The sequence below is a fragment of the Suricata suricatta genome, chromosome 10, assembly GCF_006229205.1.
Source record: "Suricata suricatta isolate VVHF042 chromosome 10, meerkat_22Aug2017_6uvM2_HiC, whole genome shotgun sequence".
NCBI lineage: Eukaryota > Metazoa > Chordata > Mammalia > Carnivora > Herpestidae > Suricata > Suricata suricatta.
The window spans coordinates 107,741,093-107,883,222 of record NC_043709.1 but is presented as its reverse complement, the minus strand read 5'-3'; the positions used below and the strand labels follow the sequence as shown (position 1 = coordinate 107,883,222).

At 43.6% G+C, this 142,130-nt stretch overlaps 1 long non-coding RNA gene across 3 annotated transcripts; it reads right to left on the bottom strand.

Annotated features, from left to right (window-relative positions):
* Positions 1–29,708: 29,708 nt before the first annotated feature.
* On the bottom strand, positions 29,709–129,238 carry LOC115305647. 3 transcript variants are annotated; one of them, XR_003914912.1, is made up of 5 exons: positions 129,125–129,238; positions 128,509–128,597; positions 107,439–107,522; positions 63,699–63,794; positions 29,709–30,091 (listed from the first exon to the last, which is right to left on the bottom strand). It is a non-coding gene; the product is annotated as an uncharacterized LOC115305647 (long non-coding RNA). The 3 variants fall into 3 exon arrangements; XR_003914913.1 differs by lacking the exon at positions 29,709–30,091 and adding an exon at positions 43,644–44,378; XR_003914911.1 differs by lacking the exon at positions 29,709–30,091 and adding an exon at positions 58,306–58,332.
* Positions 129,239–142,130: the final 12,892 nt, after the last annotated feature.

The window sequence follows — 142,130 nt, the reverse complement described above, 5'->3', positions numbered from 1 at the left end:
CCCTGTACTGGCATCTCCATGTCTCCAATCCTAGGAGCAGTGGCTTGCCCTCAGTCCTCACCTCTCCTATGGATCCAAAAAGAGTTGTTGATTTTTCAGTCTGCTCAGCTTCTTACTTGGGAAAAAGCGGTGACTTCCAAGCTTCTCATATGCAGGACTGGAAACCCGGAAGTCCCCTGTTTATTTTTGCAACATGTAGATGGTGACCCATGCAGTAATAGAGACGGACAATTTTACAGCTAAAATGAGAATTAAAGGGAACCTAAGAAAGCGATTTCATTTACAAGAGGAGGAAACAGAGGGCTAGAGAAGTAACTTGCTTGTGGGTACTTGGTTCGGGATGGAGCCATAAGATTTTGGGAGGGTGGGCTCAAGACCATGATTTGCCCCCCACACCCACTGGGAGGCAGGGACTGAGTGTATATGTATATGTAGTACTGAACATTGTACCTGGTACACAGCAGGCCCACAGAGACTGTGTGCTGAATGACCATTTGAAATGATGGGATAATAATCTTTGCTAATGGCTAGAGAGCACAGTCTAAGACGACTTTCATTGATTTTATATCGTGATCTCAAACAAGATTGACTTAACCTGATCTCTAAACCACAGACAAACTTAACCTGAAAAGGAAGAATTTATGCCAAATTAATCACGGCCCATCAACAGAAGCTACACTGGCACATTAACCGCTGATTGCTCCGTGGGTCAGTGGGGGCATGTGGCATTGTCTCTATGCTGCTGGTTACTTCACTTCTTATAAAGTCGGGGAGAAATATGACAAACAGGGCAGTTGAAAAAAACTCAGCAAGGAACAACATACGTAGCTATGGAGGTCATGGCTAACTGGGGAAAAATAGGAAAAAGGAAGTGTTGGAAGAGGAATGGGGGTGGGAGGAAACTGGGAAAGCCAATTGATTCTGGAAATGAATAATTAGATGAGATGAAATAATATCGATGTTTTACAACCTTTATAAAGAATTTAGTTCATAAAACATAGTATCACCTGCTCATGACCATTTATATTCCTGAAAACTCCTCTTGTTAGAGAATACTCAATTGTAACTATCCAAGTGTATCTAAATGTTTCTTTTGAATTATCACTAAGGAATAACTCTAGTTTAAATTTTTAAGATGAAATTCCAAGAAAGAATACAAAGAATTTGGATGTTCTCTTTAAGTTAGTAATGGAATCTTACCAGTAATCCACATCTCATCCATCACTTATGGAAAAAAACAGATTTCTATACGACTTCATTGTTGAAAAGAAAAAGCACAGCATTCTTTATTAAATTATGGATATGCAATTTAATTTCCTATTTAATGATCTCATCCTCATGAGACCAAAAAGACTGAAGAAATCTACATTTTATATCCATAGAAAGCATGAAGTTTTTTTAATTTACTCTCCAATAATTAGAAAAAATAACGATTAAGAATAATGTTATTATTTTAGGCTGGCTCATTCACACAGAAGAACTACAAGATAGACACACATTTCCCCACATCATTTCATAGGGTAGCTATTTCATTTCTCTGCATAAGTTGTGATTTTGATTTTCTTAAATTTCAGGGGGAAGACATCTGGATGCAAAACAGAGATGGTTCTGTCTTCCCTTTCAAACTACAACACTTAACCACCAGCTCGCACAAAGAAAGGAGATTCACAAGATACACAAAATTCTCTGCCACTGTGTTCACTTAGAAAAACTGATCTTTTCCATCTGCAAAGCACCACAAGTCTTCAATACTTGGAAGTAATGTTTAAAGGAAGGATTTTATTGGACGTTTCTCAAGTTTGAATCTTGAAATTAAAAAAAGAAATACAGAAAATGCTTAAGGTTCCTCTAGATGGGGGCAAAAGAAAATGCTTCAGTGGAAGGGACATAAATGTGTGAAATGGGAGGGCAGGAGGGAGGTCACTGTCACGGTCATGGGCATGTCATGTCATGATCTGTGAGTGGTGGGTGACCGATGGGCCACTGAGATGCTGACATCCCAAAGTGAAATCACTTGGTCAAGTAAATAGGCCTTGGTAAATTCAAAGCCTTGAACTCTGGGAAAACCACAGGTGAAGGGGACTGTGCTGATCACATGGTGTTCATTTTGCAAAATGTTTGACTACTTCCTTGAGGTCACATGGCTTATGGTGTGACAGTGCCAGACAAGAAATCCACATTCGCTCCCTCGTCCCAGGACAACTCCCACATTCCTGATAGGCCTGGATACAAAATAACAAGGGCCATTGCTATAAACATGTCCTGAACTGATGTCACAGGATCTCTCAGCTCTCTATCTGTATTGATTTTATTGGTAAAGGGGGAGGATTCAAGACAGCTTCTAGTTGCTTCTTCAAATCTCGTATGATACCTTGGTCGGGTTTTGGTTCTACAGACTTTCCTCAAATCTAGCGCTGACACCAGACATGAGTAAATAGGGCATATCTGAGACACTTGGGCAAATATAGAAGTCAGTGTGCCTGACGGCAGGTGGGTATTATGGAAAAAAAGCAAGCAACTGATTACTCCATGATTCTTCCCTCCCTTCCCAAGGTGCCCATCTTATTGGAGATGGACAGCATAAGGGTGTTACTAAAGGAAATTACTTTGAAGGAGTTCAAGGATGTTTATCACAGTTTGTTGACAAATGCAAAAAACTGGAACCGGCCTACAATATACAGAAAAAAATGGGTAAGTAAATTACACAAGAAAACCAGGTTTGAAATGCAGTTGGTGATTCGAAAAAATTTTCACGATGTATTTATTACAGATACACACCCCACTTCATTGAAAAGACAGTAAATATACCAAAACATTCATTATCTCGCTACTCCAATGTAACTCTGTTCAATTTCTTCCTCCTCTATTGTCCAAAGTTCCCACAACAAGCAGGAATAACTTCTACAGTTACCAAAACAACTAATTACAAAGATAAAGGTAATAGGTCCTTTTGAAATCCCAAGGCTTAGAGTTGGCCTAAATATCCAGGAGAAAATCATGAATGGAATTGTGTCTGTGGGCTCATGGCTCAATTTCAATCTGCCCCTTTCCTCTGAGCATATGCATTTCTTGGCTATAAAAGAGTTTGCCAGAGACTCGCCAAAGCCCTTGATAACATGCAACCTCATGTTTCTCAAATTCAACCCCATGTCGGCCATAATCACATAGAAGTGCCACGGCCAACTTCCCCTCCCAACCAACAATGAATTCACCTGTTAAAGCCTCGACAGAGATATTCATCTCTCTCAGTATTTCTTGATTGCCAATTACCCTTTCCCTGCTCAAAAGCCTCATCTTCCAAAGGGCTCTCAACCTGAGACACATCCTAGCACAGTGCCTGGCTCGGAACTACAAACTATAAATGCTGGTTGAATGAGTGAATGAAGCGAGCAGGCAAGAAGACGAGCAACAAGATCACTTCCCTCCTTCCTCATTCTTAGATTCTGGCCCGTTGTCAGCCAACTCTATTTCTCCTCTAGAAGGCATAAAGGAGAATGGTAACCACTCCTTCCTTACCAGGAGACTCCTACTAGTATCTTCTTGTCTTTCCTACAATGTGAAGCAAGGATGTGGAACATAAATATTTGCACACAGGGAGGAACAGGAAGAAAATGTTTCACCAGAGATATGATGTAACAGGAAAAACAGGAGCTGATTTCTGTGGTCCAACTGTGGACAATGTTAGTGGGAGTCCAGGTAAGGAGGGTCACTGCCTAAATGGCCAAGGTCAAAAGATAAGGCATTAGATGCCAAAGGATCAAGGTATTAAACCCACAGGGAATGTGTGGCACAGTTCACAGCAGTGGCTCAGGATTACGTGGCGGCTTTATGAGGAACCAGTCTCCCTGTCTGTGGTCTGGCTGACATATTCATGCCCCTCTGCAGCACAAGTGAAGCTGTCCTTTGAGGGTCATCATCATGGAGGACAAAATGGGAACAAAGCCAACGAAAAGGAAAACAGCCCAACACCTTCATTGGCAACTACCCATTTTCTACCAGAAATGCTGTACAGAAAAGCTTAAGACCCAGGACCCTTACTGACCTATCACGCCGGGGTGGGCACGATGCTATGTGCTCTGGGGCATTAAGCTCATTAGGCGCTCTCAAAGCCTGCAGGGAGAGACTGTTACTATTCCCATCCACACATGAGGAAGCGGAGACACCGTGGGCTCCAGATAGAACACTTAAAATGTAGCTCTGAGGGTAAACAACCATCTCCTGGTCAGTCACAATGAAATCAAAGAGGTAACTATGAAGGGGAGATCATGACTACGCGAGAGAATGTTCTGTCGACTCTTGAACGAGGCAGAGCTTGGGGCACCGACCCCCTGCACAATCGAACATCCAAGTAGAACTTTTGACTCCAGGGCGCCGAGGTAGCCCAGCTGGGTAGGCACTTAAGCATCTGACTTCAGCTCAGGTCATGATCTAATGGTTCATGGGTCCCAGCCCCACATCAGGGCTCTGTGCTGACAGCTTGGAGCCTGGAGCCTGCTTCAGATTCTGTATGTGTGTGTGTCTGTCTCTCTGTCCCTTCTCTGCTCACACACTCTCACTCTCTCTCTCTCTCGCTTTCAAACATAAATAGAAATTAAAAATGAAAAAAACCCCAACTTTTGACTCCCCTCAAACTGAACTGAAAATAGCCCACTGCTGACCGAGAGCCTTACCAACAACATACACAGTTGATTAACATATATTTGGTAGTTATGTGTATTATATCCTGTATTATTTTCTTTCATGTTTACTTATTTAGAGAGAGAGAGATTACAAGAGTAGGGGAGGGGAGGGAGAGAGGGAGAGAAAGGATCCCAAGCAGGCTCCATGCTGTCAGCACAGAGCCTGGCACAGGGCTCAGATTCACAAACCATGAGATCATGACCGGAGCCGAAACCAGGCGCCCTGTTATATCCTCAATTCTGACAACAAAGTAAGCTAGAGAAAAGAAAACATTATTAAGAAGACCAGAAGGAAAATACATTTATAGTACTGTACAGTATTTATCGGGGGGGAAAACCCCACGTAGAATTAAGTCTGCACAGTTCAAACCCATGTGCTTTAAGGGTCAGCCATATGGGGAAGCGCTGGGAAAACCGGAGCACAGTATTTAATATGGCGGATCTCCATATTGAAAAGAGATGCAAGCGTCTGTGACACGCCATCTGAGGCCTGTGTGATGTCACCTCACGCTTCCTCGATGTGCTCCTTGAAAAGTGACCGAAGAACTCACAGGCCACAGGAAAATGAGCTGACGGTGAAATGGGCAATGCCTGACTACATGCCATTGTGAGTTACTGATACATTTCTAACCTTTTAAGAAGTGTAGCAGAATGATTTTCATGAAATCTACTCTAAGCTACAAAAGGCGATGCCTGGACTAAAATTCCAAAGTGAAGGGTATATTTTTATAGCCTAGGAAAGCAGTATTTTGTGTGCTAGAAGCAGCTGTAAATGGTATTCACATTTTCTGCGGTGGATTTTATTTATGTGTGCAGACTCTTAATCTGGGGCAGAATTGCCTGACATGAGGTAATCCCGCCAGTGGGAAGCTCATTTAAGTCCTTTTCATTTCCCTTTTATCACATACTGGTTTATTCATACATTCCAGATTCCTCATTTTAGTGAAATTCCCCTCCTGTGTGCATTGCAAAATGCTTTGCGAATTCTAGTTAGGCGGTAATATTTAGGCTAAGTCTCAAATAAAATTTTGGGTTATATGACTGCGTAATGTCATTTTAAACAAGCCAAGTATGCAGACATGAAAAGGGAAAATAACTTTCAATGGTAAGAAATATTACATCTCACAGAGATTTCTGTTTCAGATATATTAAACCATGTCAGTCTTGCTATGTTACAGAACTCGTTTTTAGAGAAAAGGCTTACAGCAAACCCGTGATGACTTATTCGTGACTTGAAATGTTCAGAAGAGGAATGTTAACCTTTGAAGTAAAAATGATCTCTGATCATAATCATTTTCACTTCTGGCCGATTTTGAATCTGTAGCTAATAATTCTTGGGGAAAATATCCCAGGTGGCTTACAGGAAGAGAGGACGGTCAACTGATTCTCAGAGCAAGGGAAAAAACAAAGGTCAGTTCCATGTTGAAAATGTACACCGTAATATACCTACAATGGGAGATTGCTCAGCCTTAAGAATGACATCCTGACGTGTGCGACAATACAGATGGACCGTGAAGACATTATATTCAATGACGAACCCAGACACAAAGGACACATATTGCAAGATTTCCTACTTATCAACAAGCAGAGTAGCCAGATTCGCAGCAGCAGAAGGTAGCATGGTGGTTACCAGGAGCTGACGTACAGGGGCCATGGGGACAGAACACTAGGAGAAAAGCACAAAGTGACGCACATTACAGGCATGTTCTGGGGTTCAGGGCACGGCTCTCCTGAGGACACTGGACCAAAGGCGGAGGCTGACTTGCATGTGGCCCACTATTCCCTTCCAGGTCAGGGAGATGCCAAGGACATTTCTGACCTGTTCAATGCACCAATACACAAGAGGCCCTTCAACAATGATCCGGCAAATGAGTATACATTTAGGTATTTAGTGTGAAATCGGAAACCGTATCCTAGAACATGAGGTGCGGAATCCGGTTTCGTGACGGCTGCAGGGGCCCAAGCCCCACCTGGCTCACTGAGGGCTGAGCCCCAGCTGAGGGGAAGGGGGCTGGCAAGGTTACAGTTATCCAGGGAGCTCAGAGAAGCCTTCTGCCGATGCCAGGCATTCAATACTCACTGTCTGATGGTTTTAACATGAACAGAAAGTAAGGAAACACTGAATCATCAGATATGAGAATTTTTTATGGGTCTAAAACTCCAGACGGTAGACAAGTAACTGCATAATGTAGAATATTCCTGTTGGTACCTGATAGATTGTAGCTGTTCTACAGCTATTCTTGAGTGATTTGAAGGCAAGAGCTTTGAATTAAATAATTTGGGGCTTCCTTGTCCTTAGAAGGACATCTTCATAAAAACAACAGCAGGGGTTCAGCTGGGTAAGCATCTGACTTCAGCTCAGGTCATGATCTGAATTCGTGGGTTTGAGCCTCAACTTCGGATCAGGTCATGATCTGAGTTTGTGGGTTCAAGCCCTACATTGGGCTCTGTGCTGACAGCCTAGAGCGTGGAGCCTGCTTCAGATTCTGTGTCTTGCTCTCTCTCTCTGCCCTTCCCCTGCTAGCTCTCTCTCTCCCTCTCTCTCTCAAAAATAAATAAACATTTAAAAAAATTTTTTAAAAACCCAGCAACCTCACAAAACTAATTAGTATGAAAACTCAAGAAAAATCCAGCAACCTGTCATCCCCAGCATGTCCAGTGTTCTACAAATGTACATTAACTGGTACCCAGGACCTTACCTAGAGTCAGCATTTGCTGACCAATGGGGAGCTGGGGGGGTTGTTGCTGAGCCGGGGCATGTTCATGACAGCTTTCTCCGTGGGCAATGATCGCCAGCAAAGCAGATCCTGCGCTCAAAGACTGAGTGGCATAGGAAGGTTATGACAGAAGTTGAAGATATATTCTCTCTGCTTGCTGAAATGACTAAAGATATACATACACTCACAAGTAAGTTTAACACCAGATAAAAGGCAAATAATATCAAAGTTTGGTGACCCTCAGGGTCAGATGAGGTACCTGTTAAAAATGAAGTTCCCCTTACTCCAGATAAGCCCCAGAGTTCAAAAATCACTTGTACAAGCCATTCATAATATTATGTCCAGGAAGAAGCAAGAAAAGCAAATCAGTGGAGGAGTCTGATGGAGGGCTTCCTGGAGAAGGTGACTGGTGAGTCTAATTGTGAAGGGAAAAGGGAAATGGATGTGCCAGCAGGAACGGGTGATGTATGTATGACACATGGGATGAGAATAGTGCTTTATTTATCTTTTACATTTTTATTTATTTTTGAGAGAGAGAGAGAGAGAGAGAGAGAGAGAGAGAGAGAGAGCGAGCGCGCATGAGTAAGGGCGGGGCAGAGAGAGAGAGGGAGACATAGAATCCCAAGAGAACGCCAGGCTCTGAGCTGTCAGCACAGAGCCTGACATGAAGCTCAAACCCATGGACTGTGAGATCATGACCTGTGCCGAAGTCAGAGGCTTCATCGACTGAGCCACTCAGGTGCCCCTGAGAATAGTGCTTTATTAGAGGAAGTGTGAGGGGCGCCTGGGTGGCTTAGTCACCTAACTTCAACTCAGGTCATGATCTCACAGTTCATGAGTTTGAGCCCCGGCTTGGGCTTGCTGCTGTCAGCAGTGCAGAGTGGGCTGGGATGCTCTGTCTCCCTCTCTCTCTGCCCCTTCCCTGCTTGCACTCTCTCTCTCCCTCTCTCAAAAATAAATAAAATATTTAAAAAAATAAGCCATAAAAAATAAAAATAAAGGAGGCATGGGGCTGAAATAGGGGCCACATTCAGAAGGAATGTGAGAGGCCAGGTCACACAGAGGTAGAAAGGCAGGTGGGAAGGAAGGAACCTCCCAGAACAAGGACACTCATCCACTATGAAGAAACATGAGCGCTGCCACTAAAGTCTCAGTAGAAAAAGAGATTCCAGGTTCTCTTCAGGCCTGGACACTAAGCTGCAGTACATCATGCTGCCTGGGCTTCAGGTGGTAAGAAAGTAGTTTCCAGAAGCACAGACAAAACTCTGGCCCAGTCACTTCCTTTATGTGGCTTGTATGCCTCTTACCATAACTGGGACTGAAGACAGTCACACAGAAAACCTTGTAAAGAACAACTCCTTTTTCATATGCTCTTTACTGTGACCCCTCCATGGGTCACACCCTGGCCCAGGGCTGGCAACTGTGCACAGTGTCACCTCTGTTACCAGACAGGAGAGGCTGGCCAGCTTGTCACAGACACTCGAAGCCAGTGGAACACTGGAGTGACCACTCCGGAGGGAAGTTACAGGGGGGATTCAGTGTTGGGAGTAAGATGTAAACGGCAGGCTGATACTTCTTGTTTTCTGCGCAGTTAGATACTCAGCCACCTACCTGTACTCAATATGCAAAAGACAAAGGGCTAAGACTTCACCCCTACCCGCCCTCTCCTATCTCCTGTAGTGTATTCTCACAACACTCCCAGAAGCCATCCCTTCTTTCCCAAGAGGATGCACTGAGCAACTACCAGAGGTCAGGTATGCTGAACGGAGCTCCTGCCCCCCAAGAGTTCAGGGTATAGATGCAGAGATCACCTCATAAATGAGGGGCTGATTTGGGTACAGCATTGCCTGGGTCTTCTTCTACCTTGTTCTCACCGACCCTTCTGAAGTTTCCCTACTTCTTCCGTTGTTCCTAGCAAGTGCTATATTTGCCTTCCCCATATGATAAATTCTTTCTGGGTATAATGAGAGGCCATTCCCTTCGGCTCTGGCTCCATGCATGGCAGAATTGAGACCAACATGGCGGGTTTACCTCACTTCCTGGAATGGAGAACTCACACACTTCCTTCCCTGTCTTCTCTTCAAAACACCTGCTCAGATGAACTGAAGTATTTTAACTGTGACAATGTGAAAATCATATGTCAACTGTACTGTCCTCGCTGATTTGAATTACATGATTTTTTATATTCATGCTTATTTGGACTGAAATATTTATTATTGCTTCATTGTAGCTAAGCATTTATTGATGTAATTAAGGAAGAATCAAACAACTGATTAAAACAGTATGATTCACATGAGTCAGTAGTTCTTCCCCCTTAAAAAGGCAACACATTTATCTTTCCCAGGCCAATAACTATTTTTTAAAATCAAAGCCTTGCTCGTGATTAAAGTTACATACATATGCCTTAAAATCACACTGGAAAGCTCAATTGTCCACCTGCTTGAATCCTAACTTCCTCATTAAAGATAACTAGATGTAAATAAAATATTCAAGCCACAGTGTTGTAATTTATAACAACTTTGGACTTGCAGACTTTGTGGCTTCTCATTCATGAACTCCAAGTTTATGTTCTAACAAGAAGCCTCTTTCTTCCCTGACATCTTTGTGATGCATAAAGAAAATGTACCCACTCCAGAGACTTCTCTGTTCCTTCTTGTTCTACACACAATGAATCTTTTTCTCTTTACAATTTGAGGTGCAATAATGTCCCCCCCCCCGCCTGACCCCGCAACATGTTCTGCATTGAGTTTCAGGGGTCTTCTAAAGTTCTAGAGGAGCTTAGCCCCAGGCTACTAAGTCCCCTTCTGTACAGGTCAAAGGTTTTGCATTAAGAGCAAGTAATCCAAAGTCATTGCCCATGTCTTACGGAGCCAGTCAGCTAAGAGCTCAATAGAGATGGAAGTAGATATTTCAAATGGGCTGGGGGTTAGGGGGAGAATTTCTTTAACCGGCTGGGCATAGTGAATTTACCCTTTCCCTGAAAGACAAGAAGCAGACAGGAGCCAATCAAAAGGAGACAACAAGGTCAAAACAGACTCCAGCAGGTGTCATCTCCCACTAAGAAAGCCTCCACTCCCATCTGTCTATGCTAACCTCAGGGGTAGGAGCTGTCACTCAGCCTAAAGCGCTGGCCAGCTTTGCAACTATGAGATTTCTAGGGGGAGAGAAACTCGTGGTGACGGGGCAGTTAGGACAAGCTGCCAATGCCCCATCTGTCCTGGAAAGCCGTCGAGAAACTGCACCAGGTTCACAAATGAAAAAGAAATCACTTAGACAAGAGACATGAACTTGAAGCTCCTGTTTGGTCACTTTCCTCCTCTGTGTGCTCCTCTGTCCCACAGGCAGCTTTGGTTCATGAACCACAACCTCTAATTTCAGGAACTTGAGAAGTCCGAACAAAAATTATTGGTAGAGAAAAGTGCCACTGCCTTCCCTAGTTTCTAGCCACTGCACCGGTTTTGGAAAAAACACCAAAGAGAAAAGATGAATTCAGTCTAAAGGGTTTACTCATAGAGATAGGTCTCTCAGATAATAAGCTGTGGCTATTAACCATCAATACTGAGTAAAACTTTATTATTGAAGAGAACAATAAGGCCAATGACATAATGTAATAAATGGCATTTTAGAAGAGAAATTTAAAATGGAGAAGTGTTTCGGAACTCATTCAGTCTAACCCTGTATTTTACAGAGAGCAATGGAAGTGACTTGTCCAAGGTTACTTAGCCCATTTGTGATAGCCTCAGAGCCTGGGTCCCCTGACTCCTAGGACTCTGTTCTTTCCACTGAACCACCTTGCTGCCTGGTGATATGTTCTTCTTAAAGCATACAGGACCTCACCACTAGCCAGACTTTACTAGAAAACGCGATCAAGATGTTAAGAGTCTCCAAAATATCTTGGGTCAAGAAGAAACCATTAAACATTGCCTGATAGAGTCCATGCTTCGTTCAGTAAGTCTTAATACAGTACAAGCTACACAGTAAGGAAAGCCCTAGGAAAAGGAGACATACTGTTCTGGCCTTCGGGAAGTCGCTTCCTGTTTTCCATCCACACCATAAGTATGTCTGCCAAGGACAGTGCATATTCCTGTCATCACAGTGCACTAGAAATAATTGAGCAGTACTAGGCCAGGTCTCCAGGGTTTGGGCTCTCTGGCTCCTTACAGGACAAAAGCCCACTGCCACTAGCTCTGCCGGCCTGTCCCCTGGCGCCAGCCTTCTTGGCCTGCTGGCCTGCCTAATAAGGCAATGTGCAAGGTGACTGGCCGGCTTATAGGCCACCCACTGTTTACTGTGCAAATTCTGGACTCACAAGCAAGAGCCTACCTTTTGGCAGACAAAGGGTTACTTTTTGCCAAAATCTCTTATTTGGTCCATTTACATAATAATAGATACTGGTCTGTAGAGCCTGCCAGATTGGACACAGGGTTGCTTGCAGGGTTAAAGGAACTTGACTTTGGCAGGCCTGGAGTAGCTAGGCTTCAGGGGACATTTCTTTGTCTCCACCTCCCCCTAGCCCCCTTCCCAGGTCCCTCAGAGAACTTACACTCCATCTCTGGAGCAACTTATTTAGCATGCATCCTGACTCCTGAGGTGCCCAAACTTCAAAAATAGCAACCGGACTGTCTCCAAGGAGATTGCATGTCCTAGGTACTTAAAAGGGAGTCACTGGGTCAGGTGAAGGAACAATCCTTAGCATTCCAGAAAATATGTGCTGGCAAAAAATAAACTTTTGTCTTTTCAAATAAGGAGGCAGAGCTGGTGGCCAAACAGTGCCTGAATACAAACATCCATTATTTATAATGTTGTTAAGATCTGGGCTCAGAGACTCTTCCCACCCCTGGCTTCTGAGACTTCTCCACATAGAAGGGAAAGGAGACATCTGTGGTGATTAACTGTGGCACATTCATCATTGCACAAATTTCCTTCAGCTTTTAGCCATCAGTCTCTTTGTCATTCGGAAGGCATTCCACCCACCAGCCCACCACAATTTGATATGTACCAGGAGAGTTTTGAACAGTACCAGCATTTCAAGTTTCAACAGCAGCCTGGAGATCTTAAATTTGGAGCAAGACGAGGAAGGGTCAGGGGGCATGAGATTGCAAACCTCGAGGACAGTATTCACCGGACTTTCAGGGCCAAGATACAGCCCAAATCTGTAACTATGGTGAGCGGAAACCGATCCGACACCCTCCCCCCTGAGCTAGCATCCAATGTTAACATTCTTCCTGTGTAAACACATGGTTCCTTTAGCACCAGAGCCCCGTCGGTAAGCATGTAGCAGCCATGCTTTGCTTCTCGGAGGAAGGGGGTTGAGAGGATCTAAAACAAGAGGTAGGAAAAACGGAGGTCTGTGCACTGCTGGTATGTTGGGGATGAAACTATTAGATCAATTTTTGGTTTTCACAAATCCGGGGTTTACCTATTCAGTCCCTACAGGATTCTCCGACTGAGGCATTCAGAAATCCTTGCCTAGATATTCATAACAAACCGAAAGAGCAAGGGGTGTGGGATACTTAAAACCAAAAGCTTGTCCTTAAGCTCTTGGAAAAAGCAGCACCCTTGGAAATCAGAGTTTAAAAACACACATGGACCTCCCTATCGTGCTAACATGCCTCTGTCCTCACAACCTCAAAGGAATCGGCTTGCGCTCTCCTTTAGTGCCTCTAAATTAAGCAAAGTAGGAGGGGAACCACAGGGGCCCCAGGGTGTGGGCAGACTTGGGGCTGTGGAGCTGCTCTGGGTCCCTGCCCCCACTAAGAAGGCAGAGGGAGCTGGAGTGGGCCACCACCAGGGTGGTTGGCTTTTGTGTTTATTTGACTCCCAAACAGCTAACTTCCCATTGTTCAAGGTCTAGTTAGAGAGAACGGAAGCTTTGTTACTCCCTTTTCTTTTTCAACTGCCAGCTCCTGGGGCTGTTGGGTTCCTATATTAGCACTTCTCAGGGAGACTCCCAGGGAAAGGAAAGAAGAGGAGACTCCTAGCTACTGGCCACCAACCAACCCCTGCCAGCAGGCTGGGCAGCAGCGAGGACCCCTCAAGGAGGAGGAGGAGACAGCTGGGAGTGGAGAGGGAAGGCGTGGGGTCCGCAGGGGGACCTGGATCTACCTTGGGGTTCCTACGTGGGCAGACCGCAGGACGTTAGAGACGGATGGATGGAAGGAAGCAAGGAAGAAAGAAAGAGAAAGAAAGGGAAAAGGAAAGAGAGAAAGAAAGAGTTCATTTCTCAAATCATCAGCCGTGACTACTGAGCTCATCTTAAATTTATTCTCATTAAATGTTGTAAAAAAAGAAAAAGTCCTCTCTTCCAATCCCTGTGACTCTCTGCTGAACAATAAAGATATGACTGTGCTCGCTGGCATTTCCATCGTAAGCAAGGCTGTCCAACAGGTTCCCGCACAAGAGGTGTATTCATAGACCTGATTCTATTAAACCAGCAGCTGCTCATCAGTTTGAAGGTATATGTATTTAGTCAACATCCAGTTAACAGAACTAGAACCACGGCACTGTCCCCCCCCCCCCCAAATAAAATCGTTCCAATTACAATAGGCAGAATGGTGGATTTTTTTTAATCCGATCACTTCCTATTCAGAAGAGGAAAGAATGTTCTCTTTACTGTGCACATTGTATCTTCTTTTGGCTATTAGACCATATAAGCTATTTGACTGGTTGGCAGAGAGTGACTTTAAGGGCTAAATCTTCATTTGCTTCCTATTTATATAGTAGTTTGTTTTTAAGCACCTTGTCAGGCTATTTTTATGGATATATTTTTAACCCGGACAGATGCTTACCCTGTGTTCGGCTTAAAATATGCTGATACAGCTTTAAAGTCCCTCCTGCAGTGCCGATTTAACTTAGCCACAGCAATCCACATCTGAGAGTATTAGCTCCGGAACCAATCTTTCTTTAAAAAAGAATTAAATACCTGATTCCTTAACTGCACTATGTCGTCCCCTGGTGGCAAAAAGGAGTTGATACATTTTCCAAAGTCCATTTTACAAACACCCCTCTTAAGCAGAAAGCATCAAGTCAGGACTTTTTTGCTGACAGCAACTTTAATATCTCTGAGATATATATGAGCTGAAATGTTAGAAAATGATTTCATTCATTTACTCCACAAATAAAACACGAAGTGTCCTAGAGGCCGAGCCCTGTTCTGGGGCTGGGGAAACAGAGTAAGTAAGGCTACAGGAGAAAATTCCATTCTAGTAATAAATATCTAAGTATAATATAATGTCCCACATGCCCAGTGGCCTTATTTTAAACTGTGAGAAATATATGTTACAGGAGCTCACTATCAGATACTCTGGAAACATGAGTGATTTTATATTGCTAGTCTGTCTCTTCAAGGTCCTGTCTGTCCTTGTCCCCTCTCCTCTACCTTTCCTTTCCCCCAGGCAGGCCCAGAGCTGGTTTCAGGAGCCCTCAGGAATCTAAACTAATGACGCTTTATTATCAGCTAGATGAAAGAGCTTTTGCTGTTTTCAGCTGTCCATATTGTAAACTAAAATACTGATAGTCATAAAAGGGAAGCAGTCTCCTAAAAAAGTAACAAGTCTCTCTTTAGACATATAAACTGAGGCAATAATATATTGTTTGGTATATAAACATTACAGAGCTGTGAACCTTCTATTCAGAAGCTCACATCTGACGAAAGCTGTAGAACACTGTTGTTTGACTCTCCCATCCCCCGTCTTTTGTGAAACTGGCCGAGCCACAACTAACGCCATCCCCAAGTGAGTTCTGAGGTGCTCCGGGACGTGCCAGGGCAGGAGACGGCACCGTCATCCCAACCTGGAGCACTGGCCTCAGCTGTGGGACACTCCACGCCGAGAAGGGCTCTTGCCCACCGCACGTGGGGAAGTGCAAGTTCACAAGACAGAGGATGAGAGAGTCTCCCAGGGCACAAACTCTCACAAAAGCTGAACACATGTGGGTTCCCATTTCTGTTTGAAACTCCACCTCACCTGCCCAGGTACTGTTCAGTTTCCTGCTGCGAGATATTTCCCCTAAAGGGCAAGGTCTCTGTGCTGGAGATTAAATGTCAAGGGGTCCACAGCTACAGGTCTCTGTTACTTATGTAGGAAAAGGTGGCGTCTCACAAGACCTACTGTGTGATCTGTATTAACAGCACAAAGAAACAACAACTGTTAAAATATTCAGGAGTGAGCTTTGTCAGGTAAAATGCTGACCTGGAAAAGAAAGCCTAGTTGATTTGCAAGCAAAATCCGTGTGAGCAGTACGCTGCAAATATAAACAAAATTCAAACAATTTATCCAAATGTGTCTATTCACTTTTGTTCTGCCTCATTTTTCAGAGCTAGAGAAAGGGTGTTGGCAATATGTTCATTTCAACTCAGTGTCCAAATTTAAAGAAAAAAACCCTCCAAAGTTCTAAATTATTGATTTTTTAAAGCTTTTAACAAAAACAAAAACAAAAGGAGGGCTCTGGATATTCAAGCGCATATCAAAAGTTATCGAAAATAGTGATCCAGGCTTAACCATGCCTCAGAGGTCATGGCCCTCATCTCTGCATTAGACCTGAAAACTTCTGACAGCAGTGACGTTACAGTTTGTACAGTTTGGGGCGCTTGGGTGGCTCAGTCAATTGAGTGTCCGATTGAGTGTCCAGCTTCAGCTCAGGTCAGATCTCACGTTCGTGGGTTCAAGCCCCGCGTCAGGCTCTGTGCTGACCCCTAGCTCAGGGCCTGGAGCCTGCTTCTGGTTCTGTGTCTCCTTCTCTCTCTGCCCCTCCCCCTCTCAGGCTCTGTCTCTCTCTGTATCAAAAATAAATAAAACATTAAAAAAAAAGATTTGTACAGTTTGAGGGCGTGAAAAAAAGAAGGGGGTTCTCTAATTTTACACTAAAACCATCTTATAATGTTTTATACAGATTGATACAAATGTTTTAGACAAACTTCATGCTATTTGAAAAGCAAACAAAGCACAATTTGTCCCACAGTCTCCTGCAGACTCTGAGAGGGGCCAGCAGTTGGAAGTACGCTGGTAAGTGCCTGAACTTTGCCTTGAGACCTTCACGTGAAGAAGATCAGCTGCTGTCCCTGAAGTTCCCCCAAACTTCAGTTGGAACCTGGTGGGGGGGTGCACATCTTATTTTCTAACCCCCCTCCAGGGGCCCGGTTAACTCTCCATCAGACACAGGCCCGCAGAATCCAGGTGTCTTTCACTAAACTCTGACCGGGCTGGTTATCAAAACCCAAATATGTCAAATACTTGTTACTCCTGACTCGCCTGCTTTCTTTATCACACCCAGGAATCCGCCGTGCTGGAGCCATTCACCTCCAGCCCAAACCCTCTAAGGGAAAAGAATGTTACATTATTGAAGTTCCCAAATTAGCAATCGATTTTATAATTACTGTAATAGAACATCTATAGTTATAAATGTATATAATATATATTTGGAATAGTGGTTCAAACTTTATCAAGAATGTTTAACACTATATACATATTAAACTACAGTCAATACACAAATCCTATATATATATATTTTTTTTTTTAAAAGACAACAGTATGTTGTTACATGTACAGATTCCAAGCCCTATCCTTGGAGATTCAATAAGCCCTTTTATTCTTTATGTAGAACTATGTTCTTTAGTTCTAAAGAGCTTGGTTGTCTGATTCCCCAGCCCCTGAAGAGATGCTGAGAAGCTTCTGGAAGTTTAAGAACACTAAGCAAAGAGGGGAGGAGGAGCCGTTCCAGTGGTGGAGGGCTCCTTCACATCCCCTTAGGTTTGCTACCCAACATCTGCTAAGCCAGGAAGTGAAAGTCCAAACGAAATTGGTCTCCTTCTTCATGGAATTTGGGGTTCTTGTACATGGGGCCCCAGAAGTGGCCCCCTCCATGTTTCCAGGACTGAAGACAGGTGTGCACAGCCTCAGGGGGCACCAAAAGGAGGTTCACCCGGAGAGCAGGTAGAGCAGTCCTGTTCCCAGTGAGCCTGGTAAAGCCAACATGCAAGGCCTCGTGGGGCACAGGGAGGACGCAGTGCCCTGACAGCAATGCCACTTACTTACAAAGGATGGGGACACAGGCACAGAAGGGCCATAGCCATTCCATTGAAAAGCAAAGAAAGAAATTGCATTCATCCTACTAATCAATTTCTCCACGGGGAAAGAAGAAGGTACACACAGAACGAACTAGCCTTTGGGTGGGTAAATCTATTAAACTCAGTTTTAAAGACATACATTCCTACTGCACAGGGGAAAAGTCCACAGCTCATTCTTGGTTTCTACGCGTTTCTACCCCCTGGGCTGGCTCCACACCCACTGTCCCACACACCTTCTTCAAGTGCCTTGTAGTTCCACATGATTGTGATTTTCTCCGTGGCGCTCACCACAGGCCTGGCACCCAGGTCACGGAGCCCGGACTAAGTGACCCACCTCCCAACTGTCCCGCAGCAGGGGCTACACCCCCTAGGCCTGCTTTCCCCTCACCCCACTGCCCCCAGTGGCCACTGGGGGAACAGCAGCTGTCCTGTCCTTGTGGCCACCTGTGGGCTCATCACTCATCGCCTTCCTCAGACACCACTCAGGAACCTGCGTTTCCTCAGGGGCGGGTGGTGTTCTCACGTCTGAGAACGCAGGCTATTCCCCTCATGAGAGCCCCTCTCCGGTGAGAGCTCAGCCGGGCTGGGTGGACCCTGCTGTCATTGTCTTTTAAAAATTCCTTTCCCAGGGCACCTGAGTGCCTCTTGATTCTGGCTCAGGTCATGATCTTACAGTTTCTGAGTTCGAATCCTGCATCGGGCTCTGTACTGGCAGCATGGAGTCTGCTTCAGATTCTCTCTCTCTCTCTCTCTCTCTCTCTCTCTCTCTCAAAATAAATAAATATGTAAAAAATAAAATAAAATAAAATTTCCTTTTCCTCCGGACACAGAGTTCACGGTGAGAGCATTTCAGCAAGCCGTCAGCATGAGTGGTTAAGGGGTTTTGGAAATGATGCCACAGTTCGTGAGGTTTGAGTAGAGCCCGCTGGGCACTCAGTCAGAGGGGTCACCCCATCCACCGTGCGCTCTCCCCTTTCCTGTCTTCTTACCTGTGGACACCTAGTTCTTGCCCAGTGGCAGGCACGGACTGAAGTTTCCCATGGCAAGCAGAAATCAACACCAGCTCCTTCCATGTCTATAGTCTTTGACAACATACAACGTGCTTTCAATATCTCTCTTCATCTTCACTTCACAAAAATGGACATTGTAAAAGGGCTTTGTAATCTCCGAAGCACTTTAGTCAATGTGGCTTCACATGATTCTGCTGGCATGAAGGGGAATTTCCCGGTCCCCATTTCACAGATGAGGAATTTGACCTCCAGAGAGGCTAAAGAGGAGTTAATGAGAGATGAGGAAAGACGCAGTTAACAGTCCCATGGGGTCCCATACAAGGGTGTGAGACTGAGGAAGCGCTGTCCTGGCCCTGAAAGATGCGCAAAAGCCCCGGCTCCCTGCTTGGAGTTTGAAAGGCCGAGGTGACCAACCTGAATCACAAATTCAAGTCTGTACCCTGGCTTCTCCCAGTTCCAGTTCCCTCTTCCTACTTCCCTCCACCTCCCTCCTCCCCTCTCTGCTCTCTCCCACTTCGGTGGACACTTGCAGGTATTTTGAAAAGGATTATCCCTTATGTTCCAAAACCCAGCACAAGGACCTCTTCGGTGAGCAGGAAACAGGGCCTGGAAACGTGTGTCTTGGCCTGTTGGGACAAGTGCCTTCCTTTCTTCTTAAGAATCATGTGAAAAGCCTATTAGGCTTTCTTCAAAAACTGCTGTCTTCAAGTCTTTGCAATCCTGGCTCGGTAGACACCAGACTCTGGCTAAGCAAAGGGTGAAGTGAGAAAGAGAAGATGGAAACAAGATTCTCGCTACATTCTTCTGGTGACAGATTTGGAACATGAGCTAACGCACACACCAGCCCAGCCAAAGCTGAACCAAAACAATGCTATCTACAGCTGCCTCAGGGCATCTTTCAGAGCACAAAATAGCCTCTCCCCTCTCCCTCCCAGAGCAGCTCAGTTGTTTTTTTCTTAAATTGATGCAAGGGTGTGGATAATCTTTAAAAGCCAATATATCATTTGGTTTAGCTTTAGAAATATCTGATCATGCTGATTTGGCAAAGAGGAAAACAGTATTTTCTAGCAGGAAAAGTTCATCTCCGCAGTAACTAGTTTGAGCAAGTCAGCAACTAGCTGGACACACAGACGGAAGGGGAGTCTCAGGCGGACTGTGAGGCTGACACTGAGGCTGACCCTTGAGGCCAGAGCCTGACTTTGGCCTTTGGGCAAACTCACAGGCAAACAGCTGCTTTTTTCCTGTTGCCGAGAAAATGTAGAACAAGTCCTAAATCATGAGACACTTTTTCTTTTATTTCTTTCCTCCAGTGTTTGCTCAGTCATTCTTGTATGTTTTAAATTGTTTTGAAGTCCTCCAGTGGGAAGCACGAAAGTGAAAATCAATTCCCAGACAGTCCCGTAGACTAGAGTTGGGTTCTCACGAGTTGCAAGAACCCTAGCCCACAGGGCAAATGTAATTTACAGCGAATGTCAAAGATATTAGTGAAGTTTACATTAACTAGGATATTGTTAATTGGAGCCCTCTTGTGTAGTTTGCTATTCTGAATGCCTGTCTTTCTGAATAGACCAAGTGGAGGTAGGGATACGGTATCATTTACATGTAGGCCGCGAATGAACAGAGAAAATACGCTACAAGTAGCAAAAAAAAAGGTGCTCTACTATTTAGCACTTTGGACAAGATGAGATTCTTATAAGAATCACTGAAAAATTTAACTTCCATTTGGAACCTCATAGTGGCATTACCGTTAGGATTGGAATGGGTTTTGGAAATCGTCTGGCTTAGCAATTGGCTCTGTAGCATAGTATGGGACCTTTCTGGGGAGCCTTAGCCCTCTCCTGGCCCCAGCCACACCCCAGGACCAGAATCCCCAGGTGGGACCCAGGCGGGGGGATCTTGTGAGAACTCCCCTGGAGCGATGTGTCAGGGGCAGCCTGGGGTGGCGGCTCCCTGACCCTCCACATCTGACGAAGGAGCCCACACAGGTTGGCCACGGTGGCATCAGCAGCAAAGGCAAGACTGTGAGAACTCAGTTTCCTTTTTTGAAGACCAGAAACATTTATGTGGTAAAGTCTGTCACAAGGTGGTATATTTAAATAAACATTATTAGTGAATATGTGATTTGAAAATTATCAGTCCCAGAACTTAAGGAGGGGGGAAGGATCCCACTCAAACTCCTGGAGTGGAATTATGATAAAAACTTAGCCAAACAAGCTCCCAGTGAACCAGGGAAAGGAGGAGACGAGACCATGAAAGGTCATCCTAACTAATGTCCCTCTGTTGCACCGCATAGCCCCCTCCCACGGCTCCATGCTGGGGGGGTCCCTTTTGTAGCAGATCAGAGCTAGCAGGACCGACTGACCCACATTACATTGATACGTATTCTGATTAATTGCCAGTTCGTTTCTAACATGCAGATGGTGAGCAATGCACTTGTAGAAATCAGATATAACCACAGGACACAGGCACTCCCTGGTGTCTGCACTGTTCTTTTCTCTGAAACCCTCTTTCCTGGCTCCATTTCTCTCTGCCATTAATCTACATGACTCATGTACTAACTTGAAAGCTTTATATTTTGTTGTGGTTTTCATCCTCTGTGTCACAGAAACATGTTACTACAATTACACAAGATTGTCATCCAAGGAAAATAGCTAGCAATACCAGTGTAAATAAGTTTCCAAAGACAGGAGAAAAAAAATCCCCCCTAGAGTTTTATTTCTTCAGTTTGTTTTCCAAAATACCACATGCCATGTTTTAATCAAAAACCAATGCACACATTAGATTTACCGAAGCCCAGATATGGGCCCAAAAATGATTATGAAGATCAGAACACGCTCTTGTCACCTATGAAAAAGATGCTTCTTAGAGCTGCATTCTAATGTATTTCTCTAAAAGAGGAAATGGGTTTAGGCCAGTCAGCTGTACACCTTCACCAAAACACCTAGCCACTTCGGGCGCCCATTTGAGAGGGGTTATGCAATGTCCAATGTCCTACTAAATAATGCAAGTCTTGCCCTCAGCCCATTTCAGGATTGAACCGTCTGTGGCTTTCAGCTCTGATACCATCATAGGCAACTAATGGCAGGCCTTGGATCAGACTTAATGCAAAGAGCTGCCCAAAGATCTAAGACCTGGGCTCTTTCAGACAGACAGGAGTTCAAACCGCAGCACTGGCGTTTTCCAGCTCAGTGGCTCTGAGGCCAATTATGCCCCATCCAAGATGGAGGCTAGAAGGTTGTTCTAAGGATGGAGGACACGCCTGTCTATGAAACATCTTCGGGCTCCAGCACTGCCTGCTGCTCCCCATCCTACTCGCTTGCCTCCTCCCTTCCCTCTCCACACGCTCTCCAGTCTGGCACTCCTTCCCGGCACACATACACACCATCCTCACCTGTCCAGTCTGTGCTCTTGGATCCTTATCCAATTTTACTCTCTTAATGATTTCTCTTTTTACCAGCTTACCGCCTGCCAGGATCACTATCAATTCCACTTCTTCCAAATCAGCCAGTGTTTTGGGGTCTACGTGAGAGATCTGCAGAACACAGGGCCCTGGATTACTAGATTCTGTTTCGATCTTTTCACTTTTAACCATGTATGGAGCCATTAACAATCCTACACACCGGTCCCTGGCAACACAGTTTTGATTTTGGTGCAAGAAATCACAGACAAGGACATGTCGGGATGTTGCTCCAAGCACCCCCCGCCGTGGTACCACCTCCAGCACCACTGCCTGCCTGCCTGCCTCTCACTCACTGCTCGGGGCGGGCAGCCTCCTGGGTCCAGGCTCCGTACGCAAGAAAGTCCACACTCTTCCACGAAGGGGCTAGGGCTGCTTACGTGCTCACCACCACAATGATTTTTGGAAGAAAGAACACACAAATGTCTCCGTTTCGAATACAGTATAAATGTGTGGAGGGTCCTACCTTCTAAGCAAACACCTGCAAATCGTGGGAACTTGAGAGCTACAGTTTTCATGGTTTTGTAATATAACGTTTAAAGATAAAAACCGTCGGGTCTGAAAGATGACTACATCTCATGTTAATAGAAAGAGAGGAGAAATACCAACAAATTCTCTAAAATCTGTGCATTTCCATTAAGATGATGAGGAAGGACAGGGCACTTGGGTGGCTCAGTGGGGTAAGCTTCTGACTCTTGATTTCGGCTCAGGTCATGATCTCATGGCTTTGGGGAGATCAAGCCCCACATGGGGCTCTGTGCTGCTTGGAATTCTCTCTCTCCCTCTCTTGGTGCCCTTCCCCAACTAGTGCTGTCTCTGTCTCTCTCAAAATAAATAAATAAACTTTAAAAAATTACAAAAAAAAAAAGATAATGAGGAGGGGCTTCTTTAAGGGCCTGATTACTGGATGCTCAGAATCCCTTCTTTCCCCTCCTTGGAGGTGCCTTTTCTTCAGTTAAATGAGCACATGTGGTCACCGGGGCATAACTGTTGCCATGAAAAGCAGTTAGTCCCTGTGAAGAAGTAACCCCGTGACGGAGCCCCACAAACCCACCCTTCTCTCTCATGACCCAATACACAACAGTGGAAATGCAGAGAACCCTTGCTTTCTTCCTTATAAAGAAGAAAATAAGGGGTGCCCGGGTGGCTCAATCAGTTGGGCATGTAATGTCGGCTCAGGTCAACTTCAGCTCAGGTCATGATCTCACAGTTTGTGAGTTCAAGCCCCACATTGGGCTTTTTGCCATCAGCACAGAGCCTGCCTCTGCTCCTCTGTCACCCCCTCTCTCTCTGCCCCTCCCCCACTGGTTCTCACTCTCTAAATAAATAAATAAGTAAATTTTAAAAAAAGAAGAAGAAAAGTGGGGAGGAGAGAAGTTAGTACTTTTGTTCTCGAAAGACTAAACATAGCAATAGTTGTCTTGAACAGACAAGTTCTGCTGCACACAGTGTGAAGCCGGCAGGTGCGGAGGGGCAGCTTTTAAAACAAAAATGAAAAAAGCATCCAGCAAGCAAATGCTTGAAGTCTCAAACACAAGTAAAACGGCTCTGGCTCCAGGCTAAAAACTCTCCTGAGAATCAGGATATAATTTATGGCCAGACAGTTCATCTGATTTCTTCACCTGCAGTTTTGAAACATACCTGGTATTCATATTTAAGAGAGCAGCTGGCTGGACCAGGAAGGTGACGAAATGTCAGAGGAATGGCCAAAGGGGGCCTTCCCCCTCACAACCCTCGCAAGGTCTTACTTAATCCAACTACCCATCTAGGGCTGGTCAGACCGCATTCTGAACAAAACGTATATTGAAAAGCACATTTAATGGGCACCTGAGGCATATGTTTTCAAATGACCTAACTGTTATTTTTGGATTTTTACTCGATTCGTATAAAATTATACTGCTAATAGATGTGATACATAAAACCAGAACTTGATCTGCAAAGGTGACTCTATGTCCTGAGCCCACAGCATGGTCTTTGAAAACCCAACTTACGTTTGTAATGTCTCGATTCATGTGATTCCAATGAAGCTACAAAGTAGGAGAAGGTTTACAGGGAAACATTCCAGCCCTCTCCCTCATTTCCTGGTGCATGATTAGTTTCTTGTCAGTCCTTACAGACCTTCTTTAGGCAAGGAAAATACGAGCAAAAGCCTCTCTTGCCTTTTGTCCACAAACAGAGTACCCTGAGCAATGCTTTTTGGAGATCTGTCCCTACAGGTGCACAGACGACATCTTCCCACATTCCCTCATCTTGTCACAGCTGCGCAGTAGTCTACCATTTACCTACGGAGCCCCCTGCTGATGGGCATCGAAGTTTCCAGTCTGCCATTTGTCACAAAGCGACACTGCATAACCTCTGATGTAAGTAAACTGCCCTGCACGCACACGGTCCCATTTTCATTCCCATCAGCAACAGTTCTTGGTTCCCCAGCTCATGACCGATTTCTAGATTTTCGCTCTACTGAGGCTTCCTGGTCACAGTACATTTTTATTTCTTTTACTCTGAATACAGTTGAGCACCTTTTCACATGGTTTAGACCCATTTAAATGTCCTTACTCCCATTTTGTGTGTTGTCAATTTAGACGCTTTACCAATTTTCCTACTTTTTTTTGTTCTGTTCTGTGTTTTTAGTTTTTTTTTTTCAGGGTTTCTGGAAGTTTCCATATTAATATGTTAACCACATATCTGTGATAGGAGCCACAGGTAGTTTTCCTAGTTTTTCTTTTTCTCTTTGGTGGTTTTTTTTTCCTCCAGTGAGAAACTGGTGGCATTTTAAAAATACGGTTAATTTTTATCAATCTTTTATTTTGCCTTCTGCACTATAAATCAGTAGGGAAGCGCTACCAAAACTACAGCTATGAAGAAATGTTTCCTGTTTAATTCTAGTACTTAATTTTGTTTATTTTGAAAAACAAATGTAAGCCCACATAAAGTAGAAACAGGGCTACAATGAGCATGAGGTACGCCTTTCTGTCTTTTACAACATCTGTGAGGCCTCCGTGAACTCCCTCTGGCTCCTCAGCTCCTGTGCCTGTGACACACTCATCAAATTGTGAATGTGCGTGTGTGCACGCACCTCTGAGCTTCAGGGCTGCCCGAGGCTCTCCGGTGCTCATGGCACTGCTTGCTTCCAAGTTCCCAAGTTACATTGGTGTGTCTTCCGTGCACACCGCACCTACTTCATTCTGCTCTTTCAACATGTGACATCTTGCTTGACGCTTACTGGGGGTTCTCCCCTGCTTGTGGCCCTGCAGTTTACATGCTAATGTATTAACCACGTGTCTGTGATAGTGCATGATACTTTTAACAATACTCACAAAGTGCCTAAGAGGACAGTTGCTTTCTCCTTCCTCAGTTCAGTGTCTACACTGATGGCAATCTCTACAATTCAACAGTCTTACCCAAACCCCTCTTCATGTACTTCTTGGTTTCCTTTTGCTCGGCACGAAGAAAGCTTGTTCACTACCTTGAGAACATTGCTCCTTCACATTTTTTTAATGTCTAAAAGCACTCGAAAGCCCCTCTTTTTAAAAGATGTAACTGTTTCAAACACAGCTCTGGCTCACCTCAGGGCCCGCGGCCGGGGACAACTGCCAGTAGGGTCAAGTGGTTCCTCATCTCCAAATGCTCCCAAGCCAGGACAGGATGTGATAAGGCTCTCTTTTTAGCTCTGGCAGGCATGTCCCTATGACATATGATGGTTCAAATGCCACCCCCCTTGCTTCAGATAAAAATTACTTGACATTTGACACATATTCGGATATTCTGGAGGGGAATGGGGAACAAGCCGATGCCAAAGGCAGAGAAGTTCTTGAATTCAAGAGGTGCCCAAAAGGCCAGGTTGACTACTGTTAGATGTGGCTGCAGAGCAGACGTGTGCCCAGCTCCGAGGTATCCTGCAAATGAGGGACAGAAGCATCCTGGAGGTAGAGCAACGACTCGGAGAGCTTCTGATCTCAAATAGTCAGAGTTTAGAGTGAGTCCTTCAAGGTGACTGAAGCTGGCTGGTTCCCGGGGCCCCCTCCACTTGGGGCCTCGAAATTCAAGACTGTATATGGATATTGTAAAAAAACAACGGGGGGCCCATGCCGGCAACAAGGGTGGAGGAATCTATCATTCCACACGTTTAGCTCGAGGGGATAGCAAACAACATGGGGGAGGAGGGAGGCTCTGGAATAGGGTGAAATCTGTCAGCAAACATTGCCTCTTCTAATAGGAATATTCTATCTGCCTGAGGGGACTGCCAGATGTTGGCAGGACTCACCTACTCAGCTACCTCACAAACTATCAGCTCTCAGTCCTTCTTCCCATTACAAGTCAGAAGAGAATTTGTTTGGACTCGGGAGTCATGTGGGTGCCAACAGGGTGCTGAGGTCATTTGAGCAAAGGTCCTGGGAAGCTGGAGAAACACGGGCAGTTACAACTGACCACAGGTTCCTAATGGCCAACAGAAATTTAATCCCCTCGTTCGAGTTATTCTCACGGAAACCTGCTGAGAGTGTCCCGTTGTCCTTTTATCCCGCTCCTTGCTTCTCGTGTGATAGAGATGACATCAGGTAACGGAATGACTGAACATTCCTCACATCACGTGTGATGCAGCAGCGGGATTAGACGTGATCTCCACTCTGAGCTGGGCTGACTTATACTTGAATCGCTTACAAACTGACACTTGATCACCCTACCGTGAGAACGCAGGGTTTAGGGACAGTGCTGTCCTCCCCATGTGCCCTGCCCATGCACGCTGCAGGTGAACAAACAGTTTATATTTCAAAGACACAGCTCTGGAGCTTTGGAACTGGTAAAAGTAAGAGGATGTCTGGGCACCTGCATGGCTCAGTCGGTTGTGTCTCCCTCTCTCTCTGCCCCTCCCCCACTTGTGCGCGCGCTCTCTCTCTCTCTCTCTCTCTCAAAAATAAAATAAACATTAAGAAAAATTAAAAGACACAAAAAACTTAGCAAAGGAAAATTCCATTTTCAAAACATCCTTAGATCCTTGTAAGTATGTTTTTCCTACTCACATATGTCCTGACTGTGCAGCTAATTAGAACAATGTCCACGAAGCCCTGCTGCAGGCGGGTCCATCCACGTGCCACATGGATGGGCAGGCATTGGACCAAGATGCTCCAGAGGCAGGGACAGGGGGCCAGTGCCAGCGCCACCCATGATTCTGTGCATCAGAATCACTGGGGGAGGATTAGAACCCCCACCCTCTAAGTCTGGGATGGGGCCCAACGAGAGCTTTATCAAGCACCTCTGCTGATCATTCAGTCTTAGAAAACAATGACCTTGATGCATTATGATCTATTTCAAGGTGATGATGACATGATTCTAGTTGAAATATCATATTTCAATTAATCCAGAATTTCTTCTAGATGCATAAATATGCAGATATCCATCTATAATTTGACATTTGAACCCAAAGAATATTTTCTTCTTTTATGTTTCTTTAAGAAAACCACCTAAGGGTGCTAAATTCCAGATAATTTTCTTACATATGAGTTCTCAAAACCTACCCACAAAAGCAAGAGTTCTCCCTTTCCCTTGTGGGATGTATAAGATTTATGATGAAGGCCTTCTTGGTATGAACCAGCTACAGAATGCAGGTGAAATGTGATGTACTGGCTTTGAAATGGTCACTCAGGCATCAGGAATAGTCATTATCATTAGTAATATTTAAACATTTTTTAAGGTTTTTTTTGATAGTGAGTGAGAATAAGTAGGGGAGAGGCAGAGAGCAAGGGAGAGAGAATCCCAAGGAGGTCCCACACTATCAGCATGGAGCCCAATGTGAGGCTCAAACTCACAGACCATGAGACCATGACCCGAGCTGAAACCAAGAGCTGGACACTTAACTGACTGAGGCACCCAGGCGCCCCTCTCATTACAAAAATATATATGTTTAATTTTTAATTAAATGATAGGAAATCATTTCCCTAGATTTCAAAGAAATCACTAGCTGAATCATCCACTTTTAACAACAAAGTTACAAAAAGACACTGCATAAAATTTTAGTTAAAAAAATCCTTACCGCTTAAGGCTAAAACTGAAACCTATCTTAGCTCCAATGACGGGTAATAATAACCTCCAAATAAATACCACCATCCAGCAAATGCTGCTTTCAGCGTTTTACATGTATCACCTCATTTAATCCTCAAAACAACTCTATGTGCCAGGTACTATTATCAGTCCCATTTTACAGATCAGGAAACTGAGTCAGAAGCTGAGTTGCCTGCCCATGCTAACTAATAAAGTAACTAAATGTGTTGGAATTTGTACCCATTGAATCCAGCTTCAAGGGCCACAGAGAGAGCCCGAAGTCAGGCATCAGGTTTGAACTTTCAGATAAGCAAATCACTTGACAAATGGCAAAAGATAGCATCTATTTAAGAAACAGAGCAATTTTTAAATTGCCATTATTAAAATGATCATACCATAATGATCCTACCTCATTTGCTTTACATTTAAAATTAAACAATTTTCTCGACATTTGCCACCTTGTTTTTAAACCTTTTAAAAACACCCTAATTCTCTCAGTTACTTAAAGAAAGACTCACCAGCATATTAGTTAGCATATTGTCCCCAGCAATACACAAAGCAAATTCAACACAGAACTGGAATGATGACAGATTTTATTCCAATTTTATTGGCAGTACCTTCTGTGCTTAATTACTCATTTCGTTAAAAGCTAAACACTGGTTGCTCCTCACTTATTACCTGCAGTATAAAAATGGAACTGTTTAGAACAAAACGTTTAATTACTTTCCTTCCGGAGAAGGCTTGAATGAATCAGAAGTGTTACAAGGCAATTTTCGCCAAGGAGCGTGGCAGATGAGGACATCAAGTAGGCGTTCAGCTCTGAGCTTTTGGCTGATTCCTGTGTGTGTCTGTGTGGGTGCGTGCATGTGCCTACGTGTGCTTGCTCCATTCATTAATATCTTCATTGTACACCTATTTATAGTACACTTGCTATGCACCAATTACTGGGGCAGTAATGGTTAGAGGTCCTAAATATCAGACATGCCAATATAAATATCAATACACAAACATTTTCTAAATCCCATTTAGATACGCTTCAAAACGTTTGCCACTTGAAGATAGCCAATGTTCAGAATAATGACGAGTTCACCACTCCGAATTCCTCCCATTAATTTCAGCGACTTTAAACTGAAGTTGAGTCTTTTCCTACAGAGTTTACAAGAACTCACATAATACCCCGTCTAAATAATATACTTCTAAAGAAGACCAAGTCCAGTTTTTAAATACTTACCAATTCACGGTTCTTTCAACATATAACTAGATGGCTTATGAAACCATCAATATTTGAGGAAATTGTATTTCTAGCTTTAGGACAAACATGTAAACCTGCTATATACCACTGTAGCTTGGGAAATTAGGACATACATATAGAGATCTAAATATAGATATGTGCAACTTGTTCCAAAATCAAATAAAATCTATAATAAAATGATATATACAAGACAGACTCCAATAAATAAAACCTCACACTGAAAATCTGTTCATTTGACACTAGGATTTACTGTACTGCATCCATATTTTCTACGTAAAGCACACGGTGCATCACATATTTGTCTTAACAACAACAGGTTTTAAGTTTCAAACAATACGTTACTTCTTTTGTCCAATCCTAATATGAGAGTGCCAGAGTGCAGCCAGAGTGCACTCAAGAAAAGCTGTTCTGCCTGGGCCCAGGGCCACACAGAGCCAGCGCTGGGTGGCTCTAGAATATTCTCATGTGCCCAAGTTTTCCACAGGTAGGTCTGTGTGTGTGTGTGTGTGTGTGTGTGTGTGTGTGGTTCTTCATGCGGCCATCTTGCTACTTAAATCTAAGTCAACTAGAAAACCAGCAAATTCACATTAAGAAATTCTGTCCACTAAACTGAAAAGCTTCACAAAGTGTGTGAAAGGACACCACTTTTGGAGAGAGTCTTTGGAGGGATCCTTCTAGGTGATCATGACATGAGGTTTCCATATGCCCCCTAAGGTACAGCCTACTTATTGCTGGTAGTTCCATAGTTCAAAGAAGGATTAGACTCTTCTCCAGTTCGTTTTTGCGTGGCTCTCCTTGGACATGGGGGTTAGATTTAGAAGACAGATGTCTCCATGAGTATTTCACAGTATGGCCGAGATGCTGAAGTTTTCAAGTCCTAAAACACAGTCAAGGTCATGGGCCATTCAGAACAGAACTGCTAATCGGGGGATAGGACTGCTTCTGAGGGTCTCACACGCAGACGGGAAAGGATTGTTCTCACGGGAGCCTGGTGCATCCCGTTTTCTTCAGGGTGGGAGAATGTTAAATAAATCTGATTTTATACAAAAGTCTAGAATCAGCCCAAATCCCAACAGCTGCACATAGTTCAGATTGAGAATCCAGACCTCCACACATGATTCTTAGGGAGGGAAAGAGATTTATGGCAGAGTTTGTCAAATCCGAGTTTTACTTTATGTCCATAATGCTGTGGAACAGAAAACACTGGTTTGCTTCTGACTGCAACAGGCTGTTTGTAGCTCCCTAACAAAACAAGACCCCGCCGCAGAGAGGAGGCATGGCCTCTGGGGCCTCAGGCAGAATTTTTCTGGATTTGTGGCTGCACAAAGCAGAAGTCAAAGCACGGTCAGACCCAAGCTTCCTCTGCTGTGCTCCTCACACAGACCCACGCGCCTCCCTCAGCTCTGCTCACATAGACCCACACGCCTCCCTCAGCTGTGCTCCTCACACAGACCCACACGCCTCCCTCAGCTCTGCTCACACAGACCCACACTCCTCCCTTAGCTGTGCTCCTCACACAGACCCACACTCCTCCCTTAGCTCTGCTCCTCAGACCCACGATGCCTGGCACAGTCTAGAGCCTCTCAACCACTGACAAAACCCATTCTACTCATGTGTGACTGTCTGGATACAATGGTCATGATGGACCAGGGAGAATCACTGGGTCTTTTCATAGTCAGTAGGTCTCCCTCATACCCTATGCTACCCTCTGTCTCACAGGGCACAGCTGTGGCCTTTTGCCAGCCATAACTTAATGCAGAGCCCTGGTTTGGTCACCAAGCCCTGAAGCCTCAAGAGGCACGTGGCAGGGGATTTGTGCTACAAGTGTCAACTCGAGATCCAGGTGGCTCTGCCGTCACCTAAATAGCCCAGAATGACAACAATCAAGTATCCCGGTGGAAAGATAAACCAAAGAGGTCATGGCTTCCAGAATCTAAACAGAAATGTTAAGATTAATGATCCTCAGAGGACTGACAGAAGACATGAAGCCCAAAAACAGTTTTTCCTCAGGCATCCAATGTTTAAGTCCTTTTCTATACTTCCTTTGCTCAAGAATACACATTTAAGGAGATTTTCAATACCGGAGAAGAAATGTGTTCATAAGGATGGTGAGTCACAGTCAAAGCCTATGTGAGAAAAACAAAGGATTCTATATAATTTGTTGGGCTGTCAAACTTTAAGGACCCTTCTGCCAAAATGATTTTGGTCAGTGAAAGCTAAAACTAACCAGACGTATGACAAATGTTTACAACCAGGGTCAAGAGTGTTTACTCGTCAGCAGTTAGCTTTTAAAACACAAGAGCTTTGACCAAAGATGAACTGAATGCAGCCGAAGCCAGTACTTAAGGCTCCTGGGAAGAGCCGAGAACTCCCGGCGACTGCTGAGAAAGCCCACCGATTCACAGGACTTGGGAAGGGAGGCCGAGCTGGGGGTCATCTCGTCGCGGGGCAGGATCTATTTTTAAAGGCCAGCACATACACACATAGACTACGGTATGGTTTCCCTTAGAAAGCCAGAATGGCCAAATAATTACCACATTTCTAATTTTACATGTGAGTTAACACCACCAAAGCAGAAACCGAGCCTTGGTTTTCATTTTTGCTCCACTAAAATTAAACTCCAGCATCCGGTACTCCCTTTCTCCTCATTAGTGCCACACGATGTATTGAAAAAGTGGGAAAAAAAGAAGTACATATTTTTTGGCTGTTATTCACACATATCCACACATAGGCGTATAATATACATGTAAGCAGTGATGGCGTGAAGGAAAGATTACCAGTTTGGTCTAACAAGACACGTATCTCTTTCCACAAAATATAATGATGCCTAAAAATCAGGTTCCATGCTATAGAATACAATAGTTTTTAAGAGATCATTTGTAGTACTAATCACACTACAAAAGTGTCAGAACTGTATAAAGGGAGATTTTTATGTTTACATACATATAGACACACACACACATAGTTTAAAAACTGCACACATTAAAATCAGTAAAACTTACAGATACTCATGGCCATGTTGCTTATGTCCTGACTTAGCTGAAGATAAAAGAGAAGTAGCAAGAGAAAAGAAAATATGAGAATTCAGAAAAAAAAAAAACCAGGAAGTGAAAAGATGAAAAGAAGAAAGGAAAGAAGAGGAGAGAAAGAAAGAAGAAGGGGAAGAAAGGAAAGGGAAGGAACGGGGACAGAAAGAAGAGGGGACAGAAAAGAGGAAGAAGCAGAGGTGGCTGACTCGCTTATATTGTCCCTGAACACTCACCCACCCCTCTGACAAGCCAAAGAAGGTCAGTTGGTAACGAGGAGCCTCAACTCGGGCTGGTTATTTTGAAAACATCTATTCAGCTCAACAGCTGAGCTGAATAGTTTTTGATATATGGTCATCTAATTTAATTAACCACGTTCATTCACCCACACTCGATGCAAGGGGGGCGATGAGGCACTGTCCCTGCCTCTTCTTTGGTGTATTTAGCAATGGATCGCTCCCTCCTTGTCAGACACAAGTCAGTCCTGATGCACCTGTAGAGTGAAACATCGCTCCGGTCTATTCTGATTTCAGCGGGGAAGCAGTGCTGTGGAGCATCATCTGACTGCTTGTGCTCCTCTGCGGGAAGACACCAGGCTTTCTCCGAGCTTGCTCAGACCAGCCAAAGGCTGTGGGAGCCCAAAGGTGCCCCGAGGACTTTCCCAGCGAAGGCAGTAAGCTCCCTGAGGCCGGGAGGCTCAGAAGGTTGGCGAGGAGAGGCATTCCACACTGAGGGGAACGGGCGTTTGGAAGCAGAGGGCAAAGGCCCATGGAGCCCAGGAACAGGGGTGTGTCACTGTGGTCTGAGCCCGGGGTGCAGAGCAATTCGCCAGATCTCCAAAGGACCCCCCCCTCAACTGCCGGGACTGTGGGCTCACAAGCAAGGGCGAGGAGGACCACAGCCCTGGACGGCAGCTGGCCCCTTCTTGACCCTAACATCCTGAGCCCTGTGCTTCCTGCAGGGCCCCAAAATTCCTCTTCTCTTCTGTTATGGGTTCATTTTAATAATAAGGTTCTAAGGAAAAGCTATACACACACACACACACACACACAGTCTCCCACAGGCCCCAGAGTTCTGGGAGCACAAGCACCCTGAGATGGGAGAACGCCTCGGTGCTCAGTGACTTGTGCTGGCTGACCGAGCTCCCCCCATTCTTCCCACCACGCTGCCCAACTCTGTCGTCTCCGCTCTTGGAGGTTCACCAGCTACAGGCATTGCCGGAAACACGCAGTACCGTTGGTTGCCACGGTAGGTACACAAAACTAACTAGGATAGATGAATGAGTATTCTGGAGTTGGGAAGGAGAGGCTGTCCCTTGAGCCCCACCCCAGAAAATTCTCCTCATCACACACACCGCGGCCCTGGTTCCCAAGGACAGCTTTAGTTTGTGCCCACAAGTATAAAACTAAAAGGTAAAAGCAAAAACAAGCAAGAAAATTCAGGTAAACTCATTTCTCACAAAACCTCATTACTTTAAGCCAAAACACAAATGTAGGAAAAAACAATAAAGTATCCAAAGGACACCCTGGCAACACATCGAATGACACCTCGCCAGAGGACTTTGCCGCCGCATTCATGGCACTCCTGTCCCCACCGACCATCACGCAGGCGCTGCCCATGACATCACACGGGAGGACCCAACTCTAAGGTTACTAGTGATGGGGAGACGTAAAGCTACACAATTCAGAATGTGGGAATGAACACGAAATGTGTCCGGGGCCACAAAGAACCTACGGAGCCATACTGTGTGTGCACGTGCTTTACACTGGGGGTGTGTTGTGTGTTTGTGGATGGATGGGAGGAACGGTGAATCCACAGGAAAGTCTCCTTGGATACGGTAAGTCTCCACTTGCTTTTTTTTTTTTTAACATTTATTCATTTTTGAGACAGAGAGACAGAGCATGAGTGGGGGAGGGGCAGAGAGAGAGGAAGACACAGAATCCGAAGCAGGCTCCAGGCTCAGCTGACAGCACAGAGCCCGAAGTGCGGCTTGAACTCACAGACTGCGAGATCATGACCTGAGTCGAAGTTGGATGCTTAACTGACTGAGCCACTCAGGTGCCCCTCCACTCGCTTTTGAAAAGCACAGAATTCTCTGTCTTCCGTCTGCCATCCAAGCATCACACACCACGTGGCTATGTCAACAGGTGATACACTGAGCCCCCTGCTCGAGTCTGTAGATGCACAGGGTGTAAACTCACTTGCTCTAGATCTACAATGTACAACACACGGGGCTATTGGAGCTTAGGCAAATTAAAAGTGAGCTAAAAGTTCAATTCCTCAATTTCCCTTGCCATATTTTCAAGTGCTCAACAGCCACCTGTGGCCAGAGCATACCCTACAGAACAGGCCCATCCAGAGAGCCCGGCCATCAACACAGGAGGTGGCACTGGACGGCGATGACCCTGACTCACGGGCCGCCTGACCCTGCTTCAGCGGGGGGATGCTGAACCATCACATCCCCAGGGGTACGCCTCCACGTGCGGGTCACCCAGAGACCTCCAGGGACCTCGTAGATCCTCATTTCAACTGACTTTAGTTTTTCATGGGAGTCACAGCCCGGCTACTTTAGTAAAAAATGGAAGACATGGGGCACCTGAGTGGCTCAGTCAGTTGAGAGTCCAACTCTTGATTTTGGCTCATGTCATAATCCCAGGGTCGTGGAATCGAACCCCACATCAGGCTCTGTGCTACACATGGAGCCTGCTCAAGACCCTCTCTCTCTCTCTATCGCGCTCTCTCTCTCTCTGTGTCATTCCTCCCTGCTCATGCTCTCTAAAATAAAAAAAAAAAATGAACTTAAAAACAAAGGAAAACAAAGGATCTTTACCTCCATTAAATGAGCTTTTAAAAAGGAACATTTTTCATAGAGTTCTTGGGAGATACTAGAGCCTTCTAAAGCCTGCTCATGAATCTATTTAAAAACATACGCTCGATAAGACACCGGTTGTGGTGAATGCCTGAAAGCCAATTTCTCTGCAATAACAAGTTTGGCTTCACACTGCCCTGTGTTGTCTACCTGTTAGTCTTTCTTATTATTTTTTTTATAACTTGAGCTCATTAATTACAGAATTCATCATCGGCCTCACGTTAGCCAGAGACATGCTATGAATAAAAATTAGTTCAGAAAACTCTCTCCATTAAAATACCAAGGTAATTTGTTCTCAGATCTTAGCATATCCATTTACCATGTGATTAGCATTTTTATCTGGAGCTACTGAATAAATTGTAATTTATTTTTAATGAAATAATTACCTTATGAAGGACAAAGGTTGAAATGTTTACAGCCCTATGAACAAAGAATGCCCTTTACAACTTGTGCAAAATTCAATGTAAAAATTTAACAACATTAGGGGCGCCTGAGTGGCTCAGTCAGTTAAGCATCCGATTTCAACTCAGATCATGATCTCATGGATTGTGAGTTCGAGCCCCACATTAGGCTCTGTGCTGACAGCTCAGAGCCTGGAGTCTGCTTTGGATTCTGTGCCTCCCTCTCTCTCTGCCCCTCCCCCACTTGCTTGGACTCTCTCTCTCAAAAATAAACATAAAAAAGTTTTAAAAATTCTTTAAAAAATTTAATAAAATCAAATTGAAAAATACTAAATACATCGTAGGCAGGAAGGCAGCTAATGTATTATTTAGTATAAAATCCGTTTTCCCCAGTAATAAAGGTGACCAGATAAATACTCTAAAAAAGAAAAAAACGTTCAGAAAGATAGACTATGAATTCCCAAATTTCTGTCCTAAGACAGCCTCTCTTATAGCAATACAGGACAGCTCAACTGATTGACTAAGGTCTTCTTAAACGCACTTCAAAGTCTTCAGGTAAAACCACCGTTATTTTCAAATTTTTGCTAAGTTTCATAAAAATTTCAAGACAGACAAAGTCTGAAAGTAAGAAAGAAGTCAAGATGACTCAGTGATTTATTTCTGGGGCATCTTGGTTGAACGATATCAATGTCAACCTTCACCTTGGCAATGAATCAACATTTTATAGAGAGTTCTTTGTGGCAGTAAAGGGAAGATAAATTAAAAAATTAAGGGAGGGGTGCCCAGCCAGCTCAATGGGTGGAATGTGCGACTCTTGATCTTGGGATTGTGAATTTGAGCCCTTTGTTGGGTGTAGGGAATGCTGAAAAATAAAATCTTTAAAAAAAAATTGAGGGAGATGGGTATCTGACATGTACTTGCCTAAATCAAACTTTTTTTCAAAAAAAAAAGCTTATGATCTTTATCAGTATAAATATAGGGAAAGACAGAGTTTCAGAAAATAGCCAACAATAGACAGATGTAGCAATAGAACTTCGTTAAATAGCAAATATAATTTCAGAAAATAGCAAACATTAATATGGACCTTCTTTGGGTTAGGAACTATGGCAGTATTTTAAATCCTGTCATTTAAGCACTTCAAAGAGATAAAAGGCTAAAGAAGAAGAAAATCATTCAGGGTACTTGAGTACGAGTCCATGAGTCCATTAGAATTCAAGCTCCATAAGGGAAGGGATTTTGTTTATCACTGTTCTTTCCCCAAAAGCAACACCAGACCTGGACACACAATCGGTGCTTAGAAAATAACTGTTAATAAAGAATGAACATCTGGCAGTGAGCTAATAAACATAAACAGGCTGAAAAAAAAAAAAGCCAAGTACACCCTACTCCTGTTTTAAACAGGAAAATTCTGTCTCAGGCATCCCTCCTGGGGTTTGCTAGGACCACTCTGGGGTTTCACAAAGTGCAAAAGAATAATAATTTAGGCTACAGGAAATAAAATTTAAGTATTTAAATGAACACAAAAGAAACAACGCGAAAACCAAAAATAAAGGATTAAAGACAAAGATCAGTGACCAAGCCAACTGAGGAGGAAGAAAAGGCTACGTCAAGCTAGTACAGTGAGAACACACTTTAAAATATGTATGTATTCTTGCTTAAGACATTTCTAACTTGGTCTTGTTTTGCTGCCTTAAGCCACACCTTTCAGATGCAGGGTTTCCTTTCCAGGGGAGACCAGACTATTTTCAAGCTTTGAAGTCTTTGAATTATAGAATCCCAATAGGTAGAGCAGACCTTAGAAATTCTCCATTCCAATGTTCATTTTAATGAATGAGGCTCAGAGAGGGTAAGAACTTACCCAAGGTCACACAGCTGGTCATTAAGACCAGGGCTGCTCCTGCTTACTCTGCCATTGGCGCAAGCACTCCTCAGGATCAAACATCCTTAATTTTCACATGAAGTTTTCTTCCTCCCCTAAGAGCAAGGAAGGCAGTTCTCCAGAGCTCTTGGAGTTGGGCTGAGGTGGGTGGGGCACAAAGCTTCTTTGCTATCATTGCTTTCACATAATTTTCCTCCCCTTTGCGCCCCACTCCACCTTCTTGCTGAAATTCTTTCGAAATATTTAAAAACTGTTAGATGTCTGCAAGCTCCTTGAAGCCTCCAGAGAGAAAATCTGATACAAATCCAACTAAATAAATTCCATCTCAGATGGGAGGGTCCCGCGTTGGGGTAGAAGGCATCGCATGAAACTTACTCATCCTCTACAACCTCATCCCAACAATATTCACTGGATCACAGAACTTTAAAATATTCAACACTTTCAATCAAAAATGCATGAAATAATAAAGCCAAATGATTATGTGTGTCTGGCTAAAATGAACATCTGGTGGAAATTAAGACCATGAACGTAATTTGGAGAGCCATCTACCTCTGAATAGCATGCCTGAGTTTATTTTTCTACCCTGGCTCAAGCCTACAGAGCCATTAGCTGTGCAAGGTACCAGAAGTGATACTTGCAAACAAACAATAACGTTACAAAGTCATTTGTCTTTCCATTTCATAATAGCAACTGTTAAGGCCATGAAGTAATTGCACAATAAACAAATGTCCCTGTGCCTAGAAATCTGAAATCCCAGCTTAAATTAAAATGTTTTTCTAAGGAAATCTATACAAAACAGTACTAAAATTTTCAAAGGTTACTTTAACTTTCATTGCCCACTTAGTAATTCAACATATTTTAAGGAACTGAAAATTAACTGCTTTCCTATTTCAGTTATGGCTGGCCTGGCTTGTTTCGCTGAATGTGTAATATGTGTGCAAGTGCATATGTATATTTAAATTTTTGGTTAAATGGGGTAAAGTTAAGTGGTGTTTATATTTCACTTCATTTTTTAAATGTTTGAGAGAGAGTGCAAGCAATTAGGGGAGAGGGAGAGAGAATCCCAAGCAGACTCCACACTGTCAGCCCAGAGCTGCATGTGGTGGGGCTAGATCCCATGAACCGTGAGATCACGACTGGAGCCGAAAACAAGGGCTGGATGCCTAGCCAACTGAGCCACCTAGGTACTGTGTTTGTGGAAGTATGAAAAGCTAAGGGCTTAAAGTATTTAAAATATTTGATTTCTCAAAAAATCTAAAAATACCAATTGAATTTTCTGCTCAATGACACTACATGTCTGAGCCTAAGTTATTCATCAGCTTTCCATACTCAGAACATAATTGAAAATCCAGAAACATGAAGCCTCTGATTAACCAATCTAGTTTGCACATTATAGCTCCATGACTTATAAGAGCCCTTTGCATCTTCACTCAGAAACTTTCTTTCTTTACACATAGTTTTATCAATACTACATAGGATACAGATGCTAACATATGTATCATATGCTTCACCATATAGAGAGCAATAGAAGAATTTTTACCCTAATCCTAAGAAGGTAAGCTGCAGCAGTGAGGAGACGGAGCATGATTTAGAAAACAAAGGTGTTAGGAGAGCTCAGGAACACAGTGGTCAGGGGCACATGGGCGGTGCCTCGGTTCGTTAGGTGTCTGACTTCGGCTCGGGTCATAAACTCTTGCAGCTTGTGAGTTCAAGCCCCACAGGTCAGGATTTCATGATCAGCTGGTTCGAGCCCCACATCGGGCTTTGTGCTGACAGCTCAGAGCCTGGAGTCCTCTCTCTCTGCCCCTCTCCTGGTTGCGCTCACTCTCTCTGTCTCTCTCAAGAAAAAAAAAAAGAACACAGCGGTCAGTGTAGACCCAACGCAGGATTCTCATAAAGGGGTGCTCAGTGGTAAAGCAATTGGGAGATCACATGGGTCAGGAAGGGAGAAAGCAGCTCTAGGGAGCTGTGGGTGCCGAGGAGCAAAGGGGTGGTGAAAGAAATAGCTGATCGCTTGAGGTCAAGGGGATCTTTATTTAGGATCGAGGAAACTTGAGTATGTTTTCAACGTGAGGAGGAGGAGCCAGGAGGAAGGCAGACCTTGGAAGAGAAAAGGGGGGGACAACTGTGTTAAGAGTGGGAAGGGATGGCAAGAAAGGCCCAGAGAAACACTCTCATGGAAGATCACCCCTACCGCGGGCGCCCTCAGCTCTCCGTCCAACCGGATTGCTTTCATCTCAGTGGTTCCAGAAGGAGGCAGTGTAGTTTTTTTCTTTTAATGTTTGTTTATTTTTGAAACAGAGAGAGACACAGAGTGTGAGTGGGGGAGGAGGAGGGAGAGGGAGGGAGAGAGAGACATAGAATCCAATGCAGGCTCCATCCAGGCTCTGAGCTGTTAGCACAAAGCCCGATGTGGGGCTCGAACCAGCTGAGCATGAAATCCTGACCTGGGAGAAGTCAGAGACTTCGCCCACCAAGCCACACAGGTGCCCCAGGAGCAGTGTAGTTCAAAACAGTGCTACTCATAGCCAGTGCTGACCAGAGGCATCCGGACCACCTGGGGCCTTTGGTGACTCTCTGGCCCTACCCCAGACCCGCCGCATCAGAACCGGCACATTAGCAAGATTGCAGGTGATGCTTATTGAAGTCTGAGACATTGGGGTGCCTGACTGGCTTGGGCAAATGTGCCCTTGGGCAAACCTCTTTAAACCTCAGGTTTTTGCTCTGTAGAATGAGGATAATGATAGTCCTATTTCATAGGGGCCACCACACAAATAAAATGAGATAACGGAGGATCTGAGCATGGATGGCGTGTTATCAGAGTTCATTGCTCCTAGCCTGTTTGTATCAGGGCTTCATGGAACCCCTGTCTGAGCCCCTCTGGGAAGTGAGCTCACCAAGGACAGGAACATGCTTCACTGTCTTGATTCCACCACGTCCAACTCACAGAGACCTGCACACAGACGTGTCATACACACGAGCTGAGAGGAAACTGGCTCGGTGACATGGTGACACCAACTATCCCAAGGCAAATATTAAAGCTCTTTCTTGGACCATATTATACAAAAGCCAGTTCGAAATAGGTTATGAACTTGTTTGGGATTAAACGGTCAACTTTTAGAAGAGAATAAGCAAGGTATGAGGCAAAATAAATGCCTCTTTCAAAACCTCCTGCAACCAGGAGTACCGTGAGAGAGTGAGACAGAGATCTCTGAACCGGACATCGTGATGCCGCCTACCCACCCAGGGTCAGCAAGGCAAACCGCCCCAAGATGTTGCATCTGAGGGGTAAAGTTAATGCTTGGGAAAAGTACATAAGTCAAGTCACACCGCCAGAGGAGTTTCTTCATTTTAGGCAAGGCTCCAATAATGAAGTGGCTGACTTCATCAAATGCACCTTAATTTCCTGTGCTGGCAAAAGCATACATACATAGACCCCATCACACTTGTAAGAGTAAGACAAATCTGCTTGCATTATTAGATATGGAAGAAAAAAACAACTTATAACACAGAATGGTCCCTTCTGTTGTGAGTAACACATACCAATGGCAAAAGAATTTCATAGACGGTTAAATTTTGATATGAAGAATCCACAAGTCATTCCAAAGCAGCCAATTCACTCACCCTTTGGGCAATGGGCTGGATCCTGGGTGGCAAGAGAGCTGGGCCCCAGGTGTCTTGTTGGGTACCCCCTACAGAGGAAGGAGGCACCAGGACACAGTGCCAGGAATCTGACCCTGGAGCGCAGAGGCAAACAGATGAAAGCTTCTGGAAAGATCTCATCTGGTAACACTCCTCTGGCACGCAAGGGGAGGCAGAACATTTCAGAAAGGGATGCCAGCATGAAAGGCCCTAAGGGGGAGGCTAAGGAGTCAGGCTTTCACCTTTAATCATCAGGAAACCATGGACAGTTTGACTTTTGAGAAGCAACGGGATCAGATCTTGTTTAGGGAGGTCATTCTGAGGATGCACTGGCCAGCGGGAAACTTGGGAGCAAAAGGACTAATTAAGAGCAATGCACTCATCCAGGTAAGGGACAAGGAGGCTTGGGAGGAAGTGGGGGCCAGCTGTACCACGTCAGAGTCAGACGTGGTGGCCTTGGTGACCTACAGGGAGAGGCGTCTAGGGTAAGGGCCTGGCTTCTGGTTCAGAGTTACAAAATAATGAAGCCCAGAACTGCAGGGAATTCTCCTAGTCGTGGGGAGGCCACTGTAAGCAGCGTCCTAAGAGCCCAGCCAGCTCTACAGCGAGAAGACTCCCTTCATGCCCAGCAATAAAAATAAGCCTCTGGAGGTTCTCCCAGAGAACCCTGAGCAGCCCCTGTGCAGCCTGTGACCCCTGAACAGCCGCTTTCGGGAGGTCCCTGTGCAGACCAGCGGCCCTTTAGATTCAAATCCTCCACTGGAGAATTTTTAATGACCCCATATGTTGACAAAGATGTTCATTCTGAGCTGACATTCACAACCTTCCAGAAGCGTGGTTACCAAGGAACAGTGGGTCTCAGAAGTACAGGAAAAGGCACCGGCGTCTGTCAAACGAAAGGGCTGTAAGCTCAGTGCTCTGTAACCAAATTTTACTCTGAAAGTTTTGCACCAGAGTTAGATAGGTTGCAGAAAAGCACTTCTTTGAGGGCTAACATACACTATCCTGCTCTCAACAGAAGGCCGCCCGATGAGCAGTGTCTCTGCTCATCTGTGACACCTCCTCTCCTCCCCTCCCCACGCAGAGCAATGGCGACGATGACCCACTCCCGGCAAGACACCCAGCTGCTTTGCTCCTCAAGAGCTCCCCTGGTTTGGTGAGAAGAGGCAGCCTCTATGTCCAGCCTGTTGCTGCTTCTCTCCAGAATGGGAGGGAGCATCTATCCCTTGCCGCATTTCTCGGCAAGAAATACCCCAGGATTTTGGCCAGAGCCATGCTTCACCAGAAGAGACTGTCCCACATTACAGGGCACTGATAATTCTTAACTGCATTGCCCCACATGCCGGCCACGGTCGTCGTGAAAACCAGAAATGTCCCCAAGCGTTTCCAAATGCCCGCTGAAGCTGCGCACCACCTCTGGTTCGAGAACCACAGCGGCGTTCTCCGATGAAACTCATCTCTATAAATACTCCGTTTTCTACCCGATAAAAATAATTGCTGCTCCTACTGGTCTATCTGATATGGCATTTAAAAAACAACAACAATCTTTTTGGGGCACCTGGGTAGTTCAGTCAGTTCAGAACTTAAGCATCTAACTTCGGCTCAGGTCATGATTGTGGTTTGTGGGTTCGAGCCCTGTGTCAGGCTCTGTGCTGACCGCTCAGAGCCTGAAAACTGCTTCAGATTCTGTGTCTCCCTCTCTCTCTGCCCCTCCCCCAATGGCATTCTGTCTCTCGCTCTCTCAAAAGTAAATAAACATAAAAAATTTTTAATCTTTTTTTAAAGGAGCAATATGTCAAACAAACCATAAATATTCTATAGCTCTTTGCTACTTTTTAACAGAAGCAAATCACTAAGCCAAATTACAGAGACCACAGCTTTCTCTAGGACTTAAAAAGGCTAATACTGTATTTTTTCCACTAGGAGAATTTAAAAATGAAATACAGTTCAAAAATCTAGAAACAAAAGCTTGAGGGTTTGTTTGTTTGTTTTAATCCTGGAACATCAGAGGTTCTATAAATCAAGCGGAAGAATCAGAGTACAAAGTAAAGATCCCTCCAAAACAAAGATATACAAAAAGATCACTGGTGATTTACATTTCCACGTGTATTCATAATAAGTGAAATAAAACATGCCCTTCTGAACTGCACCCCTGTACTTGTGATATGATTATTGAAGTACCCTTTATTGTGAATATGCTTTTAATTCCAAAGCTTCAAATGCTCACACTTAGACAGAATGTATATATTCAACTATATTAATTAAATTGTTAGTACAAACTTCTCTGTACCATGAAGTTTTTTTCATTTTTAAGGGAAAAAGGCCAATCATTCCAAACCCCAAAAATATGCCCAAGGGTACACAGAGGAGCAACAGCAATAACTGGCACAAAGTGACAGGAACATTCCAGCGCCTGAAGTCAGCAAACCTTAGGAAGCATGCTCGGACAGATAGCACGTAACAAATAACCATATTTACATTTATAGGAAGATTTTTCACTTACTTCAAATTTCTGTTTAATCCTTGTTCCTCTAAGTTAAAGGGGAGGGGGGAGAAAAAAAACCACACTGTAATTTCTTATTTTTCTAATTAAAAAATAAACAAAACACGGCTTTGGAGGTCCTCAAGTATATTCTTTGCGTCTCCTTTCAACGAACGCTACTGCCAAATTCTAAACAAAAAGCAAAATATCAAAAATTAGCCCCAGGAACACTGTACAAAATCAAATATCACAACGCAAACAAGGCAACGGCATCTATCAGAAGTGATGATTCAGAACAGGATAAATTTAGATCGGTGCTTTCCAAAAGGCGTCTGGATGCCAAATGCAGTAAATAGGTGAAGGCTACATCCCGTAAGTTTCTCTGAAAAAAGATCGCCAAAACATTAAAAAGAGTCTTCTTTTTGAAGTTGTCAGTGCCCTGGTGTCCTTGACGCTGAACTTCCCCGATCTGGCCTTGGTGTGGCCATCCATTACTGGGTAAATCCACGTGAAACCTGAGGACGCTTCAGCCTCGGATCGTGCCGTCAGGAGCAGTGGGGCAACTCCACATGGGCCGGGCCTTTTATGGCCTGAACTGCAGAGCCCTGATCCCAGCTAATCTACCATAAATAGCTCTTGAAGCTCGGAGGAGCCCATCAGCTGTTGCCTGGCCAGCAGCTACTTCAAATGCAATTAGATCATTCCCATTGTCTTTCGGCTCATTTTATGGAGAAATTAAAAATGCAACAGCAGTCTACTAAACAGGCTGCAACACTACAGAGTTCAATGGGCAAACCTGTCTCCGGCTCTAATTTCTGCGTGAAGAAGGAAGACGTAACCACGGATAAAGGTCGGATCCTGAACGCTGCAAAGGAAGGGACAGACGCGCACGTGGATATACATGAATGGCACACTCTCATGACACAGGTCTGATTACACGTTTACAAATTGGGTGGACATCTGTGGATGTCTACTCTCTTCCGCTAAGTGTAGGAAATGAGCCATCGGAAGAAAGAATGGTGCCGAAAGTACTCTCCCTAAAACACCCAAAGATTGTGTCTTTTTTTTTTTTTAACATTTATCTATTTTTGAAAGACAGAAAGAGATCATGAGCAGGGCAGGGGCAGAGAGAGGGATGCACAGAATCAGAAGCAGGCTCCAGGCTCTGAGCTGTCAGCACAGAACACGATGCGGGGCTCGAACCCACGAACTGGGAGATCATGACCTGAGCTGAAGTCGGATGCTCAACCGACTGAGCCACCCAGGTGCCCCAGATTGTGTCTTAAAAGCAAAGACAATGCTCTGAGCTAGCAAGACCTACTTTCAGAAGGATCTTAGGTCACTCATCTCACTTAAAAACCAGAGGAACATTAACTAATGGAAAAAAAAACTACTTGTTGTTACCAAAAATAACAAAGTCTTAATTGTTCATCCTCCCTTCAATATAGATCACAGAAGCTTGGGCTAGATCAAAAGCTCAGGGCTGCCAGGCCCGGGGGTGCGGAGCGTCTGGGGGTGGGTTCTCAGACCACCAGCTACATTAGCCAGCACAGACCTTCCAAGGCAGAATCTGAATTCCTGTTATTAACTAACCCTGCAGGACAGTGTCTCCCCGCAAAGCCGATGGAAAAAAGGCAGATAATCCTGGACAGCCATAATAAATAAACACCAGCTCTGTGACTATTTGTGCAAGGGTTAAACATAATAGGTCCAAGCCAAATTGTTGACCCACTTCAAGATGGCAAATAAAACCTCACAGCTTGACTTCTGCTTCCAAATCTCAGTCATGGTCATGGCCCTCCTCTTATTTTCCCTTGGACCAATATTGCTTTTCATCCATTTTAAATTTTATCTTATCGTCTTTTGTATCTTCATAGAGTTTATTTTAAACTCCTCCTGGAGCAAAGCAGGGTAAAATAGTGAACTATCTGGATCTTTTAAGAAGATAGGAGGAGACAATGAGTCACTGTTGTCAGAACAATGCAGGGTTTTAGGGGTTTTGTTTTCCTTAGAAGATTCACCCCCACAAAACAAACGGCTAACTTTTGGATGTTTCTTAAATCCTGGCCCCTTGCTTCCCTGTAGCAACCAAACTGGACTAGATTAACGCGTCAGAGTCTAACCGAGCAACTTTTCTCAGTCTCCTATTCTATACACTCTATATACTGCTCAAATCCCGGTTAACGTTACCTGTGCAATCTGTTTAAACATTTTCCTAAAGATTTTTGCTATCTGCTGAACTCAGGAAACACTCATTACACACCTTTTTCCAAAAAGTGACAGCAATGGATCTGACATGTGTGAGAGTAGGTTTCATAATAGATCCATGAAGAAAATGGAAAATCATTTTATGAGCTGCAATAATAACTATACTTATACTAGACATTTCCAAAATATTTGTAAATAACTATTTTACATTAGCTGCTATTTAGTCCTAGTGTTATAAACAACACGGTGGTCTACTATTCTTTCTGGCAACTGCTCATTAAGTCCAGTTTTCTTACGAGTTCTAATCTGGCTTCTGTCTGCTAATCGAGGAACTGTATCGATTTACAATATTGCTTCTAACAGAAACCACGTGGCATATTCATGACACCTATTTTATAACAACAGTGAACATGTGGAAACCCAAATTAAAAACACAAGATTGGGGCGCCTGGGTGGCTCGGTCAGTTGAGCATCTGACTCTTGACTTCAGCTCAGGTCATGATCTCACGGTTCATGGATTTGAGCCCCGCATCGGGCTGAATGCTGGCAACGTGGACCTGCTTAGGATTCTCTCTCTCTGCACCTCTCACGCTCATGCACTCTTTCTCTCAAAGTAAATTAAAACAAAAAGACAAAACAAAAAAAACCCCACAACATTTAAATCATCCCAAAGTAAATAAACTGTTTACATATAACCTTAACTAAATACATACAGGATCTGTATGCGAAAGATCACAAAATGCTGATTAAAAATACCCAAAAGACCAAAATATGTCTAATAAATGGACATATACTGTCTTCATGGGTGGGAAGGGTCAACATAGTAAATAGGTCAATTCTCCCCCAGACAGTCTACACATTTAATGCAATTCCTATCAGCATCCCAGCAAAGATTTTTGATAAATACAGGTAAGCTTATTCTAAAATTTATATACAGAAGCATAGGACTTAGAATAGTTAAAACAATCTTGAAAATGAATAAAGTAAGAGTAAGAATCTATTCCATATTAAGTTTTACGGTATGGTAAAGATTAGAGAACCCAGGAACAGACCCACACAAATATAGCCAACAGATTTTTTTTTTTTTAAGAAAGCACTCTTGTACTTCCCTTCTTTTTTTTTTTTTAATTTCTTTTAATGTTTTTTATTTATTTTTGAGAGACAGAGAGAGACAGCGTGAGCACAGGAGGGTCAGAGAAAGAGGGAGGCACAGAATCCGAAGCAGGCTCCAGGCTCTGAGCTGTCAGCACAGAGCCCGAGGCGGGGCTTGAACCCAGGAACTGTGAGATCATGACCTGAGCCGAAGCTGGACACTTAACCGACTGAGCCACCCAGGCACCCTGCCAACAGATTTTTGACAAGAGGTGCCTCTTCAACTAAAAGCACTAGAGCAACTTGACACCCACGGGCACAGAAAGAAAAAAAAAAAAGGAAAAAAAAAAAAAGTGAACCTCAACCTAATCTTCACACTTCATACAAAAATTAACCCAAATGGATCACAAAGTTACATGTAAAATATGAAACTATAAAAAAAAACAGGAACAAACTACTGATGCACCTAACAACTGGGATCAATAGCTGGGGAATTTTGCTGAGTGAAAAAGAAAGCCAGTCCCAAAAACCATAACCAAAATATGTGGTATGATTCCATTTATATAAATTCCCCGAACAACATAGTAGAAATGGAGAACAGATTCATGGTTACCAGAGGTTAAGAATGGGGCCGTGGGGGAATGGCTTAGAGAGAGAGATCCTTGTTATGGATCCTGGTGTTATGCTCAGATTTTTAATATCATCCCCCCAAACCAGAAACCACCAGGGAGACCGAGTCACGCATGCAAAAGCAAAGGGCTTTATTACGAGTTTCGGCTGGCCGGGTCTAAGCTCGGGCTCACAGACTTTACCAGCACAGTGGATCCAGGCTGAGAGCCCCGAACAAAGGTGGGGTAGGGCTCTTTACGGGGTTTGGGAAGGGGAGTTACATGAAATTGTGACACAGGTACAGTGATCCAATCACTATCGCCTATCATTATTGGCAGTAGATTATTGACCAGTTACAGAGTGGGCCCAGGACCCTCATGTAGGGCATGAGTAGCCTCAAGCAATAGGAGCAATAGGTGATTATCTATAGCTTCCATCTTTAGGCCCGCCCTTAGAAATGTTAAAGGTGTGAGCTGGCCTCTCCTGATTGGGTGTTACAAGGGTGGTCCCTCCTTCCTTGGGCAATGTGTGCCCTTCTATAGTCTAATGATTCGGAGAAGCCGATACCTAGGCCTCCAAGGTCAGAGGGGAAACTTGGAGCCTGTTCATGGAGTCAGTTTGGTTAAGCCCTGCGTCCTTACACTGGCTATACCACTGCTTCATAGTTTCTCAAGATGAAGCCATTATGGAAAACTGCATAAAAGGTATATAGGATCTTTCTAGATTATTTTTTAAAACTGTATTGAAATCTATAATTACCTCAAAATTAAAAGTTGAATTAAACATTTTCTTTTTAAGTTCATTTTTGAGAGAGAGAGAAAGCATAAGTTGGGGAGGGACAGAGGGTGAGGGAGAGACAGAATCCCAATCCCATACTGACATCGTGGAGGCAAGGACAGGGCTCAAACCCACGAACTGTGAGATCATGACCTGCACTGAAGTCGGATGCTTAACCAACTGAGCCACCCAGGTGCCCCTAACATTTTTTGTCTTTTAAGTTCTTTAAACGTTTTTTCAAAAAACCTATTTCAAGTACAACTTCCAATGCATCCCGTTCACATAAGTGGGCTACTTACTATAATTATAATTTAACTAAATCTATTTAGATTTGCCTGTCATCGATGCCATCTTAAGAAATTCAGATTAGAAATGTTTCTTTCTTCCTACAAGAATGGAAGTCATTGATCCAAAGTAAAATATTTGATACAGAAATAAAGGAAAAACATTGTTCTCCAATGAAATGCTTATTTGGCAGGTTATAAGAACACTTAAAGAGGAGCACGGAGGGCCTTTCCGACAACAAAACGGGATACCTCCATATCATTTTTGGAAGTTCAAGCCACTGCCCAAGATGACTTATTTTCCAAATCTGTATACACTCGAGAAACAGTAAGAAAACAACTCTTTAGAAAAGGAGGAGACTGAGTCATCTCAAAATTTAATGCTACTATAAATACCACGGGAAACAAGTTTTCAAACTCCAGAGTTCTACAGTTTTGAAGGTTTCATTCTTGAAAATAAAAAGACATGCAAGTGGCAGAGTGGGCAGATTGAGAATGCTTTGTGCCCCACATCCGCTCACACCCTGTGACATCACACCGAGGTGAGGGACTGCTGTGAACATCTGCAACTGTCCCTCCTGAGGGCCCAACTAACTTCCACTGGACTTTTATTCCTAGGACGGATGAGCTCTGGGGGAGGCCCTGTAAGGCACAAGAGGGGAAGCTTCTTTTCAGTTCATGGAGGGAGAGCGGCGGAGGCCAAGAACATAGGCTGGCTTCTCTCTCCCCGCCCAAGTTCCCTCAGCCCCTCCTTGCCCTCTGAGCACCTACCCATCTTATTCCTCTTTTCCTTCCACAACCAAGCATCCCCTCCCCCAGTCCCATTGGCCTTCCATTGTTTTGAGTTGGATTCTAGCTCCCTCCACATTCCAGAAACTGCTTCTCCAACAAGGGACCTTCCCAGTGCCTGGACTTGGCTGCTCTGTCCAACACTTTCTGCTCACTTCCGCCTTCAGGGGACATCTTCTTTTTAATGATGTCTTTGATGGTAAGGTCAGGCCCTTCCCATCACTGGCTGAAGACTCTTGCCTCAGGGGCTTCACGGCCCCTGTTCCCCCCAGACCTTGGAGTCTTCTCTCTTCCCTACTCCCACTCTCCGGCAACAGAATTCAGGACCTAAGGGGTCCCTGAGCTCAGAAGACCAGGCCAGCTCACAGGAACAAGAAATCCAAGACAAATAATGCTGCCCTTGTCCCTCCTAACACAACGCTTGCTCCTGTCTTCCTGGAGGACGGCCACCCACCAGCCCCTCCACTGGAGCCAGTGGTTTGCCCCTTGGCCTTCCTCTCTGCGTTTACTTCCCTGCCTCTGGGCGGGACTGCTGTGAGACCCTCCAAACTCTTCTTCCCTCCCCAAACCCATCCTTTCCACTGCTCAGAACCTCCTGGGAGCCAGCCCCAACATAGCCACTTCTCACCCAGTGGAAACCTCCTTGCTGGCCCCAGCAGCCCTTCTCCTGGGCAGCCAGTGACTTCCTGTGGAGGAGCAACAACTTTTTAAATTAAATGTTCTTGGGGCATCTGGGTAGATCAGTTGGTTAAGTATCTGACTCTTGATTTTGGCTCAGGTCATGATCTCACAGTTCGCGGGATCGAGCCCCACATTGGGCTCCACGCTGACAGCTTGGATCCTGTTTGGGATTCTCTCTCCTTCTCCCTATGTACCTTCCCCACTCATGCTCACTCTCTCTCTCAAAATGGATAAACATTTAAAAAATAAAGGGGTGCCTGGGTGGCTCAGTTGGTTAATGGTCTGATCTCACAAGTTTGTGAGTTTGAGTCCCACGCTGGGCTCTATGCTAACAGCTCAGAGCCTGGAGCCTGCTTCGGATTCTGTGTGTCCCTCTCTCTCTGTCCCTCCCCCGCTCATGCTCTGTCTCTGCCTCTCAAAAACAAATGTTAGAAAAAATTTTAAATAAAGTAAATATTATTGAAGCAATATAAAAACGTCCTTGCAAAAGCATCCCTTTCACCCTCTTGCATTTAGATATTCGTCAGCAGGAGGGAAAAGGAATCAAGTTACACACAAATACTTTGGAAATTGCACTTAACCCGGAGATGATCTCATATAGACCAAGATCTGTGGCGATGTTCATTTATGAATGTACTGCTAATAGTTATGTGAGGATTATAGGGGAACTTAAGTGTCTTGCTTCATTACAAACATCACATCTGGATACACCCAAGAGGTGTGTGACACATGTCAGTATACTCTAGCATACACGTGCTGGAGGAAAACAGAAGGTCGAGATTGGCTGGCCTGGTGGATAAGTTCTGAAGTCCCTGCTTCTGTGACCTGTCCTCTTTCCTACCGCATTAGCCATATGTCCCCCCACCCCCCCACCCCCCAATAGATGACCATGAGAAGCCACACTGACCGCCATTGCTGTGTTCAGGCTGTTCCCTCTGTTCCTTCTCACCTAGAAAATTCCTGATCATCCTTTGAGACTCAGTTGACTTTCTTTCTCCTGTGACCCCGGGCCTGACATGGTCTAGGATTTCTAATCTCCAGACTCTTAGCTTCCAGAGGCAGGAACTCCAGCTCATCTGCAGATCGCTGGGACCTGGCATGTCTGCCACTTGATGCATGGAATACATGTTTGGGACAGGAAAACTGAAAACCACAATCAAAATAACTTGTAGTTTATGTATTTTTCTCATTTCAATTCCATGACAACATTCTCCTTTTTGAATCAGGTTTGACTACTCAGCGCGTATGCCCTTCTGAAGCTGGGGAGTTCCAAGAAGAACAAATTGGCTCCTCAGTGTACAGGCAGCAAGTAAAGTCGACACAGTTCACACAAGTGCCTTACTTGCCAGGTTTCCCTCCATGAGGCACCTATTTCTGAAGTAAGGATGATGTCAGAGCTTTGGCAGAACTGTCAGTGCAGGTAAAGCAAGACAACAAAGCTCTCCGTCCATTTCTGCCTTCGGAAAAGTTCTCTCTAAATGGCAATGAACTTGAACGATCATTAGAAGTATTTTTCTTTAAGCTGCTCATTTCCAGGGAACCAGATTTGCACTCCGTCCTAATCTTCTAACAGATTCAGACCTGAAATTACTTCATTTCTTGCACCCATTTGCTCAGTAAGCTTAGAATTTTGACATCAGTTAGTGAAAGTGGGTGTGCCTGTCTCCTAGTATCTAAATGAATACACCAGCATGAGTCTCAGATTGTGGCCTTCTGCACTGTGGACAAATAATTTTGTTTGGGGGTAGATTTTTCAAAAACGGGGACATTTAGTTTGGGTTAACATTTGTCTTTCAACCAACATATCTCCTTACCCTCAGATGATCTAAACCAATCAGCGAGTGAGTATCTGTCTCTTTGTCTCATTCTCAAAGTTTATAGAGAGCTTCTCTGGCTGTGGATAACCATCTTCCAAGCTCCAAGGTCATGTGTAGGTCACTGGCTTGAACAACAGATGAGCAAGCCAGCTCTGCTCTCTCCAACTGCTGCTTCAAGAGCAAAGGGTGTGGAGCCATGCTCAGCATGTACAGAACTGCTGGCCTCATGGTCAAGACGAAATGGGAGTTTGCCAGAGGGAAACCTGGACCACGTCTCAGGAGTCCTGCTCCAGGGACACACCCTCTCACATGATGGGACCGACGTCGCGTTCCTGGACACCGGGCTCAGAGCCCTGAGAGTAATCAGAGATCTACAAATTGTCACATGCTCCGTTTAGGGCACGATATATCTAAAGATACAGCATCTCTCTCACTTTATCACATGGCACTTGCTTCTCAAGTGGGACTGTGAGACTAAAGCAATGCAGGGAGCACCTCCCCCACCGGAGAAGAAAGGCTCAGGAGGTTTTTTCCCTTTCATGTTGTTGTGGACATCGCAAAGCTTAGCACCATAAGTGCTTTCTTCTGCTGATCCAAACACCAAGAAGGAACAGACAATTTGTACTCCTGAGTGAAAAGCACAAAGTACCCATGGTCCTTCTTAAGGAGTGCTGTGGAAAGGTGAGCACCATGTTATAAAGGAGAACATCCAGGTCCCAGAGATACACTGGACAGGGAGCACCTGGGAGGCCTCCTCTGCAGCCCTGTCCTCTGGCCTCCACAAACCACGGAACCCCCCACACCCTTGGCTGGAAGCACAATGTGTGCATCCCCAGCTCAATACAGTTCCCGTTGTAAACGCCCATTCCCCTTCTCCTCCAGCACCAGCACCATAAGTGATGGCTGTGCACTTGGCTAACCCACAAACGCCTGATAAACCTGTAATAAAGTGGAGCTACAGCACCAATAATTCTATAAAACTGAACCACTGTGTGTTGTAGCTGAACGCGTTTCTGTGGCTCCAGTTGGGGATCCTAAAACACAGCTGCCTCGAAGTATGAGTGGCAGCTTCCTGCCCTAACGTTTAGGCAGTGACTCTTGCCTTGGGGGCTGGAGCTACAAACTTGAGGGGGGCACCATCTGAAAACTGGAATGTGGGAGAAGGGGGCAGGGGATAGGAATCAACTGTGGGAGCAGCATGGTGAGGGGTGAGGGATGCTGAGTTCAGGAGAATGAGTAATTCCTAGGGTATGTGGAAGACACTAAAACCCCAAAAGTTCAAGGAAATATGCTATAAAGTACAAAAATCAAATCATGAAGTTTAGCTTCGTGAAACATTTACTGCATTTTCTTATATTTCTCATTTCACTGCATCAGGTTGAACACTTGGTGTCCGTCCCGGGACCAAAAATTGTTGGTTTAGATTAAGACTCCTAGGGTCCCATCCAGTTCCAGAAAAAACTGAGATTCTGTAATTCTGAGGCAAAGCGTCATCTCAGAGTCGCCAAAGGAGAATGGAGAGGATTAAAAGAAAGGAGAAAGGAAGGCAGATAAAGAAAGGAAGGGGATTCAAGGAGAGAGAAAGTATGTCAACATAAGGCATTCCCAGAGTCCAAGTTATTCCACAGTAGGACAGGAAGCCAAGATAAGAAGACTTGATTACAGCTCAGCTTCCTTCCAACAGAGGCTCAGACTGAAGCAGACAGTCCCCGCACAGCCCCTGAAGTCATCTGGGGCCTTGTTACACCCGAGCAGCACATTTGGTAGCACACATGAAGAATCCCCTTCAGAGGACCCACTGAACATGGCGGGCAACCTTACTAGCAGGATAGAGGGCACACACTATACTGAGGGAAGAGAGAAAACATCCAGGAAAACACATCTCCCAACGACTGCACTTATTTAAGAGTTATGCCAAGTGCTCTTAACTTCTTGTATGGCTTTCTCCAGCCCACATTCCTACCCCCCAGGGGTCCCAGGAACATGAACTCCATCAAAGAGATTTTTGTCTGTTCGGTTGACTGTTGTCAATCTCACAATTGTGCCTAGGATGTAGTAAGTGCTCAATAAATACTTGTGGAATGGCTAGAATAATACATATTTTATAGGGAGAGTGCCAAAACAGAGTTTTTTTTCCCCAAGGTTACTTTACCCTCATGGCTCCCACCATCACCCTCCCCTCCATCTGTGATCATGATCCCTGCTAGTTTTGAGTATACGATCCCACAAATCTGAATTCATTTCCCTCTTTCCCCAAATATTTCTCTGGGCAAGATTTTCCCCATTAAGCAGGGCCTGACTGCAGTATAGAGCTCCTTGCAAAGCTCTGTGCATTCTGATCTTTGAGAATCAGAATGGTGTCACATATGCAAATCCACAGCATCTGAGCCAAGTGCACGCCAAGGCCCTGCTTGGAGGCCTTTCTGGTTAACTAATTGACATGGTTAAGTCCCGAAGCTAGGATTACCTTCCCGAGTCAGGCCCCCACTAGGCCCTCCCTAAATGCTTTCTGATGATAGCCAAGTAGGCAAGTTCAGTCCTTTCTCTCCAGAAACACGATACTGCTTTAGAAAGCAACTATACCAACAAGAATTAATTCAAATCCCTAGTGAACAGTCCAGGATATGAAAATTACAGTAATCTAATCTTGTAGAGGAAGAAGTATGAATCATCATTACACGGTCTGACAAAGAGCAAAATGACTAATCCCAGGCTGTGCAGAAGTTAGGGTCCATGGCCGGGGCTCCTCGTGGGCTGCAAAACAAACAGGGGACCCACCAGGCAAACATCAGAGACACAACATGCTGGTTTGCATCCCCAAGGAGGAGAAGCAAAGAACCACAATGCTATGTTCTCAGGACCACACTTTAAACTTTTTATTCCAAGGGGGCAGAGGAGAGAGGGACTCTGGAGCCCAAAAACCTGGGATGTTCTATCTGCTGACTCTGATGTGAATTCCTCAAGCTCGGAGGGTGATTTAGGTGTAGAAACTGTAGACCTTGTGGAATCAGGGCATCTCAAAACTAATTAGAAACCCCAGCTGTACGTGGGACAAGCAGAGCGATGGATAGCGATACCTAGCAGAATGTTCTCCTAACGGCAACGGAGAAACCACAGTTTTGAAGGAAAGTCTTGGCCTTTCCCTGAAATTTGCAGAAAGAACACTGAAGCACTCATCTACCATCGAGAAGCCACAGCCCCAGTGCACTGGGGCTGCTGGTCAGGTCACTCACAGCCCTAACCCATCACTGGCGTTTTTTCCTTTTTTCTCTTGCACAGCTGTGTTCAATTTTCTGTCCTTGGGGTTTTAAAGGAACATTTATTCTAAGGCCAGGATTCCCAAGTTTTATGGTTATACAACTCCCTCCCAGGGCCAAAGAATGTTTGAAAAGCCTAAACTCGGCAAAGAGAATTAGTAAAAGTATCCAAATGAAAGTGAAATAAAAACTTAGGACCCATTCCAATTTAGACTCAGCCTCCTGATTACATTGTACCTTATGTTTGTTCTTCAAGGTGTTTACTACCTATTTCTCCTGCCCATGTAGGAGTGTGTGTGTGACTGTGTGTGTAAAAACAGAAGACCAAAGGCATATTTACATTCCTCCATGGCTTGTGTTTTCCGTTCCATTACAAATTTTATTTTAAATGAGGCCTGCATCTTACATTGTTTTTTTTAAAAAACTGCAAAAAAAAGAGATTCTTTAAGGATTTTTATTTGGTTTCTTTTTCCTATTTAGAGAGCTTGATACCTCCTAGTCTTTGGTAAGAGGACAGCACATTATAAGAACTTGTATTTTTACTTAAAAACTCAAATTAGTAGCATTTTTAGTTGAAATACATTAAGCTAAGTACATTACCAATATCCAAAAATCACGGCCTCCCCACACACCCCAAGAAGAGAGTGAAAGGCCCTCACCAGCCCATGAAATGCTCTCTGAATACAACCAAATAAGCTTATCTCAGAAATTCCGGAAGTCCCTTACCTGTTTTCTTCTGCGTTCTCTCTTCATGTCATCTAGATCCCCACATCTCAAAGAAATCCGCCCAAAGTCTCTGTCTACATCAATTTACGAAACTCGCTTTTATGTTTGCTTCCCAAAGGCTGGTGGCTTGTTTCATATACTCATCACATCTGACAAAGCAAAATTCAGACTTCGGGGCCTGGGGTTTGTGACACAGCACACACCACCCACGTTAGAGGCCTGGCTGCATCCCAAGACAAATAAAACATTTCTGAGAAACAAAGTAATTTGCACAGATTCACCCCGAGCACAAAAATTGAATCAGTGCTCCTCTGTAAAAATGAGCAGAAATGTGGTCTGCAGCACCTGCTTAATATGGTCCAATTCTCTGAAAACACTGTCAGCTGCCCTCGTCTGCCCCCAGTCTGGTGAGCGCCTGAAGCAGGCTTCTCTCGAGAAGCTTTTGTGAGTAAAGCAGGACCAAGCCCTCTCTCTGCAGCCACTTTCTCGTGCTCTTTTAAAATCAAGATCTCGGGGCGCCTGGGTGGCTCAGTCAGTTAAGCCTCCGACTTCAGCTCAGGTCATGATCTCACGGTTCATGGGTTCGAGCTCCGTGTCTGGCTCTCCCCGCGCATGCTCTGCCTCTTTCTGTCTCAAAAATAAATAAAACATTTAAAAAATTTTTAAATCAAGATCTCAACAGCGCCCGTTAGCATGGACCTATAGCCAAAATTACAGGTTGAAGTTCAAAGGATTCTTCCTGGATAACCACTCTAATTCTCCCGTGATTGGAAGTTGCCGCAAGTTAGTAAAATCTCTACAGCTGGGTGGGGAGAAGCTGAAAAAGGCTTGTAAAGTCAGGATTTCTCTTAAGCTGCTGACTTCCTCACGGATGACCATCTACTATCGAAGCAGGACACATCACTATATCATTTTCATATAATAATAAATGAAAAACCCTGTGCACTAGAACAAATTAAGATGCTTCTTTCAGCATAAGAATTTTTAAATTTTTTTAAATTTTTAAATTTTTTTAGTGTTTTACTTATTTTTGAGAGAGAGAGAGAGAGAGAGAGAGAGAGAGAGACAGGCAGAGCACAAATGGGGGAGGGGCAGAGAGAGAGAGGGAGACACAGAATCTGAAGCAGGCTCCAAGCTCTGAGCTGTCAGCACAGAGCCTGATGCAGGGCTTGAACTGATGAACCATGAGATCATGACCTGAGCTGAAGTCAGACGCTTAAATGAGCCACCTAGATGCCCCTAGAATTTTTTTTTTTAGTTTTCATTTTTGAGAGAGACAGAGACAGAGCATGAGCAGGGGAGGGGCAGATAGAGAGGGAGACACAGAATCTAAAACAGGCTCTATGCTCTGTGCTGTCAGCTCTGAGTCTGATGTGGGGCTTGAACCCATGAACCCTGAGATCATGACCTGAGTCGAAGTTGGATGCTTAACCCACTGAGCCACCCAGGCACCCCTCAGAAGAAGAATGTTCTAATGAAGGTAATAATGAAATGTCTCTCCCTCAAAATCTCCCAATGCATGTCCCCTTACACATACAGTAAAACACAACCAAACAATAATGATCACAGATTTTTTTTTTAAACCACACACCCAAGAAATCCTTACAAGGAGCCTCTAATTAGGGCTTGAAAAACAAAGATGTTTTCTAATTTCATGCCAAACCAGTTAGAACATACTGGATTTTAAAGATATTATTTCACATAGGTCATTTATATTCCACGTAAAAGGCAGAAATTTGAGCTAAAAACACTGAGATATAACTTTAAAAACCTCACTTAGTAATGTTTGCATGCATGTGAAAATACGCATGCGCGTGCGCGCGCGCGCGCGCGCGCGCGCGCACACACACACACACACACACACACACATCTTATAAAAGAAAAAACAAACAGCACTGCTTGAACTCATCTAAGATGAACCAACCTCTAGTCACGTGCTCAAAACATAATGTTTGCTCAAAACATCAAATGGGCTTCATAGCCTAAGTAGCAGCCTATTTTCTCAAGAGACGTTAAAGCCTGGGTTGTTGTTTGAAGGAACATGTATCTTAAAAAGTGCTTTTGCACAATCTAAATTAGTAAAGAAGCAAAGAGGAAGAACACGCTAATGCAGATGGGAACACGCAAGGTCAATGCACTTTTGCGGTTTATGAAACACAACTTCCTTTTGAGAAAGCTCCCACTTTTCTCTCCACCTCGCACAGTCTTGGTGGTCCTGGCACGGAGTTCACCATGTCTGATGAGATTCAAAGCAGCCATGTATATACAGCCAGGACCCTGCTTTAGAAAGACTCTCACGGTATCTAAAAGCATGGAATGCCTTGTCTCTCTATTCTGACGTCAAATGATGCATTTTAAACAGTTCAATCTAAAAAGCACATTATTGGGGCACCTGGGTGGCTCAGTTCAGTTAAGTGTCCCACCTTTAGTTTCGCCTCAGGTCGTGGTCTCCTGGTTTTCTGGGTTCAAGCCCCATGTCAGGCTCTGTGCAGGCAGCACGGAGCCTGCTTGGGATTCTCTCTCTTTCCCTTTATCTCTGTTCCTCCCGATTGTGCTCTCTCTCAAAATAAATAAATAAACTTTTAAGGAAAAAAAAAAAAAGAAAAAGCACATTATTAATAAAATCCTTCTCTTAACTTTCTCACAATCAAAATAAAAGAAAATCCAAACCATCAGAGAACAAAGCAAAGAATGACACTCTCTTCTGGACCCCAGCCTAGCGCTACCCTCCTGCCCCACCCCCACCTACAAGTTGGCAGCTTCCTAGACGCAGAATTCACACGCAAAGTTGCTGGCTCCAAGGGAAGAGATAGCCTTCAAACATGATCAGCACTTGGGTGATTCAGCAAGGCAGGAAATGATCCCAGAGCAATTTTCACCAGAATGTGATTCCAGCGAAACTTCTATAACCAGTTGCCCTACCTCTCTCTACTCTAGGATTTCACATCCCTCTTCAACCCACTGTTCTGGAGTCTCCACTACTCAGCTACTCTTGCCAAGATCATCAACAGCGTCATCTTGGCAATTCCAATGGACACTCCCATCCTCCCCTTCCTGATTTCTCAGCAGCATCAGCTCTGTGGACACCGCCCTCCTTCCCAAGTCACCTGAGCTTCGTGACCTCATACCCCTCTACTTTCCTTCCTGCCTGGCTGACCCCTTCTCTTGTTTCTTTGTTGGCTCGCCTCCTCTAGTCCATCTCATTCTGAGCCTCATCTGCTCACACACACAGTTCTCATCCTCTCCTATGGGTTTACATATCATGTAAACATTGCGTGCATTCAGGATTATTCCTCTGAGTTCCAGACTCACATTCAACTGTCTACCTAACATCTCTATTTGGATATTTACCAGGTACCTCAAACTTAGTATGTCCACTCTTGATTCTCAAAGCTGTCCCTTCCCATTAAAACAAAACAAAACAAAACAAAACAAAGCAAAGCAAAACAAAACAAAACCTCTTCTCCCAGTCTTTATTCCCCTGAGAAGTTGCCAGGGCCAGAATCTGGGAGTCATTCTTAATTCCTCCCTTGTGCTCACTCCCTATATCTCATTTACAACCAACTGTTGATGGTTATACCTCTAAGACATATCCTTTTTAATATTTACATCAGCTTTATTGATATGTAATTCATATACCTTACAATCCACCCCACCACATTTGAAGTGTATAATTCGGTGGTTTTAGTATACTTACAGATCTGTATGACCACTATCAAATCAATTTTAGATATCTACAGTTCCCCAAAAAGAAACTATGTACCCATTAGCTGTCACTCTCAATTTCCCCCTAGACATTCCAGTCCTGGGCAACTATTAATCTTTCTGTCTCTATAGATTCTCTGTCATATAAATGAAATTATGCATTGTGGTCTTTGTGTCTGGCTCCGTTCACTTAGCATATTATAGCATGTATCAGTACTTCATTCCCTCTTATAGCTAAATAACCTCTTATCACATGGATATAACAAAATATTTTGTTTCCTTACTGGTTGACAGGCATTTGGGCTGTTTCCATTCTTTGGCAATTATGAACAATACTGCTATGAGTATGTTTTATATAAACATATGTTTTCATTTATTTTGATATATACCTAGGCGTGAATATGCTGGATCATAAGGCAACACTGTTTAACTATATGAAGGAACTGCTTTGGAAAAATTTTGCACACCCACCAGCAGTGTACGAGAGTTTTAACTTCCACATATCCTCATTGACACTTGTTACTGTTTTTCATAGAGGCTTGAACTAGCACCACATCGTGGTTTTGATTTGCCCAGCATTAACAGCTAGTGATGTTGAGAATCTTCTCATGTGCTTATTAGCCATTTGCCTACCTTCTTTGGAGAAATGTCTATTCAGATCGTCGCTATTTTTGAATTGGGTTAATCTTATTACTGAGGTATAAGAGTTCTTTATATATGGTACATATAAGTCCTTTATCAGATTATATGATTTTCAAACATTTTTTCCCATTCTGTGGATTTTCTTTTCATTCCCTTGGTGGTATCTTTTGAGACCAAAAGCTTTAATTTTGATGTCCAAGTTACCTGTTTTTCTTTTTCACTTCTGCTTTTGGTGATATATTTCAAAAAAAAATCATTGCCTAACCAAGGTCATAAAGATTAATACTAATGTTGTCTTTTTTTTTAATGTTTATTTATTATTGAGACAGAAACAGAACATGAGCAGGAGAGGGGAAAAGAGAGAAGACACAGAATCCAAAGCAGGCTCCAGGCTTGGAGCAGTCAGCACAGAGCCTGATGTGGGGCCCAAACCCACAAACCATGAGATCATGACCTGAGCCGAAGTCAGACACCTAACCAACTGGGCCACCCAGGCTCCCCACTCATGTTGTCTTCTAAGAGTGTTTTAGGTCTTACAGTTAGGCCTTTTTTTCCCACTTTGAATTACTTTTTATATATAGTGTGCAGTCAGGATCCAACTTTTTTCCTTTTCATAGTGATATCCATTTTTCCCACACCATTTGTTGAAGAGACTATTTCCCAAAGAATTGTCTTAACATATTTGTCAAAAATCATTTACCATAAATGTATGCATTTATTTCTGATCTACCAATTCTATTACAAAAATCTATAGGTCTATCCTTAAGCCGGTGCCACACTGGCTTGATTACTGTAGTCTTTATATTAAGTTTTGAAATCAGGAAGGACAAATCTTCCAATTCTCCTCTTTTTCAAGATTGTTTTGGCTATTCTGGATCCCTTACATTGCTACATGAATTTTAGTGTCTGTCTGTCAATTTCTGCAAAAAATCCCCTGAGGTTTTGAGAGAGATTACACTGAATCTATAGATCAATTTAGGGAATATTTTAACAATAGTAAGTCTTCTGATCCATGAACGTGAGAAGTTTTGCCATTTAGATTTAAAAAATTTTTTTTCAACGATGTTTTGTAGTTTTAAGACTGTAAATTTTATACCTCTTTGATTATATTTATACTTGTTTTATTCTTTTTCATGTTATTATAAAAGAAAATATTTTCTTGTTTTTTAAGTTTATTTATTTTTGAGAGTGAGAGCATGAGCAGAGGAGAGGCAGAGAGAGAGGGAGAGAGAGAATCCCATGCAGGTTCCACACTTAACATGAAGCCCGATGTGGGGCTCAATCCCATAACTGCAAGATCATGACCTGAACTGATATTAAGAGTTGGGCTTGAGGTACCTGGGTAGCTTAGCTGGATAAGTGTCTGACTTTGGCTCAGCTATGTATCATGGTTCATGGGCTCAAGCCCCATGGATTGGGCTCTGTGCTGACAGCTCAGAGCTGGAGCCTGCTTCAGATTCTGTGTCTCCCTCTCTCTCTTCTCTCCCTCCCCTTGTGCTCACTCTCTCTCTCTTTCTCTCTCAAAAAATAAATAAATGAACATTTTAAAAAAAGAGTTAGGCTTAACTGACTGAGCCACCCAGGCGCCCTTAGAGGAAGTAATTTTTAAAATTTTTTAAATGTTTATTTACTTTTGAGAGAGAGAGACATTAGGAAATATTTTCTTAATTTCATTTCAGATTGTTCACTTTAAGCGTCTAACAGTACAATTGATTTTTGTATATTGATCTTGGATCCTGTAGCCTTCCTGAACTTGTTTATTAGTTCTAACAGTTGAGTGGTCTTCTTAGGATATTCCATACTCATGATCATTTCATTTGCAAATAGAGATAGTTTTACTTCTTCCTTCCCAACCCAGAAGTTATATGTTGTATCCTTTCCTAGCTGCCCTGGCTGAAACCCTCAGGACAATACTGAATGGAAGTGATAAGAGTGGAGATCCCTATCTTGTTCCTGATCTTCAGGGGGAAAGCTTTCAGTCCTTCATATTGAGCGTGATCAGTTAGCTGTGGGTTTCTCACAGGTGCCCTTTCAGGTTAAACAACTTCTCTTCAATTCCTACTTTCCTGTTGTTGTTGTGTTGGTTTGTTGTTGTTTTAATCTTAAAGGAGTGTTGGTATTTGTCTAATACCTTCTTTACATAAGACATACACTTTCACACTTATGTTTCCTTCTGCGTACTCTTCCTACCGTCTCCATAGCTCAGTAGTTCTTATCTTTCGAGGTCTCGACTTCAAAAATTCTTGGACCATCCTAATCAAAAGTCTCTACCTATCACTATCTCTTCCCTAGTCTAGCGTATAAACTTCAAAGCATTCAGCCATTATTACTGTAAATACAAATTCTGATAATCTTCGTATAGGGTTTAGTATTTGCTAGCATGTATCCATCATTTTTATGCTCACAACAACCTTTCTAGGTAGATGCTCGTCTCACCATTTTATAGATGTGGAAATTGAAAGAGAGTTTCAGGGTCTTGTTCAAGGTTATACGGTTTATAAGTGGCAGAGTCAGATTAAACACCCAGGTCGCCTCGCTCCCAAGACCATTCATTCTCTTAAACTTTGGCTATCATGTCTATCAATAATGGCTCTTACTTCTTACCTTATTTGCTATCTGTACACACACTGCCAATCTCATTTATTGCTGTATTTTTAGCATCTAACACCATGTACGGCTAGCATTTGTTAACTAGTTAATGAACGCATGGAACACTGGTCTCAAGATGCCCCACAAGAAAAGAGATCTGCGGGACTCTGGTAAGTACTGCCGACTATACACACCCATGAGATTCACAAGGTTCGTTGGTTTTTGAGATTCTTCAGTAAGAAAGGTTGCTTATTTAATTCAATGTTTTCTAAACTCATTGAAGCACCGGCCCATCTTCTCCCCTTTGCCCCTACTGCATTAATAGTCTAGGGAACTGTGTTCCGTGGAACGCACATTGAGAAATACTGCCCCAGAGAGGCAGCCCAGAAAGCACAGCTTCTGGAAGGATGCTTATGTTCCCCTTGGTTATCTAAAAAGTCTAACATAGAGTCCCTGAGAGTACTCCCCTAGCCATAGCTCAGTACAAAAAGAACACCCCAGGGGCGGGGCGCCTGGGTGACCCAGTCAGTTAAATAACTGACTTTGGCTCAGGTAGCGATCTTGCGGGTTCGTGAGTTCAAGTCCTGTGTTGGGCTCTGTGCTGACCAGACAGCTCAGAATCTGGTCTATGTTTCCTTCTCTCTTTGCCCATCCCCTGCTCACACTCTGTCTCAAAAATGAATAAACACTAAAACAAAAAAAAAAATCTTTTTTCAAAAAGAAAACCCAAATACTAAGTTTTCCTTTTCATTCCTGGAGCTCCTAAAGGGCCCCCTGGGCCACTAAGGAGGCATAAAGATTTTTCCAACTATCAAAAGGGCTCATCTCTCCTGTGTGATTGTGACCTGTAACTTATCACAGAAAGAGCTATAATTTTCTCAGAGCTCTGGTTTGTTGAATGTGATTCAAACAAATTCACCCTTCATGACGTACACTTTAACCTAGTCTCAGGATGCAGTCACAGCCGCTGCAACCACACAATTACTGTGTTTCTTTCATAAATACTTACTGTACTGCTGATATTTAAATCATAGCTTCACATGTAGAATGACTTCACAATCTTCATAGCTCTCTGAGTCTTCAAGATCATCTACTCCAACTTTCTCTGAAAAAGAAGGAAAAAAATTTCAACTTAGAAATCTAGGAAAAAAATAGCAAACAATATAAGACCACCACATGTGGGAGCAAAACAGGACACACTGCTGTGACTAATTTTCTGCTTCTAAAGAGCTTTTACTCTTTCAACTATTCATCTACATCAGCTACCACAAATTACAGGCGGTGGTTAGAGTACCTTTTCATACCTCTTAGAAAAATTATTCAATAAAAAAAATTTCTTTCTTTCATCTTAAACCCAGTAATAAAGTCATTTCTATGCAATGATTCTCCAAAATTCTAATTTTTCTATAGTGATTGAAATTTTTCATATTTGGTATAAAGGTAAGAATTATCTTGGATAATTATGAGTACTTTCTAAAATACAAATTTACATCAGATCCAAATATGAGGAATTGGAAAAGAAGCCTTGTAACAAAGGGAGGCTTGAGAAAACAGAAGTCGGGCTGGAATTTATTAAGGAGCTGGATTTGTATAGCCAGAAGGAATAAACCAAGGCCCAACTCCTTTGTTATTTTTTATTAACTTTTAAAAATATTTATTTATTTTTGAGAGAGAGACAGAGAGAGCATGAGCAGAGGAGGGGAAGAAAGACAGGGAGACACAGAATCCAAAACAGGCTCCAGGCTCTGAGCTGTCAGCCCAGAGCCTGACACGGGGCTCAAACTCTGAATGGTGAGATCATGGCCTGAGCCAAAGTCAGATGCTTAACCGACTGAGCCACCCCGGTGTCCCTACAAGAGTCCAACTTCTTAGAAAAAGAGAGACACTGAATAAAGAAGTTGAAGACTAGCATAAGGTCTAGGGCACTCAGAGTGAGTAACTGAGCGATAACTTGGTCAGCGCCATTAACTGCACTGTTGTTAGAGAAAATCTTCAACATCTCTTTTCCTCACAGGCTGGGAACCAAAGGAAAAGCCACTGGTACTGGAAGTATAACCAAGGAGGACTAAGGCATGTTTCCGTTTCCCTGGGTGATTTTCCTAGCTGTGTATAATCTGGATACAAGATAACTCACTTGCTAATAGGTTCATTCCTGACACTCCAAATGGCTGACTGCCTGTGTGGCATTCTAATGACTCAGCCTGGGAGAGGGGTACTGAACGTAAGGAAGGCTTCAGCCCTGAGATCCCGGACTAAAGAGGAAAGCCCCTATATCTGTTAGTTCTTTCAGTCACTCGTTAGTTAGTTAGTGGTTAGTGGGTTAGTGGTTGAATGGTACTGGCTTTGAAAAAAACCTTTGTTTCAGGAAACTGAGGCACTTCCTCTTATCTCCTCCCAATGTCTGTTCAGTACTTCCTTGTATTACCTTTTGAAAAAGTCATTTTAGCAAAGAGTTCACTCAAGCACAGAAGGCCCTGAGCTGGAGAGCAGCCAACAACACACCAGCATTGTAAAGGACCAGAGCTGGCGTCAGTTCTCAGTTTTTAGAAACATATGGGAGGCACGGTGTCAGATCCTATCTTACCCAGTGTAGAGGGAATGGGGTTCCTCTCCAAAAGCCTTTGCTGAGGCAATCGGTTTGTGGTGATGAGGAGGTGCAGGGGAGTTGACCCACGTGAAGTTCCCCCAAAGCAAAAAAAAAAAAAAATTATCGTCACCCAGGCCTCAGTAAAATTTAGACAGCTGTGAACTCGTTACTTAAAGCCACAAAGATGGTTGTGGTAAACACAGACAAACTACTGCATTTAAATAGACTCTCTTTTGTGCCAAAAATACATATATATATTTTCCCCTCCTCCCCACTAATCTGTTTATTACTAAAAAGCTTTGGAGCCTTGTGAACTGGGCTAGACCAACGTAAGCCTGTCTTTCCCCTGGGGCCCCTCCTCAGTGTGCAAAACTGGAGAGGAATTTGCCTGCATTAGAAAAGGAGATCCACTTTCTGTACTGGCCACAGAGAAATGAAGAATGAAATTATTCAAAAGGAAAAAGGCCAAGAGAACCAAAAGAAGCCAAGAGTAGAGGAGGTGGAGAGACGGGCACCCTCCTACACTGTTGGTGGGAATGTAAACTAGTACAGCTGTTCTGGAAAACAGTGTGGAGGTTCCTCAAAAAACTATCAATAGAACTCTCCTATGACCCAGCAATAGCACGGCTAGGGATTTACCCAAGGGATACAGAAGTGCTATGCATAGGAGCACATGTACCCCAGTGTTCATAGTGGCACTTTCTACAACAGCAAAATCATGGAAAGAGCCTAAATGTCCATCACCTGATGAGTGGATCAAGAAGAAGTGGTATATATATACAATGGAGTATTACATGGCAATGAGAAAGAATGAAATATGGCCATTTGTAGGAAAGTGGATGGACCTCGAGGGTGTTATGCTAAGCGAAATAAGTGAGGCAGAGAAGGACAGATACCATATGTTTGCACTCATAGGTCTAACAGGAGAGACCTGGCAGGGGACCATAGGGAGAGGAAGGGGGAAAGAGAGTAGGGGAGAGTGAAGGGCACAGATAAAGGGAGACTACTGAAAAGGAACCATGGACTGAAGGAGAAGAGGGAGGGGGGTGATGGTCATGCAGGGGGGTACTTGTGAGGAGAAGCACTGGGTGTTATATGGAAACCAATTTGACAATAAACTATTTAAAAAAAAAAAGAAGCCAAGAGTAAGGGAGAAGAAGAAATCCTCATCTCTCCCTCTTAGATCTATTCTCTGCCGGACTCTCACATCTGACCTTGGCCCACATCCCTCAAGTATCCTCCGGAGCAGCGGTTCTCAAAGTTGAGGGTCCCCTTGGAACTCCACAACTATGGGTCAAGAAGGAAGAGAATCTACACCGTGTAGATCATGAGCCCAAGGACCAAGAAGGAGTTTGAAAGGCCTGTACCTACATCACTAGTTCTAAAATCTAGTTTGCCCAGAGACAAAGGGATAGTCTCTGTCACTTGCTAAGAGACTTCAGAATATGGTCACTGACAGGTAAACAGAACAATAAATCAGTTTTAATGCACTCAAGATAACTCGGGGAAAGAAAAGAGCAAAACCGCAAACAGGAAAGGGGCCAAATTAAGTGACAGTCCAAAGTTTAGTAAACTAGTCAAACCTGTATAACAGCGGCCAAAATTCCAGAAGGAAACAGGGCTCTGGGTGAAAGAGAACCGACGTGCAGCAGGCAGAGGCACCCAAGTCAAGGCCTCAGCTTGCCTTGCCAGGGCTCACTCCAACCTACTGAAATATTGCTTCCGGGTCAAAAACAAACTTTCACCTGACTTTCAGATGATTACCCACCCCTCTCATATGATTTTGTGACTAATTCTACACCAGCTGCATCTGGAGGGAAGATACGCCAGAGAAAAACATACTTTTAGGAGGTGATGAAGGAGGTGCCCCCAGTGAAAGGATGTATCTGGTGAGTTTTATTCACATACTACTTAACTAACTACAGTGTCAGGTGCCTCAAGGTTTGGAGCATCTCGCAGGGTCTTCCCCTTCCTCCACCAGGCATCCAATTTCACACCCTGGGGATGAGGCTAGACCCACTTTTGCAAAAGACCCACTTTTGCTCTGGCTACCCAGCTTTCTTTTCCCGAATGCCTACTGCAAGGAAAGGAGGTTCATTAAGATATTTTCAGGAGCCATGGACACTTCATCCCTCCTGCCATACAACTCTCAAGATACCTTTCAGGATTCAGCTTAGATGCCTCTAGTGTCCATGAGACCCTTCTCTATCCCACTTCTTCCTCAGGGAGCTTTCTCTCTCCTGAATTCATGCCAATTACCTAATTATAAATGACCACTATAGTTAATTCTCGACCATCTAAGGTTTGATTAGCCAGAGAAGCAATCATAATCATAATCATAATAAATAACCATTATTGTCATTATCTGAACATCTGTTAAAAAACAAAATAAACAAAATGCCTCCAAATCAACAAAACCATGCACCTATTAGAAGACGGTCACTAGTTGGAAGTATACAATAACCTATAGACATCACCACAGGTCTGGAATTGTGTGAGGACAGTCCCATCCCATTATCCCTTGGATGTGTAGTTGTTATATTAGTGTCCCAGGTGTGATCTACTAGTGTTCATTCCAGGACCACACAAGCTGATGGAAAAACCATCACTAAGTGACTGGACTGGTCATGTGCAGGAGACAAGGTTAGAGGCAGTTAAGCAATGACAACAGTAGGAAGGTGGTATAGGAGAGAGGGCAGCAGGGACACTGTGGGGGTGGGGACCCCCTTCAAAGATCACCGAGGCCCCTGAGATGACTTTAGAAAGAAGAAAGGACAGTTCTCAAGGGCACACTAAGACCACCTAGGTTTCATTTTAATACGGGGGAAGGCATATAGAGATCTTGGTTAAAGAACAAATAATAGACCATTTTAAGAGTACTAACCATTGGCCCATATTATTTGTCAAATAGTTGGTAAGAGAGTTTGTCATCCTGAACTCTTAGGCTTGCAATATTTTTGCACATTAGGATCAAATCCATGGATCAGTGAGTGTTTTCCTAAATACTGGATTTTTCCCAGACTAAACATTGGTAGTCTTCACTACATAATGATGTATTAAATGCATCCCAAAGTATAATCTGACTGTGACTATCCTTTTGTACTCTACTTCTCTTAATCAAGAGCTACAGGTCTTTCATATGTTCATATATTCTTTTTCTCTAAAATGAGATTGTGGGTTTTTTATCTTGTGTTGTATGTACTTAGTATTTCATAGGCAGGAGGCCAGTGCTCAATAAATAGATGCTGAAGGACTGACAGGTACCAGTGGGCACGGCTCATCCCCCCCCCGTGTGAAGGCTCTGGCAGTCAGCACCCTACCAGCTGCAGGAAGATGCTCACAATCAAAATAGAAACTGACGCCGGGACATATGAAGGAGAGGGAACTAAAATAAGCACCTCAATCCTCTCCGGTGAGATCCAGAAACTCCACCCTCCTGCTGTCCTTGGGACTATCTTCCCAGGGGGACATGTTTCTCATTTGACAGGCTTTCTGCTGTTACTGGGTAGGTCTCCCATATATCCCATTACAGTTCCAATTTTCAAAAGGGTAGTATCAGTTCCTCTTCTGTTGTCAAATATGCTCCTAAAAAACCTTGGGAGGTGTTCTGCTTCAAAAGCCAAAGGATGTGGGTGTTATCTAAAATCACAAGTAGAAAAATTAAGTTAATGGGCCGAATTCTCAATCTTACCTCTGTCCTATTTTTTTTTTTTTTTCAAAATCTTTCATGCCTTCTAGTACTTGCCTAGTAGTAACCACAAAATGCATAAACAAGTAGCAAGCAAACATTGAAGAGAAATTCAGCTTGCTGTTTGATAGACACATGTACTTGGGAAAATGTCTTTATAGCACCCAAATATAGTGCTGTGGAACAAATTTTCGTGTCCCCCAAAATTGACATTTTGAGAAGTTCTAATCCCCCAGAGGATGATATTTGCAGTTGGGGCCATTGGGAGGTGATTAGGTCCTAAAGGTGGAGTCCTCATGGGATTAGTGCTCTTACGAGAGAGAGAGTGAGCTTGCTGCTTCTCTCTGCTCTCCATGTGGGGACACAGTAAGGTGGCCATCTGCAAACCAGAAAGAAACTCCTCATTAGGAACAGAACCTCCCAGCACCTTGCTCTTGGACTTGCTAGCCTCCAGAACTGTGAGAAATAAGTGTTTGTTGTTGAAGCCACCCAATTTACGTTATTCTTGTCACAACAACCTGAACTAAGATCTATATAAAGAGCCAACTTTATAATTAGTAAGTAAATATATATGTGTGTGTCTGTGTCTGTGTATACACACGTGTATAGACACAGATAGACACAGACACACACATATATATGTACATACATGTACATAATTAGGTATACAATGACAACACACTTAATGTGCTAAGTTGTGAAACAGAAAAACAGGATGCATTTCAAACATTTAAAAATGTGCCTCAAAAAGCACCATGACTTTCTCCAAGTGTCCTTAAACTTGAACAGTCTGAAAGCCATCACCAGACTATATTTTTACAGGCAGTTCCAGGAGATACTCTAGAAGCACAGCTGCCACAACAAATAGGGAATGAAGACCCTTCAGAGAGTCAGGTGCTCACTGTTTCTTCTGTCAGAGGCAATTGGGCTTCCCAGGAGATCACAGCGAGCTCAGAGCAACCCCAATATCATGACCCTCCTCTTGGGCTCCTAGATACAGTCTATGGGACGCAGCACTTGGTGAAGACAAACATTTTCTATTACTCTCCACTGTCTTCATAAGTGCATATTTTCACAAAAACAAGATAATTACACTGGGCTTTTGCTTTTTCTTTCCTAAATGAACAATAAAGACCAAATAAAAAGCCTATTGATATGCAAGCTGCATGTGATAAGAAAAATATGCTCTACGGGCTAAAGTTCACTCTTTTATACTCTACCTATCATCCCTGGATAGATAAGAAGGTGGTGGGTCCTGGGTGACTTTTGGTCACTCTCACGTTCTTACTCTCATCCTTAAGTAATGTCTTCTGGGTGCATGTCCCAGAGGTGGGTCTCAGGAGTTTCAAGTATGAGGACCCCCTTTCTAATGTCAAATTATTTCTTCTACCCACCCTCTGCCATCAGTTGCATAGTCAGCAAGACTATGTCAAAAGGCTACTATGAACTCAGTAATGCAGCTCACAGATTTACATTTTACAAGTCACTGCACTTAGGCTTCTGTTGGTGGGAATGCAAATGGGCACAAACCCTGTGGAAAACAATATGAGGGTTCCTTAAAAAAATCAAAATTAGAACTATCATACGATCCAGTAATCACCCTACTGGGTATTCACCCAAAGAATACAAAAACGTGTCAGTCTTCTCGTCTATCTCTTCGAAAATATATATGCCTCCCTATGTTGATGGCGGCATCATTTACAATAGCCAAAATATGGCAGCAGCCCAAGTGCCCAGTGCCCACTGATAGATGGATAGATGAAGACAATATGGTACACACACACACACACACACACACACACACACACACACTCAGTCATTAGAAAAGAATGAAGACTTGCCACTTGCAACAACATGGATGGATCCCAACAGTTTCATGCTAAGTCAGAGAAAGACAAATACCATATGATCTCAGTCACATGTGGATTTTAAGAAACAAAACAATGAAAGGGAAAAAAAAGAGAGAGAGAGAAACCAAAAAACAGACTCTTAGCAACAGAGAATGAACTGATAGTTATACCAGAGGGGAGATGGGTGGGGGGACAGGTTAAATAGGTGATGGGGGTTGTAAGCACACTTTTCTTGATGGATGAGCACTGGGTAATGTATAGAATTGTTGAATCACTATTGTCCACCTAAAACCAATATGACAATGTATGTTAACTATATAGGGTTCGAAAGATAATAAATAGATATGGGGGCCTGGGTGCTCAGTCAGTTAAGCAGTCAACTCCAGCTCAGGTCGTGGGCTCGGGGTTTGTGAGTTCCAGCCCCATGTCAGGCTCTGTGCTAACAGCTCAGGGCCTTAAGCCTGCTTTGGATTCTGTGTCTCCCTCACTCTCTGCCCCTCCCCCTGCTTGCGCTCTCTCAAAATAAATAAACATTAAAAAAATTAAAATAAAGAAATAGAGACATACATCTGTACACAAAGTAACAACGCACATGTGTGGTATGATGTAGTCCACAATGTTCAGAAAAACTTAAATTCCTCCCCACCCAGTGGTAACTCTGAAGCGCAGGGGCAAAGCAGCACTGTCTGAGCTGGGCACACAGGCAGGCCTAACCCGGTCCCCACGTGGGCACCGACAGACCTGCTGGCTGGCTGTGTGCATGCACACCAGTACCCAGGACCACCTGCTCTGGCCCTGTGGTGGTGGCCCCCAAACACAGAGCCAACTTAATGGACTCCACAAACTGCAGGTCGCAAACAGGAAAGCCTGGTCAGGTCTGGTTCCTTGGAGAGACGGCCACTATTAAGAAACATCAGGGGAAAAGATGGTAAGCAGTGCTAAAGGAAACCATTTCTGAATAGTGATAGCAACCAAAAGGACTAGGGAGAGAGAGAGAGAGAGAGGACTCAAGATCTTGTTCTGAAACTCCTAAGTGACCCAGTGACCAAACTATGCTGGGCTCAACCCTCCCAATGGGAAGCAGAGACATCCTCTCTGATGGCCGAGGATTGCATACCTCGGAAATGATAACTTCCTCCTGAGCCTCCAAGAGTAAAAGAAATAAGCAAGCTCGAGATAAAATGTGGCCCGAGTCAGCGTATGCAAGTATAAATCACACGCGCGAGGATAATCAACAACTGGGTATGACTCCAGATAATGTCATAAAACTCTGGTGCTCCCTGTTAGCAGAATTTTAATCACTCTTTGAACTGCATCTAGTATCTGGCAACTGTGAAATGTGATAAGTGTATGAAAAACACCCGTTTTCAGAGTACTGGGGGTAAAGTGAAGTTAACAACAATAACAGTAGCAACTAGCGCTCATACAGCGCTTAATACCCGCTAGGCACTGTTCTAAGCATTGTCCATCACCACTGCTCGCTGCTATTTGTACCCCAACTCCGCCCATGAAGAAAATAAGGCGCAGCAAGGCTGTCCAAGGTCACACAGGTGGCTAGCAGCATTTTTAGCCCCATAGTCCTCACTCTTATTTACTATGCTCTGCTGCACCACTGACTTAAAAATAATAGAAAAGCTTTAAATGAGATTAAAAACCTTTCACAAGATTCTACCCACTTCATTCATAGTCAGAATCTCCAGGATCAATCTATGCACCTTTAATTACACAGATTCTATGCCTAGGGCAAAACAGATCTTCATCACTGTGAAAGTCCAAACACAGTTTGTATCCCATACCTTGTGGGAGACCCCTTATTGCCAAAAGAGAAAAACAAGAACTCTCTTCCCCACATCTTAGGGTAGGGCTCGCCCTGTCATGCTGACCTCTGTCATGCAGATGTCCTGTGAACCCTGCTACATTTGTACCAAGGTCCCACTAAAGGCAGTCTTTACCCTTGAGATCCATTTAATTTGGCTTATGACAACCAAATCAAACAGATGTGACTTTAGCATCTACTGAACATAAGGCCCCATGTTATGTGCAGAGAAGAAAAAAAAAACTCAGGCAACAAAGAAGGAATGAAAGACTTTTAAATAAAAGTAATTTAAAGGTCCAGGTAGAAGTAATGAACACAAAATAGAGAGGCTTAAAAGGAAAGGGGGTAAATCCTAACTTTTCTCTTCAAGGAAGAAAGCCATTCGGGCATCTAACATTTGAGGATGAAAAGGCAGCTCATAAAACCCTCACACCTTAATGGTACGAGCAGAAAATGGCACAGCCACTTTGAAGATCAGTTTGGTTGTCTTTTTTATAAAGTTTAAACATAATTTACCATCTGACCCAGAAATTCTGGCCTTAGGTATTAATCCATGAGGAAATGAAAACTAACGTTCCCATAAACACTTATCCATGAACGCCATGAGAGTTTTATTCTGATCATCCAACATTGGACGCAACCCAAAAGCCCTTCAACTGGTGAATGGATAAGCAAACTCTATCTACATAACGGAATACTACTCAGCAATGAAGGAACAAATTACTGAAACACACAACTACAGGGTTATATTTCAAGTGCATTAAGTTAAGTGGGAGGAGCCAGACTCAAAAAGCTATATATTGTGTGATTCCTTTTATGTGATATTTGGAAAAATCAGAACTATAAGGACAAAAAACAGATCGGTGGTTGCCAGAGGTCAGAACCGAGGGGAGAGATTGATTACAGTGGAGCACAAGAAATATTTTAGGGTGATGGAGATTTATATTTTTATTGCAGTGGTTACACAACGTGTGCACTTATCAAGACACATAGCCGTATACTTTTTAAAAGAGTGAATTCTCGTATATGTCAATTATACATCAATAAATCTGACTTTTAAAAAGCAGCACTTAGCAATTATGCCAACAAAATTATCTCATGGAACTGGCCTATTCTTATCTTCTACAAAGTTCTACAAGCCATTTATCCAAATTCCTCTATTAACTCCCATCCCCAGTTTCTTCTCACACAATATTTATGAGATCATCGGTTGCTCATTTGTAGGAGAAAAAGCTCCTTTCGGCATATGAAATATCTGAAAGTAACCTCTGAGTCTTTAGTTAACTATAGGAGTTCTCCTGTATTAAAAATAGACTTGGGTGTGTGCCTTTCTCCTCGTGCTAAACATGTGCTGCCTGGTCACTGAGGAAAGTAGGCAGGTAAGACTCCAATGGTTCTGTCCATCTACACAGATTGTCACCACAAAACCATTCAAATCACCAAGAAGTTCAGGTATCACGACCCCTACATGTGGAACTACATGGAAGGTAAACCAAGATTACTGCTGAAAACTCTAGGCAAGAAGTAAACCCAAGATAAACCTTGCCAACCTTTAGTGAGATAGGAAAATCAAAGACATCATGTACTATTGAACAACACAGCTGCACTACAATTTGATCTACATACACATTTTACAAACAGTATGGGTGACTGGTTCTTTCCTTCCTTCAACACCCAGCAGATACATCTTGACTGCCGATTTGTGTGAAGCACGAGAGGTACAACGACAAGCCAATGTCCCTGTCATTATGGAGCTCACCTTCTCTCGGGAGTGATAGACAAATTATAAATACATGAATGGACAAATAAATTGATCAATCGATAATAGACGGTAGGCTTATAAATGCTTAGGTGGGGAGAAGCAGAGTAAGAGAATGCGGGGCTTCTATTTTAAATAAGGTGGGCAGGTATCTCTGCAGAGACCTGGAAGAACTGAGGAAGCGAACTGGAGAGTGCGTGGAGCAAGAGGTGGTCAGGCAGAAGAAAGGAGAAGAGTGCAAATCCTCAGGTCTTGAGATGGGAGTGTGACTGGGTGTCCAAGGGACAAGCGAGGTGGCTGGTGTAGCTGGAGTGGGGTGAGGCAAAGGAGGTGTGGCTGGGCAGCCGGCAGGAAATGCTGGTCAGAGGCAGCTGGCACAGATCATTCAGGCTCTGTGCCAAAGACGGACTTTCGGTTTTATTCCAAGTTTATCCAGAGTTGGGTTTATCCAGAAGCCACGGCTGGGCGTGGGCAAGGGAGTGACATGATCTTGATTTAATTTTAAAGATTAACCGTAGTTATGCCAAGGAAAATGGGCTTTAAGTGAAGACAGATGGGGGAGGTGGACCAGAAGAAACAGAGAACCTAACAGGAGGCCACCCAAGCCAACCACGCAGAGTCAACCCTAGACAGGGTGGACAGTAGAGGAGATCAGAAGGGTCTGTCTCGGCAACCAGGTACCACTGACCTTGAGGCAAGGTGCTAAGACTGTTGCAGATCCGTTCGGTACCCAGTAGCTGCCAAGCACCTTCCTAGGAAATATAGATTATATTCCTATCAAGAAGTGAGGTCGGTGAATTCAGATGAAGAAAATTTGACCCAAATAACATTATTCCTTTAGACATTAAAAGCTTTAGAATGGGAACAGTTGACTCGGGACCAGTTTAGATATTCATTTTACCTTGCAATAGCATCCCCACCGACTAGCTTATTGAATATGTACAGCCAAGAAATGGATTTCTGTAAGAAACTATATATTCCATTAGTGAACTTTCCAGGAAACAAAGATTTCCAGTGAAGCTAAGTGTGTCTTGGGTTTTTCCCTTATTATTTTCGTTACTTTTTTTTTTTCCTCTTCTTTCTTTGGTGGTGGGGATGGGGTGGTTATGTTTAAATGAAGTTGCTTTTACAACACCAAAGACTTAATCGTCCATTTCCTACATAAAAGGTAGCTACTTTTTTTTGCATGGACCTCAAGTATACTGTAGTATAGAGGTGGAATTTAAGGAAAGGTATTAAGCAGGCTGTGTTTTAGCTTATGGGCAAGTAATAAATTGTATCATGTATCTTGAATGTATCATAGATAAGCTGCTATATAACGATTGCCACGTCAGAGAGCTGTGAAATTAGGTGATTAACTAGTTGTTACATAACCTTCTAATTTCTGTATAAATCTAATTACATGAAATAGAAGTTGGGGTTTTGATTTTTTACTTTGCTTTTCTGTTTGGAGTGTAATTGTAACTACTGTAGTGTAAATGATGGAAAATAATTGCATATGTTAAAAAAATAAATAAACAAAAAAAATAAATATTAAAAAAAAAACTTCAAAGCTTATCAAATATCTCCAATGCTTTGAAGAACCCCTTTATCTAATCTTTACTAAAAGGAATGTCAGCAGGATTGAAGAATATGGATATTCTCTACTACATTTACATTATGAAAAAGCTCTGTCCAATGGGAAACAGAAGTCAAATTATAAGACTCTAATTAGTTTACATGTTAAGGCCTTTTATATAAATACTGTTTGCTTGACCTAATCCACATCAAAGCATTTATCTGCTTTACAGATTGTGTTCTTCAGCTGTCCGGATTTCAATGTTGACAAAGCTCTTTCTGAGTTTTACCAGAGCAGCGTCTAACCCAGGAAGCGACCAGGAACAGAACATGAATGCACACTGTGATCAAGTGTGGCGCCTGCAAGTCAGAACAAGGTGCGGTAGCAGAAAGGCCGGGGACGCTCAGCTTCTGCATTGTTGCACTCTCTGCACATCCCAGATCCCATCTGCTTCATCCACAATATTTGTGCCTGGGGTTCCAGAACACAAGGAAAAGTTTAACTTGTTTTGATTGTCATAACAAGCCTGCTAACATGCACCATGTCTTCCAGGAGGAGACCACTCCCTTATTTTCCATCTTTTCCTCCTTCTTTCCCCTGATTCCACAGCACAGAGCCTGACAGGAAGCCAGGTATAAACACACTCAGGGACACCGAGCGCGTGGACCTCAGGGGACAATAGGCAGAGACTTTCAATCTATTCGTTTTGGTTAAAAAAATGTTTCAATCCAGTTGAAATCATCCACGTTTGAAACCATCTTATAAACTGAGTCTGCTTTTGTTTTTTGTTTTTGTTTTTTTTAAGTTTTAGTCAAAAGAGGGGTGCCTTGTGGCTCAGTCAGTTAAGTGACTGACTTCAGCTCAGGACATGATCTCTTGGTTCCTGGGATTGAGCCCCGCATGGAGCTCTTTGCTGACAGCTCGGAGCCTGGAGCCTGCTTCAGATTCTGTGTCTCCCTCTCTCTCTCTCTCTGCCCCTCCCCTATTCAGGCTCTGTCTGTCTGTCTCTCTCTCTCAAAAATTAATTATAAACATTAAATTTTTTAAGTTTTACTCAAAAGAAACAAGCTCCTCCTGAAAGTAACCATACATGTTCAGCTCCATCACTAGTCAAGAGAAAAATCTCCTTTTAGTCACACAGGTGACTTAAATGGCCACCTAGGGTTTCCCTCTGGTAACATTTGTGAAGTCCTTTAATGGTTTTCCAGGTGTTTTCCTACCTCACTATAGCTCTTAGGACATATTCTTGGAAAGATCGGCCTAAAACAATTCACCGTTTTGCTGGAAAAAAGATTCCTTTCTCAAATCTCCGCATTTAGTGACTTTTCCCACAGTATCAACTATGAAAGACAGATTTTTTTTTTCTGGCTTGTTGCTTTAAGATGTCAAAATGGATTCTGCTTTTCTAATCTCAACTTAGGGCTTCCTTTCACATAGCCCCTCACTGTTACAATAACCAGATGTTTCTGCCTCTTTTCAGAAGACAGCAGCAGCAAGCCTTTACGCCCTAGGCTTCTCCCAGGTCATCTGTTCAGATATTTACCTTATTTCTTCCCAATGGTTCCAGACAAATCCTATCTTTATTTTTTTTAATTTCAGAGTTAAAGCACATACATACCCACGCAATGTCAAATCCTCTGCCAAGAAAGAATTTAGTGTGGTTTTCTCTTTGGACTCATCTATAATGACCTAAAGATGTATTATATCTGGATTCTCAGAGGCCTGCTAAGTATTAACCACAATGATGTGAAATGTTAGAAAATTGGGTCAGTCTGAACCTCCATGATTAATCCTGTCTGCTATCACTTCTTGGTGAGATTCTATTAACGCATTCTGAAACTGTCACTGGCCCACTTGAGAAACTAATGAAACCTCTAAGCTCCCTCTGCAGAAATATTCCAAAATGAAATGGTAGCTATAATTGCCATTCGAGAACAGGAGTCAGCAACTGAAGCCCATGGACTAGATCGGGGCCACTGCCTATTTTTGTCAATAAAGTTTTATTGGAACACATCCATGCTCATTCATTTCCATATTCTTGATAGATATTCACATGCTACAGTGCAAAGTTGAATAGTTGTAACAGAAACAGTATGGCCCAAAAAGCTTAAGTGTTTACTGCTGATCCTTTATGGAAAATTTGTCCACCTCAGCTTTAAAACCAATGACTTTTAAGACAATGCATGTGAATCCTACCCTGTGTGGTGTTACAAAGTTACTTACCTAGATTATCATTTTCCTTGAGACTAAAATCAAATGAGAGTTACATGCACAAGTACCTAGCACAGTACGTTCCCTTCAACTGTCCAACCTCCTCTGGGCCTTCGGTTCTTGGTTCAAATAAGTGTCTCCTCCTCTCTGCTGTCTTCTCCCTGCAGAGTCGAAAGCTCTCTCCTCCTGGCACAACAGATTATCTTAACACTGAGTATCCCCTATTCTCATCACCGACCTGTCTTTTTTCCCATTTAGAATGTGAATTCCCTTGGAATAAGTCCCATATCTTATTCGCCTTTGTTTTCTGAGGGCCTGGCCCGCAGCAATATCCCAGCAAAGATTTTTTTTCAGGAAATGAGTAAGTAAAGAAATAGAAAGAGCAAATCAATACTAGAAATACTCTTAACTCTAAAAGATGCCATGCAAAGATCATTAATAATATTAGTAGTAAACAAGAGCAAACTTCCCAAACTGAGTTTCATAAATAATATGTACTTTTTATCTTGTTTGGTCACCAACTTAAGGTCACAACATGGTACATATTATAGCAGTTTTACTGACCAGGCAAATGGCAAGATAACACTCCAACCATGTGTAGGTACAAAAAAGTTCCTAGAACCCAAGGAAGAAATAATGACCCCTGCCTAAATCCAACAACTTAAAAATATATGCTGCTTGTCAAGTCTCTCATCTTTAAATGGCAATGTAAAGTACGATATTCTTTGTCTACAGTAATAAGAGCCTGAATTTAGATTTCTAATATTAGCGATACACTTCACCATAAAGTAAAGTTTTGAAAAGATAGCCACTTTGGTGTTTCATGGATGTAGTTAAAAAAAAATCCATTCATTTAAAGATGCATGAGTCAGGCACTGATTTAGGCAGTGAGACTATAATAGGAAATAAATAAAGTTTTGCTCTCACTCCAGTAAAGCAAATGAGCTTAGAGAGATCTTAGAATTAATTTTGACAAGATTCCTCTTTATTTATATTCCATAAGTTTTCCATTATATTATATCCCATAAATAACTAAAAGAGTCTCATGTTTCCAAATAGAGACAGGTCTCTACATTGGACTGTTTCCTCCTAATATGGCAAATTACTATGTATTTGGTGATTTAAACAACACACATTTATTATCCTATAGCTCTAGGGGTTAGAAGTCTAAAATGGGTCTCACTGGGCTAAACATTCAAGGTGTTACAGGGCTGCACCCTTCTGGAGGCTCTAGGGAAGAATTTGTTTCTTCACTCACCTGCATTCCTTAGTTTGTGGCCCTGTCCGCCATTTTCAAAGCAGCAAACACAGGGCAGACTCTATCCCATGACATCACTTTGACATTGACTCTCCTGCCTCCCTCCTTCACTTCAGGGGACCCTTGTGATTACATCAGACCCACTCGGGTCATCTAGGGTAATCTCCCCATCTGGAGATGAGTTGAGTAGCAAACTTCATTTTTCTTTGTCCTATAACCTAACACAACCGTGGCCTCCAGGGATTAGGATGTGAGCCATGAATCTTTGGGGAGCCATGAGATTCTTCCTGCCACACACATCTTTGTAGCAATCAGGTCAGTGAGGCCAGGTCTCACGTATGGCCCAGTGTGAAACCTGGAACACCGTCACTCCGAGAGACCAGTTCTGGAACGTTACTCCTCCCCAGAGCCTCCCAAGAGCACACCACCTCTGTTCTTCCATGCATGTCATTATAGGACGTTGACATTCCTAGTCATCAAACTATGTTCTATCCACCCCCTCAGTTGTTTTAATAATAAAAACTAATGCTTTTTCTCTGGCCTTCCCTACTCCCCAAATCTTCAATTCCTCTATTTTAGTAAGGGAAATCCCTTTGCCTGAGTATTATACAAAGATTTGTTAATTATAGTAAAGATACATTCATCTATGTTCTGTTGTTACTTCTCTGTCACCTCAACATACATGCGTTCACTCATTCTGCCTTTAAAGTTCAGAGAAAGAGGGGTATGTGCATGTAGATGAAGCGTGGATGTGTATGACATAAACCCCTTGAGAGCAAAGGCTGCCTAACTTGCTAAACACAAACACTGGGTAGATACCAGTCAGCTAAACAGACTAAGCAGGCGTTGACCATGACAGTACAATATGACACGTCGCTGGGACTACACGTAGGGTGCTGTAGAGATTTCCCGTCAGCAAAGGCAAGTGGAAAGAACCAGGTGGTCTGGCTGGCTCCAGCAGGGCAAGGGAGGTCACTCTGGGCCCTGAGATATCACCTTAGGGGGCCATAGCAGTTGGCTCTTCGGTCACTGAGCTGCATCCTGGCTTGGGGGAGTGAGAGCCAGGTCTTCTGTTTTTGACAACAGCATTTGGCCACACATAGGGCTCCGGTTCAGCTGGCCCTCACCTTGGATGGAATGCCCATTTGGCTGTAGGAGCAGATTTTCCAACTCTCTTTTCCTATTGGCACACGGCGGTGACCCCTAGGTATTGGAAGCATCTACTGAGAATCAGAACTAGTCACCTGTACCCAAGTTCATCCCAGGTCATCAGAACCCAGTAGTTCGCTATGCTAGAGATCACTTGCCTTAAGAATACTTCACAACAAAGGTTTATAAAATACCTTGATCAACAGGGTGTTCAACAACTGCTATTTAACGGTGATCATTTTTTAAAATTTCGAAGTTAAACAATGTTAACTTGAGAGACTGAATTGTATTGACCTTCTTTCTACGTAAGTGACCCAGACACCCAACATCCTATCCTACAAATTCTCCCTCTTCCTTTCTGCCCCTCAGCTCAGCTGCCACTCTAGGGACACAGATGTCACTTTCAACCCCCAAGGTATGCTTCTAGCCAGGAGAAGTGAAAACTGCTAGAAAGTTTCCATTGTTCTTGCTTTTTTCCTCTGCCATGCACTGTGAAATCCCCAATCTAAAGAAAAATATTTCTATCAGGAGGACCAGGCCTTGTCCAGCCCCCCATGCTGTAATGTTACCTGAGCCCCACCAGGGGACATAGTTTCATGGGCTATTTAGGCTCTGTTGCCCAGCTCCCATGAAGACAGAGGGAAAAGAACAGTCCTTTCCATTCGAGAGCTGCCACCTGGGCTCTCTGGTCAACTCTGCCAGAAACTCATCCATGTTGATGCACCCACCCACCTTCATTTCTGAACACTCTACCTTCAATCCAGAGAACCTCAAGATGCATAAGCCAGAAGACATCCCAGAGATCATCCTGCTCAGACCCCTCAGTCTGTGGGTGAAGACCTGCTCATGAGAAACACGTTAATGCCATTCTAAAGTCATTAGTCTTAGGGGTGCCTGGGTAGCTCAATTGGCTAAGCATCTGACCCTTGATTTCAGCTCAGGTCATGATCTCAGAGTTTGTGAGTTTGAGCCTTGAGTTGGGGCTGCTCTCAGTCCAGAGCCTGCTTGGGATTTTCTCTCTTTCTGCCTCTCCCACACTCTTTCTCTCTCTCTTTCTTAAAATAAATAAATTAATTTTTAAAAAAGTCATTACTCTGTCTCAAAAATAAATAAACATTAAGAAAAAATTTTAAAAAGAGCGGGGTGCGCCTGGGTGGCTCAGTTGGTTGGGCGTCTGACTTTGGCTTAGGTCATGACCTCATGGTCCGTGGATTCAAGCCCCGCGTCAGGCTCTGTCCTGACAGCTCACTGTCTGGAGCCTGCTTCAGATTCTGTGTTACCCCTCTCTCTATCCCTCCCCACTCATGCTCTATCTCAAAAATAAATAAACATTAAAATTTTTAAAATCTTTGTTTTAAAGTCATTCGTCTTCATACTGGGGCAGATCCCAACAGAGAAGCCAGAGCCTGCCCTGTATGGAAGACAACAGGTCTAGAATCTTGCTGGAGCCCTGCATTTGCAAATAACAGTCTGTGTGACAGAGGTAAGCTAGAGGATTATGTCCAGCACAGTGAGGACAGAGAACAAGCTTTTGTCCAAATAGAAATGATTAAATGTAGTAGAAGCCTCAAGTGCCTGGTGAAGGTTGAATCACTAGCGCCCTCCTTGCTCTCCTTTGCTTCACCTACGGGTCTCCTCCCACACTTTGGAAGGAAGGGACCATGAGTTGACCGAAGCTGAATACATAGCCATCTCCCAGCTCCGGTTTTATTGCAGCGGCCCAAGTGTAAAATTAAGATCACTGGGATCTTTGTAGGGAATGGAGGAATTATCTTGCTTTGCAAACTTTTACTGAATTCTCAAACGTAGTGGCGAATTACATCATACCCTTATGAGGACAGAAGCAGCTAATACGCGCACTGAAGCCACCCTTTAAGAAGGGTGACCTCAATCTATGTGCTCTATTCCTCTCTGCATCAGACGGGCCTTTCCTTATTAGATATTTTATTAGAAAAGCAATAGCTTAAAACAAGAAGCATTGTATAGGCTGGAAGGTCTAAGGACAAATGATCAGGAAGCCAGACATTTTTTAAACAACCACATGTGAGGTGCAATGCTACAGGCCAGGGGTCCAGCTCCACCTTTATAGAAATCTGCTACCCGAGGAGATCAGCCTCTCAGACACACAGCCTGGCACATGCTCGAATACGGGCTCTGTCCAGTGGGGCCCGGACACCCTTCTCCTCCTCTACCAAGTGCACCTGACCCAGCCGGCTTCTTGGAGGCGGCACCTGAATGACGTCTTGAGCTATCAGTCAGGTTTATTCCATTGAGAAGGAAAGGGATGTGTAATCCAGGTAGTAAGAACAGCATGTAAAAGGCCTCGAGGTTGCAACTGAGCCTGGCGTTTCCAACAGGCTGACAGTAACTGCAAATAACTAGAACATGGTATTGAGGGGCGGAGGATGGAAGCTCGCAGCAGAAGGCCCTCTGGGACAGGCTGAGACCCTAGATGATGGCCCGAGGCCACGGCTAAAGATTTAAGCCGTAACAAGTGTGCCCTGCATTTCAGAAGGGTGACAGAGTTCAAGGCAAGATGAAGAATGGCAACGCAAGGTGGAGGGAGGAAGAAGGGGCTGCAGATGCGGCTCCCAGTGGGGCCAGCATGCCAGGACACCACCTGCTGAGCTTGCCCCACGGGAGCTGTCACAGGGCAGGAGTGAGGGCTGAGAGATTCACAGAGCTCTGCAGGGCTCAGAGGAGGTGAGCTGTGCGGAGGAGGTCCAGCAGGCAGGAAATAGGATTTCGACTAGCGGAACCAGAAAGCAGATGGCATGGGGAGAAGAGAAGCGATGGAGCCCCACAGCAGGGGTGAACGAGAACCAGCCTTCACTGAGACATCGGGCACGCGCAGGAGGGCAGGGAAGACACCTTGTGTGTGATGACTGGGAGACACAGAGCAAAAGCCTCAGAGACACTTGGTGACGTCGAGACTCTAGCTAGCTCAGCATGAAGCCTGACCTGCAAAGGTGGGGCAATTTCTCAAGTCAGAATGACGTGGATGTGTGCATGCATGCATGTATAAGAGACAGAGAGACAGAGAGACAGAGAGACAGAGAGAGAGCGTTCGAAAAAGACATACAACATAAATCCATGGTTTCATTAAATGAACATCTCATGACTATCTCAAAATCACTCATCAGCTGACCAAAAGGTAACTATTATTGTGCCTTAAAGTTAAAATCCTTGTACCTAAAATGTCCTTTCCAGATAAATTCTCTTAGCATCAAGGTTCTAGAAAAGTCTGCCTACCTCCCTCTTCCCTATGATCACCTGGAGGAGAAGCCAAAAACCAGAACTTACCCTCAGGGCACCTACTCAAAGATATTATTAGACCATCAGAACAGAATTTGATTCTCCCATCAGCCAGACTTCATATCTGCTATAAATCAAATTGTGCACACTGCAATAAAGTTCCTTCTCTCTGTGCTCCTCTGTGCTAACCCATCTTAAGAAAAAAACTTTTTACATTTATTTATTTTTGAGAAACAGAGAGATAGAGTATGAATGGAGGAAGGGCAGAGAGAGAGAAGGAGACACAGAATTGGAAGCGGGCTCCAGGCTCCGAGCAAGTGGTTAGCACAGAGCCTGACGAAGGCTCGAACCCACGAACCGTGAGATCATGACCATGCTTAACTGACTGAGCCACCCAGGCGCCTCTCACCCATTTTTTAAAACAGAGACAGGGCTTCTCAGACAGGGCCAGCCATTCTGCCTCCACGTGACTTACCACACACTTCCTGTCAGACTTGACCAGAAGGGAAGACTCCGTTGTGACAACCAGCACACGCCCTTCCTGCTGTCCTCACCCCCACCCCGCAGCCCTTCAGAGAGGTTTCCTGGGAGGGGCGGGTGAACACAGCAAGTGAAAAACCCCTGCCACGGACACCAGTGCTGTTCTTGGCTTTTGCATTTCTTCCACGTCTCTCTGTAAGCATCTTGGAAAGAGTCTTTATGCTTTAAGTAGATAGCTTAACCTGCAGTCACCAACAGAGTGACAATACAGCACACCTCCTCCTCAGCCTTCTGAGAGAGTGGACCACGGGTGGGTGATCCCAGCCCACACACCGCTGGCCAGGGAAGACCATAACTGCTGTGTCACCAAGAAATTCATAGATGAAGGGACTAGTCCTGCCTCCAAGGAGTGTTTGGTTTGGTGAGGGAGATGCATTTAAGCAGCTACTATGTACCAGGCACTGTTCTAGGCTCTTGACATTAGGTAGCAAATGACACATAAAGAAATTCTTTGCCTCATGGAGCTAGCACTGTAGTGAGGACATGACTTTCTAACACCTAATTAATAAAAGTATCAAATCAACATAAGGCAGAGACAAAGTAATGCTGTATTTAAAAGGAAAGAGGAGGGGCGCCTGGGTGGCTCAGTCGGTTGGGTGTCAGGCTTCAGTTCAGATCATGATTTCATGGCTTGTGGGTTCGAGCCCCACGTCTGGTTCTGTGTTGACAGCTAGCTCAGCGCCTGGAGCCTGCTTCAGATTTCATGTTTCCCTCTTTCTCTGCTCTCATGCTCTGTCTCTGTCTCTCTCTCAAAATATAAATAAACATTAAAAAATTTTTAAGTAAATGAATAAAAGGAAGAAGAAGGAAATGCTTCTTGCTGGAATAAGAGAAAATAGCAGCATAAAAACTTTGTTAAAACTCAAATATGCCTTTATAGGCTCAAGTATGTGTTGTCTTCAAGGATGGTCATGGAATGTTCAGACAGTTTCAGAAAAGGTTACCCCATGGTGCTTTATCTCCTGCTTACTGACTATTCGTTCTCCTGCTGTCCCCACGGAGTGGCAAGGAGCCTTGGCTGTGAAAGGCAGACACTAGGAGTTCAAGGGTACCAGAGGAGGCGGGGCTCAAAAGTCCTGTTAAGATCCTAACACTCAGGTGTATAATCAACTCACGGTAATCTTATCCCTCCCAACCTAGGAAAACACCCCCCCCCAACTTTAGACTGTTTTTTTTCTTTTTATCACCTTTACCCCTGGGTAGTTCTCAAGTATCAGGTGAAATCCCTGGTTCATTGGCACTAACACCTCCACTGGGAGCCAAAAGCAGGGTGCCCTTTGCCTTGCCAGGCCCTCTCCCTCCATGGCACCCTGGGTACCCCATTACCATGGAAGTTCACCCACAAAACCATGCTCTCTCTCCAGACAGCCCTCCAAGGGCATGAGGGCTGAGTGAGCCATTCGGGAAATATGCTTGAGAACTAAGAGTTTAAAGAAAGTCCCCCCTCCCCACCAAGCATGACAAATGTACCAGAAATTACAGGTGCAATAATCTAGTTGAATGTCTTTGTTTAATTTTTTAAATGTGTGAAAAGAAAAACTTCAATTCCTTTGGGCCATCAATTGACAGATGGTAGGATCAATCCCTTTTGGTTGGAATACACCTGAAAAAACCTTCTTCCCATTTCTGCCGGGCTCCCCTTCCAAAACGTTCTCATCAGACAGGTGTGTGCAGTTTCTACAGAAATATCTCCATCCTTGAGCACTACCTTGAGGCAACCTGTTCATTAACTAGTCAGGTGTTTTAAACATTCTCCAGATGCTTCTTTATACCTTCAAGCCCATTGGCCATAGCACCGATATGGCCAAAAGAGTAGATCAAATCCAATCATTAGGTAGAATCATTTCGAGAAGACGGGAAAAATAAAATGAGAATTGGCGACCAGGAATTGTGGCTGACCCTAAGAACAAGACACTGTGACTGGACTTTGGAAAGACATGCTTTAGGGAAGCAGTAAGTGAGCTAATGGTGGACCCGAGCTTTTGGCTGGAGTTCTGGGGGAAATGAGAACCGAGGGCGTCCAGGCGAGAAACTGTGATGGGGGTGGGGTAGAACACCCAATGTTAGGACAGGGTGGCTGGGGGGGGGGGACACCTGCTGCTGGAGCCCAACCTGAGAAAGAGCGAGTCCCATCAGGGTGAGGCCATCACTTGTCGTGGGGCTTCAATGAGCTGGGGCTGGGCAAGAGGCTAAGGCTGCTGGTTGTTACGTTTCATCAAAATTTATGTGTGATTAAAACAAGCCTGGCACCTTAGCAATCTTTGGTAACAGACATCTTGGAAATTCCAACATTCTCTCTCTAAACGTGGGGATGGCGCACAGAATGGGCATGGGACACATGTGGTCTAAGAAAAGGAGTGAATGCTTAGCTGAGTCACACCTAAATCCTCAGGTGTGTCCACCTAGAAAAGTTTATTTAAGAAAACTTTGCTGGGGAGCCTGGGTGGCCCGGTCCCATAAGCGCCCAACTTTGACTCAGGTAATGATCTCATGACTCATGAGTTTGAGCCCCACACTGGGCTCTCTGCGCTCAGCGTGGAGCCCCCACTTTGGAACCTCTGTTTCCTTCTCTCTGTCCCTTAAGTGTTCTCTCCCCTCAAATATAAATAAACATTGAAAAATTAAAATAAATAAACGAAACTGTTTTTAAAAAATGACTATGCTGAGTCTGTTTCTTAAAATCACTTATCTAAATCAGAACAGTGCCAGTTATTTTGTGTTGTAAGAGAAAGTATCTAAAACTCTCAGCCTTTTGATGGCTGCTACTGTAGCTGACCTCCAGACCAGTACTGCACATTCTGAAATTATCAATAATGACCTTCTATTGTATTACTTGAAATTCAAAAAGAATATACCATTCCTTTTCGTCTCCAATGTACCCTAAAGTTGGGGTTGTAGGGGGTAGTTTTAAAAATGATTGGATGTAATCCAATGGTTTACACTTATCAGTAGAACTCCCCTATGACCCAGCAATAGCACGGCTAGGGATTTACCCAACGGATACAGAAGTGCTGATGCACAGGAGCACATGTACCCCAGTGTTCATAGCGGCACTGTCAACAATAGTCAAAACATGGAAAGAGCCTAAATGTCCATCACCTGATGAGTGGATCAAGAAGATGTAGTTTATATACATAATGGAGTACTACATAGCAATGAGAAAGAATGAAATCTGGCCATTTGTAGGAAAGTGATGGACCTCGAGGGGATCATGCTAAGCGAAATAAGTGAGGCAGAGAAGGACAGATACCATATGTTTGCACTCATAGGTCTACCAGGAGAAACCTAATGGAGGACCAGGGGGAGGGGAAGAGGGAAAGAGAGAGAGGGACGCAAAACTTGAGAGACTATTGAATACTGAAAACGAACTGAGGGTTGAAGGGGAGGGGGGAGGGGGGAAAAGAGGTGGTGGTGATGGAGGAGAGCACTTGAGGGGAAGAGCACTGGGTGTTGCATGGAAACCAATTTGACAATAAACTATTTAAAAAATAATAATAAAAAAATAAAATGGTTTACACTTATATTGACCTCTGAAAATAGGGGACTACACCCTACTTTACCAATATCCCTCACTCCCATGTAACCTACCACAGAAGAATTTGAAATTGACATAGAATTTCTGTAATTCTCTAGTTTTTTTCTACTTGGTAACTTAAATCTTGACTAAAATTGTTTTGATTGGATCTACTTTAACCTGACTTAACTTGAAATGTTTGCCATTAGCCACCTCAAACAACCAAGTATCCCCAGTTACAGCACCCTTTTCTTGCCCAATAACCACCTCTGTACTTTTGCAAGTTATGTCAAACAAGTGTTGCAAACAGTTCACCCCCTTCTGCAGAGGAAGCGACAATATCCACAGACCAAAGTAGATACAACCAGTGTCAATTATGCTTCCTTTATCTTGATAAGAGGAAGCAAATCTAATTAAAACAGATGAACAAACTATTACCTCCCAAGGATGCATTGAAAATTTCCAAGATCTTGAATTAAAATGAGAAGCGCTGCAACTTTTAATACTGAAGGATTAGCTAATTCCGTTTGGGGATGCTTTACTGCTGTGAGTACATCTGCTTCTGGAGACTGTCCCTCTCTGGTGATGATGGACAGCTTTGTTCTCTGGACCAGACAGAGTGCAACTTCAAGAGTCCAAAAGTCACCAACCTTCCCAGATGATCAAATACTCAATGTAGGGTAACTGCCCCTGCCAAAGCCTGGAATCTGAAAATGACATTCAGAACCAGGTTTTCTGTGTCTCTTCCCTCTGCTTTCTTTGTTATTCAATGCCAGATGCCCCAGGATCTCTGTTTGCCATGCTTGGTGGCAGAAAAAGAGAATGTTCTCCCAGTATTCCTTGCTCTGCTCTGTGCTTCACTTAACCAGACTCTCTGCCTTAGTTTGCTTCTTCCTGTTTACAGCAACAGCAAAACGCACTTCAGTTCTGAAATGCACACAGAACTGTGCCACACATGTGAGAAGCCCTTTTTACAAAAAAGTCTACCTCTAGAGATGTCTATATGTGACATGGCCCCCAAAACCCCCCACAAATTCTAGCCTCCACAGCCGCTCAGTTGCCCAACGGTCAGGGTATATTTAAGTATTATAACACATTTAATTCATGGACTATCAGGCAGTCATTAGAACAGGTGAATATGAAAAAGAGATATGTTTTCATTACGATATATACGTGAACACTGAAACTACTGAAAGCAGAATTTCAAATTGTTCCAAAGCTGCTGATCACAAGTTTACCAAAAGTATGGTTGCATATGGATGTGGCCATGGAAATCATGAAAGTATAACATATGCACTTATATATAAAGCACAAATAAACTAAAAGAGGGAGACGGTCACTGACTGTTACATTCTATCTAAAGTCTATGGAAACAGAATGATAGAGCTCTTGCCAGGCTTAAAACACCCCTCACTTCAGAATCACGGAATGCTGTCACTAGACGGAAGTTTCACTCAACCTTCTGATTTTACAGATTAGTCAATTTATAACCAAAGAAATTACGTGACGCACCCGTGAGCATACAGCTGCTCACTGGCAGAAGGGAGATGAGCCCCGGGAAGTCCCCACTTGTGAATCTGTCCTCTCTTCTCTCCAGCACATTGCAGGGGATTCATGCAAATAAATCAGGGATCCTCCTTATCCGAGTAGTCACGATCCAAACACCTGCATGTTCATGAGCTTTTCTAGGGAAGCATGCTTTCCAAACACTAAAGTATTGCCTGATAACCAACCATTTTCTGACGTGACACGCCACTGAAAATCCCGTCCACCTCCACGGTCGGCATCTCCACCTGCAGCCTGCCTGTGAGGGTCTTGTTCCTCCCACAAAACGACGTGTGTCCACCGCAAAGTTAAGTTGCAAATCTTGCCTCCCAGATACAGAATTGCATGAAGTTGATCTAAATGACATCAGAGAGCTTCCTCGATAACAGGTAAAACCATGGCAAACGGGGACTAACTGAGCAGTTTGATAAGGAAGCAGTCATTTCAGAGAAAAATTTTAAGTTGATGGCAAGACAGGGATTTTAATACAAAGGAGTTTAATATTAAAGAATCTAGGGGCGCCTGGGTGGCTCAGTTGGTTAAGTGTCCGGCTTCGGCTCAGGTCATGATCTCACGTTCGTGGGTTCGAGCCCCGCGTCGGGCTCTGTGCTGACAGCTAGCTCAGAGCCTGGAGCCTCCTTCCGATTCTGATTCTCCCTCTCTCTCTGACCCTCCCCTGATCATGCTGTCTCTGTCTGTCTCTCAAAAAAATAAATAAAAAAACATTTAAAAAACTTAAAAAAAAAAAGAATCTAAATGACCCAAAGGAAAATGACTAAGACCTTAATTATTTTTGTGAAACTAGCCATCTTGAAGACATGACATAAATGTCAAATGTGATTTAAAAGTACCACAATACACAATTTTGTCCAAAATTTACTTCTCTCAAAACAATCACCATTTGATTTTTGCATTGCTTATTCTAAAAGATAGCCATGGTCAAAATTATAATGTAAATTGTGTTAAGTATAAACTAAAATAAATCTATTTTCAGATTTTTCTGGGTTTTTTTTGTAAAATAAAGTCTCAAAGCTTTTCTTCATCTTATTATGAAATGTTGGTCCCCACTTCAGTGGATTCAGTTTAAATGGCCTTTTTCTGGTTCTAATTATCTTTGGATAACAAGGACCTGCTGTAGAATGTTCAGAAAGAATTTAAGTAAAAATCAATAATATGAAGGATATTTATATCATTTCGAGCCAAGCATACATTTTAGAAGCAGGAAGTTCAGATCCAGAATACGAAATAATAGGGGACACTGTGTTTCTATCTTGCCCCTTTCTCATCAAAAACAATGCATTTCATATTTTACTTTTTTATAAAATAAAAACAAAGGTTACAAAATCACTAATGGACAATGACTATATTTTTCTCAGTTCTTCTAAAAAGTGTGAAAATATAACAATGTATATGTAATCCATCCTGGATAAATAATTAAATTTCTAGTTTTACATCTTATTGTACTTGAACAAAACCATAAAAAAAATCTTCATAAGTTTTTTAATAGTGGCTAATTTGCATATCATGATTAGTTCTATCATTTGCAATTATCTGTGCCTCTGTATAATTCATGGTCCAAACTTCACCTGAGATCAATCAAGTTGGCCAGGTTTTCCTATGTTCAAAATATTTATTACCTGAAATTAGTTAATATTCACGGCTCTCTAACGTTCACTTAGATAATGAAAGCTATTCTAGTACCATAAAAACACAAGGCTTTATTTTAAAAGCATCAATTATTCAGTGGAACATTTTCTTCTAGAAGAATAAGAAGAGAATATTTTTCCATTAAATAAAACTGCAACATTCTTTGATGTTTTTTATTTTACTTTTCAGATCCATAACAGATCATAGAAATCTAAATAATCCATGATGAACAACTTAAAATTGTGAGATAATAAATAAGTTCTAAAATATCACTTGTTAGGGACTTTCCAGCTTCTGTGACCAAATAATAAACAATTTATGATTGTTTGTTTACTAATCCTGTCTCAAAGGTCAAGACCAAGGTTACAGAATCAGTCTTGCTGTCAAATTTGCTTGTCTCTCAAATGAGTGTAAATGCAGGGCTTGGGATTAAGAAGTGACTAATAGTTTTTTCCAGGAAGGACAACAAAGCCCCAGCACCCACAGCTGCCAAAGACGGAAGAATGAAGGTAAGGAACACTGCCAGGCTCTCCTGCAGACACCTGAATTATGCGACCACTGTGGTCTAAGACCATGAAGAAGAATGAGCTCAAAATCACACCTCAAATATCTGAGACTCACACTTTGTAAATCAGATGAGCCCTCGGTTTCGGTTCCCCTCCAGGAATGGAGCAAGGGAGCAGCTGGAGGTGTGTTGGCCAATAAACAACTAGGAGTTCAAGGGCCAGAGGAGCCCTTGCTCTAGTTCACTGGCGTAAGTTACCTTCCCCTTTGTGGAGAATTCCACTTGCTCTACAGTGAGGTGTTTGTGCAGGGAAGCCTGATCAAATCATAGGAAACAAGAATGCTTGCATTTGGCTCCTTAATTTCGGCCAGCTGACTCTGAGGCATCTGTTCATCAACATTTAGACTGCCTTTAAAAGGAAGTACATTATTGTACTATCAGCCCTAAGAAATGAAAGGAGTAAGATGATAAGAAACTGCAGGGTGCCTGGGTGGCTCAGTCAATTAGGCCTCCACCTTTGGTTCAGGTCATGATCTCGCAGTTCGTGAGTTCAAGCCCCACATCAATCGGGCTCTGTGCTGACAGCTCAGAGCCTGGAGCCTGCGTCAGATTCTGTGTCTCCCCCTCTCTCTGCCCCTCCCCTGCTCACACTCTATCTCTCTCTCTCTCAAAAATGAATAAACACTAAAAGCATTTTTAAGAGATGATAAGAAACCCGCTCCTCTTCCTGCTCTGCTGGGCAGCCTTCTAGCCAGAAGGGAGGCAGAACTTCCCCTGCCTTGTAAGCAGGTGGGTTCAGGAATCTTCCAGATGGTGCTCAGCCACTTCCCAATTAGAGCAAGTCTCCACACCTCTTCAAGCCTCTTTACTCTTCTATGAAATGAGTATAGGAACAAACTCGTAAGACTCTTACGACATTAAGGGTTGAGCATGCAGCACAGTCCTTGTCATAAAGAAAATACCCAGGTGGTCAGTGGTCATGATTTTTTCTGCTGCATACAAAGCAGAATAACTTTCTATTTGCACTGAAACTTGGGGGAAGCTAGATTAGATGTTTTCTCTCTAATGAGAGCTGATCCTTTCCAACCAAGACTGTGACGAGGAATTCTTTTTTTTTTTTAACTGTGAAAATATAGAAAATGTAACACATCAGAATGTAGCATTCCAAAATCCTTTTTCCTAACAGTTACTCCAGAATAGATATGACCCATATGGTTTGGGTTTAATGATTACTAACACTGACAAAGCGCCAGGCACTCGAAGTGTTTTCCATATGTTAACTCGTTTAAAATCTGCAATAATCTTCTGAGGCATATTTGTCCTCATCCTCATTTTACAGATCAGGAAACTGAGATGCAGAGCTGCTAAGCTATTTGTCCAGGCATCAGAGCCAAGCCAAGACTCACACCAGGCAGGGAGGCTCCGGAGTCCACATGGGACGTCTGTTTTGTGTATTTATCTGAGGGAAGATGGAAGGAAGTGCAGGAAAGGAAGAAGGAAAAAATGAAAGCATCTTGGAGACTCTCTTCCTTCTGAGCATGCGCCCCCCCCCCCCCCGCCAACACACACACTGCAGAGAAAATTTCAGTTGTGAACATGTCACCAAGCCCATTCTCACTGGCTGGTTCTTCAAAAAAAATGTTCAATCTCTTAGTAAAAGGGCAGTATTTTCCTAGAGAGAAGCCCGGGCACCAAACAAGACTGGTGTCAGGCAGAAGTGTAGAAAGAAGGGGCCAGGCAGAGCTGCCATGGGACGGAAGAGTGGTCTAGACCTTACTGCAATCCAGAACCAAGTGCACAAACACAAGACACCTGTGAATTCCAGACTTTGCTCCCTCTGTAGGAACAGTCCCCAAGTGTTCTTCTTACATACAATGTCTTCACACGTGAGGAAAGCCAGACCAGCAGTAGCCGCTACTGAAACACATCTGGAAATATATGTGCTTGGGCTGTACAAGTTCACTACCAACATTAATCAAATCTTCATTCATCACTAATGATTATTCCCATTTTAGAGGCAAGCCTAAGAGATGGAGTGTTTCTCTCCAAGCCACTGAATTCTAGAATTGAATTTATCATACAACTGAAATCCCAGCACAGAGATGCTCTGATGAGCAAAGGAGTCCAGTGAGGTCCCTGAAAGACAATCACCTCCCCTAGCCCATAGAGAGACCCCTGAGAATCGGGATGTATTGACTGTTGCAGTTACAGTTAATACAGCCCCAGCTGCACTGCAAGTGGTTCCCAAAATACAATTTAATGCTCTCTTTAGATAACTCCAGGGGAAAAGGAAAACTAAAGAAGAATTTGGGATTTGCAAGAAACCTGGATGTGAGAAATTGACATGCTAACCGATCTGTAATTTCAGAGGGTGGGTAACCTTGATGTCTCCCAAGAGGAAACCCTTCTGTCTCAATCACCTTACTCCAAAAAAGGGAGCAAATTTTGGATGAAAGTGAATTTCATATTTGGTATTAGAAAAACAAGCCCAGGCAGCTAAGTGTAGACAATGGGAAACTCATTTATACAAACAAAATAAAAATTGCTTAAAGTTTTCTTCAAGCTCTGTTTCAGGATCAAGACAAATAGAAAAACCGGCCCAACGGGTGACTAGGTGGTAAAGCTCTATGCCTGATGTGGCTGCACCTGTTTAAGCAAATAAGAGACACTCTGGCTGAAAAAGCACATCGAATGACACTGTAAAACTATATATTTTAATGTGCTCAGCAGACAAATCTGAACAACTGGTCGACAGGCTGGATTTAACCCAGCCCTTTTCTTTGTCTGATAGCTGAATAAAAGAATGGATTTTAATAATTGAACAACTGCTGTTCAGTCACTATCTTTTCAACAATAGCTCAGGACATGTTGAGGCCAAACTGACAGAGATTTTTTTTCAGCAAGATTTGCTAAATTTTTCAGCAAGTGCTACTGATGTTGGTGGGGACGTGGATATGAAGCAAGAGGGCGAGAGGCTCAGGTCCAAGCCCGAACTCACCTGACGGCCCCACAGGCCACATCATCAGGGCACTATGGGTGGGAGAAAATGGTAGGCTCTGAGAAAACAATCTCAACAAATGGAGCAATGGGTTGGATTCAAAACCTTCTCTTTAGACAAATTTGCAAGGAACTGGAAAGTGATTTTCAAGGCTTACTCAACACTACTGGGCTCTGGCTTACCATGGAAAGATAAAGGAAAGTAGGTTTCCAAACTCAAGGTGGAATTTTCTGTTTTTCTTCAAAAAGGAAAAAAAATAACACAACAAAATGGAAAAATATAGGGGCACTTGGGTGGCCCCATCAGTTAAGCGACCAACTCTTGGTTTCAGCTCAGGTCGTGATCATGTTCATGAGATCAAGCCCTGTGTCGAGCTCTGTGCTGACAGTGTGGAACCTGCTTGGGAGTCTCTCTCTCCACCCCTCCCTCACCCCTACTCCCCCCTCAAAATAATAAGCTTAAATATATATATATAGATGAAGTAAATTAATTCACCTAAAATAAAAAGGGTCATTAAAATCCATCTCGAAATGCAGGCTTCTTCAGCAGATACTTTGCCAAGGCAGATTTGTTCAAGACGAAACTGTTGAAGTGTAAAAAGGAAGCTTGAGAGTCAGATGAAGAAGGTGCTCGTGAGATGTTGAGACTCTTAACTTTGCTCCTGTGCGACGGAAACATGTGGTAAAACAAAGAGCATCACCAGTCATTTGTTCACTGAGAAAGTCCTTCGATGAGTATTTCCCCGAAAACACCCAACCTCCCACACCATCCCAGGGACGCCCTCTCACCAGGAAGACACACTTACAAAATCTTTCTACCAGCAGGGGCCTGAAAACGTCACAGGAGGAATTCTGGGCATCCCCCCTTGCTGAATCCCCTCCTAGCTTATAAAGCAGCGAAGAAAGTCACCCCATCTCCATTACTGATGTGGAACAACATCGCTCCCTTGCCCCGGGGCCCCACAACCCCAGCATGAGTTCATTCTTCTCAGCCGCTCAGGTGCTTGAACAAAACCAAGTTTGAGAAGCACTGAGCTCAGCCCATAACCTCAAGGCTCACCTGACTATCGCCAGGGGGAAGGAGACAAGCACTAGACACTGCTGGCATTGCCACTTCCTGTTTTGCATATTCCAGGACTGCACCTGCCCCAAAACAAGGCCACCCCTAAGGACAGGAGGTCCTGGCAACACAGATGAGGGCTTTGTCTGCACTACAGCCTTCTTTTCACTTGGGAATCCCTCCTCTCTGCCCATCCTCATCCTTCACCCTCACTGCAAGGACAGGCCCGGCATGGTGCCCCACTCCCATGTCCACAGCAATGGGCACGTGACACAGGCCAAGGAGATACCTTTCATTAGAATTGCTTTAGCGACAGTAGGAAAAAGAGGGTCTCCTTTCTTTCTGAGTCAAAGCTGTAAGGGCTGCTGTGGCCATCTTTCAGACCCAAGGGGAAAATGAGGCCAACGTTCAGATTTATATTTATATTGAGTCCCCACAGAAGCCAGCTTCACCCTCCGCTTTCCCTCTTACGTAAGTCAACAAAGTCCATGTTTGGCTTAAGCTACTTTGAGTTGGAGAGGGGAGATGTGCAAGCCCAACTTTGCTCAAGAAAGTTAAGACAGTTGCTTTTTTTCAATAGGAAAAGAAAAATGTATATCTAATAATATACTCAGTTACCATTTCCGGTAAAAAAAAGAAAAAAAAGAATCCTGATTTGGACAGGAAATAATTTGTCACAAATACATTCATTCATATAAACAGCCACTTAGGTTTTGCAGAAAACTGTTCTGACTTGATACTTGAAATCTTATTAAGTAAATGGTTTCATTACAAGGTTCCTGGTTATCTTGTAATATATTGTGACACTCTGATACATTTGAGGGATCACATCCAATACTTATTAAAGAATTATGTCCGACAGGCCAGGGTAGCATTTAAAAAAATAATAAGCAAAGATGTTTCACAGTGAACTGTTCCAGGCTAAAGCCTCAGAAAGGCTTGTATAAAGGAAAGAGCAGGGGTTACTCTGAAGAAATGTTCCATCAGAATAAGAAAAGCTACTAAAAGAAAAAACTCCATGGGGTGCCTGGGTGGCTCAGTTAAGTGTTGAACCTCAGCTCAGGTCATGATCTTGCAGTTTGTGGGTTAGAGCCCCACGTCGGGCTCTGTGCTGACAGCTCAGAGCCTGGAGCCTGCTTCGGATTCTGTGTCTCCCCTTTTCTCTGCCCCTCCCTTGCTCATGCTCTTTCTCTGTTTCTCGATAAAAAATGTTAAAAAAAAATTAAAAACAAAAACCCCACCAGAGGTATAACCGCAGCATTTACACACCCTGCAGGATCCAAGCCAAACCATGGAGAGCAGCAGCCGGGATGCAGACTTCCCCACTGGGGTCTGCACAAGCCGAGCCCTGGAGGGGTGCAGCACATGGCGGTCCACCAGAGGCTTGGACCGCCTGCACCCACTCCCCAGGCAATCAGTGCTGCTGGAGCTGGAGTCAGCACGTTAGCTCAGGCCACACGCCGATGAGGTTTATGGTGAGAACGATCAGCGTACAAGGCAGCCCTGATGGGGATCAGTTCAAAATGTATTATGGCAGCACAGAAAATAAATCCTAGTACCAACAAAGCTCACGGACCTTTGATCTTTCATGACTTTGGAACATACTGTCTGAGGCCAGTCTGCTCACCAGATATGTCACTTCCTCCGGGGGCTGCCTCTGGGCTCCTCCTATTCTTGGTACAAACCCCCAACTTAAGTCTCACTACTGACCCCTTCTTTTTTTTCGCACATTTGCTTCCTATGATGGTCTTAAACTCTAGAAGAACAGGCATGGAGGCTTACCGACTTTGATTCCAGGCCAGGATTCTAATGGGACTTGACAGGCTGCCTAACAAATAAATATTCATTAAAAGAATAAATCATATTTCCTTTCACTTTGCCATAAAAACAAACAAAAACAAAGAAAATGACCAAAAAACTCCCACAAAACTTGAATATTAGGATCTGAATAAAAGACATTCCAAAAATGTAAGGGAGCCCAATGTAGGCTTAGGGGTAATGTGAAATAATCAAGGCATTTATTGTTTTTTTTTTAATTTTTTTTTTTTGAGAGAGAGCACAAACTGGGGAGGGGCAGCAAGAGAGGGAGAATCCCAAGCAGGTTCCACACCATCAGCACAGAGCCCCACGCAGGGCTCAAACTCACAAACTGTGAGATCATGACCTGAGCCGAAATCGAGTCAGATGCCTAACAGACTGAACCACTCAGGGTCTCTTAGGCATTTATTCTTAATACAAGAGAAAGAGAAAGCTTAGTTTTTGATAAAAGAAAAAAAAAATTCTAACTTCAACAGATCTCGATTCTTCCCCCATTTTCAGTTTGTCATCAGTTTTCTTAAATTTCTCTGGGTTCAGGTATCTGAGGCTCCCTCCCAACACTGGGATTTGAAGGTAACTCGGGTCAATTCGGGGTCAAACAGCAGACACTGAACACGTCTGGCCTTCCTCTCCGCAGGCCAGCTATGCTCAGAGAGAACTGTCAGCCCTCCAGCCATCTCCGCCACCTGCTATGAGAAATTCGCCTCTTGAAAATCACATCTTCCACCCAAATGCATTCCTTTTCTCCACTCATGTGCTGCTCATTCATGACAAGTGAAGCGGGAAAGGGCGGGGGACAGAACACAGGCCCCTCTGTCAGCCAGGCCTCCAAATGCACTCCAGCAGCCCCAGGGCCCTGGGCTCAGAACAAAGAGATACCCCAGCTCTGGGCCAGGGGGGCAGACACGTGGACCCAGACAGCCAACTTCCGCTGCCAGGGGCCTCTAAAGGGTGGAGAAGCATCAGCGGGGAATCCCTAGATCTGCCCACAGGTAATGGTGCCCTGAAACACGGGGTGGTTTCCATCCCTTCTGGAATTCTTCAGAAGCCCTAAGAAATGATCCAGTCAGTGGTAACAGGAGAGCCCCCACTGTGAGCTGTCAGGTGGAGACTTAATGCTTGTGTCCCCCGCCCCCCACATTCACATGTTGAAGCCTAATCCCTGGTGTGATGGTATTTGGAGGTGGGGCCTTTAGAGGGAATCAGTGCATAAGGGTAGACCCTTCATGAATGGGATTAGTACCCAGAGAATTCCCTCCCCACCGCCACCACATGAGGATGCAGTGAGAACTGGCCATCTAGGAGTAGGAAGTGGACCCTCTCCAGACACCAAATGTGCCAGCACCTTGATCTCAGATACCCCAGCCTCCAGAACTTTGAGAAATCAATGTTTGTTATTTAAACCTATGGGAAGGCGTAAATAGTCTCTGCATTGTGTTACGGCCACCCCAACAGACCAAGACACTTGACAATAATAAGACACTTAATAATTCCCTGCTTCTGTGGGCGAGGCTCCCAAGCCTACTGCCCCCCAAATTGCAACCACTCTTCCTCAGCCGAATCTGTGACTTCCCATTAAAGTTTCTAAGTCCACGGAGCTCATACCAGTCCCTACACCCATTGCATTTTACATGGGTGTTTGCGTAGTAACTGAGCATGCACTGAATTGTGACATAAAATATATTGTTTTGCAATGCTATCGAAATACCCTTCCCATGTCTCTCTCACGAGCAGGGCTTATATTTTCTCACATTCTTTTTTGTGCTTTTAATCTCCCCAAATATCTACCAGAGGTCCTCGTGTGGAGTAGGCTCTCAATTATCTGTCCACCAAATTTCTTTTAAAGTGTAATTTTCTCAAGTTCTTGCTCATTTCCCCCAATTGCTCCTTTCAACGGCCAAGACAATCATTTACTGGTGAACTTAAAGAATTAACTTCTGTGTACTTTTACTGGAGGGACTGTGGGAAGGATGATCCTGGGAAAAAAGACTCTTGAAATAAGAAAGCCAAGATAAGGGCACCTCGGTGGCTCAGTGGGTTGAGTGTCCGACTTCGGCTCAGGCCATGATCTCATGGTTCATGAGTTCCAGCTCGACATCGGGCTGGCTGCTGTCATCACGGAGCCCACTTTGGATCCTCTGTCCCTCTCTCTGCCTCTCCCCTTCTTGTGTGTGCTCTCTCAAAAATAAAAAATAAACATTAAAAAAAAGAAAGGGTAAAAGATGCAAGAACTTAACACTATTCTGGAAATTTGATCATTCATTCAAAAAACACACTCAGCTTTGGAGGGCAGCAACAAATTCATCACCTCTGTTTCAAGGACTTGCAGTAAAGAGAGGAGAGAGGATGTATGGGCAAAAAGGTACCAAACTCCAGGTGTGCTGTGCACGAGAGCATACGGGCTCTTGCACACACAGTAGGTGCAGCTGGCCATGCTCTTCATGGGCCTGGCTGCTCCTCGAACATTGATTTCAGCTTCAGTGGCACCTCCTATAAGAAGCCCTCCCTGACCAGCTGGTGTAAGTAGGCTTCTCCCCACCCCCATTTTCCTCACAGCACATTCTGAGCACCTAATACATTTGTAATCCTGGGTTTTCTTGGTTCACTGCTCATGTCTGTCTTTCTGGAAGGAAAGCTCCATGAAGTAGGCCTATTCTTTGCACAGCACCCTGCACAGAGGAAGTGTGTGTGTAAACAAATAAATGCCGTGAGGACCTGAGTAGTGCATCTGCTCCCTCCTTGGACTTGCACGAAATGGGCAGGGCTGCCACTTAACAGTGTCATTGTCAATGCCGCTAGCACAGTGCCCACTACTCAGTGCCCGAGCAATGACTGCTACTTCCTCCCTTCTTCTCTGGAGCCAGGTGACCTGGACTAACACACATGCAAAGTGTGACATCCTCCTTGGCACAATCTATTGGGCCTATGTCACCAAGGAGGGTAGGAACAGAATGGGGGAAAGGCAGGTGGAAAGGAGGGAGGGGCATTCCAGGAACAGAACGTAAGCTCCAGCTTATACTGACCTGGGTTGAACTGGGAGCCTTGGTGCATTCCACACCTACCCCTGCACCAGCCATTCAAGTATTCTAGTCATTGCTCCATTTCACTGCTTCGCCCATCATCACTTCCTCCATCACGGAGGATGACCCAGAGAGATGCAAGACCTAACCTCCAAAGACAAACGACATGCACAGGTACCTCAGGAGTTCCGGGGCAGAAGTGGGGTGCATTAATCTAACTTTTAATACATTTTTTATTTTTTTTTAATTTTTTTTAATGTCTTTATTTTATTTTGAGAGACAGAGCAGAGAGTGAGCAGGGGAGGGGCAGAGAGAAAGGGAGACACAGAATCTGAGCAGGCTCCAGGCTCTGAGCTGTCAGCACAGAGCCCGACATGGGGCTCGAACCCACAGACTGTGAGATCATGACCTGAGCTGAAGTCGGATGCTTAACCGACTGAGCCACCCAGGTGCCCCTTAATACATTTTTTAAAAGTATTACCACTCACTTATGCACAGGATTTACATTTAAACAGAGATGTTTGTAGATCTGCTTAAATTGTGTAAACGTGGTGCCCATTTTTTAAATGTTTATTTTATTTTTGAGAGAGAGAGAGCAAGAGAGGAGGGAAGAGGCAGAGAGAGGGCACAGAGGATCTGACATGGGCTCTGCGCTGACAACAGTGAGCCTGATGCAGGGCTCAAACTCATGAACCGTGAGATCATGACCTGAGCCAAAGTCAGACGTTTAACCGACTGAGCCACCCACACACCCCAATGTGGTGGTAATTTTTAATGTATTATTATCTTTTCAAATGCAAGGGGTGTAGAAATGAGAGTTCCACAATTATTTTTGAACACACGTAATATAAACCACTAAGTCATAGAAATTCTTTATCCCTGGTTACTGGTAATTAAAGGAAACTTGGGGGGGGAGGCTGGGGAATATTTTCTCCTTCAATTTGCAACTCTCCCCTGAAAGATTTGTCAGTACAGCCAAAGATAATGTAGGCTGCATAAATATTCATGACGAAAAGAGAAAAGGACTGTATGGTGAGCTGCATAATGCCCTCCCCACCACAGAGATCCACGTCCTAATCCCTATAACTTGTGAATGTGACCTAATATGGCAAGAACTTTGCCGATGTGATAAACATTAGGATCCTGAGATAGGGAAATTATCCTGCGTTATCTGGATGGACCCAACATAATCCCCACTGTCCTTAAATAAAGGACACAGAGGGAGACGGACTCCAGAGGAAAAGGTGAGGTGGAGGCAAAAATAGAGACTGGAGTGATATGTTTTAAAAATGGAGTACAAGGGCACCTGGTGGCTCAGTTGGTTAAGCGCTGGTGGGTTCGAGCCCCGCATCAGGCTCTGTGCTGATAGCTCGGGGACTAGAGGTTGCCTCAGATTCTGTGTCTCCCACTCTCTTGGCTCCTTCCCCACTTGCACTCCCTCTTTCTCTCTTCCTCGCTCTCTCTCTCAAAAATAAATATTAAAAAAAATTTTAATGAAGCACAAGTCTATGGATGAAGGCAGACCCTAGAAGCTGAAAAGATAAGGAAAAAGTCTCCAGGAGGAATGGGTCCCTGTTGGCACCTTGATTTCAGCCCCATAGGACTAGTTTTGGACTTCTGAGTCTCAGGACTGTAAAAAAAAAAAAGAAGTCTGTTCTGTTTAAGTCTCTGACAATTTGTGACAGTGACAAACAGAAAACTGTAGAATGATTATTTGATTCCAATTTGTTAGATCAAAAAGCTAATTGATAAAGAATAGTTATATCGGGGTGCCTGGGTGGCTCAGTCGGTTAAATGTCTGACATCAGCTCAAGTCATGATCTCACAGTTCGTGGTTCGAGCCCCGTGCCAGGCTCTGTGCTGACAGCTCAGAGTCTGGAGCCTGCTTAGGATTCTGTGTCTCCCTCTGCCCATCCGCTGCTCATGCTCTGTCTCTCTCTATATCAAATATAAATAAATACCAAAAAAAAAAAAGGGAAAGACAAATTCTAAATTCTCATTCTCAAACTTGTAACTTGTAAGTTTCTCATTGTAAACTTGTAAGTCTGACCTAATAAGTGCTGTGTGCCTTTTCTCTTTGCAAAAGCTAGACTTCTAGTTCCACTGCAGACCACGACCTTCCCATCATTAGCACATTCAGGATATAAGTAGAAATCTGTAGTCTACTTTTATTCTATCATACAAGTATGTTTTCTTGAATCTTATAGTGTGTTTAGTTCTTAGATCTAATTCTTATTACATATTAGGATTCAAAATATCTTTTGGAATTGACTCCAATCTAATTTTCAAATAGGAGTAAAAGAGACACAGCAATTCATCACATCAAACTTTGAGGAATACAATCTATGATCCACTCTGACTGGGTCTTGGGCTGTATTTGTTCGCTAAATAATACACGTCGAAGTTTGGATGAGAACTCAAAATTAATTAACTTAATTAATTGTATACCCATCGCTTTCTCTCTACGTCTAGACACTGTTTCAGTAATAACAAACCAATGTTTGATCAATGCAGAGATGCCTCACTTGAGAGGATGGGTAAACATGTGAGCTGCCAAAACTTACCAGGACCTGAAACTATGATTTATCCTGGAACCATCTGAAGGATTTATAAACAGAATAATAAAGAAATGAAAGAGAATAGCCCCATCTTTGCTTAATAAGAATAATATGTAACAGCCTGAAACTCTAAGAACAGAGAAAATAAACTCAAGTAACTTTGTACCGGAGTGCTTTGATTAGATACCCTGAGTAGTGTATCTTCCAGCAATGAAAAAGAACTGCAGGAAATAGTGACCCTTACCTGGTGGTTGGCTTTGTGGTGCCACTGATGCTGGAATTCAGAGGCTCTTTTATGTGTTTGTAGGTAGCATAAAGCAAATGGCTAAATATACACCTCCTCTTAGCAACCCAGGTTTTCAAAACAGGAAAAGGAAGAGATACATGCAGAATTAGGGAAATGTGAGGAAGGGCTGGGTGATGGTGGATTTGAATGGGACACTAGCGGTATGAATGAACAACTTTTTTCTTACATTTACGTCCTCCATCTGTCTAAAGGAAAAGCCTAGAAACGAGGACAGCACATCAACAAAGAGCACACGTGATACCCAGATCTTGACTTCTAAGTACCATTCCCACAGAAAGGAACCAGGCGCCAGAAGAAGTGTCGGATTCCAATTTGCAATGAAAGCACAACATGAATCTGGAAATTATATCATCCCTTTAAAACTGGAGAGGTCTTTTGATTTTCACCTAACGGTCCAAACTTGGAGTTACTCAAGGAGGGATAACCGAATCACACCCGCCGCCTGATGCAGTTAAATGTCATGTACAACATCACTTCCAGACAAAGGTGTTCAACCTGAATCTAATGATTAAGAAATAAGACAAACCTAAAATGTGGGACACATGTCATGACTACTAGCCTGGAGTTTGGGAAAAAGAGAATTTCTTGAAAAACAGAAAATGGTGGGGCTCTTGGTGGTTCAGTCAGTTAAGTGTCTGACTCTTGATTTCGGCCCAGGTCATGATCTCATGGTTCGTGAGTTTGAGCCCTGCATCAGGCTCTGAGCTAACAGCACAGAGCCTGCTCAGGATTCTCTCTCCCTCTCTGTCTGCCCCTCTCCTGTTTGTGCATTCTCTCTCTCTCATAAAATAAATAAGCATTAAAAAAATCTTTAATGTCTTCAAATCTCCTGTCATTATTTTGCCCTAAATTAATTTCTGCTAAGGACTATGTCTGCCTGAAGATATCCATTTAATACAACAGCAGCTGTATTAAAGAACCAAAGAAATGGTATTTTATAGATTATAAGTGATTTAAAAAAATAATAATTAAATGGGTTATGGCCAGTATAAAATAATGCGGCATATTTATAAAGAGTCATAGCCAAAGCCACCAAGCTAAGCTCTTTTCATGCATTCTCTCACCCTCCCAACGCCTCTCAGGTAAATACTGTCATCATTCCCACCTTACAGATGAAGAAATTCAGGCTTCAAAAGGTCACATACCTAATAGATTATCAGGGCTGTGATTTGAATTCAGGGAGTCTGACCCACAAATAACTTTTTTAATTGTGTGAACTTGCAGGAGTGAAAAGAGGAAATCACCCATCGGGAAACAAAAGATGTGCACACATTCTGAGAAGATGACTATGACCTAAGAACATGCAACCAGAAAAGAACAGAATACAGAACGCCTCAAAAATATATACAATTTGAAAACAAAAAAGAGCTACTAGTATTTAAAAATACGACTGCCAAGTGAAAGCTTCGATAGGGGAGTCGGAAGATAAGGTTATGGAACTCTCTCGGAACACAGAGCAAAAGGACAAAGATGAAAAAATGAAAGAAAAGAGAAAAAGACAGAGGATTAATTCAAGAAGTCTAACATTTAACTAATAGAAGCTCCAATGACCACAGAAAAGTGAAGTGGGGAAAGGAAGAGAAGAAATTATCAAAGAAATTATATAATAAAATTTCCCAGAGCGAAAAAGAGATGTGTGTTTAGACTTCTAGACTCGCCAGTTCTCACTCTACTGCCTCTCGTTCTCCAGTCCACCCAGTTCTCTGCTTGATGATACTGGAGCTGGACGTGGATGTGGGCAAGACTTCTCCTTTGCCAGCCGACATCCGGCAGGAGGGAGGGGCTTCCCTGTCGGGTGTGCTTTCGCCAGCTGGCTCCGTGGCACCCAGTGGCCAGCAGCACACAGACGCTCCAGCGAGTCTTAACAGCACCTTGCAGGTGGGCTCCAGGGAGTCTAGCGGGCACCCAGGAGGGCTTTCCAGGGTGGGATGGAGCATCCTTCGCTTCAGCAGGTAGCATACCACCTGGGCCTGGGTGCACACTTCACCCAACCGCTCTGGCACAGTGGGCCACAGGTCATGCCTTCCCCGAGGGGATGATCAGCTTTGGGGATAGGCGAGGGGTAGTCACTTCCACAATGGACCTGCAGCAGTCCTGGAGGGAGCAGATGCTCCCTGTACCCCCACCTTCCTATATTCTTCACTGGTTCTCTTTCCCCATAGTAGCTCATCCCCGGCTAACCCCTTCATAGTTGATCCTCTGCTATTCATTAGTAATTCTTTACACTTCCCCTGTCCAAATTTCTGTTTGATTTTTGTCTCCCAAATAGAACCTGATACACCCACTGACTACCAAATACAATAAATGAGAAAAGACTCACACCCAAACACTTGACTATGAAATTGCCAAATATTAAGGAAGAAAGAAAAAGGGAAAAACTCTAGGAGCTTCCAAAAATGAAACAAGAGTCAGCCAAAGACGTTTTTTTTTTAAAAGTCAGACCAGCATGTGACTTTTCACATCAACAACCATAGGGCAAAAATTTTAACATTTAGGGGAAAAAATTTATTTCAAACCTATAAAGCCATACCAATCATAGTAAAGAACATTTTCAAACATGCAAGACTCAGAAAATTCACTTCAATCAGAGGAAGTCATGTGAGATTATAGTCCACCAAACTGAGGGTCAAAAACAAGAAAGGGGAAATGTAGCATACAAGAATGATAGAATAAAGCCTAGGATTCCAGGAAAATTAGCAGGAGCAGATCTAGGAAGCAATGAGAAAATTAACAAGTGGGCTCCACAAAGGACGTCTTCAAGAGGAATGAATTCATTTCAAGCAACAGACAAATGAGTTAAAACCTAGAGATTATTAGGAATACAGTAAAGAGATGTGGGTCTTCCCTAAACAGGGAGGAAAAAAATAGGCCAACAAGACTCAAGAAAAACAATTGCCAACAACAAAATATAAGACATAGCCAAATGTGCCATGATTTTGAGCATCATGTGAAATTTCACAGAGGAACCCATTTGAAAACAGCATTAGAAATGTCCTCCTTTGAATGATGCTACAGTTCCGATAGTAGAATTACAGAGAGGGAAGTGTAATTAAAGCACATTACTTGGCCCTATGGCAGATAGTATTTATATTAACATGCCCATTGGCTTGTAATTTTGAGACTCAGCCTATGAACAATGCAAAGCAAATAGTACCAATTGGAAAAGGCTAATGTTATCAGTCTCAACACGTAAAGACACAGCTGAGAAAAGTTGAAAGATGGACAAGTGGGAAAAAAAGAGGCAGACAGAAGAGTTGTGGTACTTGGTATCCAAATCTCACAAAATTTGGCGCGTGAGACAAAAGTAGGTAGAACAAGACACAGAGATCTATAACTCTTAAAACTGATATAGTAACGAATAGTTTATACAGTGATAAAACTAAGAAGTTAAGCATGCTTCTGTGTGTCGGGGGAGGGGAGGTTTCATTTATCATAGCAGACATCGAATCAACAGATAAAACCCAAAGCAGATGCATCAAAACAACTGAGCAAATATGTTACTAGAGTTACAGAAGTAATAACCACGAAAGGAATTAACAGGAACCATTAAACATATGTTGCCTCTGGAGAACAAGACTTGTTTTTCATCATGAGGGCTTCTCTACCACCTGATTTTTTTCAGCCACATTCATCAACCACTTCAATGTTTAAGAAATAAGCTAGTGCCAGAGTTGGCAGACTTTTTTCCATAAACAACCTACGCCAAACATGTTAGGCACTGTGGGCCATACAGGTCTCTGGCAGCTGCGTAATTCCGCTACTGTATTGTGAACAGACAATGTGCAAGTGGATGGATGTGACTGTTCCAATAAAACTTTATTTACACAAAGAGGTGACAATCAGATTTGGCCTTTAGGCTGTAGTTTGCTAAACCCTGATCTAGCCCCGGGTTTCCCAAACTATGTACTGTAAGGATACTCTAATAATATCCAAGAGTATTCCTCCAAAGAAAAAGGGAGAGAGGTCCCATGTTCAAAGAGTTTAGAAAATGCCAGGCTAAATAAGCCTAAGCAGTCTTCTTTACGCCAGGACCACAGCCTCGAATGTGCTGATGAGCCTTGAATACTCAATGTGGAACTTATCTGGAGTACAGAACATTTCTCCCACCTGACGCATCCACGGAGCATCGAAGGCCACTGGTGTTAGTGGACTGGTTCAGGAAGCAGCGTCAGTCATCATCAAATTCCTAGCCTGTAAAGATGAATAAATAAATATGACGGGGCACGTGGCAGGTGACTTGCACAGGGCTAGGTGACCAGATGGTGTCAGAATGGGACAAGGGCCAGCCAGCACAGGAAGCTTGCTGCCTCTCCACAGGGCCGTCCATTCAGGTACCTGCACAACAAACCAGTGCCAAGCTAATTATGTCTATATCCCGAGTGACTTCAAGGGACACACTTCAAAACAACGTCACTACACAGACATAACAATACCTTAAATCTCAAAACGCAGAACACTCTGAGGCTAGATTTTATTTTCTTTAGAAACATCATGATGTGAGCTGAAGTATAGGAGTCTTATTCACTGCGGAGGTTTCATCTCTAACATTGATTGGGGGAGGGGAGTAGAAACGGTCAAAAATAAAGAGGAACAAAATAAAGTTTTTTCTCAACTTTTTTAGGATTCCAGTGCATAGCCTATTATTCAGTGGTGCAAGGCACACTTTATACTTTCTAGCCTGTAAGTAACAAGTTCTTGGTGATTAAGCCCTATCTGAACATTCAGCACCGAAGCACACGGCATGGGTGTAGGAGATAAAAGAAGCTGAGGAGGGCAGGGATAGAAGAAAATGGCCTTGGGAAACCTAACTTCTGTGAAGATAGTACTGAAAAAGGAAACAAAGCAACGTATTCTGAAACAGAGATGTTCCGGATATAAACGGAAAAGAAAAAAAAAAAAAAAAAGAGGAGGGAAGGCAGAGTTTAACCAGGTGGCTCAGGCAAGGTGGAATTCAACGGAAGTGGATATACGCACTCTGAAAATAACATTCTGGTTCATAAGGTGGTTTCTTTTTTTCTTGTTTTAATGTTCATTCATTTATATGTTTGTTTTTGAGAGAGAGAAAGCACAAGTGGGGGAGGGGCAGAGAGGGAGACACAGAATCTGAAGCAGGTTCCAGGTTCCCAGCTGTCAGCGGTGACCTGAGCTGAAGTCGGGTGCTTAGCCAACCGAGCCGCCCGGGCATCCTTTTAAGGAGGTTTCTGAATTTTAGAAGGTCTTACATCATTTTCTTTAGCTCACAAATCAACCATTCCATTTGGCTCATGTTTTACAGGTGCACTTTCATAGCCGGAGATTGCGAACACAGATGGAGTTGTAAAAGCATCCCTGGGCGACCGAGCTAAGGGGAAGCTTCCCCTCACACTCTCACCAATGGCGGGAACATTCCAGAAGCATGGAATGCCACCTTCGCTGACAGAATTCCCGTCCAACTAAGACCAGTCAGATGGCTCCAGAGCTCGTCAGTTAGTGGCCCACGGGAAGAGGAAGACCGACCGCAGCTGACCTACAACCCTTGGCCTGTCGCAGCGTTACAACCACAAATCATCCCTGACTTCTTGTCCTAAAGGCTTCACCCAGTGGGAAGCTGTCCAACCCTTGAGCATAGCCATCAAATCCTTTGGAGACCACTAATTGTATAAGACTTCCTTTGCTACACTCCTAAAGTTCCTGGTGCTGCGGGACCAGACAAGGAGGCAGCAGCTGCGAGGCAAGAAAGGTGAGAATCTATCCAGGTGTTGATGCAAGGCCCTGACATTTAAATGCCAACCAGTCCCGTGCCTGCCCCGCCCCGTACAAGAACCATCGGTTACACAATGTGTTTAATATGTGGCAAGTGTGGCTGAGGAACTGAATGTGAACCTTTAATTCTTCTGTTTACAAAAAAACTGAAGTAGTATAAAATGTCCATTAGGCACAAATGTATTGCTTTAATATTGCCTTTCAGTTTACTTTTTTTAACTTTTTTTAAATTTTTAGTTATTTTTGAGAGAGAGAGAGAGACAGAGCACAAGGGGAGGAGGGACAGAGAGAGGAGGAGACACAGAATCCAAAGCAGGCTCCAGGCTCTGAGCTGTCAGCACAGAGCCTGATGCAGGGCTCGAACTGTAAGATCATGACCTGAGCCCAAGTCAGACACTTAACCAACTGAGCCTCCCGGGTGCCCCTTGAATACATTTCACTTTAAACACTATATTGCTTAAGATGATGTTGGTGCATAGCAGTGTATGAGTCTACCCAGAAACGTATCACTGATATGTCTTTACATATTGTGTTAACAAGACGATTCAGCTAAATGATTTTTTTTACACACTGATAGACACTGTAATGTGTTTATATGAATATGTTTTGCAGACAGCACAAGGTCCAGTTATAATTATGTAACTTGGAATTGGTAATTATATATATCAAAATAGAGGGTTTTAATTAACTATATAAATAATTTATTTTTCTGGTTTATAAAATAGGGTTAAAGTTTCAAATTTAAAACAAAGTCTTAGTATTGATATAAAGCCAAGTGGAGATACGAAAGCTAGTACTAAGACAAAAACCGTAAGGGAATAAAGGGACTAGAAGAAATAAAAAATGTCATGATCAGTACCAACCGCAATTTGCTATGGTAGAGAAAAATGAAATAATCTGTTTATTGCATCAAAAGATCAAAGATGATAAAGCAGGCAATTTCGCAGAAATTAAGCAGATAATTAAAGGACAACTTCAGCAAAGATTTAGTGAACACAATGCTGAATTTCCTTTTAAAAGTCTAAAAGGAATCAGTGAGATTAGTCACCTAAAGTCAGAATTAAATGACTAACAAAAAATTTTTTAATGATTTTTAACAAAATCTGAGCTTGTAACTTTGGCCAGCTATCAAACACCAAGGATTCTTGAACAAAATAAAAGAAAAGCAAAAATATTTTTAGGGAGAGATGGTTAAAAAGAAAAGTTTTTTAGTTATGGAAATTCTGTTAGAAAACTATGAGGAAGATATAAAAAAGATATTGTACAAAAAGTGAAAGATTTTAAATTAAGTAAGAAAACAACTGCCTATAGAACCCAAGATCTTGCTTTGTCTCAAATGACTTCCAATTTATAAAACAATGTTACTGATTCCAAGCTGAAAAAAATTGAACTCATGGCATAGATACTTGTCAAAGAAGAATTTTAGTCAGATATGAAAACATAAAGTTTCTATTGTAATAGTGCTCTAGTTTTGTTTGGTCAAAACTCTAGGCTTACTAAACTTAATAAGAGACTGGTATTCTCCTAATGCATCATTCTACTGTTTGATATTAATTTGGCTTTCTGAAGCACAGTCTATGCAAACTACCCTGGATATTGTTGGTAAAACTGTTTAGATATACTAAACACATAAATGCTATACATTACCACCAGTTTACAGAATGGCTGAAAGAAATAGAGAATAATTAAGTCAACAATCATGTGTTCTTTTCAAGCAAACCTTTGGTTGTGTCACGGAATAGTTTTAATAAGATTCACCCTAATAGTTAACTCCAGTTCAAGACTTGCTTTAAGCAAAAAGAATCTTGCCAAATAATCAAGACCAAAAAAAAAAAAAAATTGCAGTGTGATTGATGTTTTCTCACAAATATCACACTGCATATAAACAAGCTAAATTTCAAGCTCTTTAATAAAGGAAAAGCCTACTTATGACCCTGCAAAACAAGTAGGAAAATGTGAATCAAAATTGATACTTTTTACAAATCAAGTAAAAAAATAATATTTTATACATTTTTCTAACTTGTACCAATGTGCAGAAGAGATTTAATCAAAAGAATTATAGTCCTGAAAATCTATAAGAAAAATTTGAAGAACACTTTAAAGAGATTAATAAATTCAGTTGGTTTTTAATTTTTATAATAGTCCTTTGAATTTAATGTTAACAATTCAGAGCTGGCATAAGAGTTAATGAATTTATCCAACTTGAACAAACATAGCCTTAAAACGGATAAGCTTTTGTTTCAAAAAATAAAATCAATTCTTCTAAAAAACGTGGGACTGGTTTTGTCAATTAAAATGACAACTATTAAAGGAAAATGATTTTTGTCTTTTGATTCAGTTATCTGGAAAACTTAAGTATGTTTGGGACTTGGTTACATAAATCTACTTCTTCAACTATGAAGTTTATGGAATCTAAATATGGACCAAGTATTTCAGATGAAAATGTAGTATCTGAATTTAGACTTGCCATAATTCTAACACATACACCAAACCTGAAGACTTAGTGCAATAAAAAAGTCTCATAAATATTTTTATAGTGATTACATGTTGAAATAATAACATTTGGGACTGAATGGGTTAAAGAAAATATATTATTATTAGTTTCCCCTGGTTTCTTTTAACTCTTTCAACGTGACTACTAGAAAATTTAAAATTATAGATGTGGCTCATATTTTATTTCTTTTTTTTTAATTTTTTTAACGTTTATTTTAGAGAGACAGAGTATGAGTAGAGAAGGGACAGAGAGAGAGGGAGTCACAGAATCCAAAACAGGCTCCAGGCTCTGAGCTGCTCAGAAGCCAATGCAGGGCTCGAACCCATGAACCATGAAATAATGACCTGAGCCAAAGTTGCTTACTGAGCCACCCATGCACCCCAGCTCACATTATATTTCTGGTGAAGAGTTAGAGACTCTGGCTACTCAAGCAGTCTTTCCCCAGAAGCATCAATATCATTGGAAAATTTCTTAGAAACACACACTCTCACGCCCTAGCCGAAACCCACTGACTAGAACTGGAATTTTATTTAAAATCCCATGTTTGGCCAAGATGAAGTAATAGGAAATAGATTTATGCATTTGCCCTAGCAATGAAGAAAAGAACGGGGCACGCCTGGGTGGCTCAGTCAGTTAAATCTCCAACTCTTGATTTTTGGCTCAGGTCATGATCTCACAGTCATGAGATGAGCCCTACATGGAGCTCTCTGGTTAGCATGGAGCCTGCTTGAGATTCTGCCTCTCCCTCTCTCTCTGTTCCTACCTCTCTTCTCAAAAAAATAAATAAATAAATAAATAAACACTTTAAAAAAAGGAAAGAAAAGGAAAGATGTGAAACAATGTTTTTCAGGAGACAAGATATCATAAAGTAAATAAAGTGACCCTATGATTGTCTCAGCTTATTGTCTTAAGAGATTTTTCTGGGCAAGACATGGAGAGGAGAACACAAGAAGAGCCCAGTGACTCCCTGAGTTGAGGATACAGAGCTGAGAGTCTTCGGGGACAAAGAGTCTGGAGGACAGAAGGCAGCTGCACACAGAACTCTAGAACCCTCAAAGAGTCACCACTGAGTATTCAGCTGAGTACTGATCAATGTATGTGTGTGAGCAAACTATCTGTGGCTAGGGGAAAAAAATAAGAGAAAGGATTAGAGGTAACACTACCTGGTGCTCACATAGGGCCAAGAACAGTACCTGTTTCCACCAAACAGACTAAAAACCGCATAATTCAGGGGCATTCAGGACTCAGGAAGATCTCGCTTCTGTAGTCAGGAATAATTAGCCCTAGACTGAACACTGCTCCAGTCCCACCTAACAAGCGTTAGAAAGCAAGACACAAAAGAATCAACTGTCTCCATCTAATTGAGCTATGTCCCAAAACAAAACTCAAGTATATTTTATTAATACAAAAATATCTAGCACCCAAGAAGATAAACTCACAATGTCTAGCATTCAATCAAAAATTTTCCAGCATGCAAAGAAGCAGGAGAATCCAACCCATAATGGGGAGAAATATCAATCAATTGAAACTGACTCAGGATTAAGATAGATATTAGAATTAGTAGACAAGGATTTTAAGTAGAGACATGAATATACAAAAACACAAATCCAATTACTAGAAATGAAACCTATAATGTGTGAGGTGAAAACCTCTAGATGGAATTAATGCCAGACAGATATCACATACAAAAGAATTGAACCTGAAGACACAGCAACATCCAAAATTAAAAATTAAAAAAAAATTAAAAAATAGAGCATAATTGAGTTGTAGAGACAGCTCAAGCAACTTAATATATATGTAATTGGAGCCTTTATGGGGAGGGGAGTGATAGAAAATTATACCTGAAGAAAAATGACTGAAAATATTCCAAACTTAATAAAAATATAAACCAAAGAAACAAGGAGCCTGACTAACCCCAAACACAAGAAATATGAAGCAAAATATGCCAAGGCACAACATAAATCAAATTGCTCAAAACCAGCCATTGAAGAGAAATCTTAAAAGCAACTACAGAAGAAGAACACATCAACAAGGAAAAAGATGAGAACAACAGATTGTAGGTCAAAAACAGTGCGAATGACAAGACAGCAAAGCAACATCTTTAAAGAATTGAAAAAATAAATCGCACAGCACCTGGGTGGCTCAGTCAGGTGACCGTCTGATTTCAGCTCAAGTCATGATCTTGCAGTTTGTGAGTTCGAGCCACACATTGGACTTGCAGCTAGTGCATAGCCCACTTCAGACCTTCTGTCCTCCTCTCTCTCTCCCTCCTCCACTTGCACTCTCTTTCTCAAAAATAAATAAAAGATTAAAAAAATTTTAAAGAAAAGGAAAAAAGAACCCTGCCAGTCTAGAATTCCATACCCAGCCAAAATATCTTTCAAAAAGTATAGAAAACTATGGACTTTATCAGACATATGAAAGTGAAAAGAGCTTATCAGAAGTAATCCTGAGTAACATGAAATGTTAAAGGAAGCTCTTTTGAGCAGGAAAAACAAAAGGACATCTTGTAGAAACATGGATAACAAAGGAATAAAGAACACAAGACATAAGAGTTAAGTAAATATGTTTTATTATTTAAATATTTTTCAGACAGAAGTGACTTCTAAAACAAAAATAATAAGTTTGTGTAGTTAATAATAATATGTAGAAGTAAAATACATGGCAACAGTAATATGAGGCCAAGATAGAAGTATACTATTGTTAAGTTCTTATATGTGAAGGAGTTTAACATCACTTAAGGGTAGTCTGTGGTAAGTAAAAGATGTAGACTATAAACCCAAAAGCAACCATTACAATAACTAAACAGAGATACAGCTAGTAACTCACCCAAGAAGAGGAAATGGAATCATAAAAAATACTCAAATAATCCAAAAGAAGGCATAAAACAGGCAAAGAGGATAAAGGATGAGACAAATAGAAAACAGATATTGTCATACTGGAAACATAAAAGTAAGAGTCAATTACATACCACCTACAAGAAGTAAAATAAAAAGACAAACAGGTTAAAAGTAAAAGGATAGAAAATGACACACAATGATTACATCCATCTAAAGAACACTGAAGTGGCTATATTAATACCAGATGGGAGATTTTAGAGCAAAGATTATCACCTGTTATTAAAAAAAGGTCATTTCATAATGATAAAGTGACCAGTTCATCAAGAAGATATAACAATCTTAAACATCTTAACCACCTATATACCTTAACAGCTATGCTTCCAAATACATGAAGCAAGGAGAAAGACAAATTCATAAGAAGAATCATATATTCCAACATTGGTCTGTTGATATTTACTAGGAGAAGTAGACAGAAAAATCAGTTAATCCATAAAAAATGTGAACAAGATCCCCAGTGATTGGAATGCACACTAAAGCCTGAGAAGCACTGTTCTATACTACTCTTAATGGGTAGACAGTCCACGTTCAAGTCAACTTCTGGTAAGTTTTTCTTTTGGCTTCCTACTGGTACCATTGTAGCCAGTGCTCTTTTGTCTGACTTGTAGGCTAAGCAGGAGTTAGAGAAGGCATTTCCAGGAAAGCTAATCTTGAAAAATAAACCATAGAATTTAGAGATGGTAGAGTTGAAAGACTGAAATTTTTCGTTGTATAGACCTAGAAATTACATCAGCGCCTCCACTTAGATTTAAACTCCTTGACATGGAAGGAGCCTAAATGTCCATCACCTGACGAATGGATCAAGAAGATGTGGTATATATTTACAATGGAGTACTACATGGCAATGAGAGGGAATGACATATGGCCCTTTGTAGGAAAGTGGATCGACCTTGAGGGTGTCATGCTGAGTGAAGTAAGCCAGGCAGAGAAGGACAGAAACCATATGTTTGCACTCATAGGTCCAGCAGGAAAACAAGAGAGACCTAATGGAGAACCAGGGGGAGTGGAGGAGGGAGAGAGAGTTGGGGAGAGAGGGGGATGCAAAACTTGAGAGACTATTGAATGCTGAGAATGAACTGAGGGTTGAAGGGGAAGGGGGAGGGGAGAAAAGAGGTGGTAGTGATGGTGGAGGGTACTGAAGGGGAAGAGCACTGGGTGTTGTATGGAAAACAATTTGACAATAAAATATTATGGAAAAAAAAAGATAGTAAAAAAAAATAAATAAACTCCTGGATATTTAAAGTACTCATCTACAGGATTACACTAAGAGCTGTGAGGTATTGTGTAGACGAGGCTTACTTAGCACATAGCCTAACACAGAACACACACTCAATGACACGTGCCCTTCCTGCCTTCTCTACCATGCTGACCTTCGGTATGAACACTCCTGGCAGGAGCTGGGCTTTCCAGCACATCTGCTTGAATAATCAAGTAAAGATAGGGAAGGTGAAGATACTCAACAGCAAAGTATGCCAGCATCTCTATTGTGATCACTGAAAATTCTGAGACACCTCTCAACAAGCCAATACTTTTACTTCTAACCTTTGTGAAGAGTTACTTTATTTACAGTGATGATTTCCCTTCTCCCAACAGCTGTTGTCTTACATCTCATAAAGGATTAACAAAGAAAGGTTGAGTTGGACACCTTTATAACAAAGTCTCAAATTGTGACAAATACATCAGAAATAATGATGACACATTTAATTTCTTTTTCAATACCATGAGAAAACTCTATCACGTGTTATTGACTGAAATCAAGAGTGATAAAAACAGGGATAAGAGTCAGAAGACCTGGTTTCTAGGCCAGGCCCTGTTATCTGCTTCCTTTATCATCTTGAATAGAACAGATTTCTTTGTGAGCCTTTATTTTGTCATCGATGAAAGAAAGATAAGAAGCAAGCTCTGTTCATCCTACAGAGTGCAAGAATTAAAAGGAGATGTGTGTGAAATCATAAAGCATACATTAGCACAAAGTATTATTTCCAATGATCATGGTCATGATTCCTCCTATCAGTATAGAAAATTAAGAGGTAATTGGAGGGGGTGAAACTGTTAAACAGGTGAAACTGTTAAGCTACTGGCTTAATACTGGCCCAAACTCTCCCTGAAAAAACCTTACTAGAAAGTTAAGAAAAGAGTGGCAACATTATATTCAATAGAGCTAGACAGAAACAAAGTGTGGCTGTGGCCTTTGGAAGATGCACACATTAAAAACAACAGCAAGCAGTGTTTTCACAATGAGTTGGACACAACACTGGACCATTCAGTATCTTTACCAAAAAGCAGTCCAAACCCAACATAGACTAAGGGCACTAAAAACTCCAGTCCTAATTTGATAGTTTTATTCTTAAATTTTTACTATGTTAGCGTCAAGTTTACACCTCTGGAATCCCCAGTTGTATGGGTGCCCTTTACTGCGATTTAACTACCATATATTTGTTAGCTCCATGCAATGGAGAGTAAATGTGACCTTAGAGTTGGGAGCTCCATATTTAAATCTCAATCCAGTCACCCACTGGATACATGATTTCGCCTAGTCATTATACCTGCATGGGCCTCAAAACTGCTCATCTATAAAATGCAAGTAACACTACCTACTTCACATGCTGGTTGTGATTACAACATGGGTCATGTGACAGGGCCTAGCACAGTGTCCTGCTCATAATAGTGCTCAGAAATATTCATAGACTTGAATACGCATCTCTTATATTTAAATGACCGTTATTCACAGGGCTCCTTGGTGGCTCAGTTGGTTAAGCATCCGACTTCGGCTCAGGTCATGATCTTGCAGTTTGTGAGTTCGAGCCCATGTCAGGCTCTTTGCTGACAGCTCAGAGCCTGGAGCCTGCTTCAGATTCTGTGTCTCCCTCTCTTTCTGCCCCTCCCCTGCTTCTGCTCTGTCTCTCTCTGTCTCTCAATAATAAACAAATGTTTGAAAAAATTTTTAAATAAAATAAAATAAATGATGATTATTCACAATCAGTCATTTTCATAGTACTTTCACTGAAACTTCCAGTATTCACTGTTAAGAAGACTTTACTCTTACTTAGCAAGAGCTGTATGTCCTACCTGACTGTGAATGAGACTTCAGGGAATAATAATCCTAGAAAAAAACACCTTGAGAGGGAAAAACTCTGTCATACTATGCAATCTTTTAAACTGTCTCCACTTTCCTATCCACATGGAAACTAAAAGACATTAAATCTGCAGGCAGGCATCCTCGAGTTTACTATACTTGGTGAGGATAAGGCCCAAATACAATGGACACAGCTCTCCCACAGCTCAATAACTCTCCCCCACAGCCCCAAGAATTGATAAACTAATTGGAAAATACAAGATGAATCAGAAAAGCCACTCTTAGGTAACCATCAGCAATCTATGTGAATTTGGCAACCAAAGAGGAAAAAAAAACTTGGGAGGAGAAAAAGAAGTGGGTGATGATTACGTAAAAATAGCACTTAACTTTTGAAAGCCAACTCCTAGCTGAAATGGGACATGATGGAGAATAACATGTGTGTTTGGGACCATGGTCATGGAGCCTGCCGTACGGGAGTGGGCTTATAAATTTCAGTAGTTCCACAATGAGATACTAGGCAACTATTTGAACCTAGAACAGGATCTGTGCTCAGAATGAAAGGGGCTTTCCACGATTAATTTGCAGTTTCCTTGAAGGTAATTTTTTTGGTTGTTTTGTTGTTTTTGGTTTTTTAAGAAGCCTAGACACTAGAGATGGAACTAATTTGTTCAAGGAGAAAAGAAGAATAAAGTGCTTTCACTGCTTGCTCTAACCAATTTATGTTTCCTTCCAACACTGTGAGAACCAAGTAGAGCAAAAACTGCCACACGATGAAAGCTTCTATTATTTTAAAAAAGTGATGAGGACGTTTGTGTTTTTAAACACACACACACACACACACACACACACACACACACACATGTTGGGTTTACATAAATAATCAACCAAAACATGTTTCTACCATATAATTTTCTTGTCAAGCATATGATATTTTTTTCCCCTGGAAACCCAATGTCGGAAGTATATGATGATGATTGTTTTTTCAACAGATAATTGGATAATTCCGGGGTCAGAATTTAAAAGTCTTATACCAAATTCATGTGTAGGAAGAAATAGTCTAACATTGCTTGAAGTTAAATTGTCTCTAAACTTGAGCTCACGGTCTATCAATTTTTCTAGGGATATGGGTTCTTTGCCTTATTCCTAGAGCTTTTGAAATGTAGTAGACTAAAAAATTGCAGTCTTTTAGGGGCACCTGGGTGGCTCGGTCAGTTAAACCTCTGACTTCAGCTCAGGTCATGATCTCACATTCGTGGGTTCAAGCCCCACGTCAGGCCCTGGCTGAGATCTCAGAGCCTGGAGCCTGCTTCCGATTCTGTGTGTGTGTGTGTCTCTCTCTCTGTCCCTCCCCCTCTCATGCTCTGTCTTTCTCTGTATCAAAAATAAATAAAACATTAAAAAAAATTTTTTTAATTGCAGTCTTTAAAAAAAAAAAAGCATGTTTATTCCCAAATATTCAAGCACAGAATTTCCTCATTCTGGCACACGGTTCAGAGTTCTGTCTTTCCACTTGCACTAAGAGCTCTATCTGAAACAGGACATATAGACATAGCCCTATAGCAGATTGTGCCTGTCAAAATTTCTTCTTGAGCCCCAAAGTGATTCACTCTAAAGAAGACCGCCCATTGTCCTCACAGACTCTCTCTAGAAGAAGGCAGGATCCAACTTCCCTTTTGAGCTTCTCCTTTCTTTCAAGAGCAGTAGGTTCCCTCCACCTGCCCAACCAGTATTCTCACAATCACAACGAGGCATTATCAGAAACACAGACTTGTCATCCTTAAAAGGCAGAAAAGGGGAGATAAGAGCCAGGTAGCCTACACCATGCTGACTTGTAGACAAGACTTCGGAGAGCCTGTGAGGCATGTACTGGTATGTTTCTGCTTTGTCGTGAGGAAGGTACTCTTTGCTTCACCAAGCCTGAAACGGAACCACTTCCCTCACCCAAACACAGCTGAAAACAGTAAGGCAGAAAGCAGAGGCTGTGGGCTATGACGCCCGGCACCAAGAAGCGGTGGAGAGCTGTGGGGTACAGTCCCTCCTGGGTGACAGTAAGCCTGGCAGCCAGTTTCTGCAAAGCTTGGCAAAGGGAAAAGAAAGCCTCTTTAGAAATACAGTTGGCAAAACACTGAATATAAAAAGGATACTCTGAGCGACTGCATAATTACGGACTCAGAGTAACTCTCAACTGGATCCCCATAGTGTTATCCTTTGTATGCTAGCGGGAAGTCTAGACCTCCACTGCACATTCTTTTACAAAATGGCTCTCTAGACTTCCTTCTCCCTTCATTACAAAAAGTGATGAAGATGGACAGAGAGGGGAAAAACATAAACCTGGGAAGATATTGATATGTTCTCTCATCTATTGCATAAGGCTTACGACTTTGGATCTGAGTTCAAACCCAGATGCTACTACTTACAGGCTACTTGCTGTCTTAAGCCCTTTGAGGGACTTAACCCCTAGGGCTTCCACTTATCAGACTGTGCTGATGAAGAGAGGTACAGCAGGTCAAGCCCTCGGTGCAGGGCCCGGCATGCGGTGGATCCAGTCCAAGACCCCTCTATCAGCAGCAGTAGCTTCGCCACTGCGTCTTCTGGGTGTCCCTTACACCTAGACTGTGTGCCCATCGCAACGCCTATGACGTTTCCCTGTGCTTTTGTGCTTACAAATGCATCCCCAGATTGTAAGCCCTGTGAGGGCAGGATTCACTCTATATTCTCGATACTGAGCATGTACACATGCACATATATGTGTGTGTGTGTGCACACACCACTATGAGGTTAACCAATGTTTGCTGAACAAACAAGTGAATGCATGGACAGATTGTTAGGTTACTGTCATTGTTAATTTCCATGGGATTCCAGTTTTAAACACCTTTGTCCCGGTGTTGTCCTCGATGGCTAACTGGTCCAGGTTAACTGAACCTGCTGACCACACCGGGAGTCTGCCTCAACACCAACCACACAAGGTTGCCGAGACCAAGATCCCTCGGTCTGGGTGAGTTACAGCCTGTAGTAACACAAGCTCCTCACCCGGGGCTTTAAACAGACTCCCATATCTACTGGGGCAAGGAATCGGTGCTCCTTTTTAATCGGGAAGTTCTAGAACAAAACTCCATTTTGGCACAGGTAAGCAACCTTTCACTGTTTCCAGAATTTTTAAAAAGGAGAGCAAGAAGAAATGAAAATTAAGTCATAACACTCTCTCTCTCACACACACACACACACACACACACACACACACACACACACACACGCATTCAGAGAAACAGCAATTTCCCTGCAGTGGGCAAGTACCGGGTGGGAGAACTCCAGAGCGCATGGCCGGCACTGCCAAGCAGAAGCCAGCCCACTGGTGCCAAACACCCCCAGGTTATCCCTGCCGCCGCTCTGGCTCAAGGTAAGGGTGAGAACATCCTTTCCCACTGCTTCCCAACAGCCAACCTGCTCCCTCTTCCGTCTGAGGACGCCCCTCCTTGCTCATAGCTTTAGGGAGAAAACTAGATTCCTAAATCAAGGATCTCCTCAGACTTACTCTCTAGTATATTTTTATGGACATAGAGTCACTGCTGGGAAATACCCCGGATGAATCTCTAAAATAAAAGGTCCAGCATGGTCTTGATACGCCCATGACTTACACACAAGCCACGCTGGCCACACGGCACAAAATACCTTCCAAGATCTTCCAGAAAGGTAACTTGGGGAAAAAAAAACAACAAACATTGATTATGCTCTGTGTATGAACAATTTCCATCTGCAAGGGAAAGGTTATCCAAAAACAAGCCCATGTTTCAGTTACTTTCAAGGTCCTGCCATGGGAAAGAAAAGCCAAAATAAATTTCAAGCTGTTTTCCCCAAAGTTCCGGCCTTTGAAATGCCCTGACCTGACCAGTTTCAAAACTGGTGTTTCCAAGTTTCAATTCCAAAGAACCATTCTTTTAAAGGCAAAGTTGCCTCTAAGGAAAGGCTGTGATAAAAGTATATTTAATGCAATTATTCTACCTGATCCAGGTGACAGCCAAGCAGGACTGGCTCACGCCAGAGACATAAGGAAGAGGCTGCAAACCGAGAGGAACAAACAAGAAGGAATATACTTCTCAGGAAGCACTGTTGAAAAAGGGGAGGAAAGTTGCTTAGACAGTAAATCCTGAAAGTTCTCATCATAAGTAAACAAAAATTCTGGGGGCGCCTGGGTGGCTCAGTTGGTTGAGCATCTGACTTACGCTCAGGTCATAATCTTGCAGTTCATCAGTTTGAGCCCCACATCAGGCTCTCTGCTCTCAAAGCGCAGAGCCTGCTTTGGATCCTCTGTGCCCCCTCCACTCCCCGCCCATCTCTCCCCAACTCATGCTCTCGCTCTCAAAAATAATAAAACATTTGGGGCGCCTGGGTGGCTCAGTCAGTTAAGCATCCAGCTTTGGCTCACGCCATGATCTCAGGTTCGTGGGTTCGAGCCCGGCATCAGGCCCTGTGCTAACAGCTAGCTCAGAGCCTGGAGCCTGCTTCAGATTCTGTAACTCCCTCTCTCTCTGACCCTCCCCTGCTTGCACTGGCTCTCAAAAATAAATAAAAAACATAAAAAAATAATAAAACATTTAAAAACTTAATTAAAAAATTCAGTAACTATGTGCGGTGGTAGATATTAACTAGACTCGCTGTGGTCATCATGCAGTTATACAAATACTGAGTCATCACGTCATATACCTGAAACTAAGGCAATGTTGTACATCAATTCTATCTAAATAAAAAGTTGAGAGGGTAAACCAAAAAGCAGGGGGAAGAAAGAAAGAGCAGGGCAGCCGAGAGAGACAAAGATGCGTCCTAGAACCCCAGGGAAATCCAAAATGGGGCAGCCTGATCAGCCGGAGGAAACGCTGACAGAAGTCCTCAGAAAGGATAGCCTCCCCCCCCCCCGTGTCAAGGAGCAGGCTGGATGGTGGGGGGAAGCAATTAAACACCAATGACAGATGGAGATAAGGGCATCCAAGGCGAAGTGTCCCTGAGACACTTGAAACCAAGGACTGCCAGGAGGCGGCTGGGCAGCAGCCCCAGGGCAGGAACAGGAGGGGCAGTGTGTCAAAGAGAAAACAAAGGGTCTGAGAAGGAGGAGAAAGCTGCCAAAGTTTGGGGGCTCAGCTGTTGAGATGTGCATGGGGAGCAGGCTTATGGCTGCACAAGAAAAACTAGAGAAGTTTCTGAGCAAAGAAGCCCTCCAAAGCTCATCACCTTCTTCTTCCTACTAGGAAAGAGTTGCTGTTTCTACAAGGAGCCCAGTGCTGAAGGGACAGCATGGCCACCATTCCCAAGGGGCTCATTTTCCAACAGTCCACTTGTGGGAAAGAACAGACAGGTTAACTTTGAGCATGCATCTGTATCTGACAGCCAGCAGGTATGGTGTAGCACTGGACCCCATCGAACAGGAGTAAACATCTGGGCACAGCAAACATGAAGTCATCTTCTGAAAGGCACTGGGCTGGTTGAAGAAGGGTAATGGGTCCAATAGCCATGCTGTGCCTCCATGGGTGTATATGTGAGTGTGTATAGGTATGCACATGCATGTGGGTGTGTGTGTAAGAGTAACAGGAAAAAGGAATGCACGTGTTAGAAAGCTCACAATTGCACTTCAGAGCCAAGACTTAAACACACCATATGATTAAGAACAATTACAACGTGCAACAAAATGTAATGAGGGAGAAAGTAATCCCAGGGAAAGACTCCAGTGAATACCCTAGCGAGGACCATGGTAGTGGGGACACGCACAGTGAAGCCTCAGGAAGGGGGCGAGTCAACCTCTAGCTTGGTACAAGTTGGTCCTCCCAAGACTCGCCCAGTGAGAGCAGGAGATGTGAGTCAGGAGATTTTCGTCCTAATACCACCCCAGCGAAGGCCCTCGGTGGCTGAGCCTCAGTTTCCTCCTCTGCTATACAAAGGTAGCCATCAGCCCTGAGAACCAAACAAAGCTCTTGAAACTCACAAATGCAAATGGCAGTAATGCCAACTAAAAGCAGAAACATTGCACAAATGGAATACTGCTGTGAAAAGGGACCAAGTAAAAGATACGTGGCCGTGTAAACGGAGCACAAGGGGGATTAAGGGCTTAGAACCATGGGTCTCTCTCAGCAACTATCAGTTGCTCGGGGATCTGAAGCAGCAGCAGTTTCCAGTGCAAGAGCCCCTAAGAGTTAGATGAGCTTCAGTCTGGGTTTTATACATGTCCAAGTGATTATGGTTTATTTTATAACCTTTTTATAGAACAAAGGGATTGCAGCTGCCTGATCCTAATAAAGGGCTGTGATTTATGCTGCTGCTCCTACAGAGCATTTATTCACTTCCACACACAGTGATTAGGAGGGCAGAAGGCTTCTGAGCAGTGAGCAGGAGTCAGGGGACAGCAAGGCTCTCTCCACAGACCCTTCTCTCTTTAGTACACATACTCCAAATGCAGCAACCAGAGAATGCCGAGTCCATCTTCCTGCACACAGACTCTCCTTCTTGATTTTAGATGGTCAACTTGCTACTCTGGCTTTGACCTGCCAGGAGTATAACACCGATGTGATTATACAAAACGGTGCCCAAAAAGGTACTTTCCCAAAATGATGCTGCCTCCACTCCAGCGTGGGTTTCCACCTGTTGTTTCTGACCTGTGAATGCACCCCGGGCTGGGCTCAAGTCCGTATTCCTCTCAGAAGTTCTCTAGGCCTGCCACATTGTAAACAAGCAACACAAGATTTGCTGAATTAAACCAAAGAGCCAAATCATCTTGAATAAGTAACAACTTCTCAGAAACTCAGGTTTTCTCATGGATGAGGGATGTGGACAAAGCAGCACCCTCCAGCTCTAGCATATGCAAAATAACCTAGTCTTCTGAAAACAAAAAAAGCACTGTCTGAATACACCTTCTCTTTTTTATGTATTTCATGCAAAAGAAAAACGCATATAATTAAAGCCTGATTCAGATGTCAATTTAAAAAACAAAACAATTTGGTATCAGATCCATTCCTTTGTCAGTCCATGAAATACAAAGGAAGTGTGGTTTTAAGTATGAAAAAAAAACTACGCAGGCTGGTTATCCCTGGAAAAAAATATGTATTCAGGAAAAAAAAATGTTAATTCTGACATTTCCTTTTAAACCTTCTCCCCTGAAAGGCTGTATCTAGAATAACATTGACCTAACAGAAACAAATAAGACTATTGACAATGGCTACAGCTTAACAAAGACGTCTGGATTTTTACCTTCCTTGGTTACTGCACAAAAGCAGCAAATGTAAGTACAGTTGCCCCAGCAGCTGGTAAGTTCTCCCCCATATGCGTAGAAGTTGTGAAACAGCTGGGGAATGCAAGACGTTTTGAGCAAGCTGCTATGTGATCCAAAATAACACGCTGCCTGTTCATCTTCCGTACAATGGAAGCGACAGCCCAGGGCAGGTCTGGCGCATGCCCTACAGCTGCGTCTTTCTTTGCAGTCGGGACCACAACAAGTGGCTACAAATGGAGTAAGATGCACAAAGCAGAAATCTTGCTTCTAACCCTTTGCATGCTGTCTCTTGGTTACGCAGGCAGCCCGTTTTCCAGTGTGGGAGAAAGCTGCGCTTCAAACCCCAACGTAAAGCCTCTCGAATGCTCTAAATGGCAAACTCCCCCTGTACCCCAGACCTATGCACTTCTTGGCAACAACTTTCACAGGAAGGTGGTGTTTGATGACACTATAAGGTTTCTGGTGCTTTTGTCCATGATTGATTGTTTATAAAATACATGCACAAGCAAAATCAACGACCATGAAAGAGCAAAGGTAAAGAGGTCTTTCAAAAAAAAGCTTGACATAAAAAACTATGTGTCCACTTGTATCTGCTGAGTTAAGAGTTGGGGGGGGGGGAGGTTAACATAGTAAATAGTTATACCCACGACTGAGCATGGCCTTCCTTACCTTTTTGTGTCAGTTTCCAAGTTAGTTTGGCCATTTTCAGATCATGCCTCATTTGCCATTATTTGAGCAAGTATGTTTGAAAAGTTATCTCAAACTCTTCTCCCTTCTCTACCAATCTGGTGGCTCACCTCTAAAACAGACTCCAGAAAAATACTCTATTTTCCAAGGAAATGTTCCCTCTTGCCAAGACTGGACCAGCACAAGTTTCACAGAAGCAGATCTTTTTTAAGTGGTATAAATGGCTAGTGGATGAGCAAAGAGAATACTTGCTTCCCTTGCTCCAGTGTGTTTGGTTTTGAGTTTGGTTTTTTTCCTTAAGTCCTGTCATCCTGGCCATTAGGATACCGGCTTCAAATTTAAAGGAAAGATAAATGGCTAGAGGGCTGACCACAAAATTATATAGCGGTAAAATTAGGAAGAAAGCTCTATAGTTCCGGAGCCCCTTGTAAATTCCTTGGGCAACTAGACAAAATTTTCCATCACTACCAACCCCGCCCCCAGCTGCTGATTCCAAAAGAGGAATCACTAACTGCGCTGACCTACAGTATTAACTAAGAAGAATAGCAAGTTCAAGGCAAATAACTATTTTACCTCTTTGGAGGAGACAAGGGAAGAAAGAAAGATTCTGTTCTTAAACATTGTGTTTATTACTTACTATTTGTTGAGCCGCTACCATGTGCTGGACTCTGTGCTGAGTACTGTATATGGATTATCAACCCAAACCCTCATACCTTCAAACCAGAGGTATTATTATTACCTCGTCTTAGAAGAGGAAAACGAAGTTCAGAGAGGCTGAGCAACTTGCCCAGTATTACAGAGCTATAAATGGTGAAGGTGGCATTTGAAGCCTGCCATTGTGACTTTAGATGCCTGCCCTTAATCATCAAGCCTTGCTGTCTCCACAACTGCCATGGCCCTAGGATGTTCTGAGTCACACACTGTCATTCCGAGTTTAAAACATCGTTCCTTAAGGCAACACATTTTAAGTACATTCAAGGCAATACCACATCCCATATTACAAACTTGAACTCAATGATGCATAAACATGTCCTTATCAAACCACGTTGTTAAACGTCTAAAAGCCATCTGAGTTCTAACTCATTAGGCAATTAATTAAGGTCGGCCATATTTCCAAGGCAGACTTAATTTTACGCACACATCCAGCACAGTGAAGTCACATCTCTTAAACAGGGTAGGAACTAGAGCTCCCAGAAACAGGGAAGGCAGATTTATGCCATGGGGAGCACCGGCCTCAGGCTCACCTGCCTCGTGAGACACCATACAATGCAGAGGACACCTATTTCCAACTCTCCTTGGAGTTGTCCAACCATTCTAAGGGCTTTGGAAGAAACTGTGGTCATACACCTCAAACTTTAAGAGTTGGTTTAGTTGAGGTGCTGGCCCTAACAAAGCTGGGATTATGCTGAAGGTCTATCTAACTCTAATGCATAACACGATCAAACCTGAACCTGGGCTTCGAGCACATACCCTGACTTTTAAATCAGCAATCAATAACTCTTCAGTATCGGCCTCGGCCTCCGGGAGGTGCAAACTGTGCTCTTTGGAGCAAGCTAGACTCGGTCCTGTAAACCTCTTTAACCTTCAGTTTCATTTGTAAAGTAAAAACTGCCTCAGAGGAGGAGGCTGTAAGGCTTAAAAGGAGAATGGTGAAGATCATTCCAAAGTGTGTGTGAAGATTCTCTCATCTGTTAGGCACTTTATAGAAACCAGTTCCTGCCCTTTCCTTACAACAGGAGGAGTTGGAGGCAGATAAGATAAGAAAGCCTGTGAATTCTATCCATTGATTACTGGACGATAGGGTTTCACCTCCGAGCAGACCAGAGTGCTCTGGGCTTCTCTTCAGCAGCACCTCCTCCAGCGCCCCGAATTTCTGTCCAGCGCCCCGAATTTCGGGGGCGTGGTGGAGATGCTGCCCAGGCCCTTTTGGTGACAGTACTTGTGCACATGCTCGGTTTGCAGAAGTTCCCACAACCTCCGGGAAAGGAGCTCTCTTCATTTGCCCTGCCGTCTTCTCCCATGTTGCACGAGGAATTTCCTAGTGCAATAAACTGTCAGCTTTCACCAGGGCCGTAATGCCTTCGCCAGAAGCGCTTAACCCCGCACCTGACCCAGATTGAGGCCTGGACTGGAGCCTCCCGGCCGCTAACTCACAGTAATGCAATTAACCGCCTTCTGGAGCTCCACTCAGGGTGCGGGCGGCGGCCCGCGGTCCCCGGGGGCCTAAACCACTCTCTTCCGGGAGCCCGCACCCAACCCCAATCTGCAGGGAGGGGCATGGACTGGCGGGCTGGCCCCGCGCGCGGCGCGCGGGGACTTCAAACCCGCGCAGGTCCAGCGGAGGCGTGACCATGGGACAAGAGGAGGGGGGGCGGGAGCCGCAGCAGCTCTCGCTACTCGCTCGTGCAGTGGGGAGAGGAAACAGGCTGTGTCGCAGTTCTGAACACACGCGTGCACCTCCGGGTCGCCCCCTACCCCGCCCCTGCTCCCGTCGTGACGGGCGCGGTGCTAACTTCCCGAAACTCCGTAGAGGGAAATCCTGACCCCGCCAGCACCTCCGGGCGGCGCACGCCAGGGCGCGCCGGGGACGGAAGTGGGTGGGAGCGGTGGCCGCGCCGCGCCTTTGTTACTGCTCCGGGACCCCGCGGGCCGCCGGGAGCACCCCATCACAGCCGCTCGGGAACCGGCCGCCAGTTCCCAGGTTCCCGTCGCCGCCCCCAGCAGGACAGCCCAGAGTCACAGTAAAACTGGCCCCACCCCCTGGCCCCGAGAAGGGCGCGCCGCGGCGTGTCCTAGTGTCTGCCGGCCTTAAGCTAGGCTGTCGTTCCCTGCCCTGGGGCTACCGCGCGGAGGGACCTTCCTCACCTCCCTGAGCCTTCCCCAGTCCTCCGGGTGGCAGAATCACCGCTTCTCGACGGACAGTGGCTCCGCAGCCCAAGCTTCTTAAAAGCGCCACGGCCACTCCCTCCCTCCTTTCACCGAGCGAGGATCGGGTCCCCCGCCTCGGGATGATTCACTACGCTCCTTACCTGAAGGCTCGAACAAGTCCCCTCCCCTCCGCCGGCCCGCGCAGCGATCGGGAGCTGGCGCCCTCTGCCGGGCCACCAGCGGGAGCACCCTGGGGACAGAGCGAGAAGAAGGGCAGGGGGTTGGAACCCAGGAGCCCACCCTAGCGCAGGACCCCCGCTGGTCACTCCTCCGCGAGCAGCGGACAGCGCAGCGCTCCAGGGCCTTCCTGGCCGCGGTGCCCGGGCTGAGGCCAGAACCCAGGCGAAGACCAGAGCTGTCCTCACGCCCCGGGGCCTCTGGGCGCGCTCCGGAGTCCCCCACTTGCGGGCTAGCCAGACCAGCCCTGCGCCCGGGGATGTTCCGAGGAAACCACCATGAATCGTGTCTGCGCGTCTAGTTTGAAAACACTGGGAAGGTACTTACACTGAGTGAAAACAAAGTTTGTGTCTTCAGCCCGAATTAAAGAGGGGGTGGCCGGTCACCACCCCCTCACTCCCCCCCGGGTCCTAGGCCTAGGAAGCTGCTTAAGGAGAGCTCCAGGCGCATCCGCAGCCCCCGGGCTACCAAGGCTATTGGGGGCAGATCGAGCCCAGGGTCCGCCTAGGGGTTGGAGGCCGGGGCCGCCGTGTCACTCACCCGGCCAGGAGGAGTGGCTGTCCGAATGACTGGCGCTTTCGCCAGAGTAAACACTGTAGCAGCAAGTCAGCCTATCCAGCTTCTCCCCGGTCCTGAGTTAAAGTTTGCAGCGGGGGTAAGAGGAGGGCCAGAGGAAACCTACCCGCGTGGGCCCGCCTCCTACCGCGGGGCGTGTGCACACTCGCACCCCAACTTCCCGACCCCACTCACCCGCTCAGCTAGCCGGCCGCGGTCGCCCACCTGCCGGGCCGGCCCCCAACACAGAATTCCCCGCGGCGACGAAGGTGGCGGCTGCTCCGCAGGGGCGCCGGGCCGGGAGGCGCACACTGGCGCGGGACTTCGGTGACGGCGGCACCGTCCCCACACTAGCTGGCCCTCGGCGGGAGCCCGGCAGACTCGCCGCAGCAGCCGGAGCAGAGCAAGTGGCCTGGCTGGTCAGGGCGGACCGGGCGCCTCCGTTCCCGAGTGCGGGCGTGCGAGTCCCAGCTCCGGCGGGCGGGCGCGGGGTATTACTCGCAGGGCCCCCGGGTGTCGGCTGCCGGGCGCGCTGAGTGGCTCGGACCGCGCGCCAGGCCCGCAGGGCGGCGCGGCGCGACCCACCCCTCGGCGCGCACCCGTGCAGGCCAGGCCCGGGGACGCGCGCGCGCGCACGCGCCTGGCGGCTCCCGAGGCCCCCGGGACTCCCGCCCGGCTCCAGCCGCTCGGCCCGCGGGCCAGAGGGACGCAGCTCACCCTTAGAGATCTCGAGCGCCCGCTCTGACTATCCAGTCGTTTGCTAGATACAAACCACCAACGCGTGCGAACGTTGTTGTGGTCCTTGGAACTCTGGGCCAGTTGTCAAGGAGACCGAGACCGTACCTGCCGAGACACTCAGGAGGGTGGCAAAGTCACGTCAGCCCCACGGAACCGCGCTTCTGGACGGGGGGGTTGGGGGGACCGTAACCTATCTCGGTGGTTCTCACACTTTACACTTCAGTCAATCACAATCCCCCGAGATTTGTTTAAAGAGATTTGTTAAAACAGGTTTGACTCTTGCCTCCCCCACCTCATCCCTCCAAACTCCCCTTTCTGACTCTTTAAGCCTTCCAAGGGCCGGGGACTTTGTGTTTCTAACAAGTTCCCAGGTGATGCTGAGGCAGTCGTGACGATCAAATGAATTAAGGTTTGTCAAGTACTTGATAATCTGCAAGGCAGTAGATAAATTTATACTTGTTAAATACACTTGTGCTACTTATCTGTTTCAGGAGCTAGTGTTCACATTTCATTTCATTTCAATCCCAGCTTCTTTTCCTCGGAATGTTAGACTCTTACTTTTTCTCTTGAGTTTGCGCCACCAGCAAAAGATGAGTTTATTAGTTTTCTAAGGCTGCCGTAACAAAGCACCACAGACCGGGTGGCCTAAACAACAGAAATTTATTTTCTCACAGTTCTGGAAGCTAGATGTCCTAGATCAAAGTGTTAGCATGATTGATTTCTTCTGAGGCCTCTCTCCTTAGCTTGTAGATGGTGATCTCCTCTTATAAAGAAACTGGTCATGGTGGATTAGGGCTCACCCATATGACCTTATTTTAATTTAATTTCTTCCTTAAAGACCCTGTCTGTAGATACAGTCACATTCTAAGGTTCTGGGAGTTAAGACTTCAACCCATGAGTTTTGAGGGGATACAACTCCACCCATAACAGTGGGCCTCACTACCCCTAAGAGCCTAGAACAGAAATGGAGTTTCTGCCTTCCCATCCCTATGCCCTCCTTGTAGGCTGGGCCTTCAGACTCACATACCAATAGCTGAGTGCCTGTGTTCACAGCTGGAAGGGTTTAAAATCTAGTAAAAAAAACAACCCTCTCCACTGAGCATATGGTCTTGTGGAAGACAACACCCTAGTGTGCGAGGTGAATATTGGGAATCTATTGGGAATCTGGGACCCCTACACAGCACACATTGCACAGAACTAGCCCTTTACCTTTTGTTAATGACCAGGTACGAGTCGCCCTTACCCTTGTTCTGCCTTGTCAGATCTGTGCCCTCCTCCTCGCACCTATGTCGTCTCCAGAAGGCTCTAGAGGAAGGATTCTGTTAAGTAAATACATTAAAGACTCTTCATTCCCCCTGCTGTCTGTGAGAGCTCTGGAAGCATTTACAGCTAGAGAAGACAGGAAGGAAGCAAGGGTAAGGCTGTTTGCACCGACCCCACACTAACCAGACTCACGGGAATGACTGATCTGTGGCAGATCAGTAATTGCCATGAATTTGGGGCCCCAGTTCTCTGCTGGACCTACTTCATATCTTTGCCTTGTGGCTTCATCTAACACCAGGCGGGACCTCTCCCCAAGCCCCAGATCCAAATGGCTATTGGATCGCCATAGCACTCCGAATTCAGTATGTCCATCATTGAACTCTTCCCTCCAGCTTTGTCCTCCACCTGCGTGCATTCCTCGTCTGAGTGGATGACTCAAATTCACTCCAGTTGTGCTGGCCAGAAACCTGGGAGCCAACAAAGACACGACCTGCCATTAGTCCACTTGCTGCTGCGTCCTTTATGTTTCTCTGAGGCCTGCCCTCTTCATTCGCACCACCATTACCTCAGCCAAGGCCCTTGGTACTGTTTCTCCTCTGGTGTTTGACCCGGGACTCCCAACCAGGCTCTCTGCTCCAGTGTGGCTTCTAGGCCAGCATCCTCTCCACTGCTCTTTCAGGCATCTTTCAAAACCAGAAAGCTTGTCATTCTCCGCCCTTCTTAAAACCACTCAATCAATTCCTTGATGTTTCATGAGAAAACTCAAGTTTCTTTGCTCGCCTCTCTCTGGAGACCCATGTGTGATCAGTTCCCCATCTGTGCCCTTCCCTGCAGTCTGGGACCACTTACAATCCCCTGAGGATTCAAGAGGTTCCATACATTCCAAACACAAATACTTAGGATTTTCTTTGTCTGGAGAGAAGGTGTCACACCTCCTCCAAGCTCCTTCATGAAGTCATTAGCCCCAGAAAGTCTGGCCACTGCTTTCTGAATTAGGGGCCACCTCGATCCTATCAGAGTACCCCATGTGGGTCCCAGGTGTAGTCCTTAGCACACCGGGGCATAATTACTGAGTCACCCTTCTGTGTCCTCCTTAAAACCATGAGATCCTAGAGGACAAAACCTCATCCATTTTTTTTCCATGTTTGAAGTTTAGATTGGACTGGATGCTTGGGAGGAAAAAGTTTGCTTTGAGGAACAAATTCATTATTAGGCATTCGGAGGATCTGGTCAAATAAAACATTTGCTTGCAAATACCTTATTTGGAGGAATCTTCACTTTTCTGACAATAGTTGGTGAACATTCTTAAGTCACTTCCTGTTTGAATTAGAGATTCATCTCTTAGAGGCTCTTAGTGCATTTTCAATGCTTCCTAAATAACCAGGGTTCCTTAGAGTTTTTCAAACTGTCAAACAGATAAATTTTGTGGGTAAAGATGACTATTTTTATTTTATGAAATAGAATTAAAATAGTTAAGTTCATCCTACATAGTGAGTATTGTTTTCATGAAACTTTGCTGGGTCTTTTTTTTTTTTAAAGTTTACTTATTTATTTTTGAGAGAGAGAGCTCAAGCTGGGGGAGAGGGCAGAGATAGAGAATCCCAAGCAGGTTCCACACTGCCAGCAATGAGGGGCTTGAACCCACAAACCGTGGGATCCTAAAAACAAGAGTTGGATGCTTAACCCACTGAGCCACCCAGACACCCCAAAACTTTTGTTTCAGTTAACTGTATGTATAAGGTGTGTGTGTGTGTGTGTGTGTGTGTGCGTGTGTGCGCGCGTGCGGGGTTGTTGTGTCATCAAATTTATTCCTTTCCTGTGAGTCATGATCAAAAAAGCTAACACAACACTATCTTAGGCAGTGCTGGCGCTGCGTTCATCAGACTATTCTCACGGAGACGTTAGAGAGGGTGACATTAAGCAAAGAATATTTTCTGGAAAGATATACTGAGCCACTCTTTTAATCAAGGAATGAGCTGAGTGAACAGTGAAATGCAGTCCTCCCTCAACACACACTAGGTGCCTCGTAAGTGCTTTTATTGACTGATGCATGTATGGGGATGGGTGCACATGTGCACGATGTGTGTGGGAAGTTCTCTTGGCTGGAACCTGAGAGCAAGTAAGAAGAAATGGCATCAGTGGCACAGAGAAGAAGGGGGAGGCCTGGTTTGTCGCCAGACATTGCTGGTGTTCCCTGAGGTTTCCGAACATGAGCAAGAGGAACTGTGACATGGGATTTCCTAACCCGGTTTCCATCGCGAATATTCCAAAATCACAAATATGTTGTTATTAACTTAGCCTTTGCTGAAATCAAAGTACCACTTTTTTGAGTTGGAAATATAAGAAGCCCAGAGTGATCTGCGGTGCTCAAAGCAATGTGTTCAGTTGAAGAATCAAATTTTCTAATCCTGATAGTCCGCTAGTCTGGAAAACCTATTTCGAGAGGGGCAGAAATGAGATAGGATTATGTAACAAAGGAAAACAAGTGGCCCTTATAAAACTATAAACTTGAGTGTTATGCCAAGTATTTCCATCCATATTAAATGCCTTTGACCAAAGAACCTAGATCCAGCCCACAAATATTTAGAAGGCAATGTTCTCACTCCCTGGTCTAAAGTTTAGAATCTGTAAAAGAAGGTTGCCATGTAAATAAAGAATACATATTCCTACTATTTTGTTTTATTGCTTCAGTCATTCTGGCCTGGACAGAATAGAAGAATAAAAATTTGAGCCAGGGAAAGATAGACAACATTTTTAAAAAGAGAGACAGACAGGGTAGACCAGAAATAGCCAAAATTATAATAAAAAAGAAATTCTAGAGGACAATGTCTCTACTCTTTGGCTTCTAAGTACAAAGACACTTGGCCATGAATATTATTATAGGATATTTTGAATTTGAAATATGGACAAAACTGAAAGAAATCAGACTATGGCAAGCATGAGTTTTAACAAAACTTTAAGATGGGTTCCAAATTCTACTTCTTCTCAAGCTTTTGGGAAAACAAACAAACAAAAAATAGAAATACAACAGGATGGGTTAGCAAAAAACTAATGTGGTTTTGGGGCACCTGGGTGGCTCAGTTGGTTAGTGTCTGACTTCAGCCTAGGTCATGATTCACCATTCCTGAATTTGAGCCCCATGTAGGGCTCTGTGCTGACAGCTCAGAGCCTAGAACCTGCTTTGAGTTCTGTGTCTCCCTCTCTCTCTCTCTGCCTCTCCCCTGCTCTTGCTCTGACTCTCTCTCTCTCTCTAAAATAAATTTTTAAAAAATTTTAATGTGGCTTTGAAAAATTCCTGGAGGCTTTGATATCTTTGATATCACCTATAACACTGGTCATGTCTCAACTATCTAAACAACTAGATGGGTGTCAGTTGAGTTTTCTCCCTGAAATATAGAGAAGATTCTTTAGCTGTATTTAACCCCCTATTCCTATTCTTTGTAGTTTTATAGTCAACAAACCCATCTCTAATTCCTTGAAACTTAGCTGTAGTTTGGGTAGTTACTCGTAGAGGAATATGTAATGGAAGGTTCCAGTAAAAATTGAAAACTAGGTGTGAGGCAGAGCTAGCTTAGCAGAAGTTGCCCATCTCCTTCAAAGTAGCTGCCCTTGGAGGCCCCATAGTTATTTTCTTCATGTTGTTGCCACTTTGGGCACCATCAACTCTTTTTCAAAGATTAAAATTGGTAGTAAATCTTCATTCCTTTGCCTACTTGATTTTTGCCTACTCTCTGCCTTGCCTGTCACTTCCTCCTTCTGGCCTTCTGTTGGCTACAGCCTATTTCTCAGTTTAGCATTATAGTTTACTTGTCTCTCCATCCTCTGAGGGTTGCAACGCCAACCCAATTGGGTTCAAAGCTGTGTTACATTGAGCCAGTTATGGAACCTCTCTGTTCCTCAGTTTCCTCACCTATAAACTGGGGTAATAAGGGAACGCTTTCTGAGGACTGTTGTAAAGAACTCTGGGCAATACCTCAAACAAGGTAAGGGGTTAATAAATATCGATTACTGTTCTTAGTTACTAGAAGTGAAAACTTCAGCCATCATTCTCTGGGCTGATCACTTACAGAATGAGAATCCCATCAGACTTTACCAGTGTCATCGGCAGTCTGTGGATGTTGGACTTCTTCACCCACATTGCACGTGTATTTTGCAACCAATTTTTACTGGTGCTTCTCAGTCCCTGTACCAGACAATAGGTAGAGAGTCACAGGCTGTTATCTTTGTGCCTGAGATAACGGAGGAAATAGTCGTTATTTATAGGCACCAGGAGGTGAAGCCTGACGATGTCAGAGTTACATCTTATAAGTTGCCTTCCCCAACAGACTATAAGCCCCTTGCAGGCTGACCTCCATTGCCTTGACTAAAAGATACGTCACTTCGCCCTCGGTTTCCTTTCTAAGTAATGCCCAAGATCCCGGGCGTTGCTTAGTTAATATTCCGCCACACACCAGGGGCTGGGTTCAGGTGCCCCTCACGGTGTCCTGTGCCAGCAGAGGCCTGAAAACAGAGGTGCCAGGCTAGATACCTTACAAGAGGCTAAGTCGTGACAGTTGCATAGAAATTAGCCAGTGAAGAATTAATGAAAACCTTGGTGAGATGTTCTGCTAGCACTCCAAGGGGCTTGTTACATGGATTGTTTGCGTCAGAGAGTAAACACTCATTTTTATGCCAGCACAAAACCACCTGCGTGACCTTGAAAAATACCATCTCTCCTGCTGCAGCACGGGTCCGGCAATCGTTTCTGCTTTCACAAGACAGATGCGAGCCCCGGGATGGTCCACTCCCCACAGCAGGTGTTCATTGCACCCCTACGGGACACACCCCAGCCCAACAACCACCAGTGCTGTTCTGAAATTTTCCAGAACTTCTTCGAAGCCCAGTCGAACTCCAAGTCTATATTTCACAATTCAAGTGCTCCCTCCTGTTTTCTTTCTGGGTGAGACAGCAAACAGCTGGTTGCTGATCAGTCCTGTGGACAACGATTTTCGATGTAGCTAGAGATCCTGGTGCTCTGATTGTATTACCGAATGCTTCCGAGGGAAGACGTTTCACCCTGCTAATTAAAAACAGCCCTTTTATCTTCCTTATAAAACCTTGCCTAACTCTAAACCAGGATTTTATTTAATATGGCAGGATACAGAAACAAGACATTCTCCCCTTCAGTATGAACTAGGACTGCACACGAAATAGAAGAGGAGCCACACAGTCAGAAGCTTGTAGAGCCTTTTCCTGCTGGGAATATCGATCTAAGACGTGCCTTCTGCCCCTAACCTGATGTGCCTTGGAGGAGATGACCAGAGGAAAGTCTAAAAGAAACTAAACTCCCGTAAATTAAAGCTAACAGGCATGCGTAGCCATGACACAGAGCACATTGGAAACACCCTACCTGATCCTGTGGAAATCAAAAGGCTTCTCCTGGGATGTTCAGACGCCACCATCTGTACGTAGCAGCGCCGCTGACGCATCGGGAGGTTTGCAGTCAAGCTACAGGACTGTCTTAAGACCTGGTCTCGGACTGTAGTTAAACCCAGAGGCACATCCTTCAAGAGGACTTAGAACGAGCAGGAAACCTGTGCTGAAGATCAAAATCTGGGGTTAATCACAGGTCTTTAAGAATAGTGCTTTCCTCCAGACAGTGTAATGAATCTTTCCTAGGAGATTAAGGCTACAGTTGCAGAGCAGGCCAGGGCAATGCACATGTCGCCAGGGTTCACAGCTAGGATTTTTTGGTGGTGGCGGATGGGCTTGGTGGCAGAGCTTAGACATCTCCGTGCATCTGATTGTCATTACTGCTGGTTTCCTGCCACCCGTGGTGCACCCTACTCTGCTCCTTCCCTACCCAGCACTGCCCATTTTTCTCAGAGTTAACAGGAAGATAGATAGCAGTATTGTTGGGTTGCTTTCAGCTAAAAGTAACAAAATTCTTTTCCTGTTAGCTTCAAGAGGGCGGCTTCTTTGTGCGTATCCCAGAGGGTTTTAGGATTCACTCTGTCCGATGGCTCTAGTCTGCTTCGCTGTGGGTTCTTTTTGTAACACAGTTTCATCTTCAGGTTGGTGGCTGATCCCAGGCCTCAAATCTGTGCTTGACAACGTCCACAAGAAGAAAGAAAAGTCATATCTGGAAGCTTTTTAAGAAGACTGAGAAATGAGTTTCCCCTGAGTCTCAGGAACTTAAAACCTCTGTTTGCATGCAAAGGGCCTGAATTACATACATGTGCTCATTCCTAAGGCAGTCACCCGCAAGCAGGATGGCAGTGCCCCTTGCCCAGTCAGGCTACCTGTGGGGAGGAGGGTGTCTATCATGTTCTGCTGGGGGCCTCATAACTATGGGGGGAATAGGAGATGCCTAAACAAAATTAGGCTTTGTGTGACCCCCCCCCCCAAATAACAAAATAATGCCGAATAAGCAGTTAACAATGTGCCTGCCACAGGGTATATTGCTATCATTTTTAATAACAGTAATAAAAGCTATGGCAATCATCATGCTGTCCCCGAATATTCTGCCTCTCTGCCTTCTGAGCACACGGTAGTATTGTACTTCTTGGCTCCCTTGTTGTAGGGCCATGTCACCGGATCTGACCAGGGACCTGTGAACTGAAGCCGTATGTTCGACTTCGGAGCCAGAGCATTTAACTGTCTATAATAGTTGCTCCAGACAGTTCTTTTCCTCTGTTCTAGGTGCTAGCAGCACTTCAGATAATGGATGCCCCACCACCAACCCCTGCACCAGCCTGTGTCCTGAACTGAGGACTGGGCAGACCAGAGCCTCCAGACCACTTGCAATGGACAAGCGGCATGATAAAGAAAGAAACACACTTTGATATCTGAGATAATTGGTGGCTGCAGCAAAAGCCTTGTGTATTTTGACTGATACAATAGGTAACATCTGTTGAGTGTTTACTGTGTTCCAGGCATGTGATAATGCATTATCACTAGTTCCTATGGATACAAGAAATCAGGGGTGGTAGAGCCTCCTTGCCTTCACCCACACCCCCAAAATTACTTTATTCCTAGGCATTTGCACCAACTGGCCCTTACCTAAAATGTACCTACATACAGACTGCCCCACAACACCACGGAAAAATGTCCTAAGGACCTGGGGTAGAGAACAAATGAGTTCTAGTGAGTGTGTGTATATGTATATATGGGTCATCAGAAAGAGATCAGGAACATTCAGGTATACACACAGGGTGGGACTTCAGTAAGAGGACGGGGGCGGGGGGGGGGGGGGAACTATCCTATTGGAATAAAGTTATCTATTGTTTATGCACATTTTAGGATCTATGCACTGATTGCCTTTTGTTCCAACTATCTTGTCAAGGATGTTTTTATAGCAAACAACTTGGAGGACAGAGATAATATCTTCCTTGGAGCAAAGAGCAGATGTGCCTATCATCCTGGAAAGTAGAGATAGTATCTCTACCTGAAACAAAGGCAGGTACTTACAATCCAGTATAATAAAGTCTCCCTCCACAGCAAAGGAGGTGTGCTTAGTGCCCATTATAAAAGAGTCATGTTCCTTAAGCACAGAGTTCCTCTCCTGTAATGCAACCCACTATGCGTGCAGATGTCATCACCTTATGGGAATTGACACTTTCGATGCCCAATTCTGATATGCTAGTTGCTGCTCTTGCTGTGGATTAACAGAGTGTCCTTTATCTCTGACCCAGGAGCCTCGTGTCCCCTGGCAGCACTCACGAAACTGGTAGGCTAACTCATTAGCTTGCAAGTAGGGCAAATCTTATATGTGGGTGTTTATGGACAAGTAACATTCCAAATTAAGTATATAGGGAGAAGTTAGAGAGAAATCTTGCTTATCAAGACTTTGCCCAGAGGAATTCATCAGTTTCCAAGTAATATTTTTTTTATATTCCTTTCTTAAACCTGGCAAACTCAGATGATTGAAAACCCCAAGGTCAGGGAGGGCCTTTAGGCTGGGTTACAGATGCACCTAGCTGCTCTCACCTGCCATCAACCTGTTAGAAAAATTTTCTCTGGAATCTTTACCTCCACCTGAAAACCTAAGGAACCAGCTTTGAAAATATACCAGAACACTTTCCCATAGCATCATTCTCAGATTCCCTTAATGAAGGTCTGCTCTGGTAGCCTCTATTTTCTGTCTTCAAATATCAGGAAATCTTGGTGTTCCAAGTTTCCAAATTATAGATGAAATATGATCAGCAAGAATCCCATTTGAACAGAGAGTAGAATTGATTCTAAGTGTATAAGCTTCAACATCTAACTTATAATATGTAAGCTGTCATGTCCTGAATGAAACAATTTTATGAGAGTGAATCAGGAGTCAGAGAACAATGGGCTATACAGAGTTCGTTGCACCCAGTCACACATTTTCCCCCACAATTCATATCACAGGTCATACATGGAGTAGGGAGGCAAGTATATTCTTACCTTCGTAAGAAACAAAGACAATTATAAGACAATGTGCATGGGATTGAGACCATCCAAGCAATAATGTTTTAGATCCATCCAAGTCTCTGAGTCAGACTTCAATGATTTTTTTTAAATGAATCTTCATTGTGTCCAATGATCTGTCAACCATACCTTATCTGAATCTATGAGATTCAGGGGGAAAACAGAGTATAAGTGAATCAACAATGTGGTATTTCTAGAAAGATCGCAATCCATTTACTTTCAGTTATTAAATTCATTTATTCGTGAAGTCAATCTTAATAATTTAAGACATAGAAAATCATCATTTGAAAAACACCGCAATAATAATGATTGTCCACAAGAATCATCAATTGATGATAAAATTGGTGAGTAAAAGCATAAAGAGAAACAGAGTATTTACACAGACTCATAATTTCTCTTCTCTCCACCCCCCCCCCCATAAAGGGTAACTGTCAATGAAAAACCTTGGCTGATACCATTTTAACAAGAGCTCAAAGTTAATATCACCAGTAATGAGACATTAAGATCACATTTCTCCTGATATAATACACTGAAAAGAATTATAACATGTGATATTTTTCTGTGATATTCTTGCCAAATTATGTATAACCTGAATTTAATGTGAGAAAGTATCAGAAGCAAACTGAGGATTATGGTACTAGATAACTGTCCTGTGTTCTTCAAGGCTGTCAAGGTCACCAACAACAAAGACAAACTGAGGAACTGCTCCAGATTGAGACTAAGGAGACATGACACTCACATGCCATGAGGAGTCATTGATTGGACCCTGAACCCACTGGAAATCCAAGTTAAGGTCTGTAGATTGGTTACCAGTATTGCATATGAATGTTAATTTCCTGTTTTTGATAACTATACTCTGGTTATAAAAGATCACATTTAGAGTAGCTGGGTGAAGGGTATATAGGAAATCCTTGTACTATTTTTGCACCATTTTTTGTATGTCTGAAATTATTTAAAACTAAAATAGGAAGTAGGAACTAAAGGAAAAGGGGCAGGCCAGCTGGAACATAGAAAGTGAGAAATGGCTGGGGAGGTGAACAGCCAGAGACTACACAGGGATTTATTTGTAGGTGATGTTAGAGACTGAGTCTTCACTCCCAGAGTAAGGGAAGATTTTGAAGGGTTATAGACAGGGCAGAGATCACACTGACTGGAGTAAATGGGTGAGAGGCAGGCTAGAGTACGTGGGGAGATCAGTAACAGGATATTGCAAGCATGCAAGAGAAAGGTTGATGCCAGCTTGGTCTAGGGTGATGACAGCAAGAATGGATGAATATGAGGAGAGTCTAGAGGTATTAAGGAAATAAAATCATGGAATGATGTGCGTATGGAGAATGACTGTTCTCCATAGGTGTCAAGGATGACTGCACATTTCTGCTTGCTCAATCAGAGAAATAGAGAAGCCAGTCACCAAGAAAGAGTAAACACTGAAAAAGGAAGAGATGTTGTAAGTTGAGTTTTGGATACTTTGAGTTTGATGTCCCTTTGATGTTCCCAGGTGCCAATGTCAGAAAAGGTAGTTGGATTTTAGGGTAATAAAGATCAGAGGAAAGGTCTGAAATGGAAATAAAAAATGATCATTGAAGCAACTTGCCCCCAGAACAGTGGGGGAGAGACATGCAGACAAAATAGTTGTGATTTATCCTAGAAAGTACAAAAGTTGAGTTATGAATAAAGTTCTGTGTGAGCAGGAAGGAGGGGGCAGCTACTAATGTGGGTAACTGAGAATGGGTTTCATAGTGGAAGAACTGTGGAGATGAGCTTAGAAAGATGGATGGAAGTTGGTTAAGTTAATGCAGAGGAATTCTTGGACAGTCTGCATGAATATTCCTATGTTTCTTTAACTGATAAGCAGGTCAACCCCCCAGGTCCTGCTAACAGGAAGTGACTATTAGTCAACTATGTGGGTCCTACAAGTAGAAAGAAAGCAGTGCATTGTCTTTGCCCTTTTCCCTGGATGGGTATATTTTGAACTTTATCTGTAATTCATGAATGTTACACAGTTTTTCTTCTTCTTTCTCTTCTGCAATGCTCCTCCCATCAAAAGTCTCCCCAATGGGGCACTTGGGTGGCTCAGTTGGTTAAGCCTCCAACTTCCGCTCAGGTCATAATCTCACGTTCGTGGGTTCAAGCCCCGCCTCGGGCTCTGTGCTGACAGCTCAGCTCCTGGAGCCTGCTTCTGATTCTGTGTCTCCCTCTCTCTCTGCCCCTTCCCGCTCATGCTCTGTCTCTCTCTGTCTCAAAAATAAATAAAACATTTAAAAAAATTTTAATAAAAAAGTCCCCCCAAAACTATCTACAGGCACAATAGATGGTTTCCAAGGTGATTATTTGTGGGTTCAGGTGTTAACTGATAATGACTTACTTAGGTTACCACCTCTGAGGCATTTGCATTGTAACCAAGGACTGAATCATTCCCACCAGAACTTGATGCAAATTGTGGAACGTTAGCGTTGTAGCAGGAATTACAGGTTCAGAATTACTTTTCTTCAGGGCCTCACACTAAGTACCCATATTGCAAATGACCCCCTGTCATTTAGAGCTATTTTCCACC